Here is a 144,179-nt window from a genome sequence, read left to right on the forward strand (position 1 = left end):
GCAGCAATCACTTCCTCTTCTCCACTCCCAATGTACCCTCCATAGAGCTGACTGTGGCCCTTCTGATACTGCTGTAAAAAACCACTTGGTACTGAACTATTTCAGCGAGTATATGATTAGCTCTTTGAGGCCAGGTGTTCATCTTTGTATGCCCATAGTCACCTGCAAGAGTTCTAATCATCAAATCTTTGGTAAATAAACGTCCAAATTATAAGATATGTATAAACTAGGGGCAAGAAAATGAGCTTATAACTGTGTTTTCTGAAATAAGCATTAACCATTTTTTGTTGGAAAATTCAATCTCTTAGTTGAAGAAAAAATTCAAAGCAAGCATTTTATAAGAACTTTTTCTCAGGATAATTTAAAGAACACACTACCAGCCATGCATACTCATATGCAGTGGTTTATTCCTTGAAGATTTTGTGAGGATTAAATGAGATAATCTTTCTACTGGCCCCTCAGCACAGTGCCTGACACACAACAATCATTTAAAAAGTTGGTCTTTAACATTATTATAATCATTCATAGATCATGTTCACCCAGGTTCTTCTAAAATCTACATTACTGAGTCAACTATAATTACTGAGTCAACTATATTTAGCACTGTTAGAAATGGATGCACTCTTTCAGGCCACGGAATACAATACAGTAGCCTGCCAAGGTGGACTGAAAACTTAAGGTCTCATTAACATGTGATAGTGGTTAGTTGGGTCCATGTTCATGTGTCAGTACCAAATTGCCTATTTAGAAAACTAACAAGCTGGCTTCGTAACAACTGAGCATAGATGCTGTACTAGAAATCCTAGGTTCTCAACTATCGGAATAATTTTAAAAAACAATATAAATAAGTTGGCAGTATTTTATATACTTGAAAGTCCATAATTTCCACGTGTTTTCATTCTAGCCTTGTAAACTTAGAGAACACAGTTACAGTTATACACGGAAATGAAACAAATTAACAGGTTATATTTCCCTGTCCTGATTTTGTTATTGAAGTAATTTAATATTGTATGATTATTTTGTAGTAAAACTTTTTCTGGCAAGTCTTACCTGGAATTAAAAAGTATTTAAAAGTTAAAACAAACTTACTAGCAAAAAAGAAAAACTGTTTGTTCTAACAAAATTTATTATGCAATAATTACAAAGATTAAAGACTCTCCCATCTCAAATAAAAATAACTGTTATAATTACACACATAATACAGTACCTTATAGAGTGATTCCAATAAATATCACAGGAAATACAGGGCATTTTCAATTGGAGAGACAAATACTTTCACCGTGTCTGACATAGGAAACCCTGTTCACATAACGATCTGCATAAGGTCATGCTTTTAGTAACAGTCCGCCTAGAACTGTGCCAAAGCAATTCTTTCAGAATGTGAAGTACCGGGCAAACCACTCCTGGCGCTGGGGATCTGGAGAAGCCACCGGGGAAGCTTCACTCTGAGGAGGACTGAATTCATAAAAAGAGAGACATGTAACCCAGCATTAAGCTGTTTTGCAAAATGAAGGGAAAAGCACATAAAACATCAGTGCAGATGAGCACAACTGGTTCCCTACGTTAGGAGATGCATTTTAAAGATCTGCTACTTCCTCTACACTGGACTGTGTTCTCCACTCCATGAGAGTGCAGCAGCAGCTCAGATGAAGTCCGTGAAGGAGGAGCCACATTACAACAATTACAAGAAACAAAAAAATCAAACAGTTGAGAAAAGTCAGGTGACCTTCTTGGAATAAAAAAGTTCAGGAGGAACTGTAGGAAATAAGAGAACCAGGTAACATTCTTCTTGTTCAGCACCTTTTCTCGTTTAGTTAATTAAAAAAAATTTTTAGAATCTGACACAAGCATTTCTTACAGATGTGTCCTTAACTATAACTAAATTAAGTAACTAAACCATGGTATAATATTTTTATATATGTATGTTTATATTAAACTTTCATAATTCCATAAGCAGATACTCTAGGGGAAAGGAGTACATTAAAATGCCAATTTCCCCTCCATCTTCAAAGTTATATAATTTATACTTATCTTAACTCTAACTAAAGATTCTTTGGGCTAGTTAAGAAAATAAAAGGATCCCTACCGTCTTTGGGGGAAATTACAAGGCACGCAACAATGTGTAATGGAAACTCCAGTAGTCATGTTCCTTGAGCCCATGCACATGCATCTTACTGATACCTGAACATACCCATGCACAAGGGAAAATAAGCAACACAAAATATTTAGCAGGAGACACATTCAAAGGTGTATTTGACTATTTTTCATTCTTGCTATTTTTTTCTATTTAAAATAATGTCATTAACTAGTCATTAATCACTTAGCCTAGAAAAAAAAAGTAGTCTACCTGTATGATTATTACTAGTGACACTGAGACTTAGTAAGAATAAGTCAAAAAATAAATTTTAAAATAGCACAAGATCAGTAATAGTAAGGTAAGCACAAAATGACAGCACTTTCTGACTAATTATTTAATGGATAAACAATTGGATTTCATTCAAATTTTACTTGTTAATACATTTATTCAAGGACTCTGAGATAAAACTGGAATATTAATTATAAAATTTTTTTCCTACTTCTGTCATTAAGTTCCCAGAGCTTATATATTTTTTATTTTGGCAATAAGTGCATATATATTTATAAATAAGCAAGGGAAAAATAAACAGATAAGAAACAAAAGCCACTTAATAAATAAAAAATATCTTGAATTTCTGTAATAAGGGGGATGGCTTATTAATGAAAAACTGGTGATAATTCTAAAAATGAAGCACCGGTCCATAAATACAAATATTAAAATTCTAAGCATATGAATTACATTAGTACCTCTTTAAGCATTTAGAAAATTGACAAGGAAACAGAAAAAATCTTTTTAACAGAGTTAAAAAGGAGTTCTCTAGAGAGGTGGTGAATATATTTTGAAAACATTTCACAGTAAAATTTCTTTTCCTAGGCTGTTCTTAAAGTAGTAGATTTCTGTAATGTAAGAAAGTAAATTTCTCAAGTTAAAAAAGAAAAGAAATCACTGGTGAGACGGGGCTCACCTCAAAAGTGTCTTGGGCTCTTTGGGTGGCACTGGCTGTGGAAGTGGTTTGCTGCTGTTGAACTCAATATCGTGGACTGGAGAATTAGGAATGGGATCCAGGCGGTTAGGATGTCCATTGCCCACTCCACCAGATTCCAGAGCACTTAGATTGGGAACACTCACAAACCTGTTTGTTGGTGATTTATTGTTCTTCTTCTTTTGCTGTATTAAAAATAATACATGTGAGGACAGTCCCTGCATAAGGACGAATGAGAAAATAGGAACAATAGAAGATACAAATTTGGCATGGGAAAATTTCGGAAGCTGGATGTTAAGATGAACCACTGTTACCCAAAGTGCGGTCTGGGGATCCTTGGAGGTGCTCTTTATCTACATGGAATCCTCACAGACAGACATGCTGCTAGGTCAGAAAGAATGAGGAAGAAATGTTTAGGAATGGTTCATGGGGAGGAGAGGAGGGGGTGGAAAGAAGGCCAAGGGATAAAGAATATTGGGAGGAAAAGGGAAAGGGGGAAACAGCAGATCTCATGGATACCATGAGGTTAAACGGGTTTAGGCTAAAATTAGGAGAAGGTGAAAAGTTAACGTAATTTTAAAAGAGAGGTCTGTGAACTTTAGCCATCTGTCAAAGGGAGGCAGTCCTTGCCTGGAAAATAAAAGGACTGAGAAAATGCTTGGCAAAGTAGTTTGAATCAAATCTCACATTTCTACCTAAGACTTAGAGCTGACCTAGAGAAATAATTTGGTTTTAAATTCACTGCATCATCTCTCTGAAGAGGGAAGATGAAATCTGTATACTTAAGTCTCAATTACCAATTAATTGGCAGTATTACCATTAGCTCACAATCTTTGAAAAAAAATTAAAGGTTATAAAACAAAAGCGGTCAATGTTTTTTTCTTTTAATTGGTCTTTAAAATTGATGGATGAAAAGAGCAATACAATTTCAGATTATTAAAATCTATCAGCTTTCAAATCATTAACTTTAGTCTCTATTCATCTGTAGATTCAATGAACATCATCTTGCTTTGTGTAATAAAAATTAACATAAATGTGTGCTAATTTATGAAATAACTTTTTGCAAAATGATTCCAGAGTTTGAAAAAAATGCAATTAATAGACAAGATGGTCCTTTTCCTTTGCTTATAATGATCTCAACTATCTAGACATTGTCCTTTGTCATTTTCTGTGAACCACAAAGTCTCTGAAAAGAAGCCTATTTTAGCATAACTGCAAAAAGAAAGGAAGAACAGTATCTTCTTCAGAATTATTTGTGAAAATTGAGTCCCTAATTTACAAAGATGTATCTTTAGCATTTTCTTGTTCTAGTCATGAGAGGGCATAATTAAACCTACTTAAGGTTTCTATTTTAAGAAATCAAAAGTATCATTGGTAAAGTTCTACAGTAATGGTTTTGTGGCTAAAAATGTAATTCCAATAAAATAGGTAAAAAGGAAATATTTCTAATCTTGTTTCAACAAGTCTCATAACCTAGCTTTTTAATTAAAAGCTTATTTCACCCTAAATAATGAATTTAAAAACTGAAACTATATTCATTCATTCACCAATCTTTTTTTTGAGAGGCCTTTATGTGCCAGACACTGTTTTGGACTCCGGAGATACAGCTATAGGTTTCCTGACTTTATTCATTCCATTTTGCAAATCATTCAAGTCATTCTGTTTTAATAAACATTTAAGTTTAAAGTTTGGAGCACTTTAAGTTGTGAAGAAAGGATAGATTCCATCTTCTTAATAGAGAAGTTTTATGAGCTTTGAAAGCAGAAATTTTTCTGGCTAAGGGCCTAAGAGAAATTAGATATGATGTGCAAATTAATTAAATCTGAATCCAAAACATAGCTTTAGCATGGGCATTTTTATTTCTACTACTGATTCCTGCTAAAAGATATGTAATCCCTATAAAGCCCATATACATAATTATTCATTCTTTATTACTTGCTTTATTCACTAGAATAATTTGTAGTAACTTATAGAAAACATGATGAAATTTTGCAACTGAACAAATATTTACTTAGTACTCACTATACCTATAGCACTATGATGGGAGTCATAGGAAGCTCGGGTACAAAGATGTATAAGACTTAGCCATGTCCATTTCATTTATCTGCAAGGCTCTTCTATCTGTCCTAAGACAGCAACAAAATGTAAGAATAGGTCATGTTCAATTTTAATTGTCAAGAAAGGTGATTAAGACTGTGAGAAGTAAGGCCCTTCTCTGAAGATTAGTGGGCAACAAAATACATGTCCAACCCAAGGCCCATTAAATGGCAGGCCTTAAGTCAGGGAGAGCTGTTGGGTATACAGGGCTTGGGGTACTTTTCAAGACCCCATAGAGGACAGTGAACACTAAGGAAATGACAAGAAGTTATCCTGAAGCGACTCAGAAGTGAGTTTTCTTTTTTTTAAGATATAAGAAAACAAAATGGTATAACCAAGGTTTTATAATATTAATAAAATACTGTTTTAAGGAATATGAATTCTCAACAAATAAATGAATATTATTAGCATCTCATTTGAAAATGAGTATATAAAGAATTCATAGATTTTAGTCCTAGATTATTAAATTTAAGAAAACATTTTTGGAAGCTTTATCTTCTGCTGCTCTAAATAGTTTATAAAAATTTTTATCAAGTTTTAAACCATACTCCTATTTTACAATGTTTACAGCACATACCTTAGTCAGTGGATTAATAACACCAACAGTAGGACTTGAGTTAAACACTTTGTTGAAGTTAGTTTCTCGATTGACTAATTCCAGCTGATAAAATTTATTATCCTCCTATGAAAAAGAATTACAAACATTTCTTAAACATTTTCTACTGAATATTTAAAAACTTCATTGTATAAATGCCATTTCATTCAAAATTTAATATAAAACCTGAATGAAAATTTATATACCTTATTCAAAGATTTCTAGACCTGTCAGGTCTAGAAATCTTAGAAATCTTAAAGTCTGCTGGTGGGTAAGTTTTCAACACATTTCAAACCCTGTGCTCCGGGATTCTTCTCTACCCTTTCATACCTTCTCCCTCCAAGGCTAGAGCTAAATGTTTTATTTGGCCCATCTCTTTTCCAGAGGGCTGACTGTGCATTTTGAGCAGGCTTAACCTGCATTCATGGAGCTGCTCTGGGCATGGCTGAGTTGTTTCCAGACATGAAGATGGCACTATGGTATATCATTATTCTTGAGTACTGGAGAAGTATTTGATCTTGCCTAATCTCCTCTGTGAGACGTCAATGTATTACAGCAATGGTAACCACAGAACAGAGAAACAGTGAATGGCCCATGCAGAGATAAACCCTTTGCCTTTGGCTTCACCAACAGGTGCTAATTGAACAACCAGACTTCCTATTTGTAGGAAGTAAACACATAAGTGAATGGATCACTGTGTGTGTGAAAGGCAGGGTTGTGTGCTCTAGGAGAACTAGATTTTCAACCCCCTCCTAGTTACCACTGACCATCATTAATCTCAGCCCGTGTGCCTCACAGTCCACAGACTTAGGGTGTAGTGAAAAGAGTGTAGACCATTCCCTGGCTAGAATTGGAAAATCAACAGCTATTTCTACCATAGATGAAACGTAGTAATACATTTGCTAATTTCATATGTAGAATATAAGGTAATTTTTCATGACTCTACTGTTGTCAGAGACAGAGCAAGCTATGATGCCTGTGCTCATGTTCACAAAGCTTGGAAAATTGGGTGGTTATTGGGATGAAGTAGCACATATTCTGTCTTTCCAATGCCTGCTCCTGGGTTCCATCTATGAACCCCAATCAACTACCTGTTGCTTTTTGGCAGGAACTTCTAGTCCCATACAACAGGATGGCTTTCCTAAATGCTAAGAGAAATAAATATGTTAAGGAAAAAGGACTTCAGAAATAAATGCTCTTAGGCTCTCTTTGCATGCTAATGTCCAAAGTTTTCATGAAGAGATCAATGAGTAAACAGAATGATTAGCATTCTATTTCTAGTTTTACTGATTTTTATTTGTTAGTGGCAGTAAAAAGCAATATTTTCATTACTGATCAGGTCATATAATTTTAGAAGACTCTGAAATGTTTTATGAATTTTAAAACATCTGTGTTTTTTTAATTCTTGAGGAATAATGACTTTAATGAAGGCAGTGTATTTATTGTTAAATCTGTATTTTCTTCCCTGATGGACTTTTCAGAGCCGCTAACATCTCAGTGTGCACTGAGACTCTCAAGACAGAGCCTGTAGCTTTTCTTAGGCTAGAACCCTAAGAAAATAGAATCCTTTTTCCATGAAGTATGTCTTTGGATCAGGTTTTAGTGGGACACACTTTAGGAAGTTAACAGGACTAACTGGAAGTGTGCAATGCAGGCTTGTGCATGTATGTGTTGACCATTCTTTCCCATCCAATTCTAATTCTACATGTACAATACACACACACACACTTCAATAGTATATTAACTGTACACTGGCAATAACATTATTAAACATTCAATATGTATTAAAAAGTATTTCTTTTTAAAAATTACTGAAAAAAGACACAATCTCCTTACCATAAAACCAAATTTAAAATTACTTTGTATTTCTTATCCTCATTCATAAACATTTTAATAAACGTTCAATCACAATACATATATTTTGTACTTTCAACTTTTGTTTAGCATTACTTAAAAATATTTTCTCATGTTTTCCCAATCAACAGTCTACAGATTACTAACATGGTTACACCAGAACCCCCTACCCCCCAAACCCAAACAACTTACCATTAGTTTCTTTATGACCTGATCTCTTTCTGTAAGCATGGCTTTTAATTCTCCAATCATCTGTAAATCTTCTGGTTTTGATTCTCTCATTAGATATTTTTCTTCCATCTCTTCTAGTCTAAAAACAAGAAAACTTTTCATTGATATGATGCAGACATTCTTTTGCAATGCCTATATTTTTCAAATTGGTTCAGTTGAACACACAAAAATTTAAAATCAAACTTTTTCCGTTAAAACTTGTAAGCATAATAACATGATTGCCTCAAGAGGTAGTGTTATGAAAGGCTCTCCAAGTGCAGATGATGTTATTAAAGGCTTTGCAGATTACTTTGGAAGAATTCACTCATTTTTAAGTCATTTAAGTGTATATGGGAATGAGGTGAGGTATGCTCTGTAGAAGAAATAATATACTGAATAATACTAACCTAGCAATGCAGGCTTGATGCTGGAAATGTAGGCTTACTATTAGGAGAACTTACCACTTATACGATATTGTGTGATGACATAAAGTTTGTTAACATATATAAAAAGGACAGAAGATACAGAGGAAAGGGGTACAAAGGACACACACATATGACATCATTCTTTCCTGGTTTATGGGAAATGCAGTTTACAAATTCTGCATATCAGTTAATACACTGAATATATAAACTGGAAAAAAAAAACCCCAGTTCATCAGATAAAAGAAGAATCATATTTCCTTCTAGGCCTGTTCTGCCCTGAATGAAATGAGAAGGTAATAGAACTAAATGCCACTGAAGACTCTAGAATAGAGGCCATTTTTTATGAGCAGAGGTGCCATGGACCCTGCAGAGTCTAAGAATATAGCACAGGGCAGAATGAAGAGGACGCAAATGGAAACTGCTAGTGTAGTTTGAAAAAAAGCACTCTCGATTTTAGAAAATTCAAATAATTAGAACAATCTTAAAACTTGTTTTCCAAATACGAAGAATAAACTAAGCTCAACAAAATTATGGTTAATGAAGAGTCACAGAAAAATTTATTCAGTCAACAAATATTAAGTAACTTCTAGATGATCTATCCTCTAGGTATCAGTGATCCACTCCCACCCTCCAGTTCCAGAGGCATACCAGAATCTGTGCATTTGAGTACTTTTAGTAAATTCCACTAACTCAGCTCAAGCCAAAGACTTGGAGATAACATTTTTGGCTCCCTACCCAGCCCCATGGCTAAAGTTCTAATCTGGGAAGTAGGGAGGTATGAGGGAGAGGAAGTGTGGGGTTAGGGAGTGACTCTCAGGATCAGTTGGGACTTCGTCAGTTCAGTGTGAGGCTAGTTTCATTATCTTCACTTTTGTTCTTCTGTGACAATTCACTGAGCTCACATAAACTAACCTTGCATTTTATCATGATGTGGCATTATATGGGCAAAGTTTTATATTTTATGGGCAACGGTTTTGAAAAGCTTGAGAAACGTGGAAAAAGGCATTTGCGTTTCATACCAGAGTAGCCACAAGATGTCACTGGAGTACTTTATCAGTAAAAACAAGGTACAAGATTTTTGAACTGTTTCCTGCAGCTGAACAAAAATACTTGGTAGTAAATGGTCACTAAAAAACTCAATTTAAAGCCTTATTTAAAACTATGATGTCTTAGAATAATTCTGAATGTTGCTTTTAAGTATGGAAAATTCAGAAAGCATCTTCTTGGGGTGTAAATAAATACATGTACTTCATTTGTAAAGTTAAAAAAAACAAAAACAATAACTATTATGTCTTTTTGTTCCAGTACAATGAGAAGTTAAGGTAAAGTGAGTCTAAAATAGTCAGTTACTATCCCTGAACCACCTTTTTTGCATAATAAAGGTCTCTGAACTTAAATTCCAGTGTATGTTTTTGTTTAGTTTCAACATTCTTTACCTACAAAATTATTATCAGTTAATCTTCTCCACAAAATACCTTTACAGCACCAAAAAATTTTTTAAAAGATACCTGGATAGTAAAGGGAAAAAAATAATTGATTAAACTGAAGAAACATCCATATAAACACAAATGGGAAAGCATTAAAGGAGAGAACAAGTAATATGATGTAGATTTAACCTGCAAACATATTCCAAGAATTATTAGTCTTTCAAAATCCTGATGGGGGAAGCACACTTCGTCCTCTTCTGATGCCCATTCACGCCAACACCGGGCAGTCAACATTTTCCCTTTCAGTTGCCCCACTCAACTCTCTAAGCCAGCTGCTTCCCAAAGACTAGGTGTGAACGACTAGTGATACAGGAGACAGTTTAGTTTGTTCTCCTTTAATCTTTCTGACCACAAGGAGAAAGTCTGTTAGGTTCTGTGTATCTTGACTGGTCTTCATAGCATATATGCTTATTACGCTGTTTCACAGCACTCAGGCAGGCCTCAAGCATCAGTGCTAGCCAGGATCTAATAACACTGTTGTATTTTCACAGAAGTCACATTTATATAGTTATGGCTTAACTTCTATTTAGAATAATGGGTGAAATTTTTCAGTAGTGATAATGGTTTTACTGCAGAGTTAAAAATTTAACAGGAAAAGTTGATTAAGTTAAAACAAGTCAATTAAAAATATTAAGACAATAATATCATAGGTAGCCAGAAATGACCAAATTCCCAAAGGCTGTTTAGGAAGGATTAAAGCCTGGGAAATAACTGCCTTGAGGGAACCACACAAGTACATACAGACTTTTACTCAAAATACAGATTCCCATTAGAAGTAATACAAAGAGAGGACAGACAGAAGTAGAACATATAAAACTACTAATTAGGGCCACTGCTTGATTCTCCCCAGGCACGCACGCCCTGATTTTTTTTTTTTTTTTTTTTTTTGGCTCTGAGACTATATAGGTCAGTGTCTATGGCTCATGGATAACACAAACCAAAAATATGAATGCATAAAAAGCTGTATAAAAAAGTTTCCCAGTTGATAGTCCTTCCACACTTTTAAAATAAATGACAAAAAAAAATCAGTAAGTTGAGATTTTAGAGCCAAACAACAGTATTATTAGTCACTAATGACTAATTTCTAAAATATGACTAAATTCTAAAATAGTCATACCTATTTTAGAATTTTAATTGTATAAAATGAAAGAACTCTAGTATACTATCTCCTACAGCCTTAAGGTAAAGGAAGTATAGTAATTCAAGCAGCTTAATGTCAAACTTCTCTTTCCCATAAATTACAGGCACAGATTCAGACTTGTGACAATAGAACGACTTCATCCTTACCTCACAAGATTATGCAAATAAGCTGTATGGTATTAGGGTATTATTATAACTATTAGGGTATTATAGATTTAAAAAACTCAAACAACTTTTAAGGAATAAGTAATTCTGGTGTGGTGGAGAGCTTCTTTTTAATCAGGTATTACTGACCTACTTAAAGTCCAAGTACAGAAACTCAAATGTTTCCCCCAATAAGAAATTACCTTTTGGCTTCAGTACAGTGAGAAGTTAAGGTAAAATAACCCTAAACAATAATAATCTCTGAACCAAATACCTTTTTTGCATAATAAAGATCTGCCACGACTCCAAGTTCTGTGTATATTTACATTTAGCTTAAAGTTCTTTAAAACAGCCCATCCTCATTTGCTTCTAAAACAAAAACCACGACATATTTCTTAGATACAATGTTTTTACTAAGATACTATACCACTCAAGAAAATAAAACAATTTCTGTAGCGTATCTGAAAACCTAAGTAGACTTTAATACCCAGCACTAGAGGATTTCTAGTAATAATTCCGTAAGAGACACAGAACTCTTACCACCATTTCAACGATGTTTAGAGGGTACAGTCCCTCCTTTAAACTTTTGTCCCCATTTCATTTCCCTGGAGTCCAACAAGGTTTGGGACAGGGACAGAAGCAAGAAATGTCCAGCTGCTCCAGAGGCCCCTCAGCTGCAGGCTTCAGGTGGCAGGCTGACCCGTGCCCCTCCCGTCCCGCCACCATACCCACTGCCAAGAATCCACACCAGTCCCTCCACCATACCCACTGCCAAGAATCCACAGGGCTTTGCCGATTTTGAAGTTTTAAAGTCAGCATGCAGTTGATTAGGAACTTCAGTAGGGTACCCTTAGTTCTCTGAAACAGGCTGAGAGTAGTTCAAAAGTTGTTCTCCCCAGTTCCTTAAACTGGAATGGACCCTCCCTGCTTTCCATCTGTTTAGATCCAAACCACTCAGCAGATCCCAGCAGGCTGCATCTGAGGATATGCGCCAGAAATATCCACCTGTCTAAAACTGTGCTTTTCAATATGGAGGCCACTAGCCCATGTGTGGCTATTTACATTTAACTTAATTAAAATTAAATGAAGTTAAAAATTCAGTTCCTTGGTTGCGCCAGCCACTGTTCAAGTGCTCAACAGCCTCTGTGGCTAGCGGCTACCATACCAGACGGAGCAGACACAGCATATTTTTGTTATTACAGAAAAATCTACTAGACATTGCAGCCTAAATACAGTTGTATATGTGTTTGTTTTTAACTAAATGAGTAGATACCGAAGACTAGAGGTTAATTACATAATGACAGCAGGTGAAGAAAGAAATATGGTCGGTTAGCATAGACCTAGTTGAAGTAGAAAACAAATGGTAGATCTAGAAAAACAGATAAAATATTTGACTTATGAGTCACACTAATCCTTTGATTAAAAATGAATATTAAAATACTAAATTATCTTCTATCTACTGAAAGTTCATAATGCGCAAAACCATAAAAAACGGAATAAAGTAAAAACAAAGATATAACCCTTACTCTGTAACGTAACATTCCTAAGGAGACCGGACACACGGACAGAGGTTATTCTTTCTGTGAGCATGTTTTCTCAGAGTATAAAGAGGGCGATACCAGGATTTTAGCCTCTGCCTGATAAACAACACTGTGGTCACTGGGGTTCACTGTAACTCATCTCTGCAAAATGCCTGAGATTATGAGCTTTTCAACACGGCAGGTGTGCAAGCTCTTACTGCAGCCCACAAGATTTAAAAATTAACCCCAATACCTGCAAACACCCAGAATCACTGTGACTGGGGAAATGACTTCATGAGTCTCTTTACCATTTCAAGGGTAACTTTATGAAGTGGTAAATATTATAGGGAATCCTCAAAGATTTTATTTGTGAAATATTCATTGAGTGCCTACTGATGTGAAAATTCTGTATGTGTCCATTAGAAAGAACACCTCACCTCAGAGGCCTCTGAAGTAAATGCCAGTGACTGGGGGTCTGTTTTCTGTTTCAGCTGAAGTGAATGTGGGCATATGTGGTACAAATTTAACAAGACTTACTGGGAGGCTTAGCTGGTTAAATGGATGAAATGCAAGATGATTTTTAGATTGGAGGAAGGTAATAGGTAGGAATGACATAGAAGCTTATTCTAGACTGTAGAGGATAACACAGGAGACTCTTAGAAGGAAACTGTGAGCATCAGTGTGGCTGACACAAAGGTAGCAGACAGGGAATACGGGTGACTGGGATGAGGCAGGAGACGGCACACTGGAGTTTAAGTTTGACTTTGACACTGAGGGTAATGGGATTAAGTCACTATTTTGACTTTATTGAAGTATATGGAGATATTTATATTTTTTTATGAAGGCTTTTTAATTGATTGGAAGAGGAGAGACTGAAAGTGAATAAACCATTGCAGCAGCTTAGAGTAAATTATTTCTGAGATAACTTAAACTGGACCACAGTTTAGGCCACAGAGATGGAGTGAATGCCAGGTGCATTAGCTATAGAAGTTTATAAGTAAGTGTGTAGGAAAGAGAGGGGCTATTAAATATTTTTTAAAACATAAAGCAATAATTAGAACTTTGGGTTTTAATGATATTGGAGCTACTATATATGAGTACTAACTTTGTGATGTTTTACATTTATTGATTTTTAAAATCATAAAACAATCAAATGCTTGTTGTAGGAATTCAAACAATGTGTAAGTAGAGTATATAAAATAAAAAGGAAGTTTTTGCTCTTCTCCATCTCCAATACCTCCTAATCCAGTCCACAGATGGAATCACTACCATTAAAGTTTGTATTTGTTTAAGATCTTTTGATACTTTTGTAAAATATGTATTATTAGTGTATATATAGGATCATAATAACCCCATTGGTCACCATATGTTCTTTTTACTTAATATTACATAATGGGTATCTTTTGAGTTTTCACCATGGCATGATAGGTTCATGATCCTGAGAGACAGTCTTAGGACAAATATTATCCTAGTAGAACCACAGCAGTAGCAGCTCATAAAACATAATTGTTCAACTGCCTTCTTGTAATTAAAGAATACATCATATTGCAGTTACCATCTGTAAATACAGCACTTAAGTTTTCTTTTTAAAGTATCATTTAATTAGATTCAAAAGACTAGCTAATCTGAGGTTAGACACAGTGCTCCTCAGTTTATTGTCCACACATGAATTTTCTTTAATATAATGCGACTTACGACACTTGTAAAGCTGCATTTATTTCCTTGAGTAGCTCGTTAGTCTTATTAAAATCTGCCCGCATGATATTTTTCTCTCTGAGGTGGTCTGCTGTCATGACATCCAGCTCTTTTTCAAGTCTCTTGTTTAAATCTTGTTCATGCAACCTGTTTAATTTATTTTTAGTTAAGAAAACGTTATTCTGAAGTCGAGCTTTCAAAACTTTCTATATTCTAACAGATTTGAAATGGTTTTAGGTATAATATACAGAAAATTAGTGGAAACAGCCTAAAGTAAAGTACTTACTTTGCTCTAATCTTCTAGCTTGGTAAAGTTGTCTCCTTTAATGCTTTTTAAAATAACATTTTTAAAAGATTTTAGTTAATTACATACAATTTCCAAAGTTAGTGAATGTATATACATCTTTCAAAATATAAACATTTCTTCTACATCCAAATTATAACATAGTCAACAAATAAAGTAAAAAGTGGTCCTCAATATCTTACTAGAAGGCTATCTAGTCATAAAAATAGGCATGTATTGCTAAATACCATTGCAACAGTCTTTCAGGTAACACTGCAAATTCCTTCTGTGGTGACTGAAGGCATACCTCATCTGTTGGTTGGATTCACTTCTTATTCTGAGAATTTCTTTTCCCTTAAGTTCCAATTCTTTGGTTAGGGCATTTATATTTTCATGAAGGTGCTGTACTTCCTTATCCAAGTCTGAGATGTGATGCTCTCTGTGCCTTACTTCATCTTGTAGATCTGTTATTCTACTCATGTGCTCCTTACTCTGAAAAATACAAATAGTTCTTAAAAGTTTTCTGCATATTTACTTTCTGTGTTTAAGGGAAAGAAAATGACATACTGGAATGTCAAACGTAAATCTGACATTGCTTCAAAAGCAAACTGCTGAAATAAGGGAACCTCGAGGCCTCCTCTATTTTCATAATCAATATACAAGAAGTGTTTATATGGATGCCACAGGGCCACAGGGGACCCAAAAGACCATATAAGCACATCTCCCTCATTTTACTGTTGAAGAAACCAATACCCAAGAGATGATTTGTCCAAGGATGATCTATAATCAATGGCAGAGCCGATATTAGAATACAGGGCTCTTAAGTATTCAATAAGTTACATGGTCTTGCAGTAAAATGCTGCTGCCATCGCCCTTTAATTTAAAAGGACCTGCATCTATGGAGGCCATCCCAGTATATACACATCCCATTGCTTAGAAGACTTTGTCTGCTTCATGCCGGTCTAGTAGTTATCCTGTCTGACAGATAAGCTCCCTTCCATTTTCCTACAAGTCACTGTTTTCTGCAAATTCTGCAGGCCTAGACATTGTCAATTTCAGCAGCAGCCTAGTTGGAGAGAATATAAGTTCCCTCCATGGTTATAAGGTGGCTCATTTAAAACTTTCTAGTAATGAAGAAAAATTTGAGCTGATCATTTAACATATTTGAAGACTAACAAAGTGAAAGTCATAAGTAATAAACTAATAAACAGGGAATAGCCTTCATTGTACTATGACTAGAAATCCATTCATCCAGACATACATTCAGGATCACAAACCATCTAATTAAAGAAAGTACACTTGGCTAATGAGCAAAATTTAAAAAGTGTGAATAGTAGCTGTGCTAGTGACATGGACATATAAATTATCTTTTTTTCCTAAGGACCTGTTACTTCAATAGCTGTGCTATCTGATATGGCTGTTTAAATTAACTGAAATTAATTAAATAAATTAGTAAAATTTAATTAAAAATTCAGGTCGTTGGTCACACTAGACATATTTGGCTTGTGACTATCATAGTGGATAGCACAGATACAGAAGAGGTCCCTAATCATGGGAAGTTCTACTGGACAGACACTGCTGTTTTATAGTATTCTGTTTTCACTCTGTATTATTTACATTTCATTGTTCACTCAAGATGCAAATAAAATTCAAAATATTCAATTAAAAGGTCATAAAATAAACCATTATACTAAAGTTGAATTACCTAACTCCCTTTAAAAATAAAACTCTTTAATATAGATAGTAAGTAATTACTAGTGAAAATACTAGTTATTACAAAATAATTTTCAGAAAATTGTGAACATTCAAATCTATTCGCATTTATTTAAGACATCACAGAACAGGATGTTCTTTACCTGTCTTCTGCTGAGATCTATACTTCTCTCTAATTCCATTTTAGCAGCGGCCAATTCTTGATGATGATGATGCCGTAACACATCAATTTCAGCTGCATGTTGATGGTTTAGTTCTGAGCGTAAAGAAGCTGGAATCCAAGGAAAAAAAGATTTCGTGTATTTTTAAAATATTAGTATTTTAGATAAACATCATAAAAGAGTATTACTTTTTAAAATTAGGACACATATTCCCATTAAAATATCATAGGATTGTCTATGCCTCTTAAAATACTACATACTATCATAAAATATAAATTTAGAGGTCATCTGGCTTTGAAGAGGGTAAGAAAATTTTCAGCTGCTCAAATGGATCAAGGTTTTCTATATATGTTTTCAGTTTGCAAGTAAGGTGCTAATGGAGAGGAAATTTTTAACTCTTCTCACTCACTACTAGAATAACACATTTTAGGGTTGAATGGTACTATAATGTATATTTAGGAGGCAACTTCCCACCCACGTAAGACTTCTTCCATGATATCCCTCAAAGATGTTAAGCACTGTCTGGTGATTGTTCTTAGTGATTTCGAAGTCATTATTTTTATCTGAATTTGAGGTTATTTCATACAATCCACACTTACTGAATGCCAGGTACTATACTATGGGAGAATAAAATACGACCCTGTTCTTATAATTGCACAGGCTAGAGGGAAGGGCATCAAGGAATTAGGTGGGATATCAGAGATGAACATTATAATGAAATACAGTGTTTCAGTTATAATGAAAGCAGGGCGGTGTAAGAACCCAGATTTCCTAGGAGAGGGAAACTGGGGATGCTATCAACAAAGGAATTGTCACAGTAACACAGTCTAAAAGACTGAGCTGGGGTTCTCCAAGTGGAGAAAGATAAAAGCATTCAGGAAGAAGGAGTAACATATGCAAAAGCAGAAAGAACCAGCTCTGTCAGACAAGCTATAAGAAGTTTGGTATGGCAGGCACCCACAGAGCAAGTGGTCATACTGGAAAGAAAACGGAGCCCAGCCTGAGAAAGTTTTAGTACAAAATGATTTTCACTCCATGTTTACATTCATGGTCCTCAAACTAAGATGTGTGTGGCAGTGTGCCTGAGGGACTTTTAGAGTACACATGATCATCTTCCAAAACATGAATTTTACATGAAGATTTTTGGAAAAGCCACTGTTTTTAATGTTAACACTGAATATATGAGTAAAATACAAGTTACAAATTTCAAAGCTGAAACATGAGACTTCAAAGAAATGCTGTGCTTGTAGCAAGTCAACTTAGGCTCCTCCCGAGACCCTCATGTAGAGCATAAATTCAGTTTCCCCTGCTGTTAAGGGCTGCTTCAGTGGAAAAATTGACAGGACCTGGTGAAGGATATGAGGAATCACTGAAGGATTTAAAGTGGGGAAGTCACATGGTGAGATTTGAGTCTTGCAAAAATTAACCCAACTGGGGCTTCCCTGGTGGCGCAGTGGTTGAGAGTCCGCCTGCCGATGCTGGGCCCGTGGGCCGTGGCCGCTGAGCCTGCGCATCCAGAGCCTGTGCTCCACGACAGGAGAGGCCGCAACAGTGAGAGGCCCGTGTACCGCAAAAAAAAAAAAAAAAAATTAACCCAACTGGAGTTTGGAGAATGGACTGTGGGAAGGAAGATCAGCAAGAAGGTTGCGGTAATAATCCAGGTGAGAAATGATACAACCCTGAATTAAGGGTGGCGAAAGGATGAAAGCAGAGGAAATAGATACAGAGAATATTTAAGAGGAGGGAATAACACGACATGCAAGCAAAAGAAAAAAGGTTGAATGCATCTCCCAGATTCGTGGTTTTGGCAACTCAGTAAACAGTGATATCATAAATTCAAGTGGGAGGTATGGGAATGGAAATATATTTTAGACCTGAGGGAGATGGTGAGCTAATATTTTAAAACAGAGTGTGAGTTAGAATATCTAACAGTGTAATAAGCAGTAAATAATATAAATCTAATTCACAAGGAAAGCAGATTGGTCTAGAAATACATATTTGGAGTCACAAGCACAACAGATGGCCATTGAAGCCATAGATGTGTGTGTAGAAATAGAAACAATACAATTGGAAAAGAAGATACACAAATGGCAAAAGAGCACATGGAAGAATGTTCAACACCATTAGCCACTAGGGAAATGCAAAGTAAAATTCACAATGAGATATCACTACACTCCTACCAGAATGGCTAAAATAACAAAATAATGACAATATCAAATGCTGGTGAGGATGTGAAGAAACTGGATCATTCATACATTGCTGGTGGGGATGTAAAATGGAATAATCACTCTGGAAAACAGTGGCAGTTTCTTAAAAAACTAAACACACCATTATCACATGACCCAGCAACTCAACTCCTGGGCATTTATCCCAAAGAAATAAAAACTTAAATTTGCACACAACTGAAACCACACAGATGTCCTTCAGTAGGTAAAGGACAACAAATATGGTAGGCCAATACCATGGAGTACTACTTAGCAATAAAAAGGGACAAACTATTGATACATGCAACAACCTGCATGAATCTCCAGAGAATTATGCTGAGTGAAAAAAGCCAATCTCAAAAGGCTACGTATCGTACAATTCCATTCACAACATTCTTAAAATGACAACATTATAGAAATGGAGACGAGATTAATGGTGGGTGCAGGGAGTGAAGTACATGTGGCTATAAACGGGCAGCAGGGATACCATGGTGATGGGAATGTTCTGTGTCTTGACAGTATCAATGTCAACACCCTGGCTGTGACATGCACTTTAGTTTTGAAAATGTTACCATGGAAGGAAACTGGGTAAGAAGTTCAGACGATCTCTCTGTGCTATTTCTTATAATCTCATGTGCATCTACAACTATCTCAAAATAAAAAGTTTAAGAAACCACAAAAAGTCTTTTGTCTACAAAGACAAATGTATTTAAATCATGTTTCAGTGGATACAAGTTCCAACACTTCGCCCATTTTTACCTCTCCTCGGGAAGAGGAGAGGACTATAACGACTTGGCCTAGAACTCCCAGCAATAGTAGAGAAGATGAATTGGGTCAACTGGTTTTCCCTTTGAGGCCCCAAATATTCAGAACACTTTGGTCTTCTTTTCTCAATTCTTACTTGGAAAAGAGTGTGCCACTGAGGTGTGACAAAAGACGTCAAAAACACTAGGAGAATTTGGAAAAAAACACAAACAGAAGGAAAATGAGATGACAGGAATAAAAAGTCATTGAATGACACTAAAAAACAAACAAAAAATCCTTTAAATACATACTCAGTTTTTCTTCCAAACTCAATTGATCTCCTATAAAAACTATAGTGATTTTAATACCTCAAAGATAAAAGTCCATTTAATAAAAATTCTGGAAAATATCCAAAGAGTCAGACCTAGACATGACTTTTCTCATTAAAACAAAATCCTTAAAAAAACCCAATATGATGATCTAGTCTAAAGACATGCGGCTCCATCCTTATCTATTCCCTTCAGTCACTGGATAGTGGGAAACCTGAATGTTCTGACTCCGTTTAGTCCCTTAATGACAAATGGAAGCACCATTGGGTGTTGCTTACACAGCCAGAGTATGGAGAACGTTGAGAGGACCTCAATTTACTGTTTGTGTTCTATCCATTCTACTCTGCCATACTTGCTCCTTCACCCAGTAGCTTCAAATAAAATATGAACAACACTTAGAAGTTCATTTTGATGTTTCAAAAATTAAGAATAAAACTTTGTGATTTCTTGTTGAATTTTAAGTTAGAAGGATGTAAAAATAAATATGACAGGATTATAATCTTTTCAAAATACCAAGCATAGCCTTTCCTTCATCTTCTAATTCAAACCGAAGCGTCTGAAGTTCCTGTTCCATTTCTGTCCGGAAGCCCTCCATTGACTCTCTGTGTGCATCTTTTAATGACTGAAGCTCTGCAGAATGTTTCTGTTGTAAGTGATTTTCAAGAGCCTAGAATGAGAGAAACATATTCAAATTATTATGCTAGAATATAGGGAAGGAAATGGAAACAAAATAGAAAAATTACTAAAACTCAGTTATTATTCGAGGAAAACAAGTCTTTTTAATTCATTTTCATGAATATTAGATATAAATGATCATCATTAGAAAATAAATTAGTAGGTTCACTTCAGTAGAATAATCATCATGAAATCAGGTTGAGTCAATATACAGTGTTCGAATTGGGATACAGACCCTTTACCTAAGGCAGTTTTCAAATAAAGCTGTTTTCTGAAGCTGCTAAGGGACATAAACCACCTAAAATGAATGAATACTTCCTCTGTGTGCACAGACTTAGACTTAGGAAAGAGGTGGGGGAGGGCAGATCAGAAAAGATCTTCTGATCAGGAAAAGAGAGATGAGGGCTTTTCCTACTCCAACCTTAACAAAATTTTTGTAGCTATTTTCTTTGCTCCTGCATTTGTGAACAGAAGCAAAAGCTAGAGGAGGCAGCTGGAAAAGTGAACTAAAGCCCTTCATATGATTAATTTTAAAAGCCTAGCCAGAGAGAACACGCTACACGTGGCCAAGACGAAGAGAAGATATATGGCCACAAGAGAAAAAAAACAGAGCTCAGGGTACTTCAAGTTTAGAGTGAACTGTAGCACTCAGCCAGGAAGGGTTTTCCTTACTATAATCTATAACATGAAAGGCTTCTGAGAAAGATACCACATTCTAACTAAGGCTGTGTTTCTTCAACCACTACTCTAAAATGCTGCTTTTAAAAATTATTTGACTACTTATGTCCTTTCTGAAACGTACAGCGTAAGTTCCTTTGGATACAGGTAAAAATAAAGGACTTCTCGTAGAGACAACATGACGCAGGTAAGCTTGGCTACCTAATGACAGACAATAAAACTGCCAGTTCCGATTTCTTTTGAAAAATGATTACAATTTTGAAAAGACTGAATGTGTAAAATTAAAGCACTGATGTGAAAGCTTACAAGTTATCACAGTTCACAAATGGAATCCAATGAATAGATTATTTAGTTAATGCGAACAGGTCGAATTTTTAACCAAAGGAACTTCCTTGATTTTCTGGACAAGATCAATAGACTACAACTTATTGTACAGGCAAATGAGTTGTTTTTAAAAGAATATGACTTTTTTGTTTTAACAATCTTTAAATAACATACCATTTCTTAAAATAGTATCTATACCCAAATAATAACTGTAATAACTATACATGGTGAAAATTAGTTAGTAACACTTTTTCTATCAAATCTTTATCTTTATCCATAAGGTCCCTAGAAGAAATTGAAAAATACAGTGTTAAGAAGTGAACTAAACCAAAATTAATCACACTAAGGCTATGTCAAACTAACATTTTAACACAGAACTAAATAATGGATATGGGGCAATTCTGGCATATAATTAAACAAATAATGTATCTTTTTAAGTATTTTTTTTAGTGATTTATTTGTATCACTACTTTTCATATAGCTGTTAGGGCTGTATATAGGGAACTATACTATTTTAAAATGTCTCCCATTTCGATTCATTGTGACTTCTGTGCATAAGAAAAAGTATGAGGGACAAAAATGTGAGATTAAAAAATATAAATTCCTTGGGTACATGTGTCTTTTGTAGATCCAGACTGAAAGAGAAAAATTAAAAATTTGATGAAAGACTATTGTAAGTTCAAGATAGTATTAAGTGATTACAGTGGTTACAACTAAATTTATTTCATCACTGCTAACATATGACAAGCCAGACGGTATATTAGTTTCATCATGAACTTGGCAATATCATGGGAAACAGAAATAAAATTTGTCTGCTATAGGGTATAATTAGTGTCTGTGTTTAATTACTGTGACCCCCTACAAGAAGTCATAGCCTAGAAAACACAAATAAAGCAATATATAATTTTTTGGAGCAAAAAATGAACTCTTTAAAATTAGAAGGCTAACAATTATTAGGCTGTTGATTACATTTGAACTTATGTCACTTTAAACTTACTCTTTGTTCCTTTTCCTTTTCTTCTTCCATAGTTTGAAATGCAAGGACATGTGCTTCTTGTAAAGATTTATGTCTTTGTTGATGCTGTTCCTCTAATTCTTCAAGCTCTTGTGTAAGTCGTTGTCGTTCTTGTGTAAACTGGACTTGCAGTTGCTGCAAAGAGGTCTGAGACTGGGAAAGCTGCATCTCCAGATTGTGTTTCAGCAAGGAAATCTATGCCACAGAATGGTACACAAAGAAGAATAAATACAAGGCATGTTTCACATATTGCCTATCTAAGGAAAAAAACATTTCAGAGATACTAACAAGAGCAAAATAATTGCCTTAACAAAATGTCCACTTAAAATGTTTTATAATATATCACAGATAACTAATCTTTAGGTATTACCACTTTTATTGTTTTCAGTGATTATCCTAAAAATAGACTGTTTTAGTGGTATTAAGCTTGTAGACTCTCTAAAGAACACTGCAGCCCACATTTTAAAAATACAACAAATACCTGTGCTGCACTGCAACAAAAATTCATGATGTGAAACAAAAACAAAGATGCTAACGTATTTACTAGGTTATGGTCACTTTACGGAATCACACTATCTAGTATGAGAAGTTAAACTGCTTATTTTTGAGGCAGCAAAGTTGAGTAGTTAGGACTGTGGGCTCTGAGTTAAAATTGTAGCTCTGCCACTTGTCACTGTCAATACCTCACCAGGCTGTGTCAGAGGGGAGAGTGTTACTACACACAGTTCACTCAGAATGGCCCCTGCAACGTAGTAAGTGCTCAATGAAAGCTAGCTAAGATTATCTGAGGATTAAAAAACTACACTTTAAAAGATTTATTAGTTTATAATTTAGAATTCTTATATTAAAAAAGGTTTTTATTTTTGAATTTTGATTTAATTCAAAGGATTTCAAACTTTCAAGCTTTTTAAAAATCACAAACCCCTCACAATCCTCCAGTTACAGCCTTCTAATAATGACAGGTGCTTTTCATTCACTATGGAAAACTGATTTGTCCCTCCTTTTGAAAACAGACAAATCACCCTTAATATGTCCACATTGCTTCTATGTGTTTTAAAATACTTAAATTTAAGTCCATTTTAAAGACTAAAAGCACAAAATACATGCATCTGTATGTGTGTGTGTGTGTGTTCATTTACACATTTGTTGAAACCAAATTTTTATTTGATTTATTTCTCTTCTAATATACAGGAAACTATAAACTTGAAACTAGATAACTCAATCATATTCTAGATGTCTGAGGCTAAGGGGAACTTAAGGGAACCAGATAAAAAGGTGTCAAATGTGTTCCATTAAATAACTTAAGATACTGTGTTTATACACAAGTAAAACCGTTTCTGTGGCCAAGAAAGCTAATGGAAAGAGAGAACTTTAAAGTGAGTTTTTGTAAATGAGAAAAGACTTTCTTTCGATTGATGGAAGGCAGATATAGTCTGCCTCACATGTCTCACCAAGGAAGGTACCTGGGAAAGAAAGATAAAGGGTGGAGAATCACCAGAGATGCAAAATAAGAAAGAAAAGAAAGAAGGAACTGGAAGACAGGAGAGGTCAGAGGTCAGCGGCTGGAAACAGTTACAGACTGTAGTGAGCTTAGGGTGGATAACAGCTGTCTGGAAGGGTTTTGAGCAAAGTTATACATCAGGATTAGTTGTAAAGGTTAGCACGTGCCTTTGTGTAAAGGGTCAAGCACCGGTGAGAAATGATACAACTGACATATGTTCAATCTGTTTTTTTTTGGGTTTTTTTTGCGGTATGTGGGCCTCTCACTGTTGTGGCCTCTCCCATTGCGGAGCACAGGCTCCGGATGCGCAGGCTCAGCGGCCATGGCTCACGGGCCCAGCCGCTCCGCGGCATGTGGCATCTTCCCGGACTGGGGCACGAACCTGTGTCCCCTGCATCGGCAGGCGGACTCTCAACCACTGCGCCACCAGGGAAGCCCTGTTCAGTCTGTTTTAACGTATTTCCAAAGAAGTAAGTTTACCTATTGAAAGTTATATGAATTCTACTTATTAATTTCTACATAAGCCTAAGATTTCAGAGGTTATTTCATACGTTTGGAGTCACTGGTGAACTGCAACACTCTGACCCCAGGCAATGCAACTCCCTACACCTCTAAATGGCAGTGGCACTCCTGATTTACAGCTCAAATAAACCCTGCAAGTGTGAAAACTGCAGGAGAAAGCAACAGCTAAGCCTTATTTGTGGAGAAGGAGGACCAAAACAAATTATACTATGTGATTTCTTACCATTTTATGCAAAGAAAATCAGGCTGAAATGAATATTAAACACAATCAAGAAAGAAAAAACAAATCATAAAAGGGTAAAAGACAATAAAAATGTTTGTGAACCCTGATGTGTAAAGTGACAGAGCCATTTTCTTCCCAGCTAGGCGGTTCTTGAAATAGAGAAGGCACCTAGCCACTCTCTTCCCAAGCTCAACCCTAGTCCCAGACCCAGCACAGGGACCCACATGACTACCTTGTCTCTGGTGACAACTTGTTAGAACACATATGAGAACATTAGGAAAAGACTACTGTTACATGTAGAATAATGACTCATATTGTCAAAGCTGTTATCTGGCCACTGGCCACGTGAGGACTAATCTACCCAGTGAATGAACTGCTCACCAGGCCATCTGGCCTGGTACGCATCTGTCTCCACTCAAAGAAAACGGGCATGATTTTCTGATGTGTACACAGGCACTATATGGGCTAGCAGTGGCCCTGGATTCTGTCCTCCAATGAAGTGTGCACTCAGGTTAATAAGAAGCCAATCAGTTCACAGCAGTGTAGCTTATTTTCTGAAATACCTACTTCAAAAGTTCACTGTGTCAAAAAGAGCTCCCACATGTTAATTTGACTATAATTTGACTCACACTTGAACCATTTAAGGATGAAATTTATCAAGAATTATAACATATTATGAAGTACCACAGTAATACAACAGTTATACATTTAAAATCTAAGCACACTTTCCAACCTCTCAAGCTTAAATAAAATACACTTAAATATTTTATATCATAATATACTTTACCTTGAAAGAACTCCAAAGTAATATTTTTCATTTTAGGATATATGATTAATCTTTATTATCTATACTCAAGAAAACATAAAGTATATGCAAAAAGACATTATCATGCAATTTAGTGTTCAAGTATACTTAGTTTATATATTTTATATTCTTAATTTTGAAAGCACACCAAAATAATATTAAGGCTATCTAAAAATCTTTGGATTCATGCTCAAGACAGTAACATGAATTATAAAAGCAGGAAGCCTTTATCATGCAATGCAGCATCAAAACTTACTTATTTTGTTCTTTTTACAAATTAATAAATTAGTAGATTGCATGCTATTGTCAGCCTTTATTCAGCATGAAAATTACATGGCACTTTAAAGACAGAAATGAGCAAAGCAACGTAAAATGAACTAATGTTTTATAGCTATAACTTAAAACAGCAGAGTTTAGTCTACTTTACAGAAATACAAATAATATAAAATTTCATTAATTCAAAATAAAAGAGAACGGTAGATTTTGCATTAAATACTTTTGGTAACCTTGATCAATACTTTTATTAGTATTATAGAAAGGCACGTGTTGAATAAATGAGAAGAAGTAGTTACTTCAAATTATATTTTCAAATTATGAAGCATATGGTACTAGTTTCTACACATTTGTTACAATTTTAAATCTTAAGGCTTTTTATTTTGCTGATCTTAAATAAACCAAAGAGAATATTTATTTCAGTAAAAACTTTAATCCTAATTAAAAAATTCTAACCACAGCAGTTTAGATATGAATTATATAATATATTCTACTGATCAAGGAGGTACCAGATACTTTCAAACAATTTTAAAAGCCAAACTTTGCTGATAGTGATTGCTACCTTCTGATCTCTACTATTTAAAATACTATCTTTTTGAAAATAAAGTGTTGTAAAAATTTCAAAAAGACAAAACTAAAAACATGTGCATACATTTTTCTGAAGAAGGGAAAGCTTTACCTACTTCCTACAAGGCAGTTTCACAAAGATTCTGTACCTCTACAACGGTGCCTGCAGAAATCCCTCAAAATAGAAACTGAAACGTCAAATCTGAGGTACTGGATATGATAGGATGTCAACATGAGATATGTCATTAATTATGTACATCCTACGTTTCTGATGCACTGTTGGGTTTTTTCCCCCCTTTAAAAAAAATCACTCTTATTACAGAAATGAAAGAATATAGAAAGTATACAAATAGTTTATCCTCGAAACAAAGCATTTCTTGAGATAGTAAATGTAATCTGTGGTTCTCAAACCTGGCTGTATATCAGAATTATCTCTGTAGATGTTAATAAATGTACTTGCCCAGGCCCTGATCCCTGGATATTCTGATTAAATAGGTCTGGAATTGAGCCCAGGCTACCTAATATATTTTTATTCCTAACTAACAAAGTAATAAGTGTTCATTGTGAAAAATAATTTTTTTAAATAAAGTAGTTTATAAAATGAAAGTGAAAGTCTCCTTCCTTCCCTTTTCCTTGCCAAATTCCAATCCCTAAGGGTAACCAGTTTTACCACTTTGTTATCTCCCCAGACTCTTACGACTTATTTCTCTTTTGATATAATTTCCTGTTTTGCTTTTTTTTTTTTTTTTTTTACTACATTGTGTGTAAACGGGTGGATGCTTTCCACCATGTAGAGAGTACAGCTGCCATGACATGACAAAATATTGGCTATGTCTTACACACAAAAGTTACTTGGGGTCCCCAGGGCACACCTCAAGAGACCAGTGCTTAATGTCCAAGGTAGCTGGAACAGAGACCCATGGGGCTGCTGATTGGGACAGACATTCCCTATGTCTTACACAGAGAAAGAAACACTACTTCATTTGTGAAACCATGAGAGAGGCTGTCCAGACCTGCAGGTGTTGCTATGTGATGGAGTGGCTTTTCAAACACTCAAGTCTATGTAGCTCCCTTCAAGATGCGTATACTCATGGATTTACTCAATGACGGTCAATGATTTCTCCATTAGGGAGGCCAACAAGTTTGGTTTTAGAGGTTTGTTTTTCCTTGCACGGTGACACTTCTAGGGTACATAACCCATAACATGTAGGCATGCCCCATTCTTTTCAATGACTACATATAATGCGAATGGCAGGCACTGTTTCTTGCCTCCCCAAGTGCCCATCTCCCCCTTTTCCTTTCTTCCCAGTTAGCTGAACTCTTGAGTTTGTTCACGGACTAAATGGAAATCCCTATCTTCAAGGTGGTACGCCCCTCTCCCAGCACCAAGGAGTGAATTGTGACTGGGATAAGAAAGTCACGGTAATCTAACTCTAAGGTCATATCACTCTGTTTTAGTTAATAAGCTCAAAGGAAGTATGTGGGGAACTTGGGGGGGGGAGGGGAAAGACTTTATTTCCTGATAAAAGTAAAAAATGCTTAAGGAGAGTCTCTTGCATTAGCACAGTTGTTCAAGAACATGACAGCTGGAGCTGTAGCAGCCATGTTGCAACTATGACATGACAAACTTGAGGTCCAAAAGTTAACACATTGAGCATGGCAAAGCAGAAGTACAGAAAGTACCTGAGCACTTAATTATCTTGACAGCTTGAGCCACTGTCACCTGGGTATTCTGCTGCTTATAGCCAAATGTATCCTAATAGACATCATTCCAAAGTATAAATACACTATAATTACTTTAATTCTTACTGATGGAAATTCAGATCATCTCATCTGGTTTTGCTATTATAAACACTGCACCAAACCACCCCCCCCCAAAAAACCACAAATGGTCTAAATGCACACACATATGAGTCTATCAGAAAGCTGCACATAACTCTCTTTTAGTTTCATAGATGACTTTAACGCACAGCCACAGTCAAGAACCACTGCCCCAGAATTCATAAAATGAAAGACTCTGGCTGGTTCTCTAATGACAATCTTAAAGCAATGTCTAGAGCAGTCTTTGAAGCCCTGGCCTTTTACTTGTCCTCCGTTCTCCGTTCATTTTATGAGATCAAGGAGGAAAACAAAATATTCTCCTCAAGTAGTATTACCTATGGTTTTTTCTTCCTGTAGTTTTGATCAATTTATCAAGATATTGGCGAACTGTTTATCTTGTGCTTCTGTGTGTTTTTGAAGAAGGCTGTTCCATAAATCATGATTTTTCAAAAATGATTTGCTTTTTAGGGTAGAGGTTTTGTGTGAGAGGGTTCATTCATTTTTGTGAAAACAAGAAAATTTGTAAGAAAAAGCAATTTGAAAAATAGGATGTGTAAATATAATTTCGCTTTTCAGTAAGTTATAGGTATGGAGTTGTGTTGAGCCAGAACACTTATTAATTTTGACAAGAAAGGCCAACACAAATTACTAGAAAGTCTAAACCACGTGATATTAATATTCAGTGCAATACTTTCAAATATATGAAGCAATATTAAAAACTGCTACCACAGGCTTAGTAGAGGACAGTAAGGCTAATTTACTACGTCAACAACTTACATAAATGCTCATGTAAAATGTTTGAAGGTGTCTGAATATTTTAATTCTTTCTATGCTTTTTCCTTTTTTAACCTCTAATTTGCTATTTTTGGAGAGTCTAGCTAAGAAAAGTAAACTTAAGCTTCTGGAATTATGACCATCCTGAAAAATTCTGAATTGTTCATAATTTTTTTGGTATTTTCTAAGACCTATAAACTGAGTTGATTAAGAACCACAGTAATGCCTAATTAATGTCCTCAAGATATTTCTGGAATATGTTTCTAATTATCCTCTCATTCTTAGTTGAAAAAAATTATAAAGCTTTTATAAAGAACAGAGGAATCAACAATCACTTGTTTTTTTAGAACAAGACAGCATATAGTGGGAAACTTCTTCCATGGAAGGCTGGCTGAGGACGGTGTGTGGAGCGGGTGGGTAGATCTCACCCTGCTGAATGACACTGACAAGGTCACATCTTGTTCGGTTGATGATTGAGTGATGAGTTCATCCTCAATGACTACGATGTTACAAAAGAGAATTAATGAATGGGGATGTCAGTGTGTTACAAACCCCTTTTACTTATTTTGTAGGAGATGAGTCAACGCATTCTCATTTCAATTACTAATAGATTCAACTTCAGTGAGGTGGTTTTTATTTTAATGAACACCTTTTCATTTATAACTATTTAGGAAGAAGTGACTATGTCGTTGCAAGTATTCTGAATTACAATTCAACTAATTTTTGACAATACTCATATCTTATTTGGGTTTGTATTTCTATCCCAATTAGCACATATGTCAAAAAGTCTGGATTAATATAGCAATCATGCCCAAATTCTTACTATGTTCTATGTGACTGTTTAAAAAAATTTCTAAATGTAGCCTTATTTCACCAACATTGAGATAAATATCTTTATTGCTTACTTTAAAATATATTAAAGAAGCTGGCTTTAAATGTATTCATGTGTTTCTAATTTTTACATAGACAGTAAAGTTGAATCTAAAGAGTAGATAAAATTTTTCTTGCATAGTAGAAAGAAATTAGAAAGGTATGAGAACATAAGTTTTGAAGTTATCAAAATTTCACAGGCTATCTCTAGACTCAAGACCTGGTTCCTCTAGGTCAGGAATTGGCACATTACAGTCTGTTTCTGTAGATTAACGGATTCATTCACATATTGCCTGTGGCTGCTTTCACACAGTAGCAGAATCCCGTAGCTGCCACAGAAGCTGCATGACCCACAGAGCCAGAAATATTTACCGTCTGGCCCTTGGCAGAAGAGGCTGGCTGACCTCTGCCCTAGGATAGCAAGAAAAATATTCAAAGATGCTTACTTAGCTCTCTGTTAACTTATTTTAAAAAAACAAGTTGGGTACGGGTTTGATGTGAAAATAAATCTCATTTTCTCTCTTCACGTGTAAAGAAAAAAAATTTTAATGTGTTTAAATGGAATATAACTTTGAAGCTTAATTTCTGCACATTTTAGTGTACATAAGTAGAAGAATAGCTTTGCCAATTCTTAGGAAAGGGATTTACTCCATTTGCTTTAAATCTTTTAGTAATTTTAAAATGTAAAATATGTTCTAAATCTATGAACCTGCACAACTATCTAACACTCTATCTAAGAAGTCAATTGATGCTACTTTTTCAAAAAATAAACTAGTTTAACAAAAGAAGAAATACATTTATTTCCATTTTTATGAGAGGCAACAACTTAATAGTTTTTCAAAAATATTACTATATCTTTCAAAGTAAACATTAAAATAATGAAGTTTACGTGTGAGAGGTAAAATCTTGCTTGGCTTTAAAATAAAATACATGCTTATCAATACAATGTGGTAGATGTATGCACATACACAGATGCATGCCTGAAAGTTAGAAGCTTTTGTTACCCATATACAAAACATATCTTACCGAATGCCAAAAAGTGTATTTTTTAAAATCATAAGTTAAAGCCTTAAAGCGGTGATGATGTTTATGCAAAACCAAAAGTGCAACATGCCCTTATGTACAAATTGTAAGTGCCGCTCACTTACATTGTTGATAGATTTATGCAAAGCTTCACCCAGAGAGTGCCTCTATGAAAAAGATCACAGGAATAAAGGGAAACATTCAGAAATCAACTAAGTGAAAGAAAGAAGAATAAAAAGGGAGAGTAACATACAGAACATTAATTACAATATGCTCAAGAAAAAAATAAGTTGAAAACAGTTCTGAAAAAGAAATCAGACAAAAAGAAATTTACAGCATAGAGTCTAAATTATTTATAGTCCCTTAGAACAGTGTCTGATGCTTGTGGGCTGGCAGACTTACCTATGCAAGAGACCAAAGGCTAGTACAAGTAAACCAGAGGTCAGTTTAAAAGATAATGGTTACTGAAGCACCTAGAAGGAATATTACTGTTCTAAATGCCTCCCAGAAATCTGCAATATAATGCTTCAAAGCATTTCACTCAGCATTGGAGTAGGTTTTAGAAGGATTTCTCTTATGAGAAATGAGCAGATGAGAACTGAAACACTAACTTGATTGACTACATAATTTGGGGGCCAGAAATAAATATGGATAATCATTGAAAATGTAAAGATTTGATAATAATCAGGTTTTATACTCAGGGGAAAGGAAGAAGAGATGCCTTCATATCTTTTCAACCCTATTCTCTAGGATATATTTGGTAAAATTATGTATGATCTAGGTTCATTTTTAAGAAGTTCACTGGAATTCTGAGTGACAAACCATTGGAAAAACACACACTCTCCCTCCCCCAAATGTGGGGAAAATGTGATTTCATTTTCAATTGCCTCACTTTTGTGCCTTCCAAGGATACAAAATAGTATTTTAAATTTATATTATTAATATAACTAGAAAAGTTCCTATAAAATGGTTTTTACTTTGGACACTAATCAAATTTTCAGACAAAACTTAATTTTCTTTTTTTCCTCATAATGTGAACATCCCTTGGTGTGTCATAAACTAAAGCTAGCTTTTATTTGGTAAACAATTTTTTACCAATAAATTAAGACTAATACAAAATATAGTTTAGGATATAGTTCACAGAGTTGAAAAAATAAGCTGAGAAAAATGATTAACTTTCTATTTGATTACACCATAACTTCTTAAACGCTCATACTTTTAAATAAATTAGTTTGTTAATTTTATTTTTTTTCTTTATGCTTTCTCATACTCATAATATGCTTTATATACTAATGAGACACAACTTCTCCAGACTTCACAAAACTTATGAAAATCTGAGGGATTTTTAGTTGTAGTTTTTTTTTTTTTACCTCTTTGTATTTCTCTGAATTGATGTTCTGGCATTAGAAGTTAATGTAAAATGTATGGCATTTACTTATGAAGTAGATTTTTTCACTCTTTAAGGTATCATCAGACAAAAATATATATGTTATTTAGGATTCCTGAACTAACTGATAAATTAGACCAATATGAAAGATCAGAGGTTCTTCTGTAGGAATGCTAGATTTTAGATTTTATTTGAGAGTATATTTGAACATTTGGAATCTAAACTCATATGGTCACTAACTCTGTCAACATACTGTTGGCAGGCCATGGAAATATCTAAACCAAAGGCATGGTCGCTAAGCTGTGCCCTGGGGTGACTTACACCATAGACCTGGCAACAGCAATTAGAAAAGGCACAACAGTGGTGCTGGGTCACAGTACCCTTATTGATGAGTACATAAACAAAATAAGATTTATTCTTTTGTTTAAAAATTTTTTATTAGGGTACTATTATATTCCAGGAAGTACAGAGTGATATAGAGAACTGAATAAGATAGTAAAACAAACATACACAAAAAATAAGAAAAAGTTCATGGTAAATATTATGACAAAAAAAGGTTGATGTGACAGGAAACGACTAGAGGTGATACTGGGTTGATGGTAAGAAAAGATCTTTTGAAAAACGTGACATTTAAAATGGCATGATCCGATTTACATCATAAAAGATTACTTCAAGTTTGTGGAAAAAAGTGAAATTGGGGAGGCTAGATAGAAGGCTGTTATATGGTGTCTTGGACTAGTGTTTTCTAAGGCAGGTGGAAGCAGGTGGCGCTGGGAGGTGGAATAAACAGGATTGACATTTACATGAGATAAAGGAAAGAGGGAAAGCAAGGATGACGCCTCATCCTTTGAGCAAAAAGCAGTGCCAAGAAGCAAAGATGATGGGATGGAGACTGAGAATCAATACTTTTGAGTCAGACATGCTGAGCCTGAGATGCCTATTAGACAACCAAGTGACTGAATTTAGGTGACGATATCAAGGCTGGAGATTTAACTTTGGAAGTCACTGACATACAGATGGTGTTTAAACCACAAAACTGGATGAGATCCCCCAAGTAAATGTTTGCTTGAAAGAATATCGGATGTACTAAAAATCTGTATGCAAAAATATTATTTGGCAATATTCTATATAAGCAAGATCCATGCTAATAAAAATCAATGCCCTATATAATAGTCAATTTGTTTTAAAGCATCTTAAGCTACTTGTTAGTTTTTGAGATGAGTGAAAAGGGCCTCAAGAGGTCCTCTTCAGCTCACTGAGAGCACTTGGATACTTCAGCATAGAAGGCTTACTAATGTGTTTCAGCATTTCTAGTCTTGAAGGACGAATATAATAAGACTTTCAGCTAAGTGAGGAAGAAAACTGAAAATAACTAAAAATTGCTGCACTTAATTAGAAATTTACAGCTTTGTACCTAAGAAACTATGCTCTTAGGAGTAATCTCATTGTTTTAAACCTCAGTTTATTCATTTAGAAAATAGCACAAGGTTTTTTACATTTTTGTAGTTTGCAAACATATTGGTATATAACTATTGAAATCCACTGAATTACAAGCTTTTAGAGGACCCTGCCTTGTTCATATTTTGTATCCAAAATGCCAGACTTGGTACCTGGCAAAGAGTAAGTAGTCAATAAACGTTTACTAAAAAACTAAATGAATGACATGGACTTTTATTATTGAGTTAGTTCTTACTACTCTCTACCTTTTCCCCTTCCCCACAGTGACATAAGCAGTAATGAGAAACTTCTAGATAACGAAAAAGAAATTATTTAGAAAAAATATGTATATCTTGCATAAATCCTGTTGACAAAAGCCAACAGAATGTAAGACTTAGAAATGTAGCCCTTCAGAGAAATGAACTAATTAGTATAGTAAATATTTGTTCAGAAAATATTAATCTGAACAGACTGCCAGGAGGGAAGCAACATACACTGAATGGCACCTATCTTGCCCTGCTCTATTTTGTTCTCCATACTGCAGTCAGAGTTTTGAAATTTCAATATTTGAATGCGTCACGCTCCTGATTAAAACCTTTCAGTAGCTCCTCATTGCCCTTTAAAGTCTCAACAAGGCAAACAAGATCCGGCCCTGCCTACCTCTACCCCCTTCCTAGCTCTCTATTCCCCAGAACAAAGGTATCTGGGGGCAGGCTGAGGGCCTCTGCACGTACTTCCCCCTCTCCCCAGATTGCTGTTCTCCTTCCCCTCTTGGCCTGACTATTGCTTCTCTTTCAGGTCTCAGGTAAAGGATCCCCCACTCAGAGAAGGCTTCCCCAAGTTCCCAGACTATGGTAGGTCCTCATGGTACATACACTTGTGTCCCATGGTTGTAATGAATTAATGTGTCACACTGTTATTTCTATTTGCCTTCTTTTCTAGATTATAAGCAATGAGAAGGCAGAGATCATTACAACCCCATCACTGGTCTGACACAGTGCATGGCATATCAGAAGCACTGAATTTTTGACATATGTCAAAATGTCATCAAATGCCAATATATAGAATAAAATTTTCATTACTAACAAAAGAAATGTCATTTGTTAAATTTCTAAATTCCTTGAAGCAATATCTACACTAATCTTATGTTGCAATTCAAGTAAAATATGTTAGATCTTAATAAAATGTTCCAAAATTAAATATTTAATATACAATACTGTAATTTCTTAAATTATGTAAAGCTTTTTCTAATATTAATTTCAAATATACTAATATCTAGAGAAAAGTAACCAATAAACCTAAGATTAGACGTAGGAATCACAACTTTAATAATTCTCCTGAAGCAAAAAATAGAAGAAAAAGTCATGAACAACTATTTAATGTTTTAACTAAATTAGTAATAACTGGCTTTTAAATGAAATTAAGGTAGAGAAAAGCTAATATGTTAGGTAATCTTAACACTTCTCAGAGACTACGTCTTTAAATAACTTTATAATCATACATCCATTAAACGCCTTCATATCCAAAATATTTTAATTCTTTTTAGTATCTTGCCATAGGAAATAGAGATAGATTACATTGATTTATTACTACAATGCCACCTAGAAGTTCTTAAGTGTTTCTCAGGTGTGTTCTGGGCCCTAGTACCCGTGAAGGCACAAACTGTTCTGCATTTCATCACAGTCCTACTATAGTATTTTGCAGAACAGACACACACACACACACACACACACACACACACACACACACTCAGTACACATTAAAACTACCCAGTATTTTAACATCTCTTTTAAAGTTAGGTATAGATATCATAGTTTCATCTCTTCACTCTCTTCTCCTAAAGATGTCAATATAAAAACTGGATAAACTTAAATTTGCAAAAGGGAGTTTTTGGCAGGGAAAAGAAAATTAAATATTTTTAGATTTGCAAATTAATTCAGAAAGCAATTTAGTACTATTTATTTTAGAAGGAAAAAAAGCAGAAAAATAACATAGGTCTGATAAAAGAGGATATAACATAGTTGAAGTAAGAATGTCATTAATTTTTTTGACTGAAGAAAAATTTTAAACTTCCATATTTACTAAGGAAAACATTGCAAATTAACTTTGAATCCAGGAACTGAAGTAGGAAGAATGACGTATAATGGATGTTGGTTGGTTTTTGGTAGACCTTAATTCCATTCCACATTTTCTGAGAAAGCAAAACTGAGCCATGCCTGCTATTCCCACTCTCTGTTCTAGCTGGGTTTTCTCTTTTCTCCATGGTATTTCCCTTCGTCTTCCTGCTTCTTCTTCCTTTGACTTCCCTCTTCCTTACCCAAGTTCTCTCTTTTCCCAGGGTTCAGGCTGGATCTCTGATGCTTCTTTTACATAGTTCCTGCCCTCCTAATTTCTTGGGAGAGGATTCTGAACCTTCAGGGTCAGCTTCACTGATCTCCTGGCACTGCTTAGGGCTTCTGTCAAGGTCATGGTTCGAATTAGCTGAGAAGAGATGATTATACCAAGTCCTTTTCTATTCCTTCTACCTCAGAATCTGCTTGCAGCTCTTCTTCCATTAAAAGATAGTACTGTTACTCATTTAAAATGGGCATAAAACTGATGAAAATATAATCTTTTTTCAATAGACAGAAATATGATTTCTAAAGAGAGAGAATTCCTTTCTTCCTAACATAAAACTTCTTAAAGAGTTAAGAGAGAGAGCCAGCAGAATGAGTCCTGAGCTTATAGTGCCAAATTTACTCAAAATTTTGCGTTCTAAATAGTCTAGTCCAGTGCTAATAGAATTATAATTCAGAGCCACATATGTAATTTTAACTTTTTAGTAGCCATATTAAAAAGAAAGTAAAATTATTTTTAGGCATATATGTAACCCAGTATATCCCAAACACTAGCATCTCAACATGAAATTATATAAAAAGTACTAGTGAGACATTCCATATTCTCTTTTTACACTAAAATTTTGAAACCCGGTATAAATTTTACACTGACATCTGAAATTGGATGAAGTTCATTTCAAGTGCTGCACAGTCATAGGTGGCCTGTCACTACCATTTTAGACAGCACTAAAATGCAGAAAGCGGTCTGCAACAGCCTTAAGAAACTGGCTTTTCAGTCACTCTTGATCAAGAGCATTGATTTTAATGCTCTGTTTCTTATTCATGTCATTGTTCTTTCCTACTGAGTGTGACAAATGCCAAAATACCCTGGGATTGTAGAATCAATGCGTCTAAAACCACACTCACCACCTCAGCCCCCTTCAGTGAAGTGGTTTGTCGTGACCTCCCTGTCTCAGACGATGGTCTTCTTTTCGTTATCCTGGTTTCAAATCCTGGGTCAGTTTTAACATTTCCTTCTCCTTTACCAAAGTATTCCATCAAATTACATGATTTGTTCCTTTACAGTTTCTCTGGTAATTCTCAGTGAAATAAACTTAACTCAGGTGCTATTTGGGTAGAATTATTTGTACTTCATATATGTGACAACTTCCTCTTTGGATGCCGTGCCTCAGTTTTTCCTTATTCAGCAACTACTGAGGGCTTACTACATGCCAGGCACAGTTTAAACTGCCGGGGATGCAGCAGTGAACAGTACAGATAAAGATCCAGCTCTCATGGAACTGCATTCTAATAGGGAAGGGAATCAATATGATGCTATGTGGTAACAAATGTTCTGAAGAAACACAAAGCAGAATAAGAAGACAGAGAGTGACAGCGGGTGCTATTTAAAGTGGTCAAGGAAGATCTTTTTGAGGAGTTAAGATCTGAGCAGAGAATTGAACAAATTGAGGAACAAGCCATGTAGATCTGGGGAAAGAGGATTCCGTTTGGAGGGACTGGCAGATGCAGAGGCCCTGAGATGGATTAAGCTTGGTGTGTGTGGTCCAGAAACTCCAAGTAGTCCAGTATGACTGTAAAAAAGGAAGGGAGAAAGTGGCAGAAGATGACACTGGCAATTCAGCCAGAGGCCAAATCACAAGGTCCGAATCACGAGGCTACTGCAGGCCATGATAAGAGTGTGGAGTGTGTTCTAAACGTGATGCGAAGCCACTGGTGGATTTGAAGCAGAAGAATAACTTCATCCAACTTAATTTTTTTTTTTTTTTTTTTTTTTTTTTTTGCGGTACGCGGGCCTCTCACTGTTGTGGCCTCTCCCGTTGCGGAGCACAGGCTCCGGACGCGCAGACTCAGCGGCCATGGCTCACGGGCCCAGCCGCTCCGCGGCATGTGGGATCTTCCCAGACCGGGGCACGAACCCGTGTCCCCTGCATCGGCAGGTGGACTCCCAACCACTGCGCCACCAGGGAAGCCCCAACGTAAAATTTTAAGAGCACCACTTTGGCCGGCTGGAAAGCAATTTGTAGGTAGGTAAGAGGAGAAGCAGGGAGACCAAATGTAGGTTCCAGGTGCAGTGCAGAAGAGAACTGCAAATGGCTTGGCCTGGGCTGGTAGTGCAGGAAGTGGTGAGACACGGGCAGATCCGCACTTACTTACTCTGAAGGTAGAGAGCAGGAAGTGCTGACAGGCTGGCTGTTTGGTGTGAAAGAGGAGGCTGAGCAGTGAGGAACGGCAGGGGTCTAAGGAGGGGCGGGCTGCCTTGGGCTGGCATGGCAGAGGGGTGCATGGCACGCACTCAAGAGGTCTGCTTCAGACACTTCAACTTAGGGATTTATATCGAGATGTCTCCATTTCATCCTCACTTCAACATCACAGCCATATTAAGCTGTCTAACATAAAAATTTCAGCATGTTATTCCTCTGTCCACAAACCTTTGATAGAATCTCACAGCTTATTGCGCGAACTTTGAACTCCCAAGCCTAGAAGTCAAAGTTTTTCACAATGATCTCTCTCCCCAACTGTCCTCTTATTTTTCTGTATTTCTCACAATGCCTGGGAAATAAGAGTATATTCAATTAAATGTTTGGTAAATGAATAAAAATATTTGTGTTCATCCTTCACCTTATTCAAGAGTCACACTAAAGCTGACCTCCTCAATGAACTCTTTCCCAATCGCACTGGTTATACTACTCCTTCTCTACTCTTTTCTCCTACCCAGCAGTATGTTGGTAAATGTTTAACAGCTCTCTGAAAAACAAAGCCCTCAGCTGTAGCATGTGCTGTATCTGTGATGTAAACACTCCCACCATGGATGACTGCAAGCCACCACCGTGATGACCCTGAATATGAAGCTGAGAAGGTATGTGCATGACAAGCTTGGTGAGCTGGTAGAGCTGCTGCACCATTGCTCCTATAGTACGAACTGTCCAGACCACTTATAAAGTCACTTACTACACAGTGACTTTTACTGTAGGTATCTGTATACAAATCTTTCCCCTATTACACTGTAAATATGTGGAGAGTAAAAATTGTGTCATATACATCACTAAAACCAGCTAAATGACCTTGGGGCCGCAAAGTTCAAAATGGAAAGTCACACATGAACTACAAAATTCCATAATTTTATGCCTGAATGATCCGTGTGTCTCTCAAATTTCTCAGTCCACTGATCTGAATGAGGGCATTAGAATATGAAGTCATATTGGTTCCAAAATTAAATCTGCCTTGAAAAAGGTGAAATAAAGAAATAAATGATGACAGTTTAGGATCACAAATAGAAAATACGATCACAGGGGAATCTATATAATCGCTTTGCTTTAGACTGAGTTGAAAAATAACAATGTAGTTCTTTTACTTTCAAGGAATTCAAATGTACGCTCTGATCAGCCCAGGAAGCATAATTAGTTTTGCACTAAAGTGTAATCATTGAATAGAAAAAAAGAACACAATGAACTATTAAAAGAAAACTAAAAGATATAAAATTAGGCTCTGATTGGTCCGCCTGCCGATGCAGGGGACACGGGTTCGTGCCCCGGTCCGGGAAGATCCCACATGCCGCGGAGCGGCTGGGCCCGTGAGCCATGGCTGCTGAGCCTGCGCGTCCAGAGCCTGTGCTCTGCAGCGGGAGAGGCCACAGCAGTAAGAGGCCCGCGTACAGCAAAAAAAAAAAAAAAGGCTCTGATTGAAGCACAGAATGAAAATAATAGCTTTTGGAACTTTTCATAAAGTAAAAAACATCTGATTAAAGAAAAGTGAAATTCTTATGCTTTTCTATGCCCATTTTTCTGATACGTAGGCTATGAGGGTTAGTTTAAATCAAATTTAACTCTCAAGAGTTTAAATTCATGTGAAAGACAAATTCTTCTTTGCTCTAAGTAGGATGATATACTAAGGCACAGAAGTTAGACTTGTGTTCAGTTCACTCAGAAATAATTAAAATACATGAAAATGCAGATCTTCTCATACCTTTCATAACATACGCTTCTGTCTAGGCCCTGGCTGTTTCCCATTCTATTCTCTCCTCTTACTTCCTTAATGTCACAAACCCCAAGCCACGTCTGTTTTCGCTAAGTGCGGAGGGGTGCAGGCTGTGCTGGGTGAATAGAGTGGAGTGGCTGTAGCGCTCAGGGTCGGGGGTGGAAGGTTTGAGGAGCTGGGCTGAGCAGGAGTCAGGCAAGTGGAAAGTGGTGGAGCAGGTGTCAGAGCACAGCCTCTAGGAAACTATCAGAAAGAATCAAGAGAACAAGATCCAAAGGGCCAGGAAGGGTCTTCTTTCCAAAACAAAGTTCCATTAAAAAATTGCTGGCTTGCTAGAACCGTTGTCATCTCATACGTCTACAAAGAGTGAAACCTCTAACATAATACCCACTTTCACTTTAACGTGAAATCCTTTGTTTAGTTGTTTTCTTAACTTTCCTCAGGTAGACAATCCTGGATGCAACAGCTATTTTCCAGCTTATCTACGGTAATGTGTGTGGCCTACATATTTTAGAAGTGGCGAGAAAGGAAGATACTGTAATTTTGGAAATGGCCTGATGGCCTGAAGCAGCACAGAACAGTTTTACCTTTGGAGGCAATTAATTCTTGGTTATCTTGATATTTATGGTTAATCTGCTTTGAAAACTGATTAAAAAATTATTTCTATCAAGCTAGTAAAAATTGGAGCCACATGTAATAAAGTATTTTATGATGCACAGACCTCGAACAAGATGCAAAGCATTATGTCCTCTCGGGAATGAACAATGTAGACTAGGTATCAAAAAAAAAAAAAAAAGACAAGACAAGAAAAGAATATCAGAGAAGCATGGATGAAATCTGACAATTTAATATAAGGAAGAGTAAATGAATAATGAATAAAATAATTTGATAGAAAACAGGTGGGAGAAGTGGTGGGCCCTCTTTACATTGCCAAATCTAGCCAGAAAATGTCTATGTCAATACTTCCTGATTGAAAAACAAGGCGGACTTTTAAGGATGTTTTCCATTTTTATCATGTAGTTGAATTATATGATAAAATTAAATCTTCCAAAGTACAGAACATCATAGAGGAGTAGTACCACTCTACCCAGTAAAACTTGTCCTAGATCCCGAAGTAGAAATGTAATGTAAGTATACAGAAGGTAACTAATAAGCAACGCTAACATGCTGACCAACTTCTAATGAGAGTTGTTGTTTTCCTATTTTTGTTTCAAAGGTTTCAGATTTATTTATTCACAAAAGCTCATAAATATTCATGTAGGTATACTCCCTTTCCAGAGTAACATTATAAGTTATTATGAAATACCAGTCACAAATTGGCAGGCTCAAAGTGCTCTTGAAAGGCACTGCACGTATGTACCTGTGTAATAAATAATCTAACAAAAAGCTTGCCCTGTTTATTTTGAAATCCATCATGATCACAATAGAAAGATAATAGTGGATTTCTGGCACTAAATTGCTGAGCTGCTTCTTGTCCAAGTTCTGCACTTGCTTATCAAGTGGTGACTCATGCAGTCAGTCCTATTTAATTACTGGCTTTGCAGGAGACTGTTAAGAATTCATAAATTTAGAAGTTGTGTAAATGAGTGAAAATGTGCAAATTCTTTTAATTATAGTTATAAATGTTCTGGAAATAACAAGCCTGACATAAGAAGACAGATTTAGAAAACCACCTTTCATTTATGTCATTTTAAAGCATAAGAGGCAACTTCCCGTTGGTGAGAAAGTAAATTACTTCTGGTAAGTTTAGGAAATCAGAATAACATCTAATAAATTTTACCTTCCACTGCCCAAATGATATCTAATGGCTTGGAAAAAGATGTTATACTTTCAAAAAATAGAAGTTTTCCATTTAAAATCTTTAATGCATTCATTTCAAATATTAATCCAAAAAACTGTAAGTGCTTCTCAGTATTTAGGACTGCAGATGTAACATAATTATTTAGCACACGGTTTCATAAGTTCATGTCTCCTTGATTTTATACATTTAAAAAATTAAGTTTGCCCTATGAAAAATGACAAAATACAGTGAATTAACATACAATGTTTTCTATTTCTGTAGCTAGGGAATGTCAAGGAAAATGAACCTCCATAATCTACAGACTATTAATTACCTGGTTTAAGAGATCTTCTACTTTTTTCTGCCATGAATCCCTGGCTGCATTTTTCTCTCGCTCTTTCAACTGCAAAAGTTGAGACATCGCTGACTTTTTATCCTCTTCATGTTGAAGCCTTAACTCTTCGCGAAGCTTAGAACACTCTTGTCTAAAATAGAACAAATGCACTTAATTTGTGAAGAGAATTATTCCTCTCAATAACTGCAGTATAGTTGCTTGCAGGTTTCCTAAGCATTTAATTAATCCTCCTCAAAAGCCAACTCAGAATAAGAGGTGATTATTTCATAGTTAAGGACCATAAAGTAAATTGGTAACTTATCCAAGATCATTTATTTATCAAATTATTAACAGCAGAATAGGTACTAGAGCAATAAGTCCTCTGACTTCAGGTGAGTACTCTTCCTATGTTATAGTCCAGGAAATGAAATAAAAAGTAATCTATATTTAAGCAGAAAAAGAGAATTCCAATTTCTCTGCAATTAATCATGGGAAAAATTCATTAAAAATGCTGCTACTACAGCTTCAACAACGAGACAATATAAGCCATATGACAGAAAACCATTTTCTGCACATCTGTATAGGTAAGATTACATTACTGAGTAAAGAATGTACCTAAGGTTTTCAGTCCATTTTATCTCTAAGTCATGGGCCATTTTGTCCACTCTCAGTTTCTCCTCTTCTTTCATGGCAGCAAGTGTTTCTTCATGCTGTTGCCTTTCTTGTTCTAGCTCACTCTGAAGAATAAAAACTTTTCAATGAAGACTAGTCTTCAAAAGCAAAGTCACTGTTGCTTATTTCAAATAACAGAGTGCTTGCATTACAACTTTTAAATTCTACAGCACAATAATTGATAGTGCTATCTATGACAATTACTTGAGATTTTCTGACAATAAAATCATGGTACCCATTTAATATTTTAAATGTCCTTGTGCAAACTATATTTTATTAAGGCTTAAAAGTTTGCAAATTATTTTAATAGTTTAAAGTCAGCATTAAATGAATAATCTTAACTAAATTTTCCATATCATAGGTATCTAAGAATTCAATTATCTTCACCTGTACACACATTACCTAGGCAGATACACTGTTAAAATTCATTCCCATTCATATCAAAAGTATGCTATCTACAAAGCTTAAGCATTATCGTTGTATCTCACTGACGTGATTAAAATAATCATGAGAAATTTAGGCTTCTATTTTCATCCTGTAACTTCAAACCAGTGGTCCATGGGTTTACTGTTATTATGATATATATGAAATCTCTGTAGAGTAGCATAAATCAAGTGGTTTTCTGGAGCCTGGGGCTGGATATGACCTGTTTGGACAACACTGGCAACCATCGATCCCTGCCAGCAGTGTAGCTGCTCTTAGGGTACAATGGAAAAGGAAGAGATGATGGTTCATCCTTCTGTTAACACAATGACCCTTTCTGGATCACCCACTTGCCAGTAGCACATTGCAGCATTGTTGAGGGGCATATCCAGACTGATGGGAAAGTAGCAAGTCAGTGCTGAAACTGTTGACCTGGCTAGTAAGCAGTAAGTACTGAAACCTGAAGTCAGCCATCTTAGCCAACTGTCATTTTCACTAAGTACTCTGCCTCTAAGAATTATTTTTTTCCACCAAAGACAGTGTTGAATGGAGTAGAATTTCTCAAAGAGTATTTCTTTTACTGAATGCAAAGCACTTTATTAGACATTATTGGGGTGGGAAAAGAAGAAAACACTTGCTCTTAAGAAGCTTACTCAAAGTTATGGTAAACTGTGATGCAGCACCTATATTTTCTCGATTAAATTTGTCCAGCAGAACAGAAAATGAACAGTTGATAAGGTTTTGCTTAAGTTTTTTATTATGTTCTACTATTTGATAGAAGAACAATGTAAATATGAGCAAGGAACTTAAAGAAATGAAACTGAATCCAATTCTAAGCTAAAAAAATAAAATTTGAAGGCAGCATTTACTGAGTGCTTACTATCTTGCTAAGCACTGTGCTGTAATGGTTTACCTCAGTCAGTTATGACAACAGCAGTGTGACGTGCATTCTCATCATCCCCCGCCTCTCCTGCATTGTGTGGATGAAGAAATTAAGACTGAGAAAAGTAACGTGCCCAAAGTTACACACTAAGTGACAGAGGCAGAATTCACACCCAACCAATCTGAGTTCAGAGCCCACGCCTTAAACCATCTCTCTGAAAGAAAAAGTGATAAATCTCTAGCTACTGTCCCCCTAGTTGTATGGTTTATTTCTCTACCTTCTAATGCAGTCTAAATATTTGCTCTGCTTCATGACCCTGAAGAGTAAAGACAAATCTTTTCCAAAATCTGTAGGTCGCAGAGAATCACTTAGTTGCTATGCATGAGAGTTCAACTCTTACCAGTAAAAGAACTGTGTGTACTAACTGTAAACGGATTGAACTGTGTTTCCAAAAAGATATGTAGAAGTCCTAACACCCCAGGTCCTCAGAACGTGATGCTATTTGGAAACAGGGTCAGTGAAGATGTAATTAGGTAAGATGGGGCCAAGCTGAAATAGGGTAAGCCCGTAATCCAGTATGACTGGTGTCCTTACAAGAAGATGTGAGGACACAGGAAAAATGCCATGCAAAGACAGAGAGAAGATTGAAGTTGTGCTGCCACAAGCCAAGGAACGCCTGGGGCTACCAGGAGCTGGAAAAGACAAGGAAGGATCCTCCCTTAGAGGTTTAAAAGGGAAAATGGCCCTGATAACACCCTGATTTTGAACTTTCAATCTTCAGAACTCTGAGAGAATAAATTTCTGTTGTTTTAAGCCACGTTGTTTGTAGTACTTTGTTAAGGCAGTCCTAGGAAACGAATAATAATTATATACAAATGTGATATTTGTAATAAACTTTAAGCAAAGTAAATTATATTTTTACCTCCCTGATGTTTAGATTATAACAGGATAATGACGTTACCTCAGCATTTAATAGAGCATCCTCGGTCTCCTTCAGCCTGCCTTTAGTCAAGTCCAGCTCATTTTGAAGTCTTTCCTGGGAGTCCTGAAGACTAGCAATGAGTCCTTCTGCAGAGCCAAGACCTTGTTCACTTTTGCTTACCATTTCTTGGAGGTGGCCAATCTGCAAGTAAATACAGTACTTTTAATACACCTCAGTGTAATGGACTAGCAAACAGTCACGTTTGTTTTCTTAAAGTCTTTTCTTTAGATGTAATTTTACTGATGGATCTTTCTTGATGAATTTGGAAGAAGCACTCAACCATGATAGTCTTCATTTGTTGTTTTTTGAAAAGACCTCTATATTTATGATTTCCCTTTGTCATGGCAACCATGTAAATACATGGATACCTCAAGCTCCTGTGAATTCCTGGTTCTATCATATAATCAAATAACTATAAAAAAGAATTGAAGATAAAGATCATACCCAAGATTGAGAAAAAAGGATCTTTTAGACAAAAATATTTTTTAAACTGCTCTCTAAAATTGAATCACTTATATTTCATTTGAGCCCTGTTCTCCATCTATTTATAAAAGTGACAGATTTAGGTCAATATTGATAAACTGGTAAATGTAGCTTAAATTAGGATATGTTGTGATCTCTATGTTTCCATAAAAAATGTGTGTCTTGAAATTGTTAAGAGTTGAATTCACACACTCTTGAAATTAGGAGCTAATAGACAATTTGTTGATTAAGCAGACCTCAAGTAGTGAGAACTATTATGAAATCAGTAAATGAAATACTTTCAATTATCTAAGAAAATATTACGAAGTAAAAATCTCATTTTTATAAAACAGCTAAGCTTATCAAAACTCTACAGAAATGACAACTGGTAATTAAAAAATAATACCTGAGTATTTCTCACTGTAAATACAGACATCACAAAGAAAACTGAAAATCCTTCTCTAATCCCCTCTCTGACCTGAAATCCCCTGCCCCCAACTTCCTGTCTCCTTTCCATGCAGACATATGCACATGCTGAACAATTCCAGTGATGGTAGCATTTTATCTTGTTAGTATCTTTAAAGACATGCCAACCTCATAAAATGAGCTGGGAGCTTCCATTTTTTTCTGGGCTCTGAAATATTTTCATAGCTAAGATTTACTTGTTTTTTGAAAATTTAGTATAATTCATCCACTAAAATCCTCTGGGTCTAGTGCCTCTCTAGATACATGTTGGACTAGTTAGTTTCTTTCATGGCTATAATTGGTTTGGCCAGGTTGTTCAACTACTTTGAGTCATTTTAGAAATTTAAATTCCCATAGGAAGACATCAGTTTTCCTTAAATTTGAAAATTAACTAGCATATTTGTAAATAATATTCATTTACAATGCTGTAAAATTTTCTCTGTCACTGTATTTATGTCACATTTCCCTAGTCTACATAGATTACTCGTATCTTCTCTACTTTTTGTGTTGGTCTGGCTTGCAGAATGTGTTCTGCAGCAGTGAATGAATGAATGGAAGAAAAGCGACTGTTAACAGAGTTAAAGAGGACTGAATTTAGGAGAAAATCTAGTTTCAAGTTCTGGGTCTGCCAGTATAAAACAGCAGTAAAAATACCTACCTCACAGAGTTACTATGATAATTAAGTTCAAGGATATATGGGAAAAGGTTCTTTAACTAGAAAGCAACATACAAATATTAGGTACCAATCAATACTGACACAATTTGCCAATCACCTATTCTACCCCTCCCAGTTTCTCCTCTCATAATTTTGCTTATGGTGTGTTTTGATACCTGTACAAATATTCTGTGTTTTTAATTCATGACACTGCCATCATATTTCAAAAAGCCTTCTTTGTCCTTGTATTTTGTCACTTGAGTTTTGTATTTTATTTGTATTTATATTCATGATTTAATATTACATTTCAATGCTTAGCCCACCTGGAACTTTTTTGGTACAAGGTTGAAGAAAGAATCTAACTTCATTCTCCTCTTCTCTTCCATTTACATACAGTCTTAAGAAAGCATTGTCATCCACTATGATTCAGATTAAACCTATTAACTCTGGCCTCTATCCTACTATTCTACTGACATTACAGGTAAGTCCTCAGAGAACTCTTGGCTGCATAACATTTTCAGGCCTCACAGTCTGATCCTAATCACTGTCTGACACTGACACTTCCACCTTCTTGCAAGTGTCTGCTTTCATGCTTTTCTGATATCCACTAATCCTTGTTCTCATGCTTTTGATTTCTCCTTTTCAATCGCTTTTCCTGGCTCTGTTAATTCAATATTGGTGCACTTCTCGTTACCAGCAATCTTCTCATTAGCTACCCTTCCTTGGGTAAGCTCTTCTACTTAAATGGCTTCCAGAACTGCCCGATCTTTAGCTGCAAGCCTGCACACTCTACTTAGTTCCAGCCTAGATGTCTCACAATCACCACAAAGTCAGCATAGACAAACAACTCGATGTCTTGCCATCCAATGTATTTTTCCTCTACAGGAAGTACAGATTCCTATCTTCCAATAGTGGCATTATTATCTGTCCAAATACCTAAGCTAGATACCTGAGTCACTTGCTATACACTCACCATATCAAGCCCTATAAATTTTATTTTATTTTAAAATTTTTTTATTTTTTATTTTATTGACATATAGTTGATTTCCAATATTATATTAGTTTCAGGTACACAGCATAGTGATTCAATATTTTTATAGATCGTACTCCATTTTAAAGTCATTACAAAATAATGGCTATATTTCTCCATGCTGTACAATATATCCTTGTAGCTTATTTTATACATAGTAGAGTGTACCTCTTAATCCCATACCCCATCTAACCCCTCCCCACTCCCTGTCCCTACTGGTAACCACTAGTTTGTTCTCTATATCTGTGAGTCTGTTTCTGTTTTCTTATATACATTTGTTTGTTTTCCTTTTTTAGATTTCACATATAAGCATTAACATAAAGAGTATTTGTCTTTCTCTATCTGACTTACTTCACTAAGCACAATACTCTCTGTGGCCATCCCTTGTTGCAAATGGCAAAATTTCATCCTTTTTTATGGCCGAGTAATATTCCATTATATACATATTGGGTTGGCCAAAAAGTGCCTTCAGCTTTTAAGTAAAAATAAAAGACACATTTTTCATTTTCACCAAGAACTTTATTGAACAATGTATTCACCCTTTTGTTCCACTACCTTCTGCCATTTTTCAGGCAACTTCATAATTCCATCTTCCTGAACCTTTTAATCTTTTTGAACAAAGAACTGTTCCAGGTGACTTTTACAGTCTTCCAAGGAATTGAAATTTTTTCTATTAAGAGAATTTTGTAAAGACCGAAATGAATGGAAATCCAAAGGTACAATGTCTGGTGAATACAGCAGATGAATCAGAACTTCCCAGCCAAGCTGTAACAGTTTTTGCCTGGTCATCAAACAAACACGTGGTCTCGTGTTACCCTGATGGAAGATTATGTGTTTTCTGTTGACTAATTCTGGATGCTTTTCGTCGAGTGCTGCATTCAGTTGGTCTAATTGGGAGCAGTACTTGTTGGAATTAATCGTTTGGTTTTCCAGACGGAGCTCATAATATAGGACTCCCTCCCAATCCCACCATATATACAACATCACCTTCTTTGGATGAAGACTGGTCTTTGGCGTGGTTGGTGGTGGTTCATTTCGCTTGCCTCATCATCTCTTCCGTTCCACATTATTGTACAGTATCCACTTTTCATCGCCTGTCACAATTTGTTTTAAAAACGGAACATTTTTGTTACGTTTAAGTAGAGAATAGCATGCGGAAATATGGTCAAGAAGGTTTTTTTTTGCTTAACTTATATGGAACCCAAACGTCAAAGTAATGAACATAACCAAGCTGGTGCAAATGATTTTCAATGCTTGATTTGGATATTTTGAGTATGTGGGCTATCTCGCACGTGGTATAACGTTGATTGTTCTCAGCTAATGTCTCAATTTGATCACTATCAACGTCAGCTGGTCTACCCAACCGTGGAGCATCATCCAGCGAGAAATCTCCAGCACGAAACTTCGCAAACCACTTCTGACATGTTCGATCAGTCACAGCACCTTCTCCATACACTGCACAAATCTTCTTTCTTTTTTTGGCTGCACTGGGTCTTCGTTGCTGCGTGCGGGCTTTCTCTAGTTGCGGTGAGCGGGGGCTTACTCTTCATTGTGGTGCACAAGCTTCTCATTGCGGTGGCTTCTTTTGTTGTGAAGCATGGTCTCTAGGCACACAGGCTTCAGCAGCTGTGGCACATGGGCTCAGTAGTTGAGTCCCGCAGGCTCTAGAGCACAGGCTCAGTAGTTGTGCTGCACAGGCTTAGTTGCTCCACGGCATGTGGGATCATCCTGGACCAGGGATTGAACCCGCCTTGTCCCCTACATTGGCAGGCAGATTCTTAACCACTGCACCACCAGGAAGTCCCACAAATATTATTTTGTGTTTCGCTTGCGTTTTTACCTTTCTTGAAATAATAAAGCGTAATATGCTGAAAATGTTGCTTTCTTTTCTTCCATCTTCAATATTAAGATGGCTATATAAAAATTAGCCAATTTTGGTAAGTCTTTTTTTAAATGCACATTGATATGACAGCTGTCACATACAATCTAACAAAATTGTTTCAAATGAAGTTAAAGACAACTAAGGGCTACTAGAGCCATCTTGTGGAAAAAACTGAATGAACCTTTTGGCCAATCCAATATATACCACATCTTCTTTATCCATTCATCTGTTGATGGGCACATAGGTTGCTTCCATATCTTCGCTATTGTAAATAATGCTGCTATGAACAGAGGGGTGCATGTATCTTTTTGAATTAATGTTTTTGTTCTCTTTGGATATTCACCCAGGAGTGGAATTGCTGAATCATGGTAGTTCTATTTTTAGTCTTTTGATGAACCTCCATACTGTTTTCCATCTTGGCTGCACCAATGTACATACCCCCCAACAGTGTAGGAGGGTTCCGTTTTCTCTACATCCCTCTTCTCCACATTTGTTATTTGTAGACTTTTTGATAGTGGTCATTCTGACAGGTAAGAGGTGACGTGGCATTATTGTTTTTGATTTGCATTGTCTAATAATTAGTGATGTTGCAGATCTTTTCATATGCCTGTTAGACATTTTTCCAAAGTAGACATATGGATGACTACTTATGTCTTCTGCTCATTTTTTGATTGGGTTGTTTATCTTTCAATATTGAGTTGTATAAGCTGATTATATATTTTGGACATTAACCCCTTATTGGCCATGTCTTTTGCAAACATTTTCTCTCATTCGGTAGGTTGTCTTTTCTTCTGTCGATGGTTTCCTTTGCTGTGCAAAAGCTTTAACATTTAATTAGGTCCCATTTGTTTATTTTTGATTTTATTTCTTTTACCTTAGGAGACAGATCCAAAAAATATTACTACAATTGATGTCAAATATTTACTGATCTCCTACCATGTGTCAGGCAGCATAACAACTGTGATAGAACATCTTATAATAAACAAATCCAAATGCTTTTCATTTTAACAAAATATTGAAAAAATATATATCCACTTAAAAAGCTTATTTCCAGAAGAAAATCTACAACTTAAATGTTATAAGTACATTTTAAAAGACCATAATGGTCAGAATTATTGATGATTCAGCCTACTATTTTATCTTCAAAGGTGATCCCAAAATAACATTTCATAGGATAACAGGGTTATCCTCCACCTGAGATTTTAAACTCACTAGCTTCCCTTAATATACTATTATGATTCTGGCATTTATGAATTTATCATCTAGATCCACAGTTGAACTACTTACATTTTGAGGCTATTTCATTTGGAAGGGTATCAAGATCTACCAACTTATGAAGATAGTACATTCCTTAATTTTTCCTAAAACAATCACTTTCTGTTTTTATGAACTACCCCCCTAATTCTTTCCTCCTATCTTTCCACAGATGTATCTATTTTCCATCCAATAAATGTAAGTGGAATAAAATTTTTATTTAAAAGGCAAAATTTCTGACAAGGTATTTTTTAAAATGCAGCTATATGTGTTGGGCAAGAGGCACACGTAAACATAGGATGCAGAAAAACAGAGAGTCAGTGGATGAAAAAAGATATACCAGACAGCTTATACAGTATCAGATAACACAGACTAAGCCAAAAAGTATGATTCATTAAGTAGCTAAAACAATTTTATATTTGTATGCATGTAACAAAGCCTCTAAATATACAAAGCAAAAATTGATAGAATGTAAGAAGAAATAAGCAAATACACCATCATAGTATCAGTGTTTAGAAACTGACAGATCAAGAAGATAAAAATTGAAAAGAATACAGAATATTTGAAGAAAATAGCTTAAAATCTTGATTTAATGAACCAGAATGCAGACTACATTGCATTAAATGAGTGGATGCACTCAGAACATTAAACTTCTTTTATGTGTGAGGTCACAATGCTAGGCCTTAACAAGTTTCAAAAATTGTTTTCACATGAACCACAATGCAATTAAGGTTACAAAAGCATTTCAATCTCACACAGCTTTTCCAGAGAACAGAAAAGGATATAAATCCCACTTCATTTTATGAGGCTTGATATAACCTTGATTCCAAAACCAGAAAAGGATGGTATAAAGAAGGAAAAGTACGAAGCCATCTTATTTAAGCCTAGGCTTAAAAATCCTAAAATCAATATTACAAAACGGAATCTAGTATTATATAGAAAAGATATATATAATCTGTCATGACTAACTAGGACTTATTCTAGAACTCCGAAGTTGATTTAAAATTATAAAACTGATTAATGTAAGGTACCACATTAACAAGTTAAAGAAAAATGAGTATGTTCCCAATAGATGCAGAAAGATCAACATCAATTTGTAATTTTTTTTTGAATTAGGAAACTAGAATTACAAGAGAATTTTCTAAACCTGATAAAGAGCATTTACAAAATAAAGCTTCAGAGAAGCATCATAATTAACTGTGAAATGTTGACACCCTTCACTTTAAGAGCAAGAAACAAAACAAGAATGCTTACTGTCTCTGGAGATCCTAGCCAGCAAAGTAGGACAAGAAAGAAAATGTCCCAGCGTGAAGGGAAGGCAGATACATACAGAGGGATGAGGCAGGCAGATTCTTGGGAGCCACTCTAAAGCAGCACCAAAATATTACCAAGGTGCTAAAACATAATTGAGAATGTATCTAGAAGCAAAATCAATTACATATTAATTAGAACTCTTCTCAGTGAGATTATAATATGTAGGTTGGAGGAATGCTGAAACCACTTGGAATTGAGAGTAGAACTCCAGGGCACGTGCATGAGAAACACAAATGGTCACTAAACCACCTTCTAATGACAGCAGGACACCATAACCACAAGGATCACAGACCGCGAGAGAGGTATGCAGTGGATGATCTTGGGCAATCGAAGAGAGACTGAGCTAATACCAGTAACAACATTAATTCTCTATTATATCCAAATGTTGTGCTTGGTACCTTCTCTGGATAAATGTTTAAAGATAACTAAAGAATACTGAGTGCAAATCATTAGCCTGCCCAGGGGCACTCATGTGTTTTGGTGTGGTTTCAGTGAGCAGAAGCAGACTGATGAGAAAGCAGGACTTAAAGACTGTTGGGAAAGATGAGGCTAGTGAGGTAGGAACAGCTGCCAAGATGAGACACATCAAGACAAGAACTTGTTTTAGGAAGACCAGTCTACGAGCCCCATGAAGGATGAGCTGGAAAGGAAGGAAAAGAGGACAGTAGGGGGGCTGTTCTAGGACGCAGATGAACCAGGACACAGGACAGCAAGGGATGGAACAAGCAATATTATAGCTTTTCAACTGTCTTTACATTTCTTCTATTCACAACTTTTTGATTTATAACATTTTATTCTATTCTATTCTTAGTCTTTTCTTTTCCAAGCTAAACAATACTATTTTCATATAGAATTTAAAAATTATTTTAGATGTCACTACCTAAAGATCCAGGGTAGAGAATACAAAGTCAATGTTTTGCAAAAGGGTAGAAAAAACTCTTTTGTTTTCTTTCGTGTAACGGGATATTCTCCCTTGTTTTGCTTTTCCCCACAAAAGCATCTTGGTCCAACATTTTTTGTAGTAAATTTTTACCTGGTGAGATATAATCAATGTCACTATGAAAATTTCAGCATTAAAGAAAGTTTTTGATTATTTTTACTCCAGATATGTTACCTTCATTGAGGCTCATCTACTTATACAATGTTACCAAATAAGGTACTATCAATGAGATATAACATAGGTGAATGATTGGCCTAAAGAACTCTTGCCTGTTGATTGGCTGAATTCAGCTTGTCTTCCAGTTCTTCCTTCAGGTTTTCTAGCTCTTGTTGAAGCTGATTTTTATCATCTTCCAGGTTTAGCTTTTCCTTTTTATGTTGTGCCTCCAATTCCTTAGAAAAAGAAATTTTTTAGAAATTAACAAAATTGCAAATATTGTATACTTCGAAGACTCCAAGAAAAAGACTGCTCTGTTTTGTATTTTGATGCCTTGCTCTTCAAGTTAGTCTTATACTTAATTATTAATATCAGAGTTAATGGTGAATCTAATTAATCCTAGGGGCTTAGACTCTATCACTTATGATGCAGTGGTTAAGTCATTTTTTAAATGGTAAGAATATCTGACTAGTCTAGATCAACCTGAAGTCAAAAAAAAAGAAATGTGTGATATAAATGATAATTTGGTGAGATGAGAAAAAATTCTAACTATCTCTTGGGTTCATAATTCTTTTATATTTACATAAAAATACAAAATTTAGTAACACTTCTGGAACTCAGTGGTCTAGCACTGGAATGTGGTCAATGATTAACAACTAAGAAATTAAAGTATCTAAAGAGCAATACTACTAAAATTGATACTTACTGAAGAACACCTACTATTTGCCAGGCATGCTACTAACTACTTGGGATACAAAGGCAAAAAGACACGGTCCCTGCCCTTAATAGGCTCATTAAAGAATATGTGATTAAAATTAGATGTAATGGGGAGTACTGGAGTATATGAATAGGGAACTGATAAGTGCTGGCTTGGTGTGAAACTTCCACAGAGAAAGCAATTCCTAAGCATAGTTTGGGGTGTACCAGTAAGAAAAGGTGGTGAAGCAAGAGGGAGATATAACATTCTAGGCAGAAGAAAAAGCATGTGCAAAAACCATGGAGGTAGCAAAGAACAAGGTATGTTACAGGTGTTCAGTATTTCTACAGCGTAAGGTGAGAACAGTAATAAATAGGGTTCTATGTTGCGTGTCCCCAAGACAAACTCCAGGTTTGATGATTTGCTGGGATGTCTCACAGCACTCAGCATTTAGTTGTACTCACAGCTATTTGTATTACAGCAAAAGGATACAAAGCACAATCAGCAAAGAGAAAAGGCACATGGGGCAAAGTCTGCAGGAAGCCAGCCTCAAGCTTCTAAGAGTCCTCTCACACAGAACTCTCCCGCAAGCTGGGACAACACATGTGAAATGTCCACTAGGAAAGCTCATGAGGAAACTAACACAACACTCTAAAGTAACTATGCTCCAATAAAAATTAAAAAGAAAAAAAGAAAACTTTCATAGACTCAGATATTGGTAAATAACTAAATATGAGAACTATAACAAATACATTATTATAATTATTATTTTATAAATTTACCTTAACCCTAAATGATATCCTTACACTTAGGATGGATTTGTAAAATTGCCTTTGTGTCTATAAAAATGGTACAGAACTTTGTCAGTTCAGCCAAGGTGGTTAGGTATCTACTTTAATGATGATTAACTTCATTTCCCAAATAAACATACTTGGGGGAAAAAAGAAAGCTCATGAGGGACTTAGTACCAGGTTTCTTACTGGGCGCTGGCCAGTTTAGCATGTTCCAAAATTCGAGACTCCAGGAAAGAAAGTACATGTTCAGGATAAACCATATTGTTTGCATAAACAGTTTAGGCACAGGGAGCCATTCTTATCAGGGAATGGTGGGAACCCTCCTGAAATTCAAGTTCTAGACACCAGCCAAGGGCCAACCTTGCACCATGTTTTCTAAGGATGGCAGTTTCAGGCCTGCTATGTTATCTCTTTTCTGCATGGATTCTCTGTATATTCACATCCTTTTTGGTAGCTAAGTCATAAGGAATAGTGAAGTCACTTTTAGCTAAATGTTCTTTAAAAGATAATTTGACATAGGAGAAAGACTATTTGGAAGGAGGCTGGTTTTAGCTTAGGCTCAGACATGAACTAGCTGGGCAAGAAAGGAATGAAGCAGCAAGTGATAAGTTATTCTGAGAAAAGACAAGGGTAAAGATGAGGCTATCCTAAGAGGTTTTGACTATGTTCACATACAGGAAATCCATGTCATCTGCCTTGTGGCAACCATGCTTTAATGAAAGTTTGTAAGAAATGCAAATGGATGAAAGTAGATTTTCAGGTAGCTCAGAAATTGAAATTTAATGGGTGAAGGGATGATTAGAAGAGTAGTAATGAGGTAAAAATTATATTGATGAAAGATGCCTTGATTCTAGCACTTAGAACTTAATACAGAGGAATAACGAGAGGCAAAAGGCACCTGCAATTTAAATATTCCAGTAAGAGAGGAGGAGGTTAAGGTGAAAAGAGAATGTAGAAATGAAAAAGAGTAACAAAAAATAGCTACGGGAAAGATTACTGAAGCCACAGTTACTGCTAAATCCTTTACTATAAAACCTCGAACACTTGATACATATACCCAGAGTCGGTAAGCACGCACACGCTTAAGTAATTAACTAATCAATTAAAGCTGTACTGATTGGTTCTGGAATAGTGAGCTGGCACAGAAAAAAGGACAACCACAACTTTGAGAAATAACATATCATCAAGTTTTGTCTTTAGTTATATAAACATATAACAGTATGTTTAGATAGACATATTCTAAACAAGTTTTATTTTGAATTTTTAATTAACTTTAGGTGTTATTTTTTCCAACTGGTTGTCAGAAAAGGAAGAAATATAGAGGCAGAAGATCTCAATTCACATGCTACCTCTTCTATTTACTAGGTTTGTGGCTCTGAGTAAATCATTTAGGTTTATTAAACCTATTTCACCACCCATAGAATAAAAATGTCATAAATCTCCAAGACACAAACAATAAGGAATATACAAGAAAGCTTTCAGTAAACTGTCAAGTGCTATTATATAAACACCTAACAAGCATCATTAATACATGCCTACACAATGTGGTGGCTAAATGCCTCAGGGTTTGATACCTGAGACCTGAATTCAAGGTCTGACTGATTCTTACTAGTTGCATGCGCTTGAGCAAGTATTTAACCCCTCTGTGCCTCCACCTCCTCTTCAGTAAAATGGGTACAGCAAGGAAACCAAAAGCAGTGTTACAAGGATTAAATGAAAAAATAAACGTAAAACATCACGGCAGTGTCTGGCACACACAGTAAGAAATACTAACACTTATTTATCACTATATGCCCAGACATGTCTGGGTTTTTACATTTTGCCTCACTTAACCCTCACAGGGATATCACAAGATGGATCTTATCTTCGTCTGTCAAATGCAGAGAGCCTCAGGCATAGCTTTTGGGACCAAAGAATAAGCAGCTAGTAAGCAAAGAGCTCAGTGTAAGGCCCCAATCTGTCAGCTCCCTTGCTTTCTCTACTATATAATTACCGTCTGCCATGTATTACTATTAGCGAGCTGATTACTTATTTGAGGGCAAAACCAAAACAAAACAGATCATTTTCCCAGGGAAGGAAACTGTCTACAGGAGAATAAGTGCTTCAACTAGTGAGGCTTCCTGAGGAGGACACCAATGTTGCTGTCTCAAGATCAAGCAAGTGTTTCTATTACGGCTTACACCAAGTAGAAATGCCTCATATCAATTTAATAAACTACATCCCCTATAAAAACTTTTATGTATGTTACTCTTCGAACCGAGATTTACAGAGTGATTACAAGACAGCAGCTAGATCATTATAGAAAGCCCACCAATTTACAATGCAATGCTAAGCTGAATTTTTACTCACCATTTGCAGTTTTTTCTTATCCCTAATCGCATTACTGTGGACAGCCTCAATTGCCATGTGGTGCTTCCAAGCTAATTCTTCCAAAGTCTTAGAATGGGCCTCATTTAACTGGGCCACCTCTCCTTCCAGTCTATTTTGCAGGTTGTTTAGCTCCATCTCATAATATTCTTGCTGAGTTTTCTTTGCCTCATTTACTTTCTAAAATTGAACAAAAATAAAGATCAATAATTGGCATCTGCTTTTTTCATTACTGCTATTAGTATTTTGAATACTCAGTAAATAAACTTGGATGAACTGAGTGCTACAGGATTTAGATATGGTACATGAGAATACACCATTGGGTGTTCTCAGAAAATGACAGGGTGGCACAGGCAAAATGAGTAATTTTAAAGCAAATGATAAAATACACTATTATTAGGTTAGAACCAAGTGCGAGTCAGCACATCTGCAGGCTTAAGAGAAAAAGGCTTCCTATATGTCAAAGTTGTACACAAAATGGCTTACCAATTTACCCACTCAAATGATACTATTCAATACAATTTTATTGTGTGCCAATTATATGCCTTTTAAGCATGAACAGTCTAATGATGAAAAAGTCAAGAGTGTGGCAGTATCATTTTTTAAGTTCTTTGAAAGGAGCATGCGTCGTATGTTGTGAGAGTATATAGGAAAGGAACCTAACCTGGATGGGGTGGGAAACAATGTGATGTGTGTGAGAGACAAAGAAAGAGAGAGAGAGAGAGAAAGAGAGAGACAGAGTGAGACTGATCGATCAGGGAAGGCTTTCCAGAAGAGAAAACATCTGAGCTGATGATGACACATTCTCTCATTTAATTCTCACAAGTCCACCAGGAAACAAGAGATGAGAAAATTTCAAAGCTATATCTGATGTCAAAAGCCTACATTCATAACCATTTCCAGCATTTTGAAAGCTGAGAAGCAGTTTACCAGGCGGTGAAGTTAGCGAGATGGAAACCCATGCAGCTGAGCAGTGTGGCTAGAACACAGGATTCAAGGCTGGGAGTGGAGAGGGATGAGGCTCCGAAGCAGGCAGGGTCAAATGATGACCAGGGGTCTTTTATGCTAAGGCCTCTGGATTCTATTCTGATGGCAATGAGAAATCACTGAAACTGACATTTAAAAAAATTTTTTTTTTAATTTTTAGTTACTTATTTATTTTTATTTACTTTTTTTTGCGGTACGCGGGCCTCTCACTGTTGTGGCCTCTCCCGTTGCGGAGCACAGGCTCCGGACGCGCAGGCTCAGCGGCCATGGCTCACGGGCCCAGCCGCTCCGCAGCATGTGGGATCTTCGCGGACTGGGGCACGAACCCGCGTCCCCTGCATCGGCAGGCGGACTCTCAACCACTGCGCCACCAGGGAAGCCCAAGTTACTTATTTTTAATGTTTGTTGTTTAAGCCACCCAGGCTGTGGTGTTTTGTTATAGGAGCCCCAGCAAACCAAGAAAACTTGTCAAGGGGAGAAAGTAGAAAGGAAATAAAGACAGGAAGAACTTTGAGAAGTATCTGAATTTCGGGAGCAGGAGGAGGAAGGGGAGCCGGTGAAGGAGGCGCACGAGCCATTGGGAAGGAGGAGAGCGTCACAGAGACAAAGGGTGGGCAGGGGGCGGCCAAGAGCTGTGAGTGCTGCTGAGAAAATGCGTACAGCTTTTGGGTGTGCTGGTTGTGTTCCCACTGATGCCTTAGGACCCAGTACAACAGAGCAGGAGAGGGGAAGCCAGGCCGAAAGGAGGAAATGGAGGTACTGGATGAAGGCTACTCTTTGAAGAACTCATGTGGTGTTACAAAAGAGGAAGACGAGAAAGTAAAACTTCAAGAAAATGAGGTTGAAAGATGTTTTAAATCTCTTTAGGGGCTGGAGCAGATCCCCCCGACCTGGATGCTCTGTAAGACTCTCGGAAGACAGACACACCTCCTCTGTATCATTAATTCCTCCTGGATGGGCAGAGCGATCCTGCTGTCTGGCCTCTACAGCACCTGCCTGCCTGGCTCAGTCTGCAGGTCCCTAGAACTACCCAGGTGGAAATTAAAGGTCCTCACGTCATAGGAGGCAGCACACTGCAGAGGTGGAGAACATGGGTTTTGGAGTCTCACAGACCTGGGTTCAAGTTCCAGCTCTGCCACTTATTAGCCATGTGACTGGGGGTACCATGCGTGCATAACGTCTATAGGCCTCAGTTTCTCCATCTGTGAGATGGGAACAATAAGGAAGAACCTATTTTACAGGGTTGCTGAAGATGAGATAATGTGCCCCCAAATGTTTAGCAATATACCCAGCCTACTGTAAATATTTTATAGTTAGCAATTATTTTACATAATAAAGAGATTATCATTATTCCCAACGCCCAATGAGGGGGAAAAGCCCTAGGGAAGAATCTTGAATGTAAGGCACTGGACTTTCTTTCCTTTCAAAGCCAGAAGGTGTAGACAGAGGAAACAGAAACTCCCAGCTGCTTCTTTCTTGCCTGGGCCAGACTGGGTGTCAGCTCTTCCCTTCAAGCCTCCCCTACAGGGATGGGGGTACTGGGGGCTCAGGGCTCAGAGCAGTGTTCTAGAACTGGATCCCAATCCCTCTGCTAGCTCTCCCTGACTTGGGGTCACCAGAAACCAGAGCCCCTACTTGAATACAACACTTTTAAGGTTCTTTTACCAACATCACCCCCAGGTCTTTTTGTTTCACAGCTCAGACACGAAGTCCCCCTCATCATAGATCATAGCTTTTACCTATAAAACTGTACCAGTCAGGGCTCAACCAGAGAAGCAGGAAGGAGAAAGAAGGCGAGGGGTGCTGAGGAAGAGAGAGGCCATCAGGAAGGGTGGGCAGGAACTCTTGGGCATGGGCTAAAGCTGCTGTCCACAGGCAGAATGTCTTCAGTGACTGACATTTTTAAAAACACAATCATCTTGGCAGTAGGCTAGTGAGCTGACGGAAGGCAGGGAAGGTGCAGAGCTGACAGGACTTGGGAACCGATAAGGGGGTTAATGAAACAGTAATCAAGAACGACTCCCAGGTTTCTGATTTACCAAACTAGACAGACTATAGTGCTACTGGTTGAAAAAAGGAATAAAGGAAATATAGTATTTTGAGGGGAGAAAGTTCTAGGCAGGTTGATTTGACACATCTGTGAGAAACAGATATCTGTCTGCAGTGGGAGTTATCTAGTGGGAGTTAGATACACAGGACTCAAGTTCAGGGAAAAGATCTGGCCTAGACGAACGGCTTTGGGAGATATCACTGACCAAGTGACAGCAGATGTTACTGGAATGGATGAGCTTGTGGAATGAGATGAGAATGCAAGAGGAACATTAAAGGTAAGGACACAGAAAAGACTCTAAAAAAGACTAATATATGTATATGTATAACAGATTCACTGTGTTGTACACCTGAAACTAACACAGCATTGTAAATCAACTATACCCCAATAAAAACTTTTTTTAAACAATTAGATAAAAATTTAATTAAAAAATAAAAATTTAAAAAAAAAAAAAGGTAAGGCCACAGAGAGAAGAGGGAAGCTCACAGACTCAGGGCCTGGGACTGCAGGGCCTGGGAGACAGGAGGAAAGTGTGAGAGAACCAAAGAGAGATGCTGTAAATCAGAGGAGTCAGTATCCCAGGAAGACAAGATCCCCCCAGTCCAGCAGCCAGGACGTCACTGGAGGCTGAGGCCAATGTCGAGCCTGTGGAGTGGTGGCAGGAGAAACCAGCCCACACGAGGTAAGGAGTGAGTGGGAGGTGAACCAGGGCGAGGAGAACAGACACTTTTCAATACACTTGGCTGCTGAGAGAAGGAGGAAGAGTGTCCCAAACCCTCACCTGGTATTGTAGATATGTGAAAAACTGGAATAAATATTCAGCAATTACTCTACACATCATATGTCTTATTTATTTCATTTAGAAATTAAGTATGTTGGTATATGAATTTTCAGGGCTTGATTTTGGTCATCCTTTTCAGTTTAACAGACACTTCCTAGGTGTATACACAATAATACGTTTCATCAACAGAAAAATAAATACGATTAACCGTAATGTACATCCCACTGAAGTAAGAGTTCATTCAGCTTCTGGCTTGAAATAGGTTGAAATGTCCTAAGTTCTTACGTTATAAATTGTTATCAGCAATATTTTGAACATATACACAATATGGGATAGCCCAGCTTTATATCAATACCTTTTCTCCTCAAAATAAAAACAAAAAATTCCTGGAGTTAAGACATAGACTGTTACTATGAAATAGAAGTAAACACTCTAAATAAAATCTGAAAAAGGAAAACTGAACTTTTCTTTCTTTTCTTTCATGGCGGGGGAGGGGGGGTGGAGTTCTCCATCATTCTTTACCTTCTCCAGTTCCAAAATCTGCTGCTTCTGCTCTTCATTCAGACTCTGGGTTTTGCTTTGCAAAAAAGCTCTTTCTTCTTCAAGCTGAGATAATCTCTCATTGGCCCTTGATTTTTCTGATTCTAGATCTTTAATTGTAACCTCCTGGGTCATTTGAGTTGCTTGAAGCATTCCAATATGACCTACCCCCCCAAAAGAAAGCCCCAATTCAAAATGTTACGTTGTGGTATAAAAGTTTATAGTTAATGACACAATGTACTTAATATGGAAGTAAAGTAAATGGTCTGCATGTACAAATAGTTCTTTGGTTTCCTCGCTGTATGCAATAGAAATATTTACCATGGGAATACTTATTATCCAAGTAGAATTACTTAAACTAGAAAGCAGTCCATTTTCACATCACTGATGTTGCTCCCTGCACCTAGAACCATTCCAATCATTTCTGAAGATTTCAAGCTCTACAGGTTGAGGTAGAAACAACTCCTCAGGTACATATAAAAGTCCTGGGAGTAAAGCAAAGTAAGAGAAGATGCACTGAGTAGCACGATGGCACTAAAATGAGTAACTTATTCTTTTCTAATCTCTTTTTTTCCAAATTCTAACATAAAGAAGAAGAAATCTGTATGCAGCAAGGAAGGACGGCAGGCAGCAGTTTGGCTGAAACTAAATTTGTTGTAGACAACAGACCTGATAAAGAACTGAGGCAGAGCAAGAGACAGATAAGGACAGCAAGGCTATGAAAACCTAAATGACGACAGCAAAAAGACAAAAGTGTGCGGGGGTGGTATGAACAGAGACAGAGAGATGGAAAGTGAATATGAGAAAATATGCTCAGAAGGCATATGCGTTAGGACAGCGGTTCTCAAAGCGCCCTGGACCAGCAGCGCCTGGGAGCACTGGTCATAAGTGAAGCTCGCCCCAGACCTACTGCGTCAGAAACTCTGGGGCTGGGGCCTAGCGTCTGTGGTCGCACGAGCTGTCCAGGTGATTTTCATACACATTAAAGTCGAAAAGCTTCTGCTTCAGGGGGACGGTAATCTGGGATTCACCAATGAGCCAGTCAATCACATGACATCCTCACAGAACTCATTCAAGGGCCTCCCAGGCTCACCAAACACCCCAGCGAAATGTCACTCCAGATCGATACAGGCCACCCCCCTCCTCTAGTGAGGGCTTCGAAGTGAGCATGTCAGCCACGTCAGGACGGGCGACCCAGCTTTGGTATGTAACATGATCCTCATTAATAAGCCAAATGAAATGAGGCTGTTGTAATTTAAATATAGTTCCGCTAATTTAAGTATTTTCAAATATTTATGTTTTAAAAGGACATGTTTTTAAAGGACAAAGCCTCTTAGAGTGTTTTTCTTTTAGTGACTGACATTGGTGCTAAAACCTATAAATCTTAATTTTTTTATAGAAATATATTCCTAAAAATAAGTTATCATTTGCTTATCTCATGATTGATTAACAAGATAACAGAACCCTTTAACATGTTTAGAATCTAAATAATTTTAAAATATGAGAAGAAAAGGCTAATCTGTCTCAAATTAACATTTAAGTGTTGGTTTTAGCTGAGGAATACACCAAGAACTGCGGTCAGACATACTAGCTTTGAGGACAAGATCTGAAGCTTGCTGCTGTAAACGTTCTCTGGCTGCTGCTAGCTCACTTTCCACTTCCTTGTGCCTGCTTAATAAGGCCATTTCTCCCTCCTTGGCATCATCAAGCTGTTTTTGAAGAACCTAAGAAAAATCAGATAGCCATTATTAATATGCAAGGATGATGCTAAGCTAAAAAATGCATTTAAACTACGAGCAGCAACTTCCTCTTATTCAAAAGTCACACTTAACAATACCTAGTTTTGAATCTGTATCAGTGACACATAACTTGTTATCTTCATAAGTCATATGACCCAAACATGAAAGGCTATTCGACCCTTTTTAATATATTTAAATGCTGCGCAGATATTAAAAACATACCTATGAAATTTTCTATGCCAAGAAACAAAGACTTGCCAGAGAGACTTTTTGGCTTTTTTTTTAGACTTGAGCCATACCCCTATTTATAAAGCAATCTTAATTTTTTGTTCAGTGTCTGGACATCAACTGATGTGCAGACCCCATCATTAATGGAGGAAAAGGAAAAAAACATAATTAAAGACCAATATTTTAAACTTCCCAAATCACTGGGAAAATATTAACATGTTATTAAAAAATCCTTTCATAAACAATCAATAAGGTTTCAAGCTTGTCTTTTTGGGCCTTTCATATCTGAAATTGTTGTAGGAAATAACACTACAGGGTAATAAAGATTACCTTTTCACTGATTTTGTCACAAAAGTAGAAAAAAAGCAAAATGGAAAAAAAAAAAGTTAAAGTGGTCTAATCGAAAAGAAAAAAAGTGGAAAAAAAATCCATGTGTTGAATGTAATATTCTTTACTCACCTGAACACTGTTCTCTGCTGTAACAAGTGCTATCTGAAGCTTCTGGCATTTGTCATGAAGACTTCCAGCTTCATCCTGTACCATCTGTAACTCTGTCTTTAATTTTCCTATGGTTTTTCGTAAAATTGCTTCTTGTCCCTGAAATTCTTTTCTAAGATCTGCCTCCTTTTCTTTGCTAGCCTGGAGGCTTTCTGCTGTAAAAAGCTGTGACCTTTTCAAAGTATCCAGCTCATGTTCATAAAAGGACTGAGCTTTACGCAACTTGCCTTCATAATCCTCAATTAGCTTTTTCCGCTCGAGCCTTAGCTCCTCCAGTGTCTTGTTTAAGGCCTCCACCTCCACTCTGTGCAGCTCCTCCGCTTTCTCCTGTCCTTTACTAACGGAGGCACTGTGATCCTGCTGTGACTTCAGCAGCTCTTGGATCTCCCGTCTGTGAGCAGTTCGCAAATCTTCCAATGCCAACCGTTTGTCTTTTTCAAACTGTACTTGGACTTGTCCAAAACTCCGTAATCTTTCCTCAAATTTCCTTCTGATCTCTTCAACCTCTCTAGACATGGTTACTATGCGTTGGACATGCTGGGCTTCTGCACAAAGTTGCATGTCCTCAACTCTGTGCTTATAAGCCTCAAATTCTGTCAAAGCCTGCTGCTTCATTTTTATGTGATCTTCTAATGATGCTTCTAAAACTTGAATCTTTCTCTTAAGGTCTAACTCCTCTGATACTCTGCTTTTATACTGCAATATTTTTTCTCTTGTTTCTGCAAGAATTTGTTGGATTTCTTCTTCATGAGCATCTTTGAGGGCTTGAATTGCAGATTCGTGCTCATCATTTTTAGTGTTCAAAGCATATATTACCTGCATGGTTTTAAAGAAAAAGGGAGAAGAATTCAGTAAACCATGTTACTTTCTAATTGAAGTTAATTCTTTCATTTGGATTGACATTTTTTTCTATGCAGATAATATTGGCTATGGTAAATATTAAATACTAAAACTTCATGCACTGTTTTTGTACTCATAGATTTATTTAGCAAATTTACATAGCCCAATCTTAAAATCTGTACTTGAAGACTTTTTGAGTAGGTTTTTAAAGCATTCAAAATTAAGAATGTTTTCCTAGAAATGAAACAGTGAGGAGGAAAGAGACAAAGAAGGCTACCTGGTCTATGAGAATGGAGTTTTCCTACGGCCCAGTCTAGCTTCCTGGGGACTGTGGTGGGATCAGGAGAAAAGCCTCATGGTAAGTCTCTGCCCTGCACTGGAGGCCTAGAGATGAAGGAGGCTTTGCATGAGTGGAAGTTCTAGGCCCTACGTCTTCCCAAAGGCCTCTTTCAACTGCCTAAAGTCTGGTATATTTTAAATTTAGAAATTTCCTTTTCTAATTCCATTATGGTCTGTTTTTAAAGCTGATCCTTTTCACTCCCAAGTGGTCTCCTTACAAAATCCAATTAGTACTTTTGTGCTCACCTATCAAATGTTGTAGTTTTACTCATTGCCTAATTTTCCCTCCGCCTCCAAGCAAGCCAGATTCCTAGAGCCAGAGTGTTCTGAGTACAGGTCTTTATTTTCATTTTTGTCCTTGGGTTTTAATGATTCCATTGAGATTTCCCCACCTTAATTCCAATGACAACATACTCCTTTTATAGTAACACTCCCACTCTCATATGTTCCTTGATGTCCTCCACATAGCCCCACGGTCCAACAGTAATATTCACAACTTAAGGCTTAGAGATGTGCCTACTTTCTTCTGAAGTAAAAAAAAGTAAATATTATACACTCCAGCAAAAATCCAGAGGCTAAAAATCAGCGTCCTGGAACCTCGCTTATTTTAATATGATCTTACTTTGGCTTCAGAAATGAAGTCCAGCACCAAATACTACCTATCTATCATCTATCTATCTATCTATCTATCTATCTATCTATCTATCTATCTATCTATCTACATACCTACCTACCTACCTATCTATCTATCTATCGTTGTGTTGGGTCTTCATTGCTGCACGTGGGCTTTCTCTAGTTGTGGAGAGCAGGGGCTTCTCTTGTTGCGGAGCACAAGCTCAGTAGTTGTGGCTCACAGGCTCTAGAGCGCAGGCTCAGTAGTTGTGGCACACGGGCTTAGCTGCTCCCCGGCATGTGGGATCTTCCTGGACCAGGGCCTGAACCCGCGTCCCCTGAATTGGCAGGCGGATTCCCAACCACCGCTCCACCAGGGAAGTCCCAGCACCAAATACTTTTGCAATTAAGATGAGGAAGTGTTGTCCTTTTTGTAGAGAACTTGTTTATGCAGACTAAGGTAACTGAGACAAACTACCTGGCTCTCCACAGATCCTGGTAACTCCAAATCCTGCTGCTAAATCTAGGCTGTCGCCTGCTAAGCCTGCAGCTACACTGGCAGAAAGCAGAATACACACTGGAGCTACCCCACTGCAGGGGCTTCACTCCCTCCATACAGGGCTTTGTCTTCCACACCCAGTCCCCTGTCCATACACTCGGCTAGGTCTGCTGTATCTATTTTCTTCAGCGTGACTGAGATGTGGTCATACCAAAAGAAAAAAGGTTGAGAGACGGCAAGATTCTGCCTGTCTTGCCACAACTACCCTTCTCCTACAAGGGCCACAGGAAAACATGTGCACAGAGGAAAATAAATACTTATTCACGGTGTCTCTCTTTTTTAATAAACCTAATTCCAAATTCCACGTTATGTCCCTAAATGGGCTAACACACATCCCCATGGAGGACTCCTTTTATTTACACTTTTAATCTTAAAGGTAGCCTATAAACCAAGAAAGTTGGGTGGCTTCCTATTCCCTTCCCTCAGGGTCATACCTGTCTACCACACTGATGCCAGAAAAGACTGGAAGGGGCACTATGGAAAAAGACACCAACCAGCTGGAGAGAAGTCCATTTGCCAGAGTGCCTGGAACAGAGCTGGTCGAGCCCACAGGTTGCAGACCTTCCCAGAGCATGTCTGCATGCATTCCCTCTTCATCTTACTAATAAGCACGTGGAAGGAAAAGAGATAATCCCAAGAGATGGGATCCCCAAAGAAAATAAGTCACGCTGTTAGCACTTTGCTCCAGGAAATGATCATGAAAAGGACCAGTCCATGGTGGGATTCTGTATAACTGGTGATGAAAAGGGAGAGGGAAGCAACATGTGAGCCTCCCCTTGTCAACTATGTATTGAAATACTCTTCTCTTTTTTCTAATTTAATTTCTCTCAGTCTTCAAAAGTCAGCTCAAGTTCTGCCTCTTTTAATAAGCCTTCCAAAGCCACCTACATTCATGGGATTCTATCTTTTCTTTATATCCAACATCACCATTTCCTTACCACCACTCATTCCTGAAACTCAGCAAATGTTAGACTGGTTTAATTTGGGGTGTCCTGACAACAAGGCTGGAAAGCTGTGTGATGATGTTAGCCTAGAAAAGTAGCTGAAGGTACAGAAGCGCAGGAGCACACAAAAATGTGAATAAAAAGGTGAAATTAAAGGGGATCAAGGTTGCGAATTAAAGCATTAAATTAAAACAGAATTTAAGTAAACAAAACATCTGATAAATAGTAGGGAAATATTATGGTGAGAAGTTCTATTTCATTATATATTCTAATCCAGGGATCAGCAAACTAGAACCTACAGGCCAAATATGGCTGCTGCTTGTCTTTGTAAATAAAGTTTTATTGGAGCACAGCTAGGTCCATTCCTTTATGTATTGCCTACAGATGCTTTCCCACTACTACAGCAGAGTTGAGTTGTGGAAAAGACCTTATTACCAACTCCTGTCCTAACCTATACATAGCTATCTTACCAGCCAAAACTGGCAGCCAAAAATAAAAAAGTCTGATTTTGCACTAGCTTTGTTAATTCTCTACTAAACAGTCTAGGCTTTGTACCACTACAACTCATACACTGACAACACCAATTATGTGATTCTGAAAGTATATTACATAAAATAAATACAGTATCATGCTGACCATATATTTGTATCTTCCAGGAAAGCAATGTTAAAATAAATTTCTAAAACCTTAAAAAGGAACAATAAAAAGATGGCAAGGACAATAACAAATTAGCAGTGCTCTTAGAAATGACCATATAAAATATACCACTAATTATATTATTTTTAAATGAGAATGCTATATATGAATTTTCAAGTACCTTAACTATACAAAGTACCTTCTAGCTATTCACTTTTCTACATAATTACAAAGGTAACCATTTATTAGTATCTTTCTCTGATTAATTATTATTTCTCAGACGAAGGTAATATAGATGGTTCTATGTTCTTTGAACACATAGAAGATATATGACTTGAAGTAACAGAATGGACCCAAACTGAATTTTTGACCCTAGGTAAAATAATTTCTCCAAGCTTCAAGTTTCTCAATATTTTTTTTTAAATAAATTTATTTATTTATTTTTGGCTGTGTTGGGTTGCTTCTTTGTGAGGGCTTTCTCTAGTTGTGGCAAGCGGGGGCCACTCTTCATCGCGGTGCGCGGGCCTCTCACTGTCACGGCCTCTCTTGTTGCAGAGCACAGGCTCCAGATGCGCAGGCTCAGTAGTTGTGGCTGACAGGCCCAATTGCTCCGCAGCATGTGGGTCTTCCCAGACCAGGGCTCGAACCCGTATCCCCTGCATTGGAAGGCAGATCCTCAACCACTGCGCCACCACGGAAGCCCAAGTTTCTCAATATTAAATGGAGATTGTATTTATTCTACCCTAGTGACACTGTTATAAGATCAACTTATCATTGACATTTTAAAATGATATTATATAAATATTTTTAAAAATATAAAGCACTATAAGATACTAAGCCTTCCTTGTTAGTTGTATCATTTATTTATGGAGAGAACGAGACTAAGTTTAAAAGAAACTTCAGTAACTGATCATAATCCTCCAAAAAATTGGCTATGATTTTCCACATAGAAAAGGAAATTCTCTAACGTCTCTTTTCATAAACTATTTTAAAAGACATTAAGAGCCATTCGCAATTTTTCTGGAACTATGAACATTCATGGAATGGGACAGTACAATCATTTCAGCAATTTCATGCAATTTCACAGTTCCATTTTATGCCAATGATGCATAATTTACTATATAACCCATGATGAGTAAGCAATTGTGAGTAATTTTAATTTTTTCTATGAAGATTTTCAGGTACTCTTACCCACAGATAAAGTGAGAACAATTCTAGATCCTAATTTTAAAAATGCTACTTAGGTAAAAACAAAAGTGTCTGAAATAGTTTTCACTGTTGACTGCTATGAACTGAACTGTGTCTCCCCCCAACCCCACAAAATTCATATGCTGAAGCCCTAACCCCCAACATGATGTTATATGGAGATAACAGGAGGTAATTAAGCTTAGACAGGTCATGAGAATGGGGTCCTCATGATAGGACTTAGTGCCTTTATAAGAAGAGACACCAGAGCTCTTGCTTCCTCTCTCTGTCTCCGCCATGTGAGGACACAGCAAGAAGTTCTATGGTATTCTGCTATGGTCGACAGAGCAAATACATTGGCAATATAAATGTTCCCACTAAAAGCTAACTCATTAGTAATAAAGCATGTTCATTGATAAGTATGTTATATTAGCTTAAAATATTTTAAGTGGACCTCAATTGTTGCAATATTATACCAACAGGTTTAACCCTGCTAAGGTAAAAGAATCGTTGAATAAATGATGGTACATTCCCACAATGTAAAACCATGAAACCATTAAAAAGCACATCTCATTTAGGAGGATATTTCAAAGAAAAAGCTTGTAGTATAAGGCAAATACACATGCTACTATATACAATAAGATCCAATCGCATACAGAGAAAACAATGAATGTGCATGTGTGTGCAGATGCATATTTAAAGGTGTATTAAGAAATTAACCAAATTTTAACTGAGGATATTCAGTATTTCTAAGCCTTCTGTAATGAATGCATGTTACTACTATAATCAGAAAACAATAAACCATTTTCAAAGACTAACATTAACAGTGCTAAAAGAATGAATCAATACTCGAAATGCCTTAGCTGTAGAAAAACATGACAATGAAAATGAAAACAGAAAGTTAAAGGAACATTAATTCCAACAGATACCCTTCAAATTTCCTTAAAAATCACTGACTGAAATAAAACTGATTTATAAAAATCATCCTTAAACTTTTTCAAGAATACTGAACATTAATCATTACACTTATAAAAAAGAACATGTATTTTGGAAATGTAAAAAAAATCTAATTACCTAGATAAAGTTTGATAGCTTACTAGCAAATCTTTAATGGTCAATTCCTACTTCATTCATTCTTCCCTTCAACAAAAATTTACTGCACACCTGCTACATGCCAAGACCTATAATCGGCACAACGGTGAACTGGATGCATATGTGTGGTGTCTATTCTCTTGCAGCTTAGTGGAGACTAGCCTTAAAGAAATATTTACTCAATTTGTCAAAGTGAAATATTGATAAGTCTTACAAAGGAGGAGAAATACAAAATGAGTCTTTGCTGGGGTGGGAGTGAGGATGGTAATGTATGAGTTTTCCCTTATTCTGAGTAAAATGCTTCTTTATCTTAACCAGAATCTCTTTTTTAAAAAAATTTTACCGATGTATAGTTGATTTACAATGTTGTGTTAATTTCTGCTGTATAGCAAAGTGATTCAGTTATACATATATTATTTTTCATATTCTTTTCCATTATGGTTTATCACAGGATATTTTAACCAGAATCTCTTTTAGTCAAAACGTTAAGGGGAAGGCTATAGAGATGGAATTACAGGCTGAAGGAACGGTATGAGCGAAAGACACATCGATGGGTGAGCACAGGACTCTGTGAAAGGAAAGATGGGCTCTGGAGCTAGAAAAGTGGACATGGTCCACACTGCAGAGATACTCATAGCTGCTGAGCTGGACAAGACCAAGAGGGAGAAGCTACTGAGGAAGAATGAAGAAGACCGAGGACCAGGCCTTGGGTGGGTTTCCGCGGCGGGAGGAGGATGAGGACCCACAGACAGAGGCCACGTGCTGAGAGAGATGAGCAAGAGTGGAAGCAGGGAATCACAGTCCACGGTGTGAGGGACGGGCAGGGCGTCTTGTCAAAAGCTGCACAAAAGTCAAGAAAAAGGAACACTTGAAGCCCCTGCATTCACAATCTCAGAAATAATCTTTGAGGGAGCACATTCAGTAGAGTGGTGAGGGCAGAGCGAGTGGACAAGTGGATACTGAGTAAATGGAGGCGCTCAGCTAGCAGAAAAATAAACTCCAAGAAATAGTCGGTCAAAGGAAGGAAATACATAGGGACAACTAGGATGATGGCTTAGGGGGCAGCAGCGTCCATTCCAGGGAGAGTTGTTTTTTTTTTTTTTTAAAAGAGGAATTGAAAATGTATCCTAGGGAAGGGCTAATTGTTGCACCAAAGTCATGGAGAAAGTCTGAGGCTAGGATTGCCTGACACAGGCAGAGAGACTGGCACTGACTGACAGTAGGGAAAAACTCCTTCCGAGAGAGCAAGGTTAAAGAGGTGGAGAGGGAAGACGGGCAGCTCCCGTCTGACGGCTGCATGCTCCTCCGTAACAGGGAGATGAGATCACACTCTTAGAGCGCAGAAGCCATCAGTAGCTTCTCTCCACTGGCCACGGATGATGCTCTTCACCTTGGTGAGGCCAGCTTCAGTCAGTCTTCCCAGTATGTCTGTCTCACGACAGACTCAACCACTCAGCAACCATGAGCAGACCCTGTCATCACTGCTCCTCAGGGTGATGTTTTCCTCTCTCTCTTGCTTATTCGAAAATTCTGGATATTTGTTCACTTTCCTTTTCTGATCAATGCCAGAGACAGTCAGACAGACCAACAGAAGAGAGAGAGAGGAAAACTCACCCTCAGAGTATATAAGTACTACATGAGGCACAAGACACTTAACAAAGCAAAAAGGAGCAATCTCAGATTCGCCAATTTCTTTTAAAGTTCTGGTACAATTAATCTATGATAAACAATATATAATGGAAAATAGCCTCTTCAATAAATGGTGTTGGGAAAACTGGACAGCTACATGCAAAAATAAATAATCGAACTGGACTACTTTCTCACACCATATACAAAAATAAACTCCAAGTGGATGTAAGACTTAAATGTAAGATGTGAAACCAATCACAAAACTCCTAGAATAAAATGTAGTTAGTGTGCTTTTTTTTTTTCCTTTTTGCGGTACACGGGCCTCTCACTGTTGTGGCCTCTCCCGTTGCGGAGCACTGGCTCCGGACGCGCAGGCTCAGCGGCCATGGCTCACGGGCCCAGCTACTCCACGGCATGTGGGATCTTCCCAGACCAGTGCACGAACCTGTGTCCCCTGCACCGGCAGGCGGACTCTCAGCCACTGCACCACCAGGGAAGCCCCAAGTTAGTATGCTTTTTGAGATCAGTTTTAACAATATTCTTTTTGGATATGTCTCCTCAGCCAAAGGAAATAAAAATGAAAACAAACAAATGGGACTACATCAAACTTAAAAGCTTGTTGCACAGTGAAGGAAACTCAACCAAACAAAAAGGCAGACTACTGAACGGGAGAAGATATTTGCAAACGATCTATCTGATAAGGGGTTAATATTCAAAATGTACAAATAACTCATACAACTCAACATCAAACAAACAACCCGATTAAAAAATGGAAAGAAGACTTGAATGGACATTTTTCCAAAGAAGACATACAGATGGCCAAGAGACATAGAGAAGATACTCAACATCACTAATCATCAGGAAAAGGCAAATCAAAACCGCAGTGAGATATTACCTAACACCTGTCAGAATGGCTATTATCAAAAAGACAACAAATAACAAGTGCTGATGAGAATGTGAAGAAAAAGGAACCCTTGCGCACTGTTGGTGGAAATGCAGATTGGTGCAGTCACTATGTACTGACGCACAGTGAAAGCAGTAAGAAGCTTCCTCAAAGAATTAAAAATTGAACTACCATGCAACGCAGAGATTCTATTTCTGGGTATTTTTCCAAAGAAAACAAAAACACTAATTCAAAAAGATATATGCACCCCTATGTTCACTGCAGCATTGTTTACAACAGCCAAGATGCTACCTAAGCACCCATCAATATGTGACTGGATAAAGAAGATGTGGTACACCCACATACCCACCCACACACACACAATGGAATGTTACTCAGCCCTAAAAAATGAAATTAAACACAATTTTATTTTATATTGGAGTACAGTTAACAATGATGTGTTAGTTACAGGTGTACAGCAAAGTGATTCAGTTATACCCATACAAGTATCCATTCCTTTTCAAATTCTTTTCCCATTTATGTTATTACAGAATATTGAGCCAAGTTCCTTGTGCTATACAGTAGCGCCTTGTTGGTTATCTATTTTAAATATAATACTGTGTACATGTCAATCCCAAACTCCCAATCTATCCCTCCCCTCCCGCATTTTCCCCCGGTAACCATAAGTTCGTTCTCTAAGTCTGTGTTTCTGTTTTGTAAATAAGTTCATTTGAAACTTATTTACAAAATGAAATCTTGCCATTTGAGACAACATGGATGGACCTAAAGAGTATCATACTAAATGAAATAAACCAGACAAAGACAAATACCATATCATTTCACACATGTAGAATCTAAAAAAACAAAACAAAGAACAAATAACAAAACAGAAACAGACTCACAGATACAGAGAACAAGCAAGTGGTTGCAGGGTGGGGCAGGGCCAGGGGTGGGGGTGGGGTGAGTGAAATAGGTAAGGGAGGTTAAGAGGTACAAACTCCCAGTTACAAAATAAACAAGTCGTGGGCATGAAATGTACATCATGGGGAATATAGAAAATATTGTAATAACTTTGTATTATGTCAGATGGTAACAGACATCATTTGTAACATAGAAATACCGAATCACTATATTGTGCACCTGGAGCTAATGCAGTGTTGTAGGTCAGTTATACTTCGATTAAAAAAACAGATCTCATACATTTTAAACAAAGGAAGAACTTCCCTGGTGGCGCAGTGGTTAAGACTCTGCGCTCCCAATGTAAGGGGCCCGGGATTCATTCCCTGGTCAGGGAACTAGATCACAAATGCCACAACTAACAGTTCGCATGCCACAACTAAGGAGACCATGAGCCACAACTAAGGAGACCATGAGCTGCAACTAAGACCTGGCGTGACCAAATAAATAAATATTAAAAATAAGCAGCCCTAAACACAGGAAGAATATGTTTCTATAATTCTGTTTTTATTATTAAGCACTCAGATACAATTAGCAAAAGGTTACTTGGTCCTTAAGCCACCAAAGTTAAAGAATATTGAAAAGAGTCTCTCAAACTTCTCAAAAACAGTGGGTTATTGACCTCTGCCATATAGGGTCTGTTCTATCTGTTCTAGAGCAATAACACAGACCAGAGAACTCTGCACCTCAATTTCCATTCAACGGCACTCCCAGACCAGCTTTACAAGTAAATGTTTCACAAATTATTAAATGTAACTGATGAGCTCTAAGTAGCTAACTTAGAGAATCTAATGTTTCTATAAAATGGTTCACTTTTTAGAACCTGATTATTATTAGCATCCTTAAGGGCATGTTAATCAAATGCATTTAAAATGTGTTTTAGAGGTGATGAAATTGCACAAATCCATCCATATTTTACTATTCTACTGATGATCAATAATAGCATATATTTATGCTACCTAGGTTATAGGATTAATCATTGCAATGTAAGAAAAGTTTACAGAACTGAATTCAAGAACTAGCCTCAAGCAGCTCCATGCTAGCAAAATGAGGTGGAAAAAAGGACAAAAATAAAATGAGGTCACAAGTGACCATTCATCCTGAAGAAAAAAAAACAAGAAGCAAAACCCATAGAACATCATTTAGTGTAAAATAAGTGTCTGAAAGAAAAAAATCCCAAACTCATACAGCACTAGGCATGTGCATGTGTGCACGCGCGCACACGTGCGTGCACACACACATACACACACTTTTTTCTGAACCATCTGAAGATAAGTTCCAGGTACTTGTCACCCCTAAATACTTTAGTATATATTTCCTAAGATCAAAGACAATAGCACTATTAGACCCAAGAAGTTCAGCCTAATGGAATATTAACTAATATACAGCCTATATTCAGGTTTACCAAATTATTCCAATAATAAAATTTATAGCAGCTTTTCTCTATCAGTGCAGATCCAATCAAGGATCCCACACTGTACTGAGTCTTCAGTCTCCTTTAATCTGAACATTGACATTTTTGAAGAGACCAGGCTGGCTGTCTTGTAGAATACATATGATACAGACTCATAGAATTATGTCAAGTTCCTCTTTGTGGGAATTTTATGTTGTGCTTTCTCAATCCACCCTATTGGTGATCAGAGTACTTAATACCACATTATGAGGGCACATTTATCAGTCTTCTTTTCAACTATTACTCTTTCCCAACCTTCTTCCAACCCACTGTTCCTTTTTCATGATGTCCTTCCTACTCAGTTTAAAGAAACGAGAAAAAAATGACAAAACGAATTTAATTTTGTTTAAAAAGGTTTAGTCCCTGTGAAAACCCATCCTACCTATATGTGACAAGCCCTCCAAAGGAGCTGCCTGAATAGTAAGAGCTCCCCCTGTGGGCTACCTGTCCAAAGGCCAAGCATGAACTGCTCGTAACTCTGAGGGGATTTTTTAAAGAGGCTGAGAGAACGGTGAAGAAACAAGGCAACTGGCAGGCTAGGTAATTAGAGAGAATTTTAACAGTCTTTTGGAATATATGAGATGTAAACCTTTTAACCCATATGCTCACAAAATATTAAGCCACATATTCATTTGCCATTATTAACTATGGAACTGGATCTACCAGGAAGATTCACAGAATATGTGTAGTTCAAGGTGAGTGGAAGGGGAACAGATGCTACCCATATACAGTAGTTTACTCCTAGCAATGAATTACTTCCACGTTTTTCTTTTCTTGGTCCAGTTTCTTTTGTTATAAGTTAGAAAAAAAAGTTTTTTAAACAAAGTCTGTTCTTCATTCATTATGTAATCAAATTAATTCCAACAACAGACTTATGTCCAAATAAAACATTTACGAACCAGTTAACAAAATAAAAAGCTCATCCGGATTTATTTAAGCCAAAGGCACTATAAAACTCTAAATTAAAAAGACCTTTGGGTAGTACGGCCTGGCCGCCCGGCCATCGGAGGGCGCAGGGTGCATGCGCTGTGCGGCCGGGGGCGGGGCAGCGCCGTCTGGCTCGGTCGGGCAGGGGCCGGAGCTCGGTGCGGGACCGCAGGGCCAGCGGGCTGCCGACGGTGGCCTAGGTGGCCGGCCGAGTACTTAGGATTTCACGTATTTTTGCTGAACTTACACACACACACACACACACACACACACACACACACACACACACTCACAAAGACGCTTGGGATGATGGATTAACAAGAACATTGAAATTCTGTGAAAAGTTTCAAATTGGAGCATACTGAATTTTCATCCTAGTCCAGCAGCTCTGCTGCTCACTTAAATACAGATGAATGAAGACCCCATTCGGGAAGACACCTGGCCAGCGGTCCAGAGCTGATGCAGGCCATGCTGGTGTATCTGCAAGCATGATGAAGAAACAAACATCCCACAAAAAACACCGGACCAGTGTGCGGCCGAGCAAACCTGTTTCCCAGCCCCGGAGGAACATCGTAGGCTGCAGGATTCAGCATGGGTGGGAAGAAGGGAATGGCCCCATCACCCAGTGGAAAGGAACCGTTCTGGACCAGGTGCCTGTAAATCCTCTGTATCTTATAAAATACGATGGATTTGACTGTATTTATGGACTAGAACTTAATAAAGATGAAAGAGTTTCTGCGCTTGAAGTCCTCCCTAATAGAGTTGCAACATCTCAAATCAGTGATGCACACCTAGCCGACACGATGATTGGCAAAGCAGTGGAGCACATGTTTGAGACGGAGGATGGCTCTAAAGACGAGTGGAGGGGAATGGTCTTAGCACGAGCTAATGAACACATGGTTTTACATCACCTATGAAAAAGATCCTGTCTTGTACATGTACCAGCTCTTTGATGATTATAAAGAAGGTGACCTTCGCATTATGCCCGATTCTAATGATTCACCTCCAGCAGAAAGGGAACCGGGAGAAGTTGTGGACAGCCTGGTAGGCAAACAAGTGGAATATGCCAAAGAAGATGATGCTAAAAGGACTGCCGTGGTCATTCATCAAGTAGAAGCCAAACCATCTATTTCATCAAGTTTGATGATGATTTCCCTATTTATGTCTACAATTTGGTGAAAACATCCTAGATGTCATCACGAACTTTGCCAAATTTGTGGAACTATTAAATGTATAATTTGTAGACATAAAGACTTGATTGCTTTCCAGTTTAATGAAAGCTTAAATGTCCCTGTGAACCCACAATCTCTGCCAGCAGAACTGGTTTTGTTCTGAATAGTACAGATTTAGGTGAACACAAAGCATTTTGCGTAAGGAACTCCTTCCTCTTAAAAGAAGTCTATCCGTTTGGAAGGGACTTACAGGCAAGTCCGGTAAAAGTTAAGCTAGTATCACAGTCATTTAAAACTGCAGTAGATCTTATCCACTTTCCCCTCCATGCTTAACACTCTTATTCTGCTGCCACAATGCAAGCATAGTTTGGTATTTTTGTTATTGCTTTTTTTGAGATATATATGTATCTATATCCACCTACCTATCTATATCTGTGTGTATACATATATAATGTATATGTACATACAAACAGATCTGTGTGTACACACACACGCACTGCATAGGCAGTCCTTTCTTTGTGGGTTGGAGTGGGGCTTACGTAATTTTCTCCAGTTTAACAGGAGTGCTGACCCAAGCCATTTGTATTCAGTGTATTCGGTGTATTACTGCTGTTTATTCAAAATTAAATTTGGGCACAGGAAGCACATCGGGACATTCAGCTTGTTTTGAAAGTCAAGTTCAGAGCACCATTTCAGTCTGGAGGCTGTAAAGTGTAAATTCAAATATGAATCACCTGGGAACATTTAATGACCCACATTAGAATTTTACAAAACAGTTAGAAATCTGGGTAAAAGGCTGCCTTTAATTCTAAGCTTTGTACATTATTTGTTTACATTTTTTTATCATAAATACTTCTTTTTAAGCAAAGCCCAGGTACTTGGTCCACACAGTGTAATGCAGGTGTATTTTGGATGGCACATTTGGTCCATTATTTGTACAAATTAGTAATCTGGATTTTAGCACATGGATTTAAAAGGCAACAGTGTATCAGTGGTTTCTGTGTATTTGGTAAGTTCCTGGAAGAACATAGTGCTTTTATATTAGAAATGTAAGTTTAAGAATGGCGGTGTTGCCTTTTAACAAGTTCTCTGGGATACCTTTATTTTTATTACTATTATTACTGATACATGATTATGGTCAGAAGGCTTTTCCCCTCAAAGAATGACTAGACAAATAACAGCTTGAATTCCTGACACCTCTTGTGGTGCTGTATGTTCTTGCTCATGGCGTGCTGCGATGTGGATTCATTCCATTTGGTGGATCCTACCACATCAGGGTCAGTCACCTGCACTGGCTTGTGCGTGTGACTGACAGCAGCCCTTAGCCATTGAATCCTTTCCTGCAAGTTGTCCTTAACTAAAATAGAACTGCAAAAGTGGTTCGTTTAGAAGCAAAACGTCAGTCTATCACTTTGTTTTGGATGGTCCCTGGCAGTTTGAAAGCTAGGAGAAAGATGGTCTGTGAAACCAGTCTTGTGGAGATTGAAAATCTTACCTAAGATTTGGGCAGAAAGCTTAAATGCATATGAATCTCAGCCAAACACCAGGTCTGTGTGACGTCCGTCATGGCTGTTCTTGATGTTAAGAGATTCTGTAGTTTCAAGGCCGCGCTATGCGAGGTTTGTGTGATGCCCATTTTCGCCTTCAGGAAGGCTGTGCCTTGTTGTGCTGGTGGGTGGTAACCTCGCGCACCATGTAAATACAGCACCCCACTTCTCTCCAGCATGCCCAGTGCCTCACCGAGGGCAGCCAGGGGTGAGCTTCTCCATGCAGTGGTTACCCAGGTCTTAGATGTTCCTCCTGTCCTTGAAACAAGTGTCATGCTACAGATCTGTCATCTGTTCTCCCGGTGGCTCTTGTAAGAGTTCCTGCATGTGAATCTCAAGGCTGAGCCGAGCTCCCCGTGCCCAAGTGGACATGTGTGGCCCAGAGAGGGAGTTGTCCAGCGTGCACTGCATGAACAGGACACAGTGACTTCAGACTGAAAAACAAAGTCCTTTGGAGGTATCCTGAGGGTTGGGTCAGTTGAAACATTTCTGGCATTACTTAATGACTTGCATTGTGGTTTTGCTGCAAGTACCTTTAGCAACTTTTAATACCCGTGATCTCTCTAGATGAATGTGACGTGTGATTTACTATCATTATTTTAATCACTGTTCCATTTATTGCCTTTAGGGTTGAAGGAGGGGGAAGGGTTTTTTGTTGTTGTTTTTCCTTTTTTTTTTTCCCATTCTTTTTTCTTTTGGTGGCCTAAACCACACTTCCTGATGCCGTGACTAACTCTGCTCCCCGGCCGAGTATTTCAGCCTTCGTCTAGGCTCATGTTTCAGATCTGCATGCGTTGCTTGCATTTTCCTGGTATCGGAATGTTGGTTCCTTGTTCTAGGAATACAACATTAATTTCTAAAATTATCATGGGACTTGTGACAACACAAGACATGAAACTCTGTATAAAATGTATTGGCCTTTCTCATTGACCTGCTATAGTATTATTGTGTCACGTGTGTATGCGTGTGTGATGTCTGGCTGCCATGTAAAGCTTCAAAGGAAAACCTTAAAAGCAGACCATCCTTTTTTGCATGCTCTATTCTAAGTAGAATGTTCAATGTAACTAACTAAAATTGCATGTTAAATATATTTCAGTTTTTTCTTTTCTATCTTTGTTTTTATTTGTTTTCAGTTTCTGTATATTTGCTTAATTGTGCTGTTTTAGTGGTTGTAGGATAAAGATGCACTGGTGAAGCAAATGTAGTGCCAACAGAAGGTGATTTTCCAGTTGTGTATGTCCTGCAGCATTTGAAGGGACTGTGCATTCTTAAAACAATCACAGTTGCTTCTAAACCAGATTTCATTTCTATTATTGTTTTACGTGCCAAACCCCGAAAGGCATTGGTCTTGAATCTCTGAACGCTGTGGACCCATTAGAAGACTGTTTTGATTGTCACAAATTGTAGTGCCTGAAAACATTCTTCAAGCTGTCTTAAAAAAAAAAAAAAAAGAAAGAAAGAAAGTTCTCCAAAGATAAGACAGGAATTATTGTAACAGAAAATAATTACGGTCGAAATGTCTGTGGTTCCTTGGAAATGCTGCGCTTTTTGTATTTTCCATCATTAGTGCAGTTTGAACGAATGTGTATAGTTCAGAGGTCTTCGTGTTCGCATTTTAAAATTAGGTAAATGACCTCATCTTTCAAGCTTGAATTCATTTTTAATTGTATTTTATACAATGTGTAGACAGTTCCCTGTTCTCTGCATTTAGAAGTATAAACAATATAAATCTGTTAATGCTGTAATTTTTATAATTATGATGTAACTCTATCCTATCCTTAAAACATTTAAAACAAACCCTTTATGTGCAAAAATAAATAAATAAAAATTTAAAAAAAAAATAAAAAGACCTTTGAAATCCAATTGCTTTGGGAAAGAATTACCTTTAAAGACATGTTTGTTCTATGCATTTCTATAATGACTGTTAGAAGAATCTTTTTAAAAATATAAAGTCTAATAACATTGGAGGTATTTTCCTTGATGGTAATAGAGAATACATCTGTTTCTCCAAGAAAAATTTAACTTGACTTTGAAATAGCAAACAGAAGTCTTATTATAAGGCTTATTATTTAAGGTCCATGCAATGGGATCTGTGCTACCAAACCTTAACCAAAAAAAACAACAAAAAAACCAATCAACAAATTTTGAGTGAATGCCTTACTATGTTCTCAGCACTTTTTTAATATGCATTATGATAACGAAAAGTATACATGTTCGTACTTAATCTTACTTAAATAGAACTGCTTAACACACACACAAACTTAACGGCAGACAATTTTAGATAATACACGTAAAGTGTCAAGCTGTTGAGTACAGAATACTGTATATATAGCATGAGAGGTTTTCAGTAGAGGAACCGGATGAAGACTGCAGTAAACAGAAAGGCTTGAAAGGACAAAGGCCGGTGGAGAGAACTGTGAAGAAAGCAACCTGAGTTAAGGCACAGGACAGGAATGGTTTTGGCGGGTGGCTGGTATGGTCAGATAATCCTGAACAGAGAGACGCGTGAGTGCCAGGGAAAGCCAGATAGAGTCAAAAAGTTCCTGGTGATGCGTTTTGTCCCTGCAATTTAACTGGGAAATGAGTCTCTCTAAGAATTTTAGAGATTTAGAATCTATACATATTTTTCGGTCTGTATGCTCACAGTGGTGCTGGACAATGATTCTAAGACATACATTTCTTTTCCCCCACATTTAAACATCTCATAAGTTGAGAAGAATCTTATAATCAATTGTGTATCACAGATGGACAGCATTTTTTCCCTCTAAGTGGTACATAAAACAATGATGCATCTTAATCAACCACCACCACGAATCAAGAGTGCTATGAAGTCATTAGAACAAACGAATGAGTAAAGGCTTTTATGTTTAAAGTAGAACATAATCAATTCTCAATTCTACAAAAAATTGTCTGAACCTCTTGCTCACAAGGAACAGAAGAAACCTGAGGGTCTACAGTAGGAAGGCGCAGGAACAAGTCTAAATTGACTTTCTTAACACAGAAAGTGAAGATGAGTCCAAGCCAGAGAGACCAGAGGATATAAGGCAAATGCAGAAATAGTAAATTATTCGTCAGACTACAAGCTGTAAAACCTAAACGCAGAGAGAGAGAAATGCCATTGAAAAGCAAGTTGAATTGTCCAGCAGAGTGCTAGAAAACACCGGGTAAAACCAGGGGCTGATGATAAAGAGGTTGTTTCCAAGTTTGTCAAGAGCAGTTAAGCCCTCAGGTCATCACTTGTACCTAGCAGACAGTTAACCCTCCTCTATGCTGGTAAAAAAAAACAGAAGAGAAGTGAATGGGGAAAATGAGCTGGAGCAGTTCCAGCCTGGGGAACCAGAGGAGGGCAGGTGATAAGGCATGAAACTAAGAGCAGAGAATTCAGTGAGAGCCACGGACAGGGAGACGATATTTGCAAAAGACATCTGATAAAGAATTGCTATCCAAAATATACAAAGAACTCTTAAAACTCAACAATAAGAAAACGAATAACCTGATTAAAAAAAATGGGCAAAAGATCTGGACACCTCACCAAAGAAGATATGCAGTAGTAAATAAGCATATAAAAAGATGCTCAACATCACATGTCATTAGGGAATTGAAAATTAAACAATGAGTTACCACTATACACCGGTTAGAATGGCCACACTCCAGAACACGGGCAACATCAAATCCTGATGAAGAAGTGGAGCAACAGGAACGCTCATTCACTGCTGGCAGGAATGCCTTTCAAAGTGGCTGCACCATTTTGCAGTTGAGCAGTTTCTGACAAAACTAAATGCTCTCTTACCATATGATCTGGCAACCTTGCTATTTGGTGTTTACCCAAATAAGTTGAAAACTTATGTCCACATAAAAACTAGCACATGTATGTTTTATAGGAGCTTTATTCATAATTGCCCAAACTTGGAAGCAACCAAGTTATCCTTCAGTAGATGAATGGATAAGTAAACTGTGGTGTCTCCAGACAATGGGATATTATTCAGCACTAAAAGGAAATGAGCTATCAAACGATGAAAAGACGTGGAAGAAATTTAAATGCATATTATTAAGTAAAAGAAGCCAATTGAAAAGGATACACACTGTATGTATATGACATTCTGGAAAAGACAAAGCTATGGAGACAGTAAAAAGATCAGTGGTTGCCAAAAAGGAGGGAGGGATGAAAAGGCAGGGCACAGAGGATCTTTAAGTCGGTGAAAGTGTTCTGTATGATACTATAATAGTAGACACATGTCATTACACAGTTGTCAAAATCTATAGAATATACAGCACTAAGAGTGAACCTTAATGTAAACTATGTATTTGGGGTGTTTATGTGTCAATGTAGGCTCATCAGTTAACAAATGTATCCATCTAGCGCAGGATGTTGATAGTGGGGAAGGCTGTGTCCATTAGGGGAGAAGGGTATGTGGGAATTCTGTACTTTCTGCTCAATTTTTCTGTGACTCTAAAATTGCTCTAAAATATAGCCTATTAATAAAAACTGCAGCCTGTACAGTGAGTCCCCATTCCCCTTCCCTCCCTAGATGCCAAATGCCAGGAGTCAGGCTTATAACAGGCCCCTGGCAGCAGACTAAAGAACCCTCTGGAGGAAGTGAACCACTCAAAGCAAAAAACCTAATCATAACGACATTTGGGTGTGTGTGCTCAATTAAAAAAATCATCTGAGGGGCTTCCAGTTTCTATGCAGGATGTAGAAAGATGGAAAGAGCAATGCTCCTCAGTAACAACTCAAACTACCAAACAACCTACAAAATCATAAGTTTTCTTGAAACTATCAAAGAGCTGAAATCACAACACTCCTCCTGGCTTTAAATCTAAGACAAGCCTCCCAGGACACACAGGACACAAACTTACGGCAGAGCACAGACGTAAGATGAGGCTCTCATACAAGTGAGTAAGAAGAATTCAGCTAAAATTTATAACAAGCTGTTAAGAGTAGAGCATGGGCTTAGCTAAACCACTCCACAACATTGCTGCCTCAGCATGCATTTTGTGTGGCCAATCGGCCTGCAGGGCCTTGAACTGATACTATCCTCTCCATCTAGCATGCATGCCCTAGAAAACAGCCCACGGGCTCATAAGTAAATGGAAGTTCCTGATGTGACTCCCCCAGCTGCCCTGGTGATTGTCAGTCTCCCCCAACTCCCAGGGTCTTCCTCTTGTGCCCCTTGGATAAAAACAGGCCCCTGAGAAGCTTACCAACCACCTCCCCCTCCTTTTTGGTTTGAATTGACCAATCTGGCCTTAGCCTGGGACGCCCCAAAGTACTCCCCCTGGATCCACCCCGATCGCTGCCTACACCCTGCCTTAACCTCCCTCATGGCCCCTTAAGGTGTGCCGTGTACCTCCTCCAGGACCTGTAATCAATTCGATTTCAATTCTCTTGTGGTCTTTTATTGAACCATCCATCAAAAATGTTAACAAATGTTAATTTAACAAAGTTAAATTAACAAATTTAACAAAGTTACAAATGTTAATTTAACAAAGTTACAATGGGCAAGTGTGAGAACACAGAACCCACGAATGCCACAGGCACACGGGACTGCACACACTCACAAGCTCTCAGCCATGACCTCAGTGGGTGACCACAAGAAAGACTGGGGACAGGGCAGAAAACAAGAGAAAGCCTTCCTCCATGCAACAGGCCAGCCAGCCTCAGCTGAAAAAGCACAAAACCCCACCCAGATCCTTATCATCTAAGGAACAAGAGCCACAAGCTACCCGGGTAAGAGCAACAAACCTTGTTTCCCCATCGGCCCTACCTCCTCCCTACCCCCAGGGCACAGGTGATAACCAACCGAGTCTGGGGAAAGAGAAAAAGAGTAAAACCTTTTGGGCAAGGGTGAAAATGAAAACAAAACATATCAAAACTTCTGAGACACAGCTGAAATGGATTGGCAAACTGCAGCTTGTTTCTTATAAATTTATTTATGTATTTATTTATTTTTGGCTGCGTTGGGGCTTCCGTTGCTGTGCCTGGGCTTTCTCTAGTGGCGGCAAGCGGGGGCTACTCTTTTCGTTGCGGTGCGCAGGCTTAAGGCAAGTGAAACCATAAGTGACATTCCTTCCTTCATCTACTCATCTTCCATGGCTCTGTGGTCAAAGAACCATCTCAAAGACCCACGGAAAAGAAAATTAGCTCCTAATTACAGAGATGCTAGGAAACCCTTGCTATATTGATAAAAATAAATCAAGAGTAAAGGAAGGCTTGTTCCTCTCTTCCACTCACCAACACAAAATGCTATTACTGTCCATGAGTCTCTCAAAACTTCTGCTTTTTTTGTTTTATTCTTCTAATTAGATCAAGGAAAGAGACCCTAATAGAAACTAGCCTTTTTTTTTAAACCACTTACTGGCTTCTAGTTGTTTCTTCTCCTCCTAGCTGCTGAGCAGCTTACATGATCATCTCATAGGGCTGGCTCTTGCTCAGGTCTCCTCAAAAAGTTACTCTGGCATTACTCCCTGCCCTACCAAACCCTATTTCTCCAGTAGAAAAATCACCCACAGGGATTTCCCTGGTGGCACAGTGGTTAAGAATCCGCCTGCCAATGCAGGGGACACGGGTTCGAGCCCTGGTCCAGGAAGATCTCACATGCCGCGGAGCAACTAAGCCTGTGAGCCACAACTACTGAGCCCTCGTACCACAACTACTGAAGCTCGTGCGCCTAGAGAAGCTCCGCAACAAGAGAAGCCATCACAATGAGAAGCCCACGCACTGCATTCTGCAGAGGAGACCAGAGTGCCTGCCATCCTCATTCACAGACAGACGATGCATAAGGCACCACAATGAATTTAATAATGAGAATGGCAAATAACAAAGCTGCAACAAAAAAGATTTCCTATATTTTCAAGTTCAACTCAAACCATCTTCTCAAATACAATGAACAATTGTTTTTTAAAAAACATTTATACTGCAAAAATCTGGATTAGGGAAGTAGATAAGTATTTCATAACTAATTATGTTTTTCTCTGAACCTTTGCCAATACTCGTGTTCTCCCTGGAATGTCTTCCTCTTGTTATGTCCAATTATCAAAAACTATCTTTTTAAAAAGTTGTATGTTCTATATATTTTCTGATTACTAAAGTAATCTTTGTGCCTCGTAGAAAACTTGAAAAATATTGGCCTGGCCAAAAAGCTTGTCTGGGTTTTTCCATAAGATGTTATGGAAAAACCTGACTGAACCCAAACGAACTTTTAGGCCAACCCAATAGAATAGATAAAAACAACAACAAAAAAGGAAAAAATATTTGTCACCCTTTATCCTATTACAATTGTTACCTTTTTTTTTTTCTCACCTCTCTCCTTATAACAGAATTTTATAAGAGATTGGATACAGGGAACAAAGTACAAAGAAGAATGAAAATCACACTAATACTTGTAACCTAAGAAGTCAGAAAAACAGTTGTGTCTATGATGGAAAAGGTATACTTTGTAAAGTTAATTCTACCAAGTTGATCCTCAGATGAACAGACAATTTTGTAGTAACTGTTATGCCCACCAGATAAAAAATTACCCAAATACACCATAACTATGCACCATAGTTTTTATGATACCCATCCAACTTCCTGTAGTATTGCTCTTCTCCATTTCTACTTTTCTTCTCAAAGGAATTTCAGTCAGAGACATGCATAATATATAATACACTAATCAATACTGTCAAAACTGAAGTGGTAAGGCTATGTAAAAGTATTTTTAAATCTACCATAATATCACCTCTATTCCAACCAGCATACGAATCCTAGGGAGACCTACAGTATGTAGGTTCCTACAATATTTTGAACATATCTCCACTATGGTACTTATTTAACGTGATATAATATATCCCATCCCCATAAAAATCTATTTTTTATCCTATATTTAGAGCCTTTGCAATAACTGGATATATAAGGTATCATATGTAAATGTGTATTGGGCAGTATTAGTGAATTGTTAACCAACATTTTAACTCAAGTCCTAGAAGGTTCTGTATCAGATATACAGAACAGGATAATAATAATATTCCAAAGATCCTGTGCTGTGGAAACAGGATGAAGAGTAAAGTGTCATCAGCCAGGAAGAAGGAAGATGAAGCCAATGTAACATTCCTGCAGCTGACAAGTACCTTCTTTTCAGGAGGCCCAGGCAGGAAGCTGATTCTTCTGCAATTTTCCTGCTTCTTACTTCAAGCAGCAGTACATCAAAGGCATGCACTCCCTGTGCCACATATCGAGAGAGTGAAGCCATCATGACTGGCATGTCTCCAGTATTTGGGAGAAGCCACGTCAGACCCCAATCCTTTTTTTTTGGCCCCAGCCCTACTCTTGCATACTCCAATAATGTGCCTCTGAATGGCCAGGAATGCAGAAAAGATATTAAGAAGAGTGAATGTCACTACAACAATTACCTGGTACATCACAGGATCTACAAGACTGTAGAATCTTTATTGGTAAGAATATTCTGCCACTGGATGGAGAGGTGGAGTTAGAACAGGAGGGCTATAGTGTGTTATCTTGTCTGGTCACAGGACTCAAATAAGTAGGCATTTGAATAAGGGCTTGGATGTCAGCAAAATTCAATAAGGTGAGTCATGTAAGATTGGAATAATATTATTCCATACAACATACACTAAGCTCTTTAGAACCTGGTTGAATTTGGGGAGATACCCTCCTTGAAAAATCAGAGCCTTCAGAGCCAGTGGCCCTATACAGAGGCCCAGGTCCCCAGACACCAGTGTTGAAGACTCAGGTCCTGAGCTGGGGTGTGGACTCCTGAATAGCTCCTGAGGTACAATCAGTCTCTCAGACTGGGCCCTCCACTATGTCAGCCCTTGACTAACCCTTATGTACTCTAAGTCACGTATTCCCTTGCTCAAGCATAATTCAAGGACTTAAAATAATATTAATTATCTGTTTTGGATGCAGACAACTATATTATATTTTTCTCATTTCCTCGTTTTACACCTAAATATGCTATTTAGAATGAAAATATACAAATGTGTCACCTAAGAGTTCTTCCTTCTCTTTTCCTCACCTCCCACATGAAGTCGTTGTTAAGTCCTATCAGTTATACTTCTAAAATATATCATGAATCTCTGCAGTTCTCCATCTCCACTGCAACCACCCTGGTGCAAGCCACCATCACCACTGGCGCCAGAGCAAGGACCACTGCGGTGGTCTCTTCAATGACCTCCCGGCTCCCATTTACGCTGTGCTGCAATCCATTCCTCACTCAACAGCCAAAGTGGTCCTCTCAAAATATAAATCATAACTAACCCTTGCTTTCAACCCTCTAATAGTTTTCCATCACACACATACAGGGAAAAAAAAAGCCAAAATCCTTTTCTGTAGCCTTCAAAGTTGTACTTGATCTGGTCCCCACTCCTGACCTAAGCCTAAAGCCACTTTCACCAAAGGAATCAACAAACATACCACCAGAGACAGGTCAGGAAGCAGCAGTAGCTGAGAGAGACCAACTGTGTAGCTGTGTTGAGAGAGGTTTTGTGTAAAACTCATGGGGCATCTGAATTTCTATATACTGAGTTTTCTTAAAGGAAGTACCCCAATATAATGAATCAATCAAAAGTCAAGGTACCAACACTTCACAGAATTCAATAAACATGCCTTTCTTTGTATGTAACGGAGAACCAGTGAAGGATTTTAAGCAGAGAAATAACTAGATCTGACTTGCATTTTAGAAACTGAAATTCTGGTTGCCTTGTGGAGGATATATGCAATGGGAGGAGACTAAAGAACAGTCAAAATGCATCACAATAACTCAGGAAACAGCCTGAGATTCCTACACAAATCTTGATGGGGAGGGATGAGACCTGACTGAAGAGCTGTTTAGGAGGTCATACATAGCATGAGAATCTGGTGGTTGATTCAAGGTGGGAGGAGAGACACCCTCTCCGAGTTGTTCAGTCTGTCAAGGAGGTTATGGACCTCTACAGATTTTATTCTAGCCTCAAGCAGGGCTCATATCTGACGAGTTACAGGGACTCGTATGGCACCCCTCACTGAGATTACTCACATGCTCCCCACCCCACTGGAGATCTCTGGGCTGGGCTGGGATGTAACGCAGGAGCCTCTGACTCCAGGTCCACCGTTCCATTCTGAGCATCTATCTTCCCAGCAGAGCGGGCACTTCTAAAAACACACCACCCAAATTTCTCTAGCCTTCGCTACGGCTCACTGTGCTGAACTATTTTCTACTCAACAACCAGAGGGCTGTTACACTCCCATTAATAACTTGTGATCACTATGGTGGTCATTCTCAACCTGATGTAGGGGTAGGACACGGTATAAGAATCAGCAAGTGCCCTTTTAAAACACTACACACTCACTCCCCTCCCCTTTCAGATGGCTATCCACACACCCACCAAGGGGACTGACTGATTGGAAAGATTTGCTTTTAATTTTTAAAATATTTATTTATTTAGTTTTGGCCGCGTTGGGTCTTTGTTGCTGCGCGCGGGCTTTTCTCTAGCTGAGGCGAGCGGGGTCTACCCTTCGTTGTGGTGTGCAGACTTCTCATTGCAGTGGCTTCTCTTGTTGCGGAGCACGGGCTCTAGGCGCGCGGGCTTCAGTAGTTGTGGCTCGCGGGCTCTAGAGCGCAGGCTCAGTGGTTGTGCGCACGGGCTTAGCTGCTCCGCGGCATGTGGGATCTTCCCGGACCAGGGCTCGAACCCGTGTCCCCTGCATTGGCAGGCGGATTCTTAACCACAACACCACCAAGGAAGTCCCTGCTTGGAAAGATTGAGAACTACCTGCTGCTTTACTAAATGCAAAGATAAGGGCCTATAAAATTAATTCAGTAATTAAAAAGAAGAAACACTATGCCAACCTATTCTATAAGAATAAGAATTATGAAACATAACAATAGTATCCTATACTGAGTTCCAAGAGGAGTTACTCTGTGTTTTTGAAATATTTTTTCTGTTGTTTTTTACGATGATAAACATTTTCAGGTCTCAATTTATTTCTCAGCAGGAACTACATATAGTTTAATGAAACGAATATTATGATGCTCTTCCTACTGAGAAAACCTCAGTGCCATTCTGAAAGGATCTGAAGAAAGGTAATGAAATTCTAGAAAAGAGCTTTAAAGTTGTCAATATTCAAATTCTTTAGAGAAAAAAATTCATATTAATGACCAAAACAAAAAAACCCCACATATTCCTCTTTTTACCATCCTGTCTCTGCTGTGTTTTTTTTTTGTGGTACGCGGGCCTCTCAGTGTTGTGGCATCTCCGGTTGCAGAGCACAGGCTCCGGACGCACAGGCTCAGCGGCCATGGCTCACGGGCCCAGCCACTCTGCGGCATGTGGGACCCTCCCGGACCGGGGCACAAACCCGTGTCCCCTGCATCGGCAGGCGGACTCTCAACCACTGTGCCACCAGGGAAGCCCCTGTCTCTGCTTTTTTTATCAGCAAATTTTAAAGAAAATACTGTATGTAACCCTGAAAGGAAAGCTAAGATAAATGAGTGAATTACAATAAAATAAAGCAGGTTGGCTTAGTAATTAGATACAATAATCTAGATTTTTCCGAAGTGTGACACAGGAGATGACTTTAAGTATTCAATATATTTATTTTAATGGTCCCTAGAAATAACACAGTAGTAGCACATCAAATCTGTGAAGTCATATATTATTGCGTAAGGTAAGATTGAAGCAGGCAGAGGAATTCACACAGACACCTTGTCTTATAGGTCCTATACTCAGGAATGCTCTTGCTCTGAGCCTTGAGTAACTGAACAGTGTGACAATCCCTTTTAAAAAGATAACGACGAGATATAACTCACATACCAGAAGATTCACCCTTTTAAAGTGTACAACTCAGTTCTGAGTATACTCACAAGGTTGTATAACCGTTACCGCTACCTAATTCCAGAGTATCTTCGCCTAAAAAGAAACCCATGACCATTAGTAGTTATTCCCACTTCCCGCTTCCCCACAGCCCCTGGTGACAGCTATCCATCCTTTGTCTCAATGGACTGGCCTATTCTGAACATTTCAGAGAGTGGAGTCACACAATATGTGCCTTTTTGTGTCAGGTTTCTTTCACTTTGGATGTTTTCAAGGTTCATCTGTGTTTTAGCATGTATCAGTACTTCATTCCTTTTTTTTTTAATGGCCAAGTAAAATTCTACTACATACCACATTTTGTTACCCATTCATCAGTTGACGGACATTTGGGTTGTTTCCACCTTTTAGCTATTATAAGTAATGCTGCTCTGAACATTCATGTACAAGTTTTTGTGTGGACGTCTTTTCAATTTTCTTGAGTATATACCTAAGACTAGAAATGAGGGGTCACGTGGTAACTTCACGTATGTTAACCTACTGAGAAACTGAAAAGCTATTTTCCAAGGTGACAACATCATTTTACAATCCCACCAGCAATGCATGAGGCTCCAATTTCTCCATACCTCTGCCAACAATTTATTGGTCACTTTTAAAATTATGGCCACCCCACTTGGTGTGAAGTGGTACCTCACTGTGGTTTTGACTTGCAGTTCCCTAATGACTAGTGATGGCAACCTAACTCCTTGAAAGCACACGTGGTACAGATAATACATCTCTCTGGTGTCCAATCTCATATTCTACATTTCTTTCGGCATTACAACAAGCTCTTTTACCCTCTACTACTCTCTGCGGTGGATGTGGTTTATTGCGGGCTTCTTCCACCCTTTCAGCCCTTGTCCTGACTGCCTCCCCAAAAGCCATGCCCTTTGTCTAACACACTACTCTCTTCTCCCTCCTACAAGGCCTGCAGCACCCACTTCTTCTCTGCAGAGAAGCCTGGTCTTTATCATTTTCCTGCTCCCACCCAACGACACATACTCCGCTTTACCTCAGAGCCCTGCCCTCATACCAGTAGACTCTGTCAGTCCTAACTCTGCAGACTTCAGTCCTTCCCATTCTTTCAACTCCCTCTTCCATTTCCCAGTCTGACATTCCACATTTCCAAAGTCCTTCCTAATTCCTCCACATTCCAAACCACCTCTCCCTGTGACTCCAGCCTCCTCTGTGCCCCTCTGGTCCTCTCCATGTCTCCCCCTCCTGACACGCCTCAGGCCACAAGCGCTACACCTAGCCCTTCACTGACTCTCTCTTCTACGCACTATGAAATGTTATCCCACTCTTGTTCTCTACTCCCCACTTCTCACTACAGCCTGGAGTCTGTCTGCCATTTGAGTTGTAAGTGACTAAAAGCAATAATGGAAGAAAACCTTTTCCAATCGAAGTGATGTGATGGTTAATTCTGTGTCAACCTGACTAGGCCATGGGGTACCCAGGTATCTGGTCAAACATTATTCTGAGTGTGTCTGTGAGGGTTAGTCTGCATGAGATTAACATCTGAATTGGTGGACTGAGTAAAGCAGGTTGCCCTCCCTAACGTGGGTGGTCTCACCCAACCAAGTGAAGACCTAAATAGAATAAAAAAGGCCGAGTAAGAGGGAACTTCTTTGTGCCGTTTGAGTTGGCACATCTGTCCTCTCCTGCCCTTGGACTGGGCTCACCTGAGTCTCCAGCTTGCCGACGATAGATGCTGGGACTTTTCAGCCTCCATAATCATGTGCGCCAATACCTAATAATAAATCATATTTATATATCCTATTATATATTGCTAAAAGATAAACGGAGGGATATTTAAAATTTTAAGAGTTTGTTTGAGAAAAAACTGAGTCGCGTTGGGCAGTAGCAAACCGGAAGTGATTGGGAGCACTCCACCAACAGGAACTCGGGGACGGGCTTTAACAGAGAAGAGGTAGAAGCAAAGCAAGGAAGTTATTTGATTGGCTACAGCTTAAAGCCTAGTTGGCTCTTTGTGATGGGTTCTCCTTAGGCTTAGATTTCATAATCTTGAGGCATTTACAGGCTTAGATTTTGGTTGGCTTACCTAGGCCACCATGGCATTAGAGCCACCTTAGTCTAAGAGCCACCTTGTTTAATTAACTTAACGATATATATCCTACTGGCTCTGTTTCTCTGGAGAAATCTGACTTATACTTAAGCCCTGGAAGCCCCTTGTCCCACGAATAGGCAAATAAGCAAAAAACATGCAGAGGAGTTTAGATTTGGTCTAGTGAACAAAGAAGAGAAAATGAATACTCATGCAGGGGATTACATTTATTAATCGTACCACAGCACTAAGAAGCAAGATAAATTGAAATAGGGAGAGCACGAAAGTCAGGAGACTACAAAAACAAGGTCTACACTGATTCCTACCTGGGGGAACGCAAATGAAAAGGAAAATCTAATAGAAATACCAAAGAAAAAACCAAAAATACTTAAAAAGAAAAATTTAATCCCCAAATTCCACTCTCAAAGGAAGGTAGGGTCAGACAGAAATGCTAGAGTAGAGAAAGGAAACTAGATTTTTTTTTGGCCTATTTCTTTTATTCTTTGGCATGTGGGAGATGTCTGATGGAGAAGATGATTAATTCAATTTTGGACATGTGGTATTTCAGGTGATGGCAGACATCCAGGTACAGGTGACAGTCTTAAAAATTAAATGGACAGAAGCTTCCTAAAATTAATTTAGAGTTCTACCACCCCACAGCAACATTTTATCCTCACCAGAATATATCTCTCGTCTTATTCAAGGGCATCACTTGGCATTGGGCATCAAAGTAACTGGCTACTGAATCACAGTTCCAGCATGCAGTTAGTTTCAGCTCTGTCACGAAAATCTTCAAATATCTCCCAAACTAAAATTATTCATATAATATACCAAGTATTTTATCCCTTTCCAAAGTGATGTAAATTTGGGCACTCAAACATGCTGAGCATTTACACTGTGATAAAATGAAGCCAAGGACAAATACAAAGGAAAGAGCTGTCATAAATATTCAGTATTCGAACCACAATATCACTAACCTCCTTAAATCCCCCTAGATGGAACTATGTCCTAGATAATCCTGGCTTGGTGGGAACTCACCAGTGTGCTAAAGATTCGGTTCTCTTCCTTCCTGACACACTACTTATGTAAATACTACCATCTGCCCCCTTCTCAAAGAGGACAGAAATAAGAGCTTAATCAGATTGAAAATTTTCTTCCACAATATGGTTAAATATTAATGTACTGTAACTTGAAGCCAATAAAGGTTGTTGCCCAAATACACACATACACCATTACAAAAGATCCGAAATCTTGGAAGTAATCTCCAAAGGCCTTGAAATTACTGTCTTCTTGCTTACTGTCCCAATAGGTAAGTAAGACTGGCAAGTGGCTAAGCAGTGACAATATCCAAAATGCACACCAGTATATTTTCTAACTTTCCCCTACACTTACAATAGAAAGTTTTCTTATTACCATATGTTACCACATATCTAATAATGCCTTTGCTAAATGTTGAGGGAAAGCGTCTCTGCTAATCTGGAGATTCTATATTTGTGTTTAAAATGGCAGTAAGAGGAAGATGGTGGAAGAGTAAGACGCGGAGATCACCTTCCTCCCCACAGATAAACCAGAAATACATCTACACATGGAACAACTCCTACAAAACACCTACTGAACACTGGCAGAAGACCTCAGACCTCCCAAAAGGTGTGTGGATGAAAGGCTCTTGGTGCTGCAGCCAGGAGTCAGTGCTGTGCCTCTGAGGTGGGAGAGCCAACTTCAGGACACTGGTCCACAAGAGACCTCCCAGCTCCACATAATATCAAATGGCGAAAATCTCCCAGAGATCTCCATCTCAACATCAGCACCCAGCTTCACTCAAAGACCAGCAAGCTACAGTGCTGGATACCCTATGCCAAACAACTAGCAAGACAGGAACACAACCCCACCCATTAGCAGAGAGGCTGCCTAAAACCATAATAAGGCCACAGACACCCCAAAACACACCACCAGACGTGAACCTGCCTCTCCACCAGATCCAGCCTCATCCACCAGAACATAGGCACTAGTCCCCTCGACCAGAAAACCAACATAACCCAATGAACCAACCTTAGCCACTGGGGACAGACACCAAAAACAACGGGAACTACGAACGTGCAGCCTGCAAAAAGGAGACCCCAAACACAGTAAGATAAGCAAAATGAGAAGACAGAGAAACACACAGCACATGAAGGAGCAAGATAAAAACCCACCAGACCTAACAAATGAAACGGTAATAGGCAGTCTACCTGAAAAAGAATTCAGAGTAATGAGAGTAAAGATGATCCAAAATCTTGGAAATAGAGTAGAGAAAATGCAAGAAACATTTAACAAGGACCTAGAAGAACTAAAGATGAAACAAACAACAATGAACAACACAATAAATGAAATTAAAAATACTCTAGATGGGCTTCCCTGGTGGCGCAGTGGTTGAGAGTCCACCTGCCGATGCAGGGGACACGGGTTCGTGCCCCAGTCCAGGAGGATCCCACATGCCGCAGGAGCGGCTGGGCCCGTGAGCCATGGCCGCTGAGCCTGCGCGTCCGGAGCCTGTGCTCCACAATGGGAGAGGCCACAACAGTGAGAGGCCCGCGTACAGCAAAAAAAAAAAAAAAAAAAAAAAAATACTCTAGATGGGATCAATAGCAGAATAACTGAGGCAGAACAACGGATAGGTGACCTGGAAGAGAAAACAGTGGAAATAACTACTGCAGAGCAGAATAAAGAAAAAAGAATGAAAAGAACTGAGGACAGTCTCAGAGACCTCTGGGACAAAATTAAACGCACCAACATTCGAATTATACAGGTTCCAGAAGAAGAAGAGAAAAAGGGACTGAGAAAAAATTTGAAGAGATTATAGTTAAAAACTTCCCTAATATGGGAAAGGAAAAAGTTACTCAAGTCCAGGAAACACAGAGAGTCCCATACAGGATAAATCCAAGGAGAAATACACCAAGACACATATTAATCAAACTGTCAAAAATTAAATACAAAGAAAACATATTAAAAGCAGCAGGGAAAAAAAACAAATAACACACACGGGTATCCCCATAAGGTTAACAGCTGATCTTTCAGCAGAAACTCTGCAAGCCAGAAGGGACTGGCAGGACATATTTAAAGTGATGAAGGAGAAAAACCCGCAACCAAGATTACTCTACCCAGCAAGGATCTCATTCAGATTTGATGGAGAAATTAAAACCTTTACAGACAAGCAAAAGCTGAGAGAGGTCAGCACCACCAAACTAGCTTTACAACAAATGCTAAAGGAACTTCTCTAGGCAAGAAACACAAGAGAAGGACAAGACCTACAATAACGAACCCAAACAATTAAGAAAATGGGAATAGGAACATACATATCGATAATTACCTTACATGTGAATGGACTAAATGCTCCCACCAAAAGACACAGTTTGGCTGAATGGATACAAAAACAAGACCCTTATAAATGCTGTCTACAAGAGACCTACTTCAGACCTAGGGACACATACAGACTGAAAGTAAGGGGATGGGAACAGATACTCCATGCAAATGGAAACCAAAAGAAAGCTGGAGTAGCAATTCTCATATCAGACAATACAGACTTTAAAATAAAGACTATTAGAAGAGACAAAGAAGGACACTACATAATGATCAAGGGATCGATCCAAGAAGATATAACAATTGTAAATATTTACGCACCCAACATAGGAGTACCTCAATACATAAGGCAAATACTAACAATCATAAAAGGGGAAATCGACAGCAACACGTTCATAGTAGGGGACTTTAAAACCCCACTTTCACCAATGGACAGATCATCCAAAATGGAAATAAATAAGGAAACACAAGCTTTAAATGATACATTAAACAAGATGGACTTAATTAATATTTATAGGACGTTCCATCCGAAAACAACAGAATACACATATTTCTCAAGTGCTCATGGAACATTCTCCAGGATAGATCATATCTTGGGTCACAAATCAAGCCTTGGTAAATTTAAGAAAATTGAAATCGTACCAAGTATCTTTTCTGCCACAACACTATGAGACTAGATATCAATTACAGGACAAAATCTGTAAAAAATACAAACACATGGAGGCTAAACAATACACTACTTAATAACGAAGTGGATCACTGAAGATATCAAAGAGGAAATCAAAAAATACCTAGAAACAAATGACAATGGAGACACAACGACCCAAAACCTATGGGATGCAGCAAAAGCAGTTCTAAGAGGGAAGTTTATAGCAATACAATCCTACCTTAAGAAACAGGAAACATCTCGAATAAACAAGCTAACCTTGCACCTAAAGCAATTAGAAAAAGAAGAACCAAAAAACCCCAAAGTTAGCAGAAGGAAAGAAATCATAAAAATCAGATCAGAAATAAATGAAACAGAGATGAAGGAAACGACAGCAAAGATCAATAAAACTAAAAGCTGGTTCTTTGAGAAGATAAACAAAATTGATAAACCATTAGCCAGACTCATCAAGAAAAAAAGGGAGAAGACTCAAATCAATAGAATTAGAAATGAAAAAGGAGAAGTAACAACTGACACTGCAGAAATACAAAAGATCATGAGAGATTACTACAAGCAACTCTATGCCAATACAATGGACAACATGGAAGAAATGGACAAATTCTTAGAAATGCACAACCTGCCAAGACTGAATCAGGAAGAAATAGAAAATATGAACAGACCAATCACAAGCACTGAAATTGAAACTCTGATTAAAAATCTTCCAACAAACAAAAGCCCAGGACCAGATGGCTTCACAGGCGAATTCTATCAAACATTTAAAGAAGAGCTAACACCTATCCCTCTCAAACTCTTCCAAAATATAGCAGAGGAAGGAACACTCCCAAACTCATTCTATGAGGCCACCATCACCTTGATACCAAAACCAGACAAGGATGTCACAAAGAAAGAAAACTACAGGCCAATATCACTGATGAACATAGATGCAAAAGTCCTCAACAAAATACTAGCAAACAGAATCCAACAGCACATTAAAAGGATCATACACCATGATCAAGTGGGGTTTATTCCAGGAATGCAAGGATTCTTCAATATACGCAAATCAATCAACGTGATACACCATATTAACAAATTGAAGGAGAAAAACCATATGATCATCTCAATAGATGCAGAGAAAGCTTCGGACAAAATTCAACACCGATTTATGATAAAAACCCTGCAGAAAGTAGGCATAGAGGGAACTTTCCTCAGCATAATAAAGGCCATATATGACAAACCCACAGCCAACATCGTCCTCAATTGTGAAAAACTGAAAGCATTTCCACTAAGCTCAGGAAGAAGACAAGGTTGCCCACTCTCACCACTATTATTCAACACAGTTTTGGAAGTTTTATTCATAGCATACAAGAAGAAAAGGAAATAAAAGGAATCCAAATCGGAAAAGAAGAAGTAAAGCTGTCACTGTTTGCAGATGACATGATACTATATACAGAGAATCCTAAAGGTGCTACCAGAACTACGACTAGAGCTAATCAATGAACTTGGTAAAGTAGCAGGATACAAAATTAATGCACAGAAATCTCTGGCATTCCTATACACTAATGATGAAAAATCTGAAAATGAAATCAAAAAAACACTCCCATTTACCATTGCAACAAAAAGAATAGAATATCTAGGAATAAACCTACCTAAGGAGACAAAAGACGTGTATTCAGAAAATTATAAGACACTGATGAAAGAAATTAAAGATGATACAAATAGACGGAGAGATATACCATGTCCTTGGATTGGAAGAATCAACATTGTGAAAGTGACTCTACTACCAAAGCAATCTACAGATTCAATGCAATCCCTATCAAACTACCACTGGCGTTTTTCACAGAACTAGAACAAAAAATTTCACAATTTGTATGGAAACACAAAAGACCCCGAATAGCCAAAGCAATATTGAGAAAGAAAACCGGAGCTGGAGGAATCAGTCTACCTGACTTCAGACTATACTACAAGGCTACAGTAATCAAGACAGTATGGTACTGGCACAAAAACAGAAATATAGATCAATGGAACAGGATAGAAAGCCCAGAGATAAACCCATGCACATATGGTCACCTTATCTTTGATAAAGGAGGCAGGAATGCACAGTGGGGAAAGGACAGCCTCTTCAATAAGTGGTGCTGGGAAAACTGGACAGCTACATGTAAAAGTATGAGATTAGATCACTCCCTCCCTAACACCATACACAAAAATAAGCTCAAAATGGATTAAAGACCTAAATGTAAGGCCAGAAACTATCAAACTCTTAGAGGAAAACATAGGCAGAACACTCTATGACATAAATCACAGCAAGATCCTTTTTGACCCACCTCCTAGAGAAACAGAAATAAAAACAAAAATAAACAAATGGGACCTAATGAAACTTCAAAGCTTTTTGCACAGCAAAGGTAACCATAAACAAGACCAAATTTGCACAGCAGAGGAAACCATAAACAAGACGAAAAGACAACCCTCAGAATGGGAGAAAATATTTGCAAATGAAGCAACTGACAAAGGATTAATCTGCAAAATTTATAAGCAGCTCATGCAGCTCAATAACAAAAAAACAAACAACCCAATCCAAAAATGGGCAGAAGACCTAAATAGACATTTCTCCAAAGAAGATATACAGACTGCCAACAAACACACAAAGGAATGCTCAACATCATTAATCATTAGAGAAATGCAAATCAAAACTACAATGAGATATCATCTCCCACCGGTCAGAATGGCCATCATCAAAAAATCTAGAAACAATAAATGCTGGAGAGGGTGTGGAGAAAAGGGAACACTCTTGCACTGCTGGTGGGAATGTGAATTGGTATAGTCACTATGGAGAACAGTATGGAGGTTCCTTAAAAAACTACAAATAGAAGTACCATATGACCCAGCAATCCCACTACTGGGCATATACCCTGAGAAAACCATAATTCAAAGAGTCATGTACCAAAATGTTCATTGCAGCTCTATTTACAATAGCCCGGAGATGGAAACAACCTAAGTGTCCGTCATTGGATGAATGGGTAAAGAAGATGTGACACATATATAAAATGGAATATTACTCAGCCATAAAAAGAAACGAAATTGAGCTATGTGTAATGAGGTGGATGGACCTACAGTCTGTCATGCGCAGCGAAGTAAGTCAGAAAGAGAAAGACAAATACCATATGCTAATACATGTATATGGAATTTAAGAATTAAAAAAAATGTCATGAAGAACCTAGGGGTAAGATGGGAATAAAGACACAGACCTACTAGAGAATGGACTTGAGGATATGGGGAGGGGGAAGGGTAAGCTGTGACAAAGCGAGAGAGTGGCATGGACACATATACTCTACCAAACATAAGGTAGATAGCTAGTGGGAAGCAGCCATGTAGCACAGGGAGATCAGCTCGGTGCTTTGTGACCACCTGGAGGGGTGGGATAGGGAGGGTGGGAGGAAGGGAGACACAAGAGGCAAGAGATGTGGGAACATATGTATATGTATAACTGATTCACTTTGTTATAAAGCAGAAACTAACACACCACTGTAAAGCAATTATACTCCAATAAAGATGTAAAAAATAAATAAATAAAAATAAAATGGCAGTAAGAGCTATTTCCTAGTAATGTATATTAGGTACCATCTCTCTTTTTTTAATCCCTTGAAAGTTTGTGGTTAATCACTGAAAAAGCTGTAAGTGTGAGTTAAATTTTTTCCTCTCTTCTCAGAAAGTGTATGTTTTGGCAGACTGTATTTTCCAAAAACGATCACAACATTTCCCATCCCACATGCTCTTCTGCAGTGGGACCTTGCCACTCCCCCATCAAGAAGTAGAGTCTGACTCTCCTCCTCTGAAATCTACACTGGCCTAAATGATTCACTTGCAACCAACAGAATGTGGCAAAAGTGATACTGAGACTTCCAAGCCTACATCAGTAGACGCCTTGCAGCTTTCTTTCGTCTCTGGAGGACCCAGTCTCCAGAAGCCGGCAAACTGTGAAAAGCTCCAGCTACCTGGACAGGACATGTAGTTCCTCTAGTCAACTGCCTCAGCTGAGCCCAGCCTTCAAGTCATCTCAGTCCAGGCACCACACGAGTAAAGAAGTCATCCTGGAAGTGTATTCTCCAGCCCCAGTTGTTTCAACTCCCCCTGATCAAGTCATACCCAGCTATTCTGGTCTTCCCATCTGAAAATCCAGACATTGTGGAGCAAACCATCCCCACTGTTTCTTCTCTGAATTCCCAACCCAACAATGTATGAGAATAAAATGGTGGTTGTTTTATACAAGTTTTTGGGTGGTGTGAAAGGCAGCAATAGGTAACTGGAAGGTACGTTAGGTAACATGGCCATCTCCTCACTTTAATGACCACAGTCCACATTTTTCTTCCCGTTTACTTTACTGAAACTTTCATTTCCAATATATTTTTTTAGATGTCCCTGTTAATTTCCCCAATTTATTTTGACAGCTCAACTTTAGAAACCATCATATCCAATAAAACTATTTCCTAGGGTTTGGTCTTCAGCTTATTTGTTTTATAAATTTATCTATTTACTTATTTATTTATTTATTTTTGTGGTACACGGGCCTCTCACTGTTGTGGCCTCTCCCGTTGCGGAGCACAGGCTCCAGATGCGCAGGCTCGGCGGCCATGGCTCACGGGCCTAGCCGCTCCGCGGCATGTGGGATCTTCCCGGACCGGGGAACGAACCCGTGTCCCCTGCATCGGCAGGCGGACTCTCAACCATTGCGCCACCAGGGAGGCCCTATTTACTTATTTTTAGCTGCACTGGGTCTTCGTTACTGTGCATGGGTTTTCTCTAGTTGTGGCGAGCAGGGTCTACTCTTCGTTGCGGTGCACAGGCTTCTCATTGCAGTGGCTTCTCTTGCTGTGGAGCATGGGCTCTAAGCGCATGGGCTTCAGTAGTTGTGGCACACAGGCTCAGTAGTTGTGGCTTGCGGGCTCTAGAGCGCAGGCTCAGTAATTGTGGCTCATGGGCTTAGTTGCTCCATGGCATGTGGGATCTTCCCCGGCCAGGGATTGAACTTGTGTCCCCTGCACTGGCAGGAGGATTCTTAACCGCTGTGCCACCAGGGAATTCCCAGCTTATTTGTTTTAAAAGCTTCTTTCTAACATCCCTCTTTACTTATTGGAATTATTTCAGTTTTTTTCACCCTTTTATTCCAATCTGTGTTTGAATTAGGTCATGCCTAAAGGCATAATAACTTGAAGCAAATGCTGTGCACCCAACTATACCATGATAAGTAAATATTCTGTCAGGCATAAGAATTATTCAGTACTTATCATAACAATAAACTATACCAGTACTTCAGGCGTTTATCATTATAAATGCTGTGTTAATAAGAAGTGGCTATACTGAATTTTATCTACTCTTACCCATAAGAATTATCTTGGCAGAAAAGCACATTTTACTATTTTCAGCAAAAAGACTATTCTTATTTGAGATATAATCTTAATATAAACTCTTCAAACCACTGCATCTTTGTAAGTACAGCCTATTTTATAACTTACTACTATATTTAATAAGTATAAATTGGTCACTCACAAATCACAGCATAAAAAAATCAAATTCTTCATTTTCCTAATGGAACTTCATTTTCTTTATGAGTATTTGGTTGATGAAATGTGTGAAAATGAGTAGTAGTCACCTGCAAAAGCAGCAGGGGAAGGCAGTATCCTGGGGAGGGAGCCAGGTTTTCAATTAAAGTAAGAAGATGGCATATTTTCTGAAGAGATGTGGCTGCAGAGAAGTTTGCTGAGCATGGAATAAGAGTTCCAGAGAGCAAATATAAAAACCCAACCAGTGTCCGGGAGAAGAAAGCACAACTGCCTGAGGATAAGCCAGATGACCCAGGGGGCTATATGTGGAGCCGGGTCCAGGGACAGAGACGTGACGTAAGATAGAAAGAGCTGGCTTGAAGCTTCCAAGATGGGCTCTGGTCTTACCATTTTGAACACAGCAGACTGTGGGTTTTACACAGGATCCCAGATATGTTAGAGAAAAGTGACCAAGGCCAGCCTTCTTACTTCCACTGTACAACTGTGAGAAAGTTACTTTAAACGTCTCCAAGCCTCGGGGTTTTTTCTGTAAAGTGAAGAGAATACTGCCAACTTCATAAACGTATGATGACGAAACAACACAAGTAAACTGCTTAATACAGGGCCTGATACACTTTAGTGCGCAATACGCTTTTTGGTTTAATGGCTTTTGTTCTTGACGTGGTCCTCCCGAGAAACTGTAACCAGGTATGTGGGAGGCAAGGCTGGTCAGTCCCACTGCCTCCCATCTGTGGTGAAGGCAGCTGTGCTCAGTAGAGGATGAAAGCACTCAGAACGTTCTTGCTGATCTGACCAGAGTTCCACTCAGATAACACTGACCATTAAGCGGTTTACTGAATACAAATACCGCTTTGCCTCAGGTAACTTCTGTCTCGTACCTCTGCTAGACTGCAGGCTCTTCGAGGACATGCTCCTGACTTACTCGTGTCCCCCACAGGGTCTAGTATTTGTCAGACACTCTGAATGGCTGCTGAATGACTATCCATACAGGGATAAAGGCAAAGTCCCACACCTCAGAGGTGTTCACTCCAGAGGCTACATTTTGCACAAAATCTCTTCTTTTGTTAAATAACTTCTATGCTAGTTTTCTAAAAGATGTTTAGATTTTATAAAATGTCATTTTCAGATTTAAGATTAAGTATCAATCAACAAAAAGCTGACAATCTAAAAAAAGTCCCAGATATTTAGTAAATAGGCATTTTTATTTACATTATTCACTATTTTTAGGAGGACAAACTATCCAGAAACGTTGTATAAACAAGTTAATAATCAAGTTGAAAAGACAATTTGAGCAAATAATTCACTTAAAAGCATCACATTTTTCTCAAAAAATCTAGCCCCTTGTTTTACATTTGTTGAATACCTATAATTTTCTAGTTGATGCTAAAAAAAAACGCTTAAGCAAAATAAGATTCTGCGTTGTAAGACCATATATTCCAGCTTAGTTAGACATGGGAATGCAGAACGGCTGCAAATTAAATTCCAGTATCCATCCTCACTCCCTGGTTCCTTCACCCATCTCTGTCTCTCTCAGCCAAAGACACAGATTCTCTTCCAACAGAAGCTGGACTTTACATTGTACCTAATACATCATAGGGTCTGGAAGTGATGCGGGCCTTCACCTAGCTGCCTAATGCTGCTTTCTAAAAAGTCAGACAACCGAGGTTCAACTCCTACCTCTTCTAGCAGCAGGGCCCAGGGCAAGTCAGTTAAACTCTCTAATGCTCAACTTCCTCATAAAGTCTAATAACCTCACAGGGTATGGTAAGAATTGAATTAAATATCATAAGAAAATAACACGAAATCGTTGCTTGAAAATGGTATTTACTGTTAACCATTCCAAATCATTATTCTTCCCCCATAATGAAAACAGCCTCTTGCTTTATTACTTAGCTTTATCACTCACTCCACCTGCCTCATCAGAGTAACAAACCAGGCTCCCAGTCACTGCCCACTTTAGAATAAATTTAGCCATGGGACTCGCAAATCCTCCTATCCCAACTCTGCCATTATCTTTGGAGATTTCAAAAATGCATGTAGAATCCAAAAGACCAGACTTAAAGTTCTTTGGGATTCCTAACTCTAAGAACCTCACTCACCCATAAACATTCTCAAGACTGTGCCCTGGATCTTGTTATAACTTAGTCCATCTTAGAAATCTTCATATAGCTCCCTCTCATGCTACAACTCCTTGTGTTATCCCTCAACCACTGGCCATTATCTACATTACACACCGATGGTCCTCTCAATTCCTAAATTTTCCTTTATCTATTAGCTCCATCCTAAACCTCACTTGCTTCCCCGTGCAGCACACCAGGGTAGATTAACTGAAGTATTCTCTATCAAAGCTCTTTAAGTCTCTTAAATCCCAGTTCTGCTACACCTCTCAGGCAAAACTCAGACTCTGGATTAATCCTTTAATAACATGCCTTTTCTCCTACATTTGGTGAACAATGGTCCTCTCCACAGTACGGCAGGACTTTGCAGAAAACTGCGCAGCATTCAAACTGATACCAAATATCACGTCTAAATTCCTCCTGGGACAACCACACATCTCACTGATCCTTTCACTTGAATCTGGTTAGCTATTTTCTCCTCCTTCCCACCGCAGCTATTCTAAATGTTTTCTATTCTGCTTAAGGCCCCAGTCAGTCATGATTTTAATAATCACCTGTATGAGGGGAGATTACTACACTTCCCCTCATATTTAGTAATCTCTCCTCAACTCCCTCGCAACACCTGCTACAGAGAATCTCACTTGGTGAAGCACTGAAGTCCCACACTAGCAGCCACGAGTCAACTTGAAGCTGGAGCCTCCAGACCCAGTTAAGTCTTCAGAGTGACTGCAACCGCACGAGAAGCCCCGAGCCAGAGCCACCCAGCTAAGTGACACCTGGATTTCTGGACCTCAGAAACTGGGAGATAATAAACGTTTGTTGTCTTAAGACACTAAATTTGGAGGTAATGTGTTACACAACAATAAATGTCCTTCCTATATTCCTATCTCAGTTGACATCAATCAACATCTACCTAGCTGCTCATTCATTCATTTAACCATTATTTGAGTACTTACTATGTGACAGAGACCTGTTATCCTCAATCTTCCCTACAATAAACTGTCATAAAATCTTTACAAGTTTATCTCCAAAACGTTTCTCCAATCTGCCCCTCATATTTGAGATTTCCTAAATCACCTCTTTCCCTCTCTCACCATAGTCCTAATACAGGCCCTCACAATTCTCACCAATACTATATTACAATAGACTCCCAATTAGTTTCCTTGATTCTCATCTGTTCCTGTCAAGTGTGATCTATTTCAGACACAGAGAAACAGCACATACACAAGAGTTAAGGTGGCAGGACCAGGAGGAAGTTCTCTCAAGGATTAGATGACTCTGTAGTCTTTGTACACAAGTAACTTAGGCTTGATAGTCTTCATAGTTTTAGTAAAATAGAAAGTAGCTGACCTACTCAATATGTATACAGAAAGAGGAGAGGATACAACTGTGGACAATTCAGAGACGGCCACATGGCACAGCGCTGCCATACTGAGTTACGTGATGTTGATTAGATAACACTGGGTTACATGATGTTGTAGAGCAATAGAAATCCATGCACTGGTTCCCTGCTGCTACTGTAACAATTTATAACAAAGTTAGTGACTTCGAGCAACACAAATTTATTAATCTTATAACTATGAAGGTCAAAAGTCTGAAAAGAGGCTCTTGGGGAGTATCTATTTCCCTGCTGTTTCCAGCTTCTAGAGGTCACGCATTCCTGGGCTCGTGGTCCCCTTCCATCTTCAGCGCCAGCAATGGCTGTCAAGTCTTTCTCACACCCCATCACTCTCACACTGACTCTCCGGCCTCCCTCTTTTGCTCAGAAGAATCCTTGTGATTATACTGCCCCATCCAAATAACCAAGGATAATCTCCATTTCAAGATCCTCAACTTAATGATACCCGTAAATGTAATGTAACATATTCACAGGTCCCAGGGATTAGGACGGGGACGTCTTGGAGGTGGGGGGAGGATGGCAGTATTCTGCCACGGTCCAGTCCCAGAATCTGCTCTAGCGATGTTCCACAATCCAGAAATACAAACAGAGAAAACAAATAGCAGGTGTGACGCAGGACTGAAGGTTAAAAATATGTAGAGTCCTAAAGAGCAATATTAAAGCGACAGGCTTGGCTTCAGATCAAATTCTTATTGTTTTCTACAGCAGTTAACTTTGCTAATTCCTTCATGACCACAGAGTAGTCTTATCTGGGCTCCTTTTTCACCAGTATTTTCTGATTATCACCAGGAGATTGGGACAAGAAAGCCTGTACCGATCTGAACATACCTTACAATTAACAACATTGAAAGTGCACATTCTTCTAGGTCATTTAAGGAAGATATATGTCAGAATAGAAACCAGTAAGACTAATTATCTGCCAAAGACATTCTATATTTGAATAAATAGTTTTTAAGAGCTTTCTGTATGTTGCATGAAGTCAACCCAGAAACATCCAACCAATTGTGCTGTAGTCTCAGTGAGTAAAAGATTTCTAGTTATCTTTAGGTGCCTAGACAAAGGCTTTTAACAAAACCAACTCCCACACTGACAGTTTGTGCTGGAAAGAAAGTAACTGTAACTGCAAACATTTTAAGCAAATGATGACTATAAAAAATAAGGCTTTGTTTTACTTAAGTCAACATTATATTTTTAAAGGGTTCACTCCATGCCATGAAATAATTTATACATTTCCTTTTTCTGACTTAGGGCAATATGGTAGATCCAAGTTCAGGTTATGCAGATTACAATTTACATACAAGGAGAGAATCTGATTGTAATTTTATCCCATGCTTATGATTGCAGGGTGGCTGCTAGGTGATTGGCAACTCACACAAAAGATGAGTATTCCCATCCCCACCATCCCTTCCAGCCCTCTCATCTAAGGGTATTTAGGGAAATATTAAATCAAACTCACACTCACATGAGGGTGTTTAGGGTGTAATAAGAGTCGTAGTCATACAGGCCCATGACAACATCTGACAAACCAGAGCAGGACTAAGTAAACAGCAGATGCAAAGTTCTACACCCATTTTTAGATACACTAGATCCTCGTTATTCATGGATTCCATATTTCCAAATTCGGCTACTTGCTAAAATTTACATGGAACCTCAAAATCTAACACAATATGTTAGACAAGCTTTATTCAGGCATGAATGATAGTGCTGTTTGCTGTGAGTACTCTGTTAATGAATCAACAATATGTATTAAATAAAGTGTCATTAAACAGAAATACACGTAAAACAAGGTTATGTATTGATGGCTTGATGAAAATGTGACCACAGGGTGTTAGGATCATAACCCCGTATTTCCCCTATATAACTTCATAGAATATAACTACCTCAAATAATGAGAGTCAAATGTATTTTATTGTCCGTCCAACCTTTACTTTTGATAGCTGTGGTCCCTAATAATGTAGAATATATCCCCATCAGAGGAGAAAATATATACAAAAACAAATACGTTAGAGACAATGTCAGCAGAGGCTGAACCAAATGGGAGAGGCCTGGAGAGTGGGTACAAATCGACATTTATTGACCTCCTCTCCTACACAAATTACCTTATTTCATCTTTACAGTAATTCTATGAAATAAGCTTTGTTATTCTTATTTTACAGATGATGAAGCTGAGGCTCTGAGAAGTTAAAACACTTACTAAAGGTCACAGCCTAGTTAGTGGTGAAACAGAAATTCAAACTGGGGTCTGTCTAACCCACTGAACCGCACCTCTGACCCGTATGGCAGGCACTGCTGCCTTATTGGGCCAGTGGCTCTGGGAACATCATTCTCTGACCCACAACCTAGACACCAAAACCCAAAACATAGCCATTAACTCCTGGGACTCAAAAAACCGAAATTTCCCTCATCCCCTTTACCCCTGGTCATTACAAAGGTTTGTAACCAGAGAATGTGTCAACCTTATTCTTTAAATTATTCTTAAAAGCCTTATTAAAGAAGAAGTTGAAAGGTATTAGCATAGTTTCTCTAAGAAAATTATATATATATATTCTACTCAAAACAAACCAAACAGAAAAAGCTGCCAATAATTAAACATTTAAAATTTGTCATATTAAACTAATCTCTTGATTAAAATGTTCACCTACTTTATTCTGGTCACATTTTCTCAAAAGTCTATAGAAGTTAGATAGCCTCATCCAGCAGAGGGCAGACAGCAGAAGCAAGAAGAACTACAATCCTGCAGCCTGTGGAACAAAACCGACATTCACAGAAAGACAGACAAGATGAAAAGGCAGAGGGCTATGTACCAGAAGAAGGAACAAGATAAAACCCCCCAAAACAACTAAAGAAGTGGAGATAGGCAACCTTCCAGAAGAGAATTAAGAATAATGATAGTGAAGATGATCCAGGATCTCAGAAAAAGAATGGAGGCAAAGATCGAGAAGATGCAAGAAATGTTTAACAAAGACCTAGAAGAATTAAAGAACAAACAAACAGAGATGAACAATACAATAACTGAAATGAAAACTACACTAGAAGGAATCAATAGTAGAATAACTGAGGCAGGAGAATGGATAAGTGACCTGGAAGACAGAATGGTGGAATTCACTGCTGCAGACCAGAATAAAGAAAAAAGAATGAAAAGAAATGAAGACAGCCTAAGAGACCTCTGGGACAACATTACAGGCAACAACATATGCATTATAGGGGTCCCAGAAGGAGAAGAGAGAGAGAGAAAGGACCTGAGAAAATATTTGAAGAAATCAGACTGAAAAACTTCCCTAACATGGGAAAGGAAATAGCCACCCAAGTCCAGGAAGCACAGAGAGTCCCAGGCAGGATAAATCCAAGGAGAAACACACCGAGACACATAGTAATCAAATTGACAAAAATTAAAGACACAGAAAAATTATTAAAAGCAACAAGGGAAAAATGACAAATAACATACAAGGGAACTCCCATAAGGTTAACAGCCGATTTCTCAGCAGAAACTCTACAAGCTAGAAGGGAGTGGCATGATATACTTAAAGTGATGAAAGGGAAGAACCTACAACAAAGATTACTCTACCCTGCAAGGATCTCATTCAGATTTGATGGAGACATCAAAAGCTTTACAGACGAGCAAAAGCTAAGAGAATTCAGCACCACCAAACCAGCTCTACAACAAATGCTAAAGGAACTTCTCTAAGTGGGAGGAAACACAAGAGAAGAAAAGGACCTACAAAAACAAACCCAAAACAATTAAGAAAATGGTCATAGGAAATACATATCGACAATTACCTTAAATGTGAATGGATTAAATTCTCTAACCAAAAGACACAGGCTTTATGAATGGATACAAAAACAAGACCCATGTATATGCTGTCTACAAGAGACCCACTTCAGACCTAGGGACACATACAGACTGAAAGTGAGGGGATGGAAAAAGATATTTCATGCAAATGGAAATCAAAAGAAAGCTGGAGTAGCAATTCTCATATCAGACAAAATAGACTTTAAAATAAATAATGTGGGCTTCCCTGGTGGCGCAGTGGTTGGGAGTCCGCCTGCCAATGCAGGGGACACGGGTTCGTGCCCCGGTCCGGGAGAATCCTGCATGCCGCGGAGCGGTTGGGCCTGTGAGCCATGGCCGCTGAGCCTCCACATCCGGTGCATGTGCTCCGCAACGGGAGAGGCCACAGCAGTGAGAGGCCCGTGTACCAAAAAAAAAAAAAAAAAAAGATAAAATAAAGAATGTTACAAGAGACAGGGAAGGACACTACATAATGATCAAGGCATCAATCCAAGAAGAAGACATAACAATTATAAATATACACGCACCCAACAAAGGAGCACCTCAATACATAAGGCAACAGCTATAAAAGAGGCTAACAGCTATAAAAGAGGAAATCGACAGTAACACAATACTAGTGGGGGACTTCAACACCTCACTTACACCAATGGACAGATCATCCAAACAGAAAATTAATAAGGAAACACAAGCTTTAAATGACACAACAGACTAGATAGATTTAATTGATATTTATAGGACATTCCATCCAAAAAACAGCAGATTACACTTTCTTCTCAAGTGCTCACGAAACATTCTCTGGGATAGATCACACCTTGGTTCACAAATCAAGTCCAAGTAAATTTAAGAAAACTGAAATCATATCAAGCATCTTTTCTGACCACAACACTATGAAATCAATAATGAATTACAGGGGAAAAAAATGTAAAAAACACAAACACATGGAGGCTAAACAATACATTGCTAAATAACCAAGAGATCACTGAAGAAATCAAAGAGGAAATCAAAAAATATCTAGAAACAAATAACAATGAAAACACGAGAATCCAAAACCTATGGGATGCCGCAAAAGCAGTTCTAAGAGGGAAGTTTATAGCTCTACAAGCCTACCTCAAGAAACAAGAAAAATCTCAAATAAACAATCTAAACTTACACCTACAGGAACTAGAGAAAGAAGAACAAACAAAACCCAAAGTTAGCAGAAGGAAAGAAATCATAAAGATCAGACCAGAAATAAATGAAATAGAAACAAAGAAAACAATAGCAAAGATCAATAAAACTAAAAGCTCGTTCTTTGAGAAGATAAACAAAATTGATAAACCATTAGCCAGACTCATCAAGCAGAAGAGGGAGAGGACTCAAATCAATAAAATTAGAAATGAAAAAGGAGAAGTTACAACAGACACCGCAGAAATACAGATCATCCTAAGAGACTACTACAAGCAACTCTATGCCAATAAAATGGACAACCTGGAAGAAATGGACAAATTCTTAGAAAGGTATAACTTTCCAAGACTGAACCAGGAAGAAATAGAAAATATGGATAGACCAATCACAAGTAATGAAATTGAAACTGTGATTAAAAATCTTCCAACAGGGCTTCCCTGGTGGCACAGTGGTTGAGCGTCCGCCTGCCGATGCAGGGGACACGGGTTCGTGTCCCGGTCCGGGAAGATCCCACATGCCACAGAGCAGCTATGCCCGTGAGCCATGGTTGCTAAGCCTGCGCATCCAGAGCCTGTGCTCCACAACGGGAGAGGCCACAACAGTGAGAGGCCCGCGTACCGCAAAAACCAAACCAAAACAAAACAAACAAACAAAAAATCTTCCAACAAACAGAAGTCCAGGACCAGATGGCTTCACAGGTGAATTCTATCAAACATTTAGACAAGAGCTAACAACCATCCTTCTCAAACTCTTCCAAAAAACTGCAGAGGAAGGAACACTCCCATACTCATTCTATGAGGCCACCATCACCCTGATACCAAAACCAGACAAAGACACTACAAAAAAGGAAAATTACAGACCAATATCACTGATAAATATAAATACAAAAATCCTCAACAAAATACTAGCAAACAGAATCCAAGAACACATTAAAAGGATCATATACCATGATCAAGTGGGATTTCTCCCAGGGATGCAAGGATTCCTCAATATACGCAAATCAATCAATGTGATACATCATATTAACAAATTGAAGAATAAAAGCCACATGATCATCTCAATCGATGCAGAAAAAGCTTTTGAGAAAATTCAACACCCATTTATGACAAAAACTCTCCAGAAAGTGGGCACAGAGGGAAGCTACCTCAACATAATAAAGGCCATATATGACAAACCCACAGCAAACATCATTCTCAATGGTGAAAAACTGAAAGCATTTCCTCTAAGATCAGGAACAAGACAAGGATGTCCACTCTCTCCACTATTATTCAACATAGTTTTGGAAGTCCTAGCCACGGCAATCAGAGAAGAAAAAGAAATAAAAGGAATACAAACTGGAAAAGAAGTAAAACTGTCACTGTTTGCAGATGACATGATACTATACATAGAGAATCCTAAAGATGCCACCAGAAAACTACCAGAGCTAATCAATCAACTTGGTAAAGTTGCAGGATACAAAATTAATGCATAGAAATCTCTTGCATTCCTATACACTAATGATGAAAAATCTGAAAGAAAAATTAAGGAAACACTCCCATTTATGATTGCAACAAAAAGAATAAAATACCTAGGAATAAACCTACCTAGGGAGACAAAAGACCTGTATGCAGAAAACTATAAGACACTGACGAAAGAAATTAAAGATGATACCAAAAGATGGAGAGATATACCATGTTCTTGGATTGTAAGAATCAATATTGTGAAAATGACTATACTACCCATAGCAATCTACAGATTCAGTGCAATGCCTATCAAATTACCAATTGCATTTTTTACAGAACTAGAACAAAAAATCTTAAAATTTGTATAGAGACACAAAAGACCCCGAATAGCCAAAGCAGTCTTGAGGGAAAAAAGCGGAGCTGGAGGAATCAGACTCCCTGACTTCAGACTATACTACAAATCTACAGTAATGAAGACAATATGGTACTGGCACAAAAACAGAAATATAGATCAATGGAACAAGATAGAAAGCCCAGAGATAAACCCACGCACATATGGTCAATTAATCTATGACAAAGGAGGCAAGGATATACAATGAAGAAAAGACAGCCTCTTCAATATGTGGTGCTGGGAAAACTGGACAACTACATGTAAAAGAATGAAATTAGAACACTCCCTAACACCATACACAAAAATAAAATCAAAATGGATTCGAGACCTAAATGTAAGACCAGACATTATAAAACTCTTAGAAGAAACTAGGAGGAAACCTCTTTGACATAAATCACAGCAAGATCTTTTTTGATCCACTTCCTAGAGTAATGGAAATAAAAACAAAAATTTAAAAATGAGACCTAATGAAACTTCACAGCTTTTGCACAGCAAAGGACACCATAAATAAGACAAAAAGATAACCCTCAGAATGGGCGAAAATATTTGCAAACGAATCAATGGACAAAGGATTAATCTCCAAAATATATAAACAACTCATGCAGCTCAATATTAAAAAAACAAACAACCCAATCCAAAAATGGGGAGACGACCTAAACAGACATTTCTCCAAAGAAGACATACAGATGGCCAAGAGGCACATGAAAAGCTGCTCAACATCACTAATTATTAGACAAATGCAAATCAAAACTACAATGAGGTATCACCTCACACCAGTTAGAATGGGCATCATCAGAACATCTACAAACAACAAATGCTGGGAAGGGTGTGGAGAAAAGGGAACCCTCTTGCACTGTTAGTGGGAATGTAAATTGATACAGCCACTATGGAGAACAGTATGGAGGTTCCTTAAAAAACTAAAAATAGAATTACCATATGATCCAGCAATCCCACTACTGGGCATATAACCAGAGAAAACCATAATTCAGAAAGACACATGCACCCCAATGTTCATTGCAGCACTATTTACAATAGTCAGGTCATGGAAGCAACCTAAATGCTCATCGACAGATGAATGGATAAAGAAGATGTGGTACATATATACAATGGAATATTTCTCTGTCATAAAAAGGAATGAAATTGGGTCATTTGCTGAGATGTGGATGGATCTAGAGACTGTCATACAGAGTGACATAAATCAGAAAGAGAAAACCAAATATCGTATATTAACTCATATATGTGGAACCTAGAAAAATGGTACAGATGAACCGGTTTGCAGAGCAGAAATTGAGACACAGAAGTAGAGAAAATACGTATGGACAGCAAGGGGGGAAAGCTGTGGTCGGGTGGGGATGGTGGTGTGATGAATTGGGCGATTGGGATTGACATGTATACACTGATGTGTATAAAGTTGATGACTAATAAGAACGTGCTGTTAAAAAAAAGTCTATAGAAAAAAATGAGAAAAATATATAGGCTAAATATATAGGCTAAAAACGGTACTATAAATTGACAGTATTAATTAATAGTGCCCAGCACAGTATCTTTCAAGGACTAGACAGTCAACAAAAGTTTACCAACCTTTTAGATCTACATGCTCTATTTTAGTCATATTTAAGTATATCTTCTCTTGTTGCTCTGAGTAGATCATTATATTAAACATACACGAATACACAACTTCCTCTCAAAATTACTTGTATTTTGCTACATAGTGCTTCACTAGGCAAAAGATATAAGAATAGACAGGGGGCAAGGGGGGAGGAGGGATAAATTGGGAGACTGGGATTGACATATACATAGTACTATATATAAAACTGATAACTAATAAGAACCTACTGAATAGCACAGGGAACTCTACTTGATACTCTGTAATGGCCTATAAAGGAAAAGAATCTAAAAAAGAGTGGTGATATATATATATATATATATATGTATAACAGATTCACTTTGCTGTACACCACACCTGAAACTAACACAACACTGTAAGTCAACTATACTCCAATAAAAATTTTAAAAAGAAAAAAAAATGAACAGAATACTATTTAGTGTTTTGGTTATGAAATGTTTTCTGAAAGAAATGAGATTCTGTTAAGACTGTGCTTAAGGAGAAACAGGATGCAAAATGCAAATACCTGTGAACACTCAGACACACATTTAGCAGAATAAACAAAATCTTTCCAACCGGAAAGCCCAATATCTAGAGTATGTAACTATCCAAACTCCGCACTTCATTTTATAAGGAAGAGAGACATGGCAAATAAAAAATGAAAGTAGGGCTTCCCTGGTGGCGCAGTGGTTGAGAGTCCGCCTGCCGATGCAGGGGACATGGGTTCGTGCCCTGGTCTGGGAAGATCCCACATGCCGCGGAGCGGCTGGGCCCGTGAGCCATGGCCGCTGAGCCTGCGCGTCCGGAGCCTGTGCTCCGCAACGGGAGAGGCCACAACAGTGAGAGGCCAGTGTACCGCAAAAAAAAAGAAAATAACAATTTATTCACAAATAAAGTTTCAGCATTTGGCAAAGGACTGGTATATGTCTGGCCTAATCTGTAAATATACTGATCATCAACAAGGACCTGGAAGTGATAAAGGACTCTACATAATTTATGAATGGTATGACTTGAATGTAAGTATATTATTTTGGAAGGTAGAAAATCATTAATCCCTATGGTTAACTTCTTGTTAACTGAAATAATTCATTATCCAACAATTTTGAATAGGGATTTATCTTTATATTTTACTAAAATTAGCAATTTTATTGATAATTTAAATATTAGTAATGCACTTTATGAACCAACATTTTATTTTCAAACCTTCTTAAACCTCAAAACAGAGATGTACATATAAAGAAATACAGATTAGTAATTTTTAAAAGTCATTAAAATACTATCTCCCTTATAATAAATAAGGTGTTACCGCGTAGCTGAGTCTATTATCCGAATCCCAAGTATTATGGTTAATCACTAAGTCTTGTTTTTCCATCCACTATAGGTCCTTTGGTAGTCTCAGCCTCCCTTTATATCTCAAAATGACAGTAATAAAAGATATAGAACAAAAATTTTTCACATATTCAACTTCACCACTTTTTATACATTCTTGTTAAAGGTTTGGTAGGAAAGAAAGATGTAATCATTAATGAAATAAGTTTGAGGCCTACAAATGACAGTACTCACTGCTGTGGTTTAATAGAAAGCTAAAAATAAAAGGTTTATTTTCTAAAATATTTGCTCTGGTCTCAAATGTTAAGTATACCAAACTTAACTGACAATAACTGGTGATCCTCAACCTGCAAAGATTGGTGTTTCCAAAATTCATTTCTATATATTAATTGACTGACAGTCAGAGACTATTTTCCAAAATATTTTAAAGGACCGTTAAGTTATGAAGTTAAAAAAAAAAAAAAAAAAAAAAAACTTTATGGCTCAGAGCACACCTGAAAGTTGTATTTTCCCCACATATTTATAAAAGTTTTTATTTTAAAAAAAAACAAACACTGAATTCAGTTAGCAATTTTCTCCCATCTCTCCTCAGGTGTTTGTCTCCCAAAAGGGATGGGGGACACCAGTTCCAATAGACTCACTGTTGTTTTCATTCAAAAGTAGCCTGAAGGATAGAAACTTTCTCCGATGAAAAAACAAATATGGAATTAAGAATTTCTATTATTGGGCTTCCCTGGTGGCGCAGTGGTTGAGAGTCTGCCTGCCGATGCAGGGGACAGGGGTTCGTGCCCCGGTCCGGGAAGATCCCACGTGCCGCGGAGCGGCTGGGCCCGTGAGCCATGGCCGCTGAGCCTACACGTCCGGAGCCTGTGCTCCGCAACGGGAGGGGCCACAACAGTGAGAGGCCCGCGTACCGCAAAAAAAAAAAAAAAGAATTTCTATTATTCACATCAATCCCATTTTCATGGCATAATATTCAAGTTTATTTGCTCACAGATAAAAGAGGTTTTTAATCTCATAACATAAATTGAAAGGGCAGAATAACAGTACTTTACCACTCTTACCCCACCCCCATTACCTCCTATTGTCATTTGGAAGTTAACTGGCTTTACAGACCCAGGTTACTCCATTCTCATCTCAAATTTAAGATACGAAAATTTCAGAAATACTCATAATTTTAAGAAAGCATAGAAATTTACTTATTAATTAAAATAAATAAATTGTTTCAATCAAATTTTGCTGAACCATTATCCTTCATACTACTTTTTTAGAGGTTGACAATTTAGAAGACAGCACAAGATTTTCATAAACAAATAAGACAGAGAGGGGTCAGGGGGAGAAAAATTGGAAAACTTCCAACATACTGCCCTCAGAAATGGGACTTAAGCAACAATCCAATTAAGAAAGCAAGCAGTCAAAAGAAAAATAATTAAAATAACCACATAGTAGTAACTTGGACACCAAGTATGACAGTATCTAAATCAACCTAATTAAAGAATTTTTAAAGTCTGGAACGACTGAAGCTGTTAATAAAAACATGAAAATATTATGACATTTATCTGAGAATATAAAAAAAATAGCTGTTACAAATCTACCAAAGCCACAGTCACAAACTGTACAAGCCACATACCCAGAAATTGTGCAGTGTATGGAAGAGGCAGGTGGGTTTCACCCTCGTCAGGTCTGTGATTCAAATGGTAAGCAAAACAGTTCCAACATGGGGAAAAAACGCCGTGGCCTCTTAGGAGCTGAGTGGGTAATATTAGTTAGAAGGAAGGCATACACAGCAAAAAGAGACCTGCTAGTATGGCTGCCCCTCTCCTAGACCATTCCAGAGACCTGGGTTCAAATCCAAGATCTGCCAGTGACAAGCTATATAGTCTTCAAATGACTTTACACCCTCAACTTCCATACCTGTAAAATGAGAGGGTTAGGCTGGTAAGAATCTATGGTTTCTTCCAGCTCTAAACCTTTTAACTCTAAAGGCAGTCGATTTATAAGTTTTTAGACAACTGATTAATAGCATATCATGCTTTTGTGCCCATTAGTAAAACACAGGAAATTAACTCAAACCACTCAGCTATGACCAAAAGATTACACCTACACCTAAGCTGCTGCATAATAGAATGACAAAGCTGCAATGTAACAAAGAAGGGAAAAAAAGATGCCACGTTTGGCATATGCCAAGCTGAAACAGTCCAAGTCATAACCAAAACTAAATATTATTATGAAACAGTATTTAGGTAATTCAAACAAACCAACTAGTGAGAACTCAGTTGAAGTTAACATAGAGAAAACAGAATTGTTTGAAAATTTCACTGGTTTTGGTATTATATAAACACATTCAGGTTTTGAATATAGTAAAAGCAGAGTTAATGTTAAATGATCAAAAGACTATTTTTGCATATTTGCTAAGAATCTGGCATATAAATTACCTTCCTTTTGAAATGATAAATAATATTTATATTTTAGACAAAGTGCTTTATGTTTTTATTTTTGCATCAAAAATAATAAAATAATATATAGCTTTTTGAAGCAGTTTAAGGGGAAGCCAAATATTTAAGAGTAATTTAACTCAGCTGAAATGATCTAGCATTAATCCAGAAGAGTAGCAGATACAACTCCTCAAAAATATTTACTGACTTACTCTACTATATAACAAAATTACATGGTACATCATTATCTTCAATAAATATTTATTAAGCTTTTAAAACACTACGTGCAAAACATTCATATTAAGGTTACATGAAATATATAGTCTCTACAGCTGAGGAACTTACAGCCAAATTAGAGAAACAAAGTATATTTATAAACACAATAAATAGTGTGCAAATGTGTATTATTAAGTATCAAATAAGAAGTACAGACAATAAATGTTACAGTAATTCAGAGTAAGGCAAACCCAAAAAGGCCCAGGTTGGTCAGGGCAGTTCTTGGGAGGAGACACATAAGTTTGGTATTAAAAGAAGACTTTTAAGAATGGTTTGATGCTAAGCACAGAGAACACAAAGCAACTGTTCCTGCTCTTTGCAACCTTATACCCAATCTTATACTAGTTACATCTGTAAGTGATAACTGGACTAAACTATATCAAAAGTGCAACAACTGGGGCTTCCCTAGTGGCGCAGTGGTTGAGAGTCCGCCTGCCGATGCAGGGGACACGGGTTCGTGCCCCGGTCCAGGAAGATCCCACATGCCGCGGAGCAGCTGGGCCCGTGAGCCATGGCCGCTGAGCCTGTGGGTCCGGAGCCTGTGCTCCGCAATGGGAGAGGCCACAACAGTGAGAGGCCTGCGTACAGCAAAAAAAAAAAAAAAAAAAAAAAAATGGTAGAGCAGGAGTTTTAACTCAAGACAGTGTGTCAGATTCCCAAGCCATGCTAACAATAACATTGAAGAGGTGAGTTCTGCTGACTCATTTCCAAAAGAAATAAAAACTTATTTTAATGGTTACCTTTATAATGTCTAATTTTGAAATACAAGCTATTGCCAAGTTCCAAACATAGTTCTATTAACAAACCTCTACTGGTGTGAATTTATTAATAAACTCTTCATGAGTGAAAACTCTATAAAGCAGATAGCAGTAAAATTTCTATCAGTCAATATATTACTCATGATATCATTCTTATGGTATTTACCATAAGTATATGTGACGATAAAATTGACAGTTTCCAAGTTGGTACCTAAAGCAAGCAGGTCTTATTGTATGTTTCAGAAACTGAAGGGTGTTGGCTGAAACACAGCCCTATTATCAGACTGTTCCAGTCTCCTGCATTGTCTTAGTAACAGAGGTTAAGAGACGGGGTGGGATATTTCAGTGTTAATCAGCGGTTCTCCACCTGCCCGTCCCTCCCCTGGGAACATTTGGCAACATAAATTGGCCTGGAGACATGTGTATTGTCACTACTGTGTGTGCATGTGGGGACTACAAGTAGAAGCTGCTAGGTAGCACCAGGGATGGTGCTAAACATCCTATAGTGCACAGGGCAGCCCTGCCCACTCCCAACAAGGAATTATTCAGTCTAAAATGTCAGTAGTGTCGAGGCTGAGAAACTCTAGTGTGAGATTAAATGTCTGAGGCACTTAGCAGAGAGGGTGGCGTGAGTGTTTAGAGACTGTAACTATAAACACTAAATCAGAGTCCAGTAATACTCAGGAAAGATTAGATATAGCACTCAAGCCGTGATGAGAGCGCTGGCAAGAGGGCAGCCTCCTGCTTTGTTAGGTTTGAGGTGGGTAGTGTAAAGAAAGTGATTGCAACTTCTAGTAGTACTCCAACATTTCACAGTTGTGATTTTTTTTTCTGATAAAAGAACAGGAAATTGAAAAAGTATAAGTAAAAAGAAAAGTAGTTTGCTGGAGAAAAAAGAAACTTCATTTGTTAAACTGTACACAGTTCCACTACCAGCTTACTGAGTGTTTCTATGACTTACAGCAGGGCCCTAGAGGGTTACAACCTAAAACAAAAATAATGGATGTTTTGGACACAATATAAGAGAAAATCAGAACAAATAAATATACATGTGCTTCATTCTGGACATCAGTATTCTAAAGACCAAACATGATCTCAAAAAGCCTGGCTTTTAGCTCCCAAATGTGTAAATGCTCTGATGGTATACTACTGTTCCTTCTTGGGCCTTCCTTTCTCTGAATTTGGGGACCCTCAGTCAAAAGAGAAAAAGTAAAAACTGGACACGTAGCAACCTCTGAGACAGTGCTGACATAAAACAAAAACCAAACACCAACAAGCAAAATTGCTTGAAGTTGAAAGAGTCGGACTTCAGAGGTTATCTAGTAGCAAACCCCACAATGCCAGCCTCTCTTCACATACCAACACTCCTAACAAGTGGTTAGCCAACTCCACTTAAACACTAAACTAAGGTCTATCACTTCTACTAGCTTTCAGAAACCACGAATCACTTCTCACGTAATGGGTATTGAAAGACTGCTCCTGAGCTCTAAAGAGAGCAATGTAATTGATCTAAGTTGCTCCTGCTTCACAGATACCAACTGTTTCTCATTATCAACATTTCCTTAAGCAGAAAAAAAAGCTCACCATCCAAAGACGATTCTAAACTACAATTGGCCAAATCTACGGGCGTATTTGCCCTTTGACAATTATCTTCTGATAGACTGAAACATTTAAGTAAATGCAGACACATGATTCATCTAAAAAGCCTTGTTTGACATTCTGTCAGTATAAGGAATGACTCATTACATCCTGAAAATGGCACGTTAGGTATGTTTTATCCTCCTACATCGCTCAGCAGGATTTATTCTCCCCTTAACTACGTAACTAATGAAAGATACTGATGGAATTCGAAGACTCCGGATCATATTGGGTAAATACGGTACTGTACTTTATACAGTTACAGTAAAGCCTCGTGGAGCCTTGGCAGATGCACGAGAGCAAAACTAAAGTGATTTATTATTGTGCCGTAAAAGAAGTAAATCCTAATTTGTTCTGTGCTGGCTTACCCCAAAAGGGTAGCGGGGGGCAAGTCCCATAAACCCAGCTTTGCTGTCGGGTTTAATTTAGTTTAAATTAACGTCACCGGCGTTGCACCAAAGTTTGAATGGTTACAGGAGGTAAGCCTCTGGCTGTTGCTTCCCCAAAACAGCCCCCTTTCAACTCGCCCCGGGCGCAGGGCGCGCAGCCTCCCAACCGGGCAGGTGGGCCCCGCGCGGCGTCTCCGCAGTGCCCACCCCGCAGCCGCTCCCTTACCTTGGTGAGCTGGGCGATTTTCTTGCTCATTTTCAGGTGCAAGTCCTGGCTGTAGTCCATGCAGTGCCCCGCCTGCTGCGCGGCGGCCGGCGAGGGCGCGAATTTGGCCGCCCCAGCCGCCGAGCCGCCGTAATAGTGCTGCTGCCAGCTCATGCCCGGGGTCGCCATCTTCCCGGCAGACCCCGGCCGGGGCACCGGTGCCCGCGCTCGGGGTGCGGCCCGCCGAGCAACGGCGACGGGGGCGCAGGAGCCGGGGCGGCCGCTTCCGGACCCGACACCCGGTGCCCGCCAGCCGCGGCCGCCCGCGCCACCCCGCCCGCGAACCCCGAGTCACCGCCGTCCAGGGACGGGGCTGCCCCGCCGGCCCGAAGCTGCGGGTGACACCGGCGCGGGGCAGATGCCCAGGGTGCGGCGGCGGCCCCGGGCCCTATCCGCTCTCACCCTCTCTTCAGCTCGCGCCTGGCGAGGGGAGACGTGGGTAGCGTGGCCCCGCAGGTCCCGCTCCCACCCGACACCCAGAGGGACAGCCGCCTAGGGAGGTGCGGAGGGAGGAGGAGACTGGGCGGGCTGCTGCGTGGGGAGGCGGGGACCTGGAGGAGGACGCGGGAGCCGCGGAGCCGCCGTTACCAGGGCTCGCGGAGCGCGCGGGGTGGCGACGTCATTTCCCCGCAGCCAAGCTCCGCCCCGCGCCGCCGCCTGCCCCGCAGCCCGGCTACCGGCGTGGGTTCCTCTTGCGGGGCTCGCAGCCAGTGTCTACCACTGCGGCGGGGAGCCCCGAGCTCCGGCCGGCTCGTGGTAAGCCCCGTGTGCCGCGCGTGCCAGAAAAAACTGGGCCGTGGTCACCTTCGGTGTGTAGAGCGCGTGCCGATTTACCGAGCCTTTCCACGTGCATCATCGCGTGCGCGGGGCCCAAGTGGCTCTTCCCCAAGAAAAGCGGCAAACTCACATCCCGCTCCCTCCCAACAATGGCCTCAGCACCGGAGAGGTGCGTAATGAAGTCGCGGGGAATCCGATACCCCCTACCCAGACCCTTCCTTTCAAACTCACACAAACATGATTGTTAAGAGTGTCTTAGGCTGACCGACTACGTGCCAGGTACTGGTCCCTCATTCAACACCAAGTGTCTATGTGGAGAGAACACATTTCATCAGTCAATTGGTATAGCATTGCACCACTACTTCTTCCCAGTCTAATGGAGCCCCAGACAATTATATATGAAATCTACTTGGCTGCAAGTAAAGGGGAAAACAGAAGCTGAACAAGATGTCCTTAAGGATTTGGAGCTGGGCTAAAATGTGTCATTACTTGTGCATTTTCACCTTACTAAATGTGTTATTTCCTACTAATTTTCTCCTAACATCTCTACTTCTGCAGGTCAAATAATTTTTTTTAACGTACTGTCCTCTGTTGAAGTAAATCAGTCATTTTAGAGCATTGTCTGAATCCTCTCCTGTTATAATATGTAATTTCTCTTTAGCATGCAACTAACCACCATATAAATCTGATATTATTAACAAATCCGATTGGGGGCCATATTAAAGTATTTGTGACAAAATCTAAACCTACAAGATGAAGGTCAAATAGGATCTTGAAATACTTCTGGAACTGTTGGAATTCCAGAAAGGAATTTTGAAATTGGCTACCTCTTTTCCCAGATGCTAAGTACTCAGGCTTCCCTCTAACAGAACTTTCAGAAAATAAGTTGTCTAGTTCCAAGGTCCTGAATGGAGCAGATGGCCAGAAACAAATACCATGCAAATTTTGCTCCCTTCTTAAACTCTAATGATTAAATGAAATTAAAGAGAATTAGAAGGTGAGATATTTCATCAAATTCTCGGCATGGAATATTCACAATCATTTTAGAACCCTCGTGTCCTTTATATTCTATGCAGAAGTGTGTGTGCTCCAAATGCTCCTAAGTTTCCCTAAATTTTTATAGCTAACTTTTGCTAGGGCAAAGAAGGTGTTTTTTGTTTTTGTCTCTATGATATAGTGGAAAGAATATAGGACTGTAAATAAGACCAACATGTAGCCTCAACTGAGTCACCAATCTTGTTCATCCCTCAAGTGTATCCTCTGCAGAGTGTTATCAGCCCCTTCCCGGTCTAACTTGGGAGTTAAAGGTTGCAACTCTGGTCCACTAGTAGTTCACTCTGAACCCCATCACAAGAGTTCCTGCCATTGCTATACAGCATAGCCCAGGAGGAGCCTTTTCCTAAATACTCTGCTCAATAGACACCCAGTGTCATTCCATGAATCAGATAGTTCTACCTGACCACAGTGGGCTAAAACAGGTCATCTGATACAGAATTCTATTTAATTATGAATGATACATAGAAATATAAAGTCTAATATAATACACTCATAATCCCATCACTCAGAATCACACTTTTTAAAAATTCAGTAAAGAAGTTGTGCAATAAGAGAGAGAAGAGGAAAAGCTAGTTAGGCAAGAAATCTTTGTTTAGCACCTGTATCTCCCGTGAGATGGTTTATGCAGAAATATTTCTCAAAAGCCTATTGTGTGCCAGGTGCTGAGGCTGCAGTGATGACTAAGAATCAGTCTCTGTTAGCAGTCTAGTGGGAAAGACAGACAAGTAATAAGGTGCAATACAGTGTGGTAAGTGTTAATTAAAGGAACTCACAAGAGGGGCCCTTAACCCAGCCTTGGAGTGTTGAGAAGGCTTCACACATGTGAAAAGGTCCTGTCTGAATGGACTCCTGAAGGATGAGTTCTTCGGATTACGAGAGATAGTAGATGTGGACTGCTGGCTCTGAGGACAGCAAGGGCAAAGCCCTGGGGATGAGGGAGAGCATAACCCATTTAGGGAACAGCAAGTGGTATGATATGGCTGAAGCAAAGAGTTTGATGGGATGTCGAAATATGAGGCAGAGTATGTAGCAAGATTATTCGGGAAGAAGAACTTATTTGCCTTGATAAAGAGGTTGGGACTTTATTCTAAAGGCAATAAAGACCCACTGAAGGGCTTTAAGTAGGTGACTGAAATAATCACATTCACAGTTTAGTAACGTTAACTCTTGTGACTGTGGAAAATGGGTTACATGGGCAACTTTGTAAACATGGAGACTAGTTAGCTGGGAGGCTATTGCACTTACTCAGGTGAGAGAGGATGGACCAGTGCCCTAAAATATGGCAGTGAGAATAAAAGAAATGGATGGATCTGAAACAACCATAAGTTAAAATAGAAAGGACACTGGGGCTGAGGAGGAGAGAGTAGTCAGGGGCTCCCCCTGAGACAGGGACTGGAGAAGGAGGAAGAGGTGGGGGAAGGTGATAAATTCAAGGTAGAACGTGTTATCTTTGAGATGCCTGTGGAACGCCTAAGTGGAGATTTCAGTTGCAATTGAATATAGAATAGGAGAGGTAATAAGAGTAATCACATTTAACACAGGGAGATCAGCTCGGTGCTCTGTGACCACCTAGAGGGGTGGGATAGGGAGGGTGGGAGGGAGACGCAAGAGGGAGGAGATATGGGGATATATATATATGTATAGCTGATTCACTTTGTTATAAAGCAGAAACTAACACACCATTGTAAAACAATTATACTCCAATGAAGATGTTAAAAAAAAAGACAAAAAAGAGTAATCAAATTTGAATACAACAAGAGAAGGTAAGTATTGCTTACGTGAGAAGACCAGAAGCCATCGGTATGTGAAAAGAAGCATCTGTCTAGGTGGGTTGTCATCTATGACATGATAGAACTTATCCTTGAGAAGCAGTTGTAATCCATAGATGGAAGCATCAGGCCCAAGGGAATGATACCTGAGAAGTGGGCTTTTAATGCAGAATTTGGGCACAGCAGGAGCAGAGGCTGATGCAGGGGAACGGTCACTGAAAGCAAGTAGAGGAATGAGCTGGAAGTAAAAATAATTGTGAGGATTAGAGCTGGACCAGAACTTCAAGTCTCTTATTTTACACATATTAAAGATTAGAAAGGTTGAGTTGCACAGATTTTAAAAACCAGTTAGAGCTAGAATTATGACCTAGATATTTTAAACCCCAGTTCTCTCTGGTTTACCAAACAATAGTTTAAAGCTGTTTGTCAGAGAATCTCTGTTCTGGTATTCTTTAACTAGACATTTCTTATGCTAATATTTCCATACACTGATCTTTCAACTATGATTTATATTTGCAATGATGTCGCACAGGCTTGCAAATCCCCTACACACTTTCTGAATTGTTAGAAATGGTGGGAGGAGGGAAGAAGAAAGTGGTAGTGGTCACTGTAAAGACCAATTAATGATGAAGCTAATGAGGCTCACGTGATTCCTTCCAGGATGTGTCCTCACGAGTGGTACCATGATTATAAAATTTAGTAAAAATTTATAAAGATAACATTTTTTTGTATTTTTCCATTAAACTTCCCAAATTGTGTATACTTCAGGCTCCAGGAAACCTAGATTAACCCCAGGCAGCAGTACCTAAAGTTAAGAAGTAAAATGAGGACTGGAATGGAATATTTCATACAATGGACTATTACTCAACCATAAAAAGAATGAAATAATGCCATTTGCAGCAACATGGATGGACCTAGAAATTATCATATTATGTGAAGTAAGACAGAGAAAGACAAATATCATATGATATCACTTGTATATGGAATCTAAAATAATGATACAAATGAACTTATTTATGAAACAGAAACAGACTCACAGACATAGAAGACAAATTTATGGTTCCCAAAGGGGATAGTGGGGGGAAGGGGATAAATTAGGAGTTTTGGATTAACATATGCACACTACTATATGTAAAATAGGTAAACAACAAGGACCTACTGTATAGTGCAAGGAACTATCTTCGATATTTTGTAATAACCTATAATGGAAAAGAATCTAAAAATATATATATATATTATTTTTCAGAAGAATTTCATATGTATTTTATATATATGTATAACTGAATCACTTTGCTGTATACCTGAAACTAACACAACATTGTAAATTAGCTATACTTCAAATTTTTTAAATGGTAAAATTTTTTTTAAAATGAGGATCAAGATGCATACTCAAAACTTAATGGACCAAAACCCCAGGCAACAAAAGAAAGAACAGGTAAATTGGACTTCATCAAAATTTAAAACTTTTGTGCATGAAAGGACTTCACCAACAGGGTCAAAAGGCAACCCATAGAGAAAATATTTGCAAATTATATATCTGGTAAGGGATTAATATCCAGAACTTATGAAGAACTATAACTCAACAATAACAAAACAACACAACTGCAAAATAGGCAGAGGACTTGAATAGACATTTCTCCAAAGAATATATACAAATGGTCACTAAGCACATGAAAAGATGCTCAAGGGCTTCCCTGGTGGCGCAGTGGTTGGGAGTCCGCAGTGGTTGAGAGTCCGCCTGCCAATGCAGGGGACATGGGTTCTTGCCCCGGTCTGGGAGGATCCCACATGCCGCAGAGCCGCTGGGCCCGTGAGCCATGGCCGCTGAGCCTGCGCGTCCGGAGCCTGTGCTCCGCGACGGGAGAGGCCACAACAGTGAGAGGCCCGCGTACCACAAAAAAAAAAAAAAAAAAAGATGCTCAAGACTACTTACCATTAGGGAAATACAAATCAAAACCACAATGAGAAACTGCTTTACACTCATTAGAATGGTTATTATAAAAACAAACAAAGTAACAAGTGTTATATGAAGAAATTTGGGACCCTTGTGCATCACTGGTAAGAATGTAAAATGGTGCAGCTACTGTGGAAAACAATATAGCAGTTCCTCAAGAAGTTAAATTTAGAATTAATATATGATCCAGCAATTCCACTTCTGAGTATGTATCAAAAATAATTGTAAGCAAAGACTCAGAGACATATTTGTAAATATTTGTACACCAATATTCACAGGAGCATTATTAACAGTAGCCAAAACGTGGAAGCCACCCAAGTGTCCATCAACAGATGAATGAATAAATAAAATGTGGTATATATATATACAAAGGCATATTATTCAGCCTTAAAAAGGAAGAAAATTCTACATGCTACAATATGGATGAACCTTGAAAACATTATACTAAGCAAAATAAACCAGTCACAAAAGGACAAATACTGTATGATTCCATTTATATGAGGTACCTAGAGTAGTCAAATTCATAGATACAGGAAGTAGGATATCTCCTACTTTTTTATATTCCTATAAAAAAGTTATGTATCAATTATATCTCAATTTTAAAAAAAGAAAGTAGGATGGTGGTTGCCAGGACTGTAAGGAGGTGAGAATGAGGAGTTTCAGGTTGGGAAGTTGAAGAAGTTCCAGAGGTGGATGGTGGTGATGACTGCACAGCAATGTAAATAACTTCATGCACTGAATTGTACTCTTAAGAATGATTAAAATGGTAAATTTTATGTTATGCATGTTTTAGCACAATAGAAAAAAAAGTGGACACTGATTTCTTCAGTGAAAGACATCCTTGCTACTTATGGGAAATCCATTTTAGAGAACAATGAGAGAATGCTGCTCCATCAACCAACAAGCATTTTTTGAATGCTTCCTTTGCGGAGGTGAAACAGTCATTTTCTACCCCAGGTCATCGTTAACTATAGAGAACATCTGGATTTGAGGTTTGAAAGAAGGAAGAAGTGAGGAAATGTTCTTTTTTCTTTTCTCCTCCACCCCACTTGTGCCAGAAGAGTCATAGAGATCAAATCAGCCAGTCAATTAAGAATGGTATTAGGGCTTCCCTGGTGGCGCAGTTGTTGAGAGTCCGCCTGCCGATGCAGAGGACACGGGTTTGTGCCCCGGTCCGGGAAGATCCCACATGCTGTGGAGCGGCTGGGCCCATGAGCCATGGCCGCTGAGCCTGCGTGTCCGGAGCCTGTGCTCCGCAACGGGAGAGGCCACAACAGTGAGAGGCCCGCGTACCACAAAGAAAAAAAAAAAGGTATTAAATATCTACAAAAATGCATGACAAGTGGGGTTGGCCAGGTGATCTCCAAGGAACCTTTTGTTCTCATCTGCATCACATTGTTAAGCCTCTTGGGAACATTCAGTACTTGAATGGGACTTAATCTAAGGTCATGCAACAAGGCTTAGTTGCATAAGGAACTCAGAATCAATAGAGACTGTCTACCAGCAACTGAACTCCAGCGGAATCAATAAACACAGTAGATCTGTGTAAGACGTCACACAAATACAGAAAATATTTTGCGTTAAACATTTTTCAGATGACCACCCTTCTCTTAATGCAAGGCTCCAAGTATAATTGGAAAGAGTATCAGAATCCTGATAGTCCAGCCCTGATTGTGCCACTAAGCTACCTCTTTTTTTTTCATCTTTAAAGCAAAGACATTGCCCAAATGATCTTGAGGGTTTCTTATATTTCTCACATATTACATGGTGAATTATCTTGTATTTTTAGAACATAATTTTGTTACATTTATTTGGATATACCACAAATCAATCATTTCCCAACCTTCACTTTCACCTTTTAACACACCCAAAGCATGGTACACAGTATACTCCTAAGTCAGGTTTCGAATCTGTCCAGATAAATCCAGATGGCTACAAGCTGGTAGACATCACCATAAATGAGTTTGATTGTCATTCATTGATGTCTTGCTGTGTGCTTCCTTCTCTTTTTAACCTCTTTGTTATTTTCTTTCCTTCCCCTTGAGCTCAGAAAACTAATCTCTGTCATATCAATCAACTGAAAATAGTATTGAATACCTTCTAAAGTGCACAATCCATAACAAATGTTGAATAACTGTTTGTTTCTGAATTTTAGTTGACTTCATCCACCAAAAATATTATTAGTTTTTCCTTTATTAACAAAGCCAACTTTTTCTATAAACATCATGATCAACCAGCAGCTAACTGGTTTATCAACCTGCTTTGTGTGAGTTTCTCTGAAAGCAGAGACTGAATCAGGTAATTTCCCCGGTAGGTGATTGTGGGAGCCAGACAAATTGACAAAGATAAGAAGGAAAAGCCATTAGAAGATACATTATTGATCTGACTACCACTTTGATCAATTGGTACTCAATCTCACTAAGGACTCTCTGAGGAACCATGTAGAATGCATATCAAAATTTTCCCTGCTGGGACAGAAGGCTGACATATTTATCCACTATATCGCTTCACTCTTTGGTTGAGGGTGGCTCTCAGAGGAATTAACTTCCCTGTGTGTCTGGTCATTCAGTATGGGTTTAGCTCCTGGGGCTTTGGAGAGGGCTGTGAGTTAGCAGCAGGCACTTGGGTACCGTGGCCTGTGTAGGAACTGTCCAGCACCTCTGCAGCTGAAATCAAAGGAAGTGGCACAGTACGCCAAAACTATCTGCTGTAGTCTATGACTTGCACCTTTCAGATACATTTTTTGCCGTGTGTGAAGTCCATTCTACCACCAGTTCTTTAAGGTCACGGCCAGCTGCTAATTTTCAAAAGGAGTTAAGGCAAGAGAGTTAGTGTAGCAAGCAGATGTCCCTTGTTGCAACTGGTCCAAAAGCCATAACACATTCATCAGGTTCCTTCTCCACCACCCATTTTACATTCCTTATTACCTTTAGCAAACACTTCTGCTGATATAAGTTATTTGCTTGGTGGGGAGACCCAGGCCTTCAACCTTGAAGAGTTTAAGCTTTGCCCATGTCAGGCTGAGGTTGCTACAATTTTTCATGCGGTGCTATCACCAAGCATGGAAGGATAAGGTGAATCCCAGTGAATGTGTTGCGATCTAGAAAGACTCCTCCTTTTCTCCATTATTTACCAAAAATCCTAGGTGCTCATGATAATTGGATCAATTACCCTACCAGTATAAAAAGTGGCCTTTCTTTAAGTGCTGATCTTCTGGAATAAAGAGCCAAAGTGAACCGGTGGTAGTCACAGCTATAGGTTTTGTGAGACTCTTACTGTGTCCCCTACTAGAAGTGATTTTCTTTCTCCCACCTTTAGCAGTAACCAAGACCTAAAAATGTCATAAAGCCTAGGGACATGGGAATAGGAAGCACAAATTCTGCAAGTATTTCTGTTACTGGGTATGATGGTGAGAGGAGCCATTCCTACTTCCCCTCCTTGGTTTCCAGACTCATGTGTTTTAGCTGTTGGTACCCAGCAGCCTATATCAGTCATTGGCTAAATGCATATACCACATCCTGTAGGACAAGTCTCAACCATGCAGGATGTTGTCCCAAACTAATCTTAGCTCTCAGATAATAATCCTGAAAGATATACTATAAGCAAGGAAGCCAAGCACATATCCAGAATAGGAGATGCTTCCTGTAGGGATGAACTGCTTCCTCCTCTGTGGGGCGGGGGTGGGGAGATCTGATGTAATAAACTCGCCACTAAGTGCTTGGCTGTGTCCTTGAGGATTGATACCCTTCCCAATGCTTAGTACTGGTCTTTGTCGCTGACAAGTCAGAACTCCTGCAGAAGCAGTAGCTATGTCAGTTTGGTGAGAAGCAGCCAATACTATTAGGGCCATGTATAGTCTCTATACCTGCCAACAAGGCTACTATATTCATGGGTTCATTGCACTAGCACTGAGATGTCAAGAAAAGAAGCTGGCTTAACCTAAATGGGAGGAAAGTCCAAAAGGGAGGGGATATCTGTATGTGCATGGCTGATTCATTTTGTTGTGCAGTGGAGGCTAACACAACATTGTAAAGCAAACATACTCCAATAAAAATTAATTTAAAAAAAAAGAATAGAGGCTGGCTGACATTTACCTGAAGAGAATCCTGTCTGTGTGGTTTTTAAGAGCCTACTCAGTGATAGATGCTTTATGATAGACGTTAGTGTGAGACATACAGCTGTGCATATTTGTTTCTATTCCTTTAGGTACTTACATATGCCTTTTCCTCAAATCTCTTTATACTAAATATTATAATCTTGCTCATTCTAGGCCTCTGACAAATCAGCCTAATAATTCACAACTGCACAAGAGAGCATATATAACCTTATGTTAGGCTAGTTCTTCCTCCATACACCAAGTGCCTATTCCATGCTCTGAGAACTGTGAGAGTTTCTCTTCATCACTGTCTTTTAGGGCTACCTGTGAATGCGGTATAGTGCAATAGCAGACCATTTGCACCTGTACCAACATATTGAGCCAAGCCATCTTTAAAATAGGCTCTGATTTTTTTCTTCCTCTATCACTTGGTCACAGGGAACATCCCACGAAGCCATGGATGTGGACTGATAGAGACTCACTGATGCAACAGAGGATAGTGACATGAGACTCTGACTACCTGTTTATAAAATTTACTTGTGCCTCCTGGACTCTCTCAGACCCCATCCTGTATGTACCATTTCTATCATATGATGAATTGCTGCTGTGCAAGCTCACCTTGTAACTTAGATGTTTTGACATTTCCAGTTGCAGTCACTTGATGTCACATGGTCATGTTTTCAGTCTGTACTAGGACCCTGGAATATAACAGAAACTGTTTTTCAAACACTGGGTGGTTCCCTGTAGCAGAAGTCATGCCTTGACTCAGAATCTCAGATCTCTGAGTTGCCACTCTTTTGTTAAATATCTCTAGCACCACTGAATCTGTAGGGTCACGTAGTGCTAGATACAAGGAGCTTGTACCACTGCCTGAAGCTGCCGTAGAGTCTTCTCTTGCTTTGGACCCTACTTGTAATTGGAAAATTTCTGAGTCACTCAATAAATGGTTTGGAACAGTATACCCCATGTGGTATCTGCTGCCTCCAAAATCAAGGACCAAATTTGTGCTGTACCTCTTTCTAAATGTTAGGAATACAAAGTTCAATAACTAAGTATATCCATCCTAGTTATACACTCGGATATTGGGAGAGTAACCATAAGATGGCCTGCAAGCCTACTGGAGATGCCTTGTACCAGGACTCCATTTATCCCCTGACCTCCTTAAGCTCCCACTTTACTGATGGGGCCATGTTGGCATTTAGGTTCCCTGTTATCAGTGTCACCTTAAATTCTGTATCTAACAGCCCTTGAAAGGTTTGGGTAAAAGGTCATAGGCTTTTTTAGGGGAAGAACTGAAGAGTTAATGTATATATTTATAATGGAGTTTCAGGGTCTTTCCTCAAGAGGGATCAGGCTTCCCCCTCAGGCAGTGGGTCTGGGTCTGAGAACTATCTCAGATATGGAAACTCAACAAAGGATTATGATTTTCTATTATGGTTGCTGATCTTCGCCTGCTACTCACCTGCTTTTAATTTTTTCTGAATATGAAAGTCAAGTAATACTTTTGCAGGCTGACTATCTATCTTATCCCTAGGAACATAAAGGTCTATTAGCAATTACTCCAAATCCCTGGGTCCAGGCACCCTGGTTACCCTTCTAATCTTATTGCCTATTATAGTAATTATGCCTTTGATGTTTAAGTACAGCTACTTGGCCTTTAATATCATGGAATTTTTTCAATCCCATTGACTCTAGGGAACCCAATTCTGTGGCAGCCTTTTATTCCATGAACCCTGGTTCATAGACAACAATGACACTGAGATTTTAAAAAATGCTAGTGCATTTCTTATTGCCCTAGTGAAGGGAGTATTCTGGGAAACATAGTCAAAGAGTGGGTCTCACATAAAAAGCTCATTCTAATATGCTACCTCCTTGAGCCTTCTGACCTGTTCCTCTATACTCTGATGGAAGTTCTGGCATCTCTAAGTCATTGTCTTGTCCAAGCTTCCAAGCACCATCTTAGCAGTGTGTTGGGACAAGCTCCAGGGACAATTGAAAGGATGTTAAATCCTGTGTCATGTTATATTTTCCAATAAACTCTCCCCTATTGACCCTTATATCCCACTCACTATTCAATTTAACACTTTTTAATCTATTCCCATAGATATTTCCCTCATTCCTGTCAGTACATACTAACCAGATACTGTAATTCTTTCATGGTTATTTCTTCCCATAGCAGAGACTGTACCTCCCTCTTACCATATTCTAGGTCCAAGCAAGTGGAGGAGTCAGTGGAGGGGATCCCAAGGAGGACAGCATCATCTTGTACGTCCTTCCTCTCAGGGAGATGTTTATCCTCTTGAGGCAAGGGGAGACTGCTGTCCTCTAGCCATTGGGAGGAGACTGGCTTCTACAGCCTCCATGACTCAAGAGCATCCAGGGTTTAAGGTCCTCACTGATGCCTACATTCCAGGTGTTGGGGTCCCGGTCTTTCTCTCTCAAAGCTGTCACTTGAGCAGGGAGACCCTCATGTTCATTCTCCTTTGCCATTGTGTCACTTTTAATATTAAATTCGGAACCTGGCTTTCAGCACAGCCTGCCCTTTTGCCACAGGATCTCCTTGCTGTCTGTCACGGAGGACTCTGATTTTCACAGAATGCCATGAGTTGATAGTTGGCTGGACTGAACTTGTCTCTCTTTTCCTTTAAATCATTCTTCAAGGCTTCTAAGGCAGTTTACAAGAGCCATCCAATTTCACTCCATGTGTAAATACCATTGCCCCTTTTCATGCCAGTATTAGAGATACTGGATAAGCAAATCTCCCTCTTCTTCTACATCCTATCCCCCACAGTTGAGAGTTTGGTATTTATGCCAGAGGTATGGACATTACAAATACCACCAGCAATGGAGTTTTTGTTTCCATCTAACTGGTGAATAAACCATTTTCAGAATACTATCCTGAGGTCTGCTTTCTAGGGTTATATCTGGTATTACTGTCTTAGTTTGGGGGTCCCTCAAAAGCGAGCCTGAAGTATGGACTTGAGTTTAGGTAATTAATTTTCTGGATGACTCCAGAAAATAGGAGGGAAGTGAGTACGCTTATTGAGAGAAGGAAGATGAAAAAGTCAGTGAATGGGAGAAAATATTTACTAATCATATATCTGATAAGGGGTTAATATCCAAAATATATTTTTAAAAAAAGCTCATACAACTCAAAAGTTAAAAAAAAAAGCAAAAACAAACCAATTCAATTTAAAAAGTGGGCAGAGGATCTGAATAGATGTTTTTACAAATAAGACATGCAGGTGGCAAACAGCAACATGAAAAGTTGCTCAACATCACTAATCATCAGGGAAATGCAAATCAAAACCACAGTGAGATATCACCTTACACCTCTTAGGATGGCTATTTTCAGAAAAACAAGAGATAACAAATGTTGTCCAGGATGTGGAGAAAAGGGAACTCTTGTGCATTGTTAGTGGGAATGTAAACTGGTGTAGTCACTGTGGAAAACAGTATGGCATTTCCTCAAAAATTTAAAAATAGAACTACCATAAGATCCAGCAATTCCACTTCTGGGTATTTATCCAAAGAAAACAAAAATACTAACTCGAAAAGATATATGCACCCTATGTTCACTGCAGCGTTATTTACACTAGCCAAGACATGGAAACAACCTAAGTGTCCATCAAATGACGACCAGATAAAGAAAATGTGACATAATACTATTCAGCCACAAAAAAAGAATGAAATCTTGCTATTTGTAACAACATGGATGGATCTCGAGGGCATTATGCTAAGTAAAATAAGTCAGACATAGGAAGACAAATACCATATGATCTCATTTAGATTCTAAAAAAATAAAATAAAATAACCAAGCCAATAGATACAAAGAACAGATTGGTGATTGCCAGAGGGGAGGGGTAGGGGTGGGCAAAATGGGTGAAGGTGGTGAAAAGGTACAAACTTCCAGTTATAGAATAAATAAGTCATGGAGATGTAATATACAGCTTGGCGACTACATTTAATAATACTATTTGCATTACACGTTTTAAAGTTGCCGAGAGAAATAAAATAGAAGAAACTATTGATCCATGATACAACATGAATGCATCACAAAATAATTATGCTGAGTGAAAGAAGCCAAAAAGAGTGTGTACTACATGACTCCATTCACATAAAGTTCTAGGAAATGCAAAGTAATATGTAGGGACAGAAGATAGATCAGTGGTAGCCTGGGGAGGAGATGGGGTTGTGAAGGGGAGAAGCAGGAGGAGGGAGGGGATTATAAATGAGCAAGACATAGCTTTTAGGAATGACAGATATGTTCATTATCTTGACTGAGGTGATGGTTTCATAGGTACATAACTACAGCAAAACATCAGATTCTATACTTTAAATGTGTGCAATATATTTTTGGTCAATTATAACCCAAAGAAGTTAAAAAAAGAAAAAGAGCAGTACTTCTTTTTAATCATATACAATTCTCAATTAATTTTGTTTATTACTTCCAACCAGTGCGCCTGGTCAATCTAACCATCAGCTTGCATGCCCCTTCTGAGCTAGACTGAGTGTTTTTAACAAATGAAATCGGCTTCTCAAGTCCATGTTTCTCCAAGATCTCTGACACACAATAAGTGAAAGAAGAATTTTTGTCTTGCTACCAAACCAAAAACCTCTAAGAATCTTAAACATACAAGTAGCACTTAGGTGTTAAGTATTTTTTTAAAAAGGCACATAGAATGACCCAATTTTACATATTATATTAATTCTCAGTAGAAAAATCTAATAATTATATATCAAATCTTATTTCCCCTACTGACTTCTATTATAATATACTTGGAATAAGTTAACATATTTTTTAAAAAGCATAGCATATTCTTTATCTCAAAGTCTTTTTTACAGTTTTCCTGTACTCATCAAGTCAGTAAAATAAGCCAAATCTATCATTTCATACCCAGCTTTAACTCTTAACAACCCTAGTGAGTATTTTGTTATAGGTAAGGGTGTTAGAAAAGCAATAAGAAAAGAATTTGAGTTGGAGAACTATAGAAACCTCATAAAGGTCAATCTCCCTGAAGAATCCATTCTATAAACATATATGTCCCAAGTTTTCTTGGCCTCATATGAATCTTATTGAGCTATCCCATTCCATAATCATCAGTATTGTATATATACCTGGTATATCTCACCAAATCTCACATTTATGAATTAACTACTACTGGGCTTAAAGAAAGCCTGGATAGATTTCAATAACTCTTCGTAAGGATAAGTTTCGCAAGTCATGTCACCTGACTTTATGTACACTTAAACATTCATCAACTATTAATTGCTATGAGGTGGAACAGGAGTAAAAAGTTATTATTTTAAAAGGTCAGTAAATTAAACTGAAAAGTGAAAGACCTGGGTATCATCCAGAAACCTACAGGGTGTTACTGTTTCCTTGAGGTATGAAGAGCCAAATGCAACTATCAGGACAACCCATGGTATACCCGAGAACATATGGTGAAATAAATGATGTTTACTATGATACAGTAATTTTTGATGAAATAAATTATGTTTATTACACTGTAAAAAAAAAAGAACTTTTCTAAGAGAGTAATTCTCAACAGTTCTCATCACAAGAAAAATATTTGTAACTATGCATGGTGACAGACATTAACTAGGCTTATTGTGGTGATCATGTTGCAATATATACAAATAGTGTACCATGTTGCACACCTGAAAGTAATATGATGTTGTATGTCAATTATACCTCAGTAAAAAGAAAGAAAGAAAGGGAGGAAGGTAGGGAGGGAGGGAGGAAGTAAGGGAAAGGGAAAGAAAAAGGGAAAGAAAGAAAGGAAGGAAGGAGGGAGGGAGGGAAGGAAGGAAGAGAGGAAGGGGAAAGAAATAAAGGAAGGAAGGGAAGAAAAAGAAAGAAAGAAAGAAAGAAAGAAAGAAAGAAAGAAAGAAAGAAAGAAAGAAAGAAAGAAAGAAAGAAAGGAAGGAAGGAAGGAAGGAAGGAAGGAAGGAAGAAAGAAAGAAAGAAAGAAAGAAAGAAAGAAAGAAAGAAAGAAAGAAAGAAAGAAAGAAAGAAAGAAAAAGAAAGACTGGATAAAGTCAGTGAAAGCTATGCTATTGAGCTAACTACTACCACTGAGGAGAACAGAGCTCAAGTTTCTGAGGATCCTCTGAAGAACCTTGTGGAATACACCTCAGAATTATTCCTCCAATGAATGGGAGGCTGAAGCATTTATCCCCTGGCTTCCATGCCCCGTTGTTTGAAGCATACCTGGGGGGCATTTCTTCCTTACATTTTGAGCTTTTCCTGCACACTGTATAAGCTCCCACTGCTTCAGAGAAAGACTTGGAAAAGAAAGCCAGAGAGATGAAGAGGGCACTTGGGATGGGACTCTGTCAGCACGCATCGGAAAATCCACTACTCCTGCAGCGAAAATCAAAGGTGGGCTGAGTGGACATAGCGCAGCTTACTAAGAGCATTTGCTTCATCACCAAAGCCAGTTCCACACACCAGTAAGTGGTCTCCTAGTCTCCTTGAATTAATATTCCAGTTTTATAAGCCGCATCCATTCTTACCAGAATAACCTCTGTCTACTCAAAGTCACTGAGTGAGAGAAGAAACAATCTATGTACATTTTATAAAGTTAGTGCTGAGGTCAGGAAAGATCCTTGCTCCTAGGAGTTGTGTGATGGTGTGACTTCCTGTCAGGTGTCTGTGTGTGTGTGTGTTAACCTGTGTTAAGATATTGGGGGAAGAGCATTAAGCAGATTATCAGTTGTCCAATCTCTTGCTCCAGGCTCAAAACTCCAGTGTCCAGGAGATAGAATTTTGCTTCACTTTTCATGACAGTCTCTGGGAGGGCCTCTCCCAGAGAAGATATTAAAATATCTAGATGAGAAATAATACAGGTTTTTGTACTGTTTGGTGAACTTCTGGTCCACATTCCATCGTTCCAGAGAATGGGAAGAATAGGAAGAAAGAAAAGGGTAGTGTTTAAGAGTATCATTAGCATCGTGTCTGAATCTTGGCTGACATTCAATGTGGGAGAGACAGCACTTTGGGTAAATGTTTGGATACATATTTATCTCCCTCTGCCCCCCACACTTGCTCCTCTCAGGTCCTGGCCTGTCCTTGGCATTGCGAGATATGGGCTGGTCTCCAGGCAGCCCAGCCAAGTTCATAGCTTAGAGACAAAGCAGTAGATTTTGGCACATACTACTCAAAGCTCCCTCTCTTTTCTCATTTGAAGAGTTGATGTGTCACCCTAGGGGGATGAGAAACGGAGTTAAAAAGAAGGAATGAAGGGAGTACAGAGTAGGGGCCAGAAGAGACAATAATGAGAAGAGTCCAGATTTAGAGAAATTATATTTAAAGGAGTATTTGGGTCAGAACAATGATGACATTATCTTCCATCCTTTCCATCCAGCGGTTCACACTGTTTTCTCACACCTCTGCCTCATGACTGATTTTATTTACAACTTGAAAAGTGATACTTCCTTTTTCAAAAAGGCTTATTCACTTAAGTAAAAGAGCTTAGCTTTCAATTCTTCACCACTTTTCCTCTTTCTTCTTCCCGTCCTACTCTCCAGTTTCTCAGGCTACCTTTATAAAAAGAGCAATTAAAAGCAAAGACTGGAGCTTCCCTGGTGGCGCAGTGGTTGAGAGTCTGCCTGCCGCAGGGGACACAGGTTCGTGCCCGGAGCGGCTGGGCCCGTGAGCCATGGCCGCTGAGCCTGCGCGTCTGGAGCCTGTGCTCCGCAACGGGAGAGGCCACAACAATAAGAGGCCCGCGAACCGCCAAAAAAAAGCGAAGACTGAAACAATTTGAGAGCCATCACAACGAACGCCTGTAAAACAAGTTTCACATGTTGACACTGAATTTAGAAAATGGAAAACTGAGATGTCTTCCCTTGAGTTTCATCCAAAAGCAGATTCTGCATTAAGGATTTGGGTACAAGGAGTTTATTTGGGGAGTGATCACGGAAGCAGGGTGAGAGAGGGGGGAAGTGAGACAGAAAATGGAAGGAGACAGGGCAAGATGGTGCATTGTTACTGCAAAGGTTACTGGGGTGAGCAACTGGCCTTCACTACCACTGTGGACTCTCTGGGAGGCTGTGTAAAACACAGTTGAAGTAGTTCCAACAAAGGACAAGGAAGTGGGAGTATTTTCCCATCAATATCCACTCATTAATGGTTGAAGATGTGCTCCTGGGACTTTAACTCCATAGGAGCCCTCAGGCAGAGAAATACTTAAGGTAAGGAGTCGCTGGAGGTAAGCAAATTGTCTACCCAAACACAGCTGACCTCTGGGGTGAGCTGAGGGGATGTGAGCAGGGCATTGATGTCAGAGTTGCCTATTTTTGTTTTTTGATGGAGTCTTTAGGATTTTCTATACATGAAACCATGTCATCTGCAAAAAGAGACAATTTTATTTATTCTTCATTTCTGATTTGGATACTTTTATTTCTTTTTTTGCCTGATTGCTCTGGCTAGGACTTTCAGTATTTTTTTAAAAAAATTTAATTTAATTTGATTTTGATTCTCTCTTTTTTAAAAAAAAATAATTAATTTATTTTTGGCTGCTTTGGGTCTTCGTTGTTGCATGCAGGCTTTCTCTAGTTGCAGAGAGGGGGGCCTACTCTTCGTTGTGGTGCGCAGGCTTCTCATTGTGGTGACTTCTCTTGTTGTGGAGCATGAGCTCTAGGCGCCTGGGCTTCAGTAGCTGTGGCTCGTAGGCTCTAGAGAACAGGCTCAGTAGTCGTGGCTCACGGGCTTAGTTGCTCCACGGCATGTGGGATCTTCCTGGACCAGGGCTCGAACCCAGGTCTCCTGCATTGACAGGCAGATTCTTAACCATTACTCCACCAGGGAAGCCCGGACTTTCAGTATTATGTTGAATAAGAGTGGTGAGATTAGGTAACCTTGTCTTGTTCATAACCTTAGAGAAAAAGCTTCCAACCTTTCACCATTTGATATGATGTTAGCTGGGGGCGTGAGGATAGTTAGTTTTAGAAGATTAATTTGAATTTTCAAATATTCTAGATACCATAGCAAGAGAAATGAAGAAAGTATTGGCTTTCAGGACGTGGAATCTATGATGGGACTTAAACCTCTTGAGGGCAAGGATGATGTCTCAGATTTGTATTCCCAGAGTTCAGCATAGTGCCTAATAAATAAGGGGTTGTCAAATAATCTAAAAAACTAGGAGGACTTCCCTGGTGGAGGACTTCCCTGCGCTCCCAGTGTCTGGGGCCCAAGTTCCATCCCTGGTCAGGGAACTAGATCCTGCATGCCACAACTAAGAGCCCACATGCCGCAACGAAGATCCTGCATGCGGCAGCAAAGATCCCACATGCCACAACTGAGACCCGGCATAGCCAAATAAATAAATATTTTTTAAAAAATTAAAAAACTGGGAAAATTTAGTTACCCACAGAGAGTATCCAAATGGTATCACACAGAGAGTATTCCTACAAAGATTCCAAGAATAGAATCTTAACTGTTCAAAGTTTCAAGATGCTAAAACTCACCAGGACTTTCATTATTTCATTTTTTAACAGTGCATGCTTTCAAAATTTTAAATTCCATTTTATTCACTTGTAAAAAGTATATAGGTCTCCACTCAAGTGTAGAGTGCACACTTCTTCCAAAAGAGTACTATGGAAAGAAGGGAAAAGAATAACTTTAGAGTGTAGAAACTGACAAACCCTACCTTAGCCAGATGATCAAGGTGAATATCAACTGTGATACGTCATTTTGATAGCATGTACCATTGATACAACGTGATGAAGTGGCACTTTAGCTCTGTGATTCTCCTCCCTAAAACTCATAAGCCCAGGATAATTACGAGACAAATGTAAGGCAAATCTCAGTAGAGAGATATTCTACAAAATACTCACAAGTACTCCTCGAAACTGTCAAGGTCATAAAAAACAAGGGAAGTCTGAGAAACTGTCACAGCCAATAAGAGCCTAAGGAGACATATCTATTAAACGTAACATGGTATCCTGAATGAAATCCTGGAACAGACTACAGACATTAGGTAAAAATTAAGGAAAACTGAATAAACTATGGACTTTAGTTAATAGTAATGTACCATACATTAATGTTAATAACAGAGGAAACTGGACATGGAATATTGGGAACTCTCCGTACTATCTTCACAATTTTCATGTAAATCTAAAATAGTTCAAAAAAATTATTTTAAAAATATATGGGCTACAAATAGTCAAAACAGAAATATTAGCTTTCTAGTTTCCTGTTTTTCTGATAATTTCCATCTCATACAAAGCTGTTTTTGCCCTTCCAGTAATAGACATACACACAGAAGCATATTCACATCACAGAAATTAATAATAATCTGTAGTTTGACAGTAAATATCAAGTACATTTATTGCCAAGATACATAGTAAGTTAGTTGGTAAACATTAATTTTAATTAACTATGTGTAACTAACCTAAAGGCATCAATCATGAACAGCCAAGTGTCAGTAAGTTACCAATTCTATGATTAAAGAAACTGTACCACTATCCAAGGTGAGAGAATTGTCTTGGATTTTTGGCATGTTTTCTGTAAACTGTCATTTGTGAATTGGATAGTACCAGGAAGAGAAATGCTATTTAAAAAATCAAACTGACTTATTTTTAAAAAGAACTTATTATATAATAATAGCTACTGTTGTATAGCTATTACTCAGAATGTTACCTTTTGTCTTCTCGTCTGTTTTCTTATGATTTTGGAAAATAGGAAGCCAAGTACTGACAATGCCATTAGGTTGTTTTTACTAGTTCAACTCTTATAATTAGAGGTCATATGAAATATTCAGAGTAAACTCAATATATTTACATAATTGCTTGGCTCTTACTAGCTTTAGAACTAATTAACTGGATGAACTTTGGTAAATTACTTAATCTTTTTGTGTCTCAGTTTTCTCATCTCTAAGAATGATGGCTAGTAATTATCTCATATGACACAAAGTTGTCATGACGATAAGTAAAGTAATAAGGCATGAAAATTATATGGTAGGTAAGTTATTTTTCAGAGTACTAAAAGTTCTTTGTAAATAAAAACATTCACTGAAAAAAATCTCAGAAGTTATGGTGAATGGGAAAGATTCTGTAAGAGGAAAGATTAGTAACTGGGAGTAACTTTTTCCAAAAATGGGGAAAAAGCCCATTTATATTTATTATACTAATTTATCCAGGTTACTCACTTTATGGAATGTTTCTGTAGGCCATATATTCCTTTCCCAGCTCTCAAGGGAATATAAAAATTTGGGGTTAGATCTTTTATCCTAAACTTGTAAGAAAAGATAATTAATAGGGACTTCCCTGGTGGAACGGTTGTTAAGAATCCGCCTGCCAATGCAGGGGACCCAGGTTCACTCCCTGGTCCAGGAGGATCCTACATGCCGTGGAGCAACTAAGCCCGTGAGCCATAACTACTGAGCCTGTGCTCTAGAGCCCACGAGCCACAACTACTGAGCCCATGTGCTTAGATTCCGTGCTCCACAACGAGAAGCCACTGCAATGAGAATCCTGCACACTGCAACGAAGAGTAGCCCCTGCTTGCCACAACTAGAGAAAGCCCGTGCACAGCAACGAGGACCCAACACAGCCATAAATAAATAAATAAATAAAAATTTAAGATAATTAATATAAATAATTAATTGAAAATACCACTTAACATATAGTAAACATTAAATGTATAAACTGCATATGAAAAATACCGCATGATCTTAATTTGCTAAAGCCTGTAACTTCTCTCATAGATACTCACGTTCATACTACTTTCCTAGGTTGTCATGGTTTATTAATATTAACCCGAATGTAAACTCAAGGTTTCTGAAGCAGAGAAGATTAATATTTGCTTACAGCAAATAACTGTGCCAGTTCTCTTTTGTCCTAATTCTTAACCATACAGCAACATGACAAGAGGTAGATCTGGCATCATCCCACACATATCAGCGTTTGTAATATGGTTAAACACCCTGAAAATATAAATCTGGGCGTTTATGTAGAAAAGGACTGCTGTCTCTCCTCCTATCCTGAAAGATGGGGACAAAAAACTTTTTTCCTTGAGAAGGATCCTAGGTTCTTGCTCTTACCCTTTGAAATATAAATAAATCTCTCCAGGGGAAGATAAGACTAGCATCTCCAGGGGGGGATTTTATAGCTTCCCCAAAAGTGTTGGGCTGAAATGTGAAATGTAGCATTCCACCACTGCAGGCTACAAGGATAAATTTGATGGGCATATTTTTAAAAGGATGCCATAGATGGAATTTCTGTATTAAGAAGGATGATGGAGTAGAGAATCTCCAAACTTTTCTTCTTTTGAGTTTGTGATATAAATTAAGAAGGCATTGATTTTTTTCCTGCTATTAATAGTCTGAGGAAATTTAAGACAATTCATTAGGTAGCAACATTCTTTACAAATATAAACTGAATTGGAATAAAAGGTCAGTCAGGCCAGGTTCTCCAGAGACCAGAATCAGGAGTTCTGGGAATAAGGTCCAGATCTATGTTTTAATGAGCTCTCCATATAATTCTGTGTATTCTAAAGTTTGAGAAGCACTAACGATGATATGATGATGATGATGGTAATTTTTCATGCAGAGTTTTTGCATGATTGCCATAACATTCCTTTTCCTCTTATTTGTGGTTGATATAGGTAGCTCATCTAGACCTTTTGATGCCTTGATACAGGATGGGTGAATTCCCCTTGACACCCTTACTAAATAGTTACTTTTGTCGAATGAGGATGTAGAAGTGGGAGGAACTGGAGAGCTTGCCTAGAGCAGAGTAGAACCATAGCCAGGGACCTAGTGTCTCTTCTTTCTTCTGAAACACTGTTAAATGCTCTATATCCCACCCAGGTTGAGAATTTTTTCTTGAATTTTTTTTAGGATTCTCTATCTACCTTTTCAAATTGTATACTTCTCTTCAAATTGCAGAAACTAGCTGGCTTCCCAGCCCCTCACCATGGATTGGAAATGACATTGCCCTCTGGAGGTTGGGTTGACTTCTATTTTGGAAGGAATCAACCAGGCTTCGATGGATGGATGGTTTGATGGAGGGTGAAGAGAGCCGCTGATCAGTACAAGCTGAGACTCAGTACAAGCTTGGGCACCTTGGGATGCTGCTAGGCTTTCCAATCATCCAGTGCCTGAGTGGAGCTGGAAATGCTAGAACCAACAATCTCTGTTCTCTAGGAAATAGAATTGCTTTCTCCTACTCAGCTTCAAAACTTTTTCTTCCTAGCTTTTGAGGGCACCTATGAGTTGACCCAATACCACAAATCTATATCTATTTCTCACATATTTTCCCAAACAAGCTTTCCTCTGCATCCCACAAAGAAGTTGATTGTGTCCATACCTCCTTGCCTTTCTATTTGGAAAGTTCTTTTTTTTTTTAAACTTCTCCCTTCCTGATTTCTCCCTTTTCCCATCTCCTCCATAAGATCTTTCTCGAATATCCTTGGTCTTATATTCTCTGTCTTATATTCTCAATCTCTATAGCACTTATCCTCTGAACCATATGATTTAGCCATTAACTACATGTTGTGCCCCATTATTTGCTCTAGTGTTAATGTGTCTTAGAT

The 144,179-nt window shown here is 38.4% G+C and overlaps 1 protein-coding gene and 1 pseudogene across 4 annotated transcripts; one reads left to right on the plus strand and one right to left on the minus strand.

Annotated features, from left to right (window-relative positions):
• Positions 1 to 1,163: 1,163 nt before the first annotated feature.
• Positions 1,164 to 121,113, minus strand: FAM184A (family with sequence similarity 184 member A; the record flags this gene model as incomplete). 3 transcript variants are annotated; one of them, XM_082668584.1, is made up of 18 exons in its annotated part: positions 1,164 to 1,455; positions 3,042 to 3,244; positions 5,734 to 5,838; positions 7,798 to 7,915; positions 14,227 to 14,373; positions 14,817 to 15,001; positions 16,366 to 16,493; positions 20,174 to 20,327; positions 22,335 to 22,547; positions 41,981 to 42,131; positions 42,596 to 42,717; positions 44,920 to 45,081; positions 53,212 to 53,334; positions 56,939 to 57,136; positions 61,297 to 61,478; positions 62,903 to 63,038; positions 63,741 to 64,595; positions 120,946 to 121,113. In XM_082668584.1, the coding sequence occupies 18 exons, from the start codon at positions 121,111 to 121,113 to the stop codon at positions 1,374 to 1,376; spliced, it is 3,432 nt and encodes a 1,143-aa protein (XP_082524710.1). In that variant the 3' UTR covers positions 1,164 to 1,373. The 3 variants fall into 3 exon arrangements, with proteins under 3 accessions (XP_082524710.1, XP_082524711.1, XP_082524712.1); XM_082668585.1 differs by lacking the exons at positions 14,227 to 14,373; positions 120,946 to 121,113 and having other exon boundaries at positions 63,741 to 64,394; XM_082668586.1 differs by lacking the exons at positions 5,734 to 5,838; positions 14,227 to 14,373; positions 120,946 to 121,113 and having other exon boundaries at positions 63,741 to 64,394.
• Positions 76,219 to 77,025, plus strand: LOC309831767 (spindlin-1-like; annotated as a pseudogene). The gene has a single exon. The product of its transcript is annotated as a spindlin-1-like (transcript).
• Positions 121,114 to 144,179: the final 23,066 nt, after the last annotated feature.

This window comes from Grampus griseus (assembly GCF_964374135.1).
Source record: "Grampus griseus genome assembly, chromosome: 13".
Lineage (NCBI taxonomy): Eukaryota > Metazoa > Chordata > Mammalia > Artiodactyla > Delphinidae > Grampus > Grampus griseus.